Raw genomic sequence first — 127280 nt, 5'->3', positions numbered from 1 at the left:
AAAAAATCGGCATTAGCACAACATGCTACTACCCTCGGTCACACCATAAACTTCTCTGCTGCCCAGGTGTTAGCTAGAGAAACCGATTTTCACAAGCGAGGTTTCCTGGAGTCGTGGAACATACATTCTCACACCAACACGATGAACGTTAAAACGGACGTTCTAATGCCGATAACTTATCGGTCGCTTTTGCACCATTGAGCCAGGTGTTATCACACGACCATTGGTGCGCACTGCGTTATTTCTATCGCCTTTTTTGTGTGTGTTTCGCCGCCCTTTTCGCTTTATAATAACTTGTGTTTGCATTGTATGTCATTACCCTGATGAAGTTGTTTCGTATGGGACATCGAAACGTTGGCATATTACAATAAAAAACTGCCGGAAGAGCTAAAAATTCTGTTAATACTGCAACGAGGATTTAATAAATAAAAACATATAAAAGAAAAACATCACCACATTAAAACAAATGAAACATTATGTAAATTGTGAAGATAACCAGCAGTTGAATACCATATACTTTTAAGTTGTTTATTGGTTTAACTATAACAGTTTTTTCAGATTTGCCTGCTTCTTGTGGAAAGAAACCTTTCTCAGCAAAATGTTTCAGGTATGCTTCTTTTTCTTGAAATAAGCTGAACAGCCAATTTTCACGAACTTTAGGTTTTTCATATATGCTTCCAAAAGAAACCATTTTTTCAATTGGGAAAACTCTAAAAAGCAACAAATTTTGACATTACTTGTTTGCAAAAACCCTGTCTGCAAGCGTTGAATCTCAGTGTTTAATCAGTTATTTTTAGTTATTTACAATCTACAAGAAGGGTGGTTCGGCACATATTGCCAGTGCAAATACACTACAGTCTATTTTGAAACATATGTATGTATATTTCTTTACACCTAGTTAACAAATTTTGCCTATTTTAGGGGTTAAAAGTGGGGGCTACATTTTAGGGGTTAAAAGTGGGGGTAAAACACAAGAATCACACCTCTAAATGCCCATTCTGCAAACCGTCACTCTATATTTCATCCAATTCGGACATTGTATAAAAACTTCACCTGTTTAGGGAGCTAATGTGGTATCTGATGAGGCTACAGAGCAAAGCGTAACAATCAACACCTAAATGTAGCATATTCTACAAACTGTTAAAACTTCCTCTCAGCACATCATTGTTCACAAATTTCACCTTTTTAGGGGTAATAAGGGTAAATAGTAGGGCCACCGAATAAAACATACCCATTGACACTTCAAATAGTGTTTTTTATAAACCGTCCAAATTTTATGCAATTCTTACACTGTTTAAAAAGTTGACCCATATAGGGGAATACTGGGTTGATGGGGTTCTACACCCAAACCAATAAAATAAGAAACCACACTGACCAAATCACAGTCCTGACATATTTTGTCAGACAATGTTCAAAATTTTGACCACTAAAGGTGTTTTGAGCAGCAACCGTCAACGCTTCTGATGTCAGAAGGCTGTTAACAAATCGCCATCTGCAAAAATAGCCAACATTTGATGCAAGCATGGCCGGATCTAGACGGGGGTGTTTGGTGTTCCGATACCCCCCTCAGAAAATTGGTGAAACCCACCGAACCTCTTTTTAAAAAGTTGTGCATAGATCAGGGGCGTCCAACACATGGCATGCATGCCAAATGTGGCACGCAGAGCATTTTAAAATGGCACACAAGCTTTTGCAAACATTCCGATGGTAAACATTAGGGCTTAGGTCACGCACTTATTATTTTTTATTGATTGTTCATGGCCTATATTCCCAATTAAGCAAAGGTTATCGTGCAGTGATAAAGTTACACAACCCACTAATAAAATTAACATCAGCCCCGTTGCAAACTATTTGCATTTTTTATGGTGGTCCGCAACATTCTTTCTGGTGGGCCGCGAAGCTTTTCAAACTGCTACCATACCAGTATAGAAGTTAAAAAAAGTTACACAGTTTGTGTGAACATACTTCAAATTAAACATTTTTCTCAAAAACATAATATTACTCACTAGGAAATCTGCATAAGATTTCATGTTTAACAAAGCTTTATTACACAAACAAACTGCAATTGTCGTGTCACAACAGTACTTGTACTAGTTACAAAATCTTGATGCTAGAACTATCTGTGTTAGTTTTATTTGGTCTTTGCGTAGCTACAAAATGGATAGTTTTTTTTTTAAAAAAAAGCAAGGAAAGTGAAGAAAAACAAAAAATTTGCAGAAAGTAGTAGTGATGTCATCATATCAAATCAGCAAGCTCAGGCTTCACATTAACAGAAGTATTGCTTGTGCGGTTATTTTTTCCATTGTGGTTTTGTGGCAATATTATACGGTGGTCCGCCAACAAATTTTTTTTTTTGGTTTAGCACATTAGAGCTTGCATTTCTGGCCTAAAACTAAAACTGACTATTTCAGGGTTTAAGGGGTTAATCCAATAAAAAGTTGGAAAACTATTTATGATACCTTACATTGCACCAACCAACAAAGCATGAAACCCATAGATCATGTACTTAGTCAGTACAGCTGTTATAAAAATACCTGTTTTGAAGGCCTGTGGGTGAACCACTAGGTCGTTTAAAGTCAAACTTCAGAAGGATCAATAACTGACACCTGTGTAAATTTAAATAAATTTTGAGCACTATTTCTTGACCAAATGCGTGGAACAAATCAATCTTCATATTTACAAAGCTGCATTCCTGAATACGTTAAAAACTTAATTAAATATGACTTGCGTAACCCCCTCAAAATACATCCCATTGCGTGCCGCAGAAATACCAAATATAACTCATTTTTTCCCAAAACTATCCGCTTATGGAATGAACTTCCAAAAGAAATCCGATTGATAAAATCTGTTTCAGTTTTTAAAAATAAAGTTAAAAAACTTTTCTTTACGTATCCAGTCAGAACCTTACATCTGCATGGCTCTTGTCCTAAGACAACTGCCCTTCATTGCATGCTTCGACTTAACCATAGCCCACTCAATATCAATCCCAGGCACTTTCGCCCTTGTGCATGTCAGGCTGTAGAAACCACGCAACATTTGTTTCTCAATTGTCCACTATTGATTTGTCCTCGCACAATTTTGTTTTCTACTGTTTCGAATATTCTGACAGAAAACACTAAGTTTAACGCTTCATTTCTTTCCAATCTTTCTCCTGGTGCAATTATTCGTTTCATGCTATTTGGTCATCCTGATTTAACAGACGCCCACACACTGTCATTATTCCATGCCGTTCACAAATATCTGCATGCGTGTAATAGATTTTGATTTCTGCTGCCGATTTATTGACATTTTAACCTCTTTCGTTCGCTTTTCCTCTTTTGTTTACTATTATTATCGACTACCCTTTATCTGAAAATACGTTTATTTCTCGTATGGTGACACGACAAAGGACAGTTTTCAGTTTTCGGACTGTCGTAAAATAATAAAAAAAAAAAAAAAAAAATCAGGGTAGACATAAATGAATATTTTAGGGTTTAAGGGGTAAAAAATGGGTGAATCCTATTAAAAATTACAAAACTCCTAGATCATGTGCTTTACTCAGTACAGTTGACTTTTACGTTTGGGGGCCTGACTTCAGGAGGATCAAATTAACTAACATCTGTCCAAATTTGAAGCACTCTTACTTGACCAAACAAGTATAACAAACCAGCATTAGACAAAAAAAGAAACAAAAATACGGTAAAAACAATATGTGTCACCTTCAGGTAAGGGGACCCATTATAACATTAGTATCGCATCAGGGAATTTCCCAAATAACTGTTGGACACTCCCTCACATTTTTTTCTTGATCCACCCATGGATACAAGTACATGTCAACACAAGATCTTTTAAGTTAAACGAAATAGATGGCACATCTACATAGCCATATTACCCAGCTGTAAAAGTTTTAGTTTAGGTACATGGACAAACTTCCAAGGGCGAAAAACAAAAAAAATAGTGAAATCAAGATGTGTCTCCTTTAGGGAATAAGACCAAATGACACCACTGAATATGTACTTTGTTAGTAACATATAAGATACATAGATCAAACTAGAAGGGTGTCATTACACACATTATAACCTATTTAAAACGTCAATATATTTCCTATGCTTACTTTATATTGGGTCCCATATTAGCCGCCTTTTATAAACTTTTGTTGTTTCTGCAGACAGAAATTCATGACACATACAAAGTTAAAAATAATGCATTTCAAAAGATAACCATGAGAAAATCTTCAGGTGTTGTACGGTAAAAAAGAAAATTTACCTATTTTGGGTGGCTAGTGGGGTAAATGTTGAGGTTACAAGGTAAAACACATCAATTAAAACCTACAAATGGCATATTCTATATGCTACCCAAATCTAAGCCAATTAACTGTTTTATAAACTCACAGATTTTAGGGGGCTAGTGGGGTGAAATTGGGGGTTACAAAGTTAAACACAACAATCAGCTCCTATGGATGGCAAATGTTACAAGCTGTCCAAATTTCATTTAATTCCCACGCTGTTAAAAAACTCACCCATTTTAGGGGGCTAGTCGGGTAACTAATGGGGTTCGGCGCACAAACTAAAAAATATGAAACCACAATGACTCAATCAATAGTACTGCAAAATTTCAGCCCAATCAGCTAATGTTTACAATTTTGACCACTAGATGTGTTTTGAGCAACAACTGTTAATGCTTTTGACGCCATAGGGCTGATAACAACCCCCCAACTGCCAAGGAACACTAACATCCACCAAGCAACCCACAAACACAAGTAACATAGGACTGGGTGCCCTTGTAACACTATTGCGCCACAGAAATATTTTATTTGTGTTGCCCAGTAACACACAAATTCGTTTTACACTTTGGCGGCTAATGGGGTAAATGTTAGGGCTACAGCTTTGACCATAAGAATTGACACCATTAAATGGCATATTCTACAAGCTAACCAAATTTTAGCCATTTCCGACACTATTTAAAAACTTACCCATTTTAGGGGGCTAGCGGGGTAAGTGGGATGCACATCTACAAAACTATATCTACCATCTGTGTAACTTTTATCCAAATCCATCAAACATTTGATGGCAAAACGAGTCAACAAACTTTGGCAAGAAAATAATAAATCTAGTAAAATCCAAGTGGCCCCTTCAGGGAAGGGACCCATAATTATTGATTAAACTGAACTGACAAGACATATATTAATAGTGCATGGTATTTAGATCAACCTGTAATGAAGGGTAGCCTTCTGGGTGCCAAAACAACCACACAAATACTGAAATACATTCATTGACGTTTTATAACCGATCGTCACATCCACAATCCATTTAAGTGACTTTTTAGAAATCTGATTTTCTGTAATTAAACAAGTAACAAGCCTAAAACAATCTCTTTTCAAATACTCAAAAAAATAAACACACACCAGAGTTTGAATCATTTTGTGGACAATAAACATTTGGATCCAACAAAGTTTCAATAGCAGTTTGCAGTGCTCCTAACCTTGGGTAGGTTACATTTTGAAGAATTGGAAGTCCCATTTTTTTAGCAAACCTAAAAAAACATTGTTGAATTGGCATCACCTTATTCTGAAAAACTAAGTTTGTTTTATTTTTACATTCATATGATGTTATTTTGTTGATATTTGCAATATGACAAACAAAGCAATTACTAAAAGAAATGGCGATTTTCTCAAATAAAGGAGATGCGAGTGACTTAAAGAAACTTGAATAGATAGCCGAGCCAGCGCCCAGGACAGCTATGCAGCAAAGCGTTAAAGCGCTACAGAACCCCTAATATGGCTGTGTCCGACGCTGACAGGGTACATAAAAACTTCCATTACAAAATGAGCTAAAAACATCGCGTGCAAAGCGGCTATGCCTTTGGACCCAAATGTTATGATGTCATCCAATTGTCATACCGTTACGAAATGTAACAATGAAATCTCATGTTAATAGTCATTCCAGTTACCAAAACTTTTGAAGTTCACTTAAAAAACTAGGTTACACTGCAGTGTGAGATTAGAATAAAAAAGTAGAAAAATGACCTAGTTAATAAATCATTAAACACAAGCACTTTTTCAAAGAGAACCTTTGACTTCCATCTCTACGCTTCCACAAAAGTCCACCTTCTGGAAAGAGAATAACCCATCCATGGTTTCTGTACCCTACGTTCATTGTAAGGTTTTCCTTCAAGCGGTGAGCTTGGTGCACAGATGTCTCATTCACTCCTAATTTAAATATTGATGGCAATTTTCTTGCATCTGTTCCCTATAATCAAAATTTGTTCATTTTGCTCAACACATATGTTTGAAATTTACTTACCTGTAACAGAAAGAAATCACCATGACCTTTGGCCACCCAACCAAAGTTAAAAAACTGTAAAATCCAATCCATTACCCACATTGTGGTTGGAAAAAGACATTTTGCCTAAATCACAACAACAATTTGCTTATCTTACTTACAAGTTGTTTTCCAAATATGTTTGTATACAAAGACATTTTTTTACACACAACTGAAGCATTACATCCACAACAACAACATTATATATAACCTCATTAATTCCAGGCACTCTAGCAACAAAGTTACACAAGGCATCAACACAACTTTCTCACAAGTGATTGTTCATTTAGTACAATTCACATAAGGTTGTTTTTTGGACTTAAAAAACATACATGAAAAGCTCTCATAAGAAGTGGTATATCTGTTGGGGTCTGATGGTTGACAATCACCAAAGACACATCATTTTTTATTACACTAACATCAGCTCCACTTTCATACACTGAAATCAGATATAGAGGATGTTAAAATACTGCTGTATTTAAAGTAAGAGTATCTGTAATATAGAGATAACAAAATTTGAATAATGCATTACTTGCCAGAGGGGGGACGTACAAGCTAAGATTCCTGTATTTCATGTTTTTTCCTTTCGCTACTAAATAGCGAATAGCAAGAGAGGGGTCACTAAATTTTTTGAAAAGCAGACCAGATAGATTTTGAATAATTGGCATACAGGCACTAGTTGGGTTACCACTGCACAATATAATATTGTTTGTACATTTCAGCAGCAGAGTAAATGGTTCTTACCAACATGTCCTGACAAATCTGACCAAGAACCAACAATTCCGAGGAATGAATCATAGATTTGTCCTTCAATGAGCCAAAAATAGTCAGGATTCCACAGTTTGATGGGCTACAAAAATACATTTTAATGTCGTGTACTGAGCAATGAACTTGAGAACAAGTAAGTTTCGCCTACTTTGTGCAACAAGATTTTTGGGGGTTTGCTTAAATATATTTTATTGTTTATTTCAGGTGTGGCCAACACATCGATTTTGCTTGAACGGTCAATTGTCTGGTTTTGACTGGTCAATCACATTCACCACAGAATTCTTTATCGTTTATTTATTTACAAACAAATTTGAATTCAGTAATATCAAATAGCACACCTGACAAAATCTATGACACAAAAACTTATTACAATTTTGGCATCAAAGTTTGTCTTAACTATTACAATGTGGTTGTTTGTGTTAATTTAACAGTTAAAATCATTGGGGAAACCCGAACTTAAAAGCAATTTATGGCTCCCAAAAATAATTTGAGCATGCACTCCTTAGTTTTTAATTTCTCACTTACTTGCAAAAGCAGGTACCAAATTAAATACACAGGCGGACATAATAAAGATTGAATGATGTACAAAATCATGTAGGGAAGTTGCTTAAAAAACATAACCCATGTGAAACAGGATTGTTCCATATCTAAAATTAGTGTCCTGTCCGCAGTATCCTGCAGGTAAATTGGATTAATAAAATTGATTTGGATAAAAATTGAACACTAGTCGCTTTAAATTTGCCACCGAATCTGATAACAAATGGGGTGGAATTCTAAAACACGCCAATACTGATGCAAATAAAGGCTCAATAACAAACATTTTCTCAATAATCATATGTTTGACCAAAGAACACTATTCTTTGGTTTGACAGTTAAATGTTTAAACCACCTGACCTAACTTCTGCAGAAAACACTTTGAGTTTTGTGAATTCCGTAAGGTGGCGCTTCCAATACGATTCCTTTACGATACTTGATTTCATTGCTCTCTCTAAATCGGGGGTGTCAAACTCGTGGGGTTCGGGGGCCACATTGCAGTTTGAAATTATCCCGAGGGCCGCATGTGATTTTTAAACTAGATCCTTATTTCACCAACATCCGCCAATTACCTGCTGGTTTTTGTTTTGAAATTACAGATGTAAAGAAATAGGTTTATATCATCTATAACCTTCCATTGATGCCTCAAAAGCCCAGAATAATTTCCAACTTGATGCACAGATTGAGCGGCACAATGTGAAAATCGGTTTTAAATGTTTATTACATCATAATCTGTATTGTAACGCAGATAGAACTTGTTTTTTACGCATTGTTTGCACACAATAGGCCCACAAACGTCTGTCGCATATGGCTGCTTGGGTGATAACACTCTGTCAAGTAACACAAAAACAATTTATTATAATTAGATAAAAATCTGACAAAATACTACAATTGTTGTTGAGTGTTTGTGGGCCGCAAGTTTGACACCCCTGCTCTAAATCATTGGACACCAATTTTTTTTTCCGCGGGCCGGATAAATTTAAAGGTGGCTGTGCACAGGATCCGTTTCGGTCCGTTTTGGTCCGTCATGCGTATACGCGCGTAAATTTCGGTCCGTCGCCTTCCGACGTGTATACACAGAATGCGTACCTTGCGTTCTGTCCGAAAACGGACGAGACGGACGTTAAGCTTGATTGACACCTGCACTGATGATGACAACAGAGATGGGCAATGATATGAAATATGTTGCGTCACCTTCCGGTGGCAAATGCGCCATCTGGCGGTAGACTGTGTAGACCTCTCTGTTAGCACCTGTTGTGCCTACTAAACTCGCAATATCAACTAAATGCTGGTTAGCCTAAGGCCCTGTGAAGCCCTTACTGATGCTGTCAGTAACGAACGTTATAGTCACGATTCGATCGTATACATGTAACACTTGGTATGTTTTTTTAACGGAAACGAATGAAGAATGGAAGAAATAGAAAATATACACTTACGTAATACAAACCTGACAAAAAAATTGAATCCTAACACTGTCCGAAGGTAATAGAACAGATGAGAGGTAAACGTGAAAGTAACAGAAATTGGTGAAACAAAGGGAACGTGGAAAGTTGGAAAAACAGCGAAAAATTACGAAAAATACGTTTGAATATTCTTCAAACAAATTAAACAATCCTCCATACTAAAGATAATCAAAAAGATCATAAAACAATTAATAGGAAACGTGGTTAAGTAACAACTTAAAAAATGGATTAATAAAAACTATTTGAAAGAGTGCTAATTGGATTAACAGTACATCGAAGTTTCGGTTGGCCGAATACACCGCTTTGGCGATGATATATGTCGTTTGGTCATTTGCATTTGACGTCACAATATCGTAAGCGTGATCGAACACGGAGTAGTGCTGATAGTCTTTTACACTCCAGACACGAGAAAAAGTTAGTTTGCGAAAAGTAAAGTTACTTTCCATTCGCGCAGTATGCTATGGTTAAAACAACACCGCTGCAAAGTAGAAAACAGTCATTTGAAACTTACAAATTGTGCAAAAGCTTTCTTTGTTTAGGACATGTTTTAATCTTCTTCAATGGCGTCCGAGATTACTGAAGAGTCGCAAAATATCAGACACAAGGAGAAAAAAAGAACAGAATGCATTAACAAGGCTTTTGCTGAACTTCGAAAATGTATTCCAAACGTTCCTTCGGACACGAAATTGTCAAAGATTAAAACTCTGCGTTTGGCATCATCGTACATATCTTTTTTATCGGAGTTGTTGGAAGATGCTGAGGCAAGTTGTCCCAACACAGGTAAAGAATTCCATGCTGAACTACAAGTTTTGAGATGCAGAGACAGGCACATTAATCGTCGATTGGTGAGTGATAAACTTATCGCTTACGTTTGTTAAATTGCTTTTCATCAGAACAGAGTTGGAATGACTAAATATCAAATGTATATCACGAACATGTTTTAAGCGATTTTACAAAATTCATTGCCTTCACATTGTGATTTATAAACTAAACGTATGTTTTTTATTGGTATCCTTTGTAAAATTCTTGTTTGTCAAAATTCAACCAATTATTTTATTTCACAGGATGTTTCAACGAAACGCAAAATTATTACAAATACGAATGATACATGTAGAGGAGTGGGAATTCAATCAACAAAAGAAACAACTTCACCTGGCATCAGTGAAAAGAAAAAAGGCAGGACAGGTTGGCCAGAAGCTGTTTGGGCAGAGGCCCTCGAATCATTAGAAAGAACAAAAAAGTCTACTGACCGCAAAAGCAACCAAGACAACAAAGAAGATTATAATCCAGAAATATGGTGCAATGTAGAAACACCACAATCACAATTGGAATACTATAGGTATATATCGGATAGTGCCAATGGATTGCAACAAGAACTGTACACACAAAATATCGGTATGCATGAACCTGTCACAAATGCGAGAGAAAACACAATTGAGCCCACCTTGGTAGAAGAGAGCTCATCAAATTCTATTCTTTATCCATCTAACACACACATTATGGATAGAACAAGAATGCTGCGTGTTTTTGAATCAAGTGGGGCTACAGGTTTTTCTCGACAGTTTACTGAACATAATGACATAACGGAGGAAATTAACGCTGGTTTTACGAATATTGCTTCCGCTCTTCCGTCGATTTCGACCTTATCATGTGTTGATAAGTTTCAAGGTATTTACGTACTTTCATTTTTTTGAATGCAGCTAAAACAGTTTGTTTTTAATCCACAGATCAGGCCTCAAAAGATCTTGGTCCCAACCTAATAGAATTACAACCCGTTTCAACACTTAAAGATGCCACAATGCTGTTGCAATAGATCGACTCGGCTCTGCAACTAAAAATGTAAGACAAACAAATAATGTTTTTATACAGTAGCCTAGTTGGTCGAAAACTTAACTTGGATAAACAAGTTTTAGAGCACACTCAGTACAGTTGCAGGAGGAAATTTTCGAAATTTTTGGGTGGAAAACCTGCCAACAATAGCGAAGGATCGACTGCCATAACCGCACACACTTCGAGCCCACGTATTAGTAGGTTTTAATTTACACAAACAGAAGTACCCTTTTATATTTTTAAAGAAACAGCTAGTTATAATATACCGCGTGCAATATGCTGGTGTTTTGTAATCACACATTTTTTTCGCCCATACTTTTTGAAACTATGCGTCAACGACTCCAGTTAGCAACAAGTTGAAGAGACAGGCTGAGATAAACACTTTGATGCAAAGCAGACTCCCCCAAGTAGAGCACGCGGCCTATCAAAAGTGGTTCCAAAGGAAAAAAAACGAGAACGTAAACAGAACGTCAGCAAACGATTTTGATTCGAAGCAAAGTGGAATTGAGGGCGTTTAGTCTTTTTTTATTAATTTGCTTTGCCTCATTAGGATTTTTATTACAATGCATTTTTCTTGACATGTTCCAGCAGGATTTGCCATGGCTGTCTAAAATAAGAAATGATAATCCCTTAATTGAATTTTGTTGTTTGTTAATTACACTGTAGACCAGGGTTGTCAAACTCGTTGGGGATCGAGGGCCACATTACAGTTTGGAACTAATGTCAAGGGCTGCATGTGATTTTTCATCTAGTTTTGTGCACTTAAACCAGGGGTGCACAACCTTGTCGCTATGACGGCCGCGTCGCAGGTCCTTTTCCCCCAACAGCCGCCAATTACCTGCTGGTTTTTGTTTTAAAATTACAGATGTAAAGAAATTGGTTTATATCATATGCATATACCATGTATTAGCGCCCAAAAGCCCAGATTTCCCACTTGATGCACAGATTAAGCTGCACAATGTGAAGATCAGTCTTAAATGTTTATGACGTCATTATCTATATTGTGACGATTGTGGTTTACGCATATGGCTGTTAGGCTGGCAATACTCTTTTCAGTACCAAAAAATATGTTTAGAGCAGCTTAAAAATCAAAATATTTGGCAAATGAGTTTTAATTACGTCACGGCCGCCAGTACAAATATTTTTTTAAACATGTTCACGACCGTATAAACTCGTCTTTGTGGCCGCATGTGGCCGCACGGCCGCAGATTGTGCACCCCTGGCCCTGACTGAAACTTAACGCTTATTTTTAGTTTGACGAACGGTTTTTATTGTTTCTACTCATAACATATGAGTTTTTATTTATAAATAAAAACTGTGAATGTATGTTTAAATAATAGCTTTCACTTCGAAAAGTGAGAAAAAATATAATATTTAGGTAAAAATCTTACAAAATACTGAAAGAGTATTTGAGGGTCGCATTCGAGGGCTTCGACCCGCGGGCCGCGAGTTTGACACCTAGCCGTGTACTTTTGATGGCAGTCATTTTGTCCTTAAAACAACGCCATTTTACACAGAGACCCAGATGTATGAAAACCAAGTTTTATTTGATGGCAGTTTTGACGACCGGACGGTTTGGATATAACACGAGCACAAACAATAAAAGCACGCCAAAAAATCCAAAACCTTTTGATATAATGCATTTAAACCATTTATAACATGGTTATTATTTTACTTAATTGGTTTATCTTTGTAAGCAACTTCTTCAACGAATTGCATAACCTTAAATTAGCACCGCAATTAGTAATTACATTTTTGTTTGCTATAATGATCATAAAAAAATCAGTGGACGTATGAGCGATATTTTCGAAGTTGATAAAAGAGGTCATCTTAAAACAGCCTGGTTTCACATTGGAGTGTTGTTTATGTCATTACTTACTGTACAAATATACCTTAATATACATGCTTATTATGGCCTCAATTTGGGCATTTTTAATATTTCCAAAAAGTTTTACTCTTACATCGAGACGTTCCTGGCCCAAGTCAAGTCAACAAAAAAGATTGACAGAAACATATCTGACTCCTCTGCGATTTGTTGCACATTTTCGCACTCCATATAATTTAACCCAAAATGGCAATTTGAATACAGGTGGCTGTCAAACGCCAAACTAAATAACGGCACGAACGACTAGATAAGTAAAAAGCAGCAAAATAAAGGCAAACGTCTCTACAATATATGATTGGAGCATTTGGTAAATCCCACTTTTTGCATTGTCATGTCAAATTTTATTCGCATAGTCACTTCATCACCACAGCACCACAGTACATTGTTAAACGGTTACGTAAACAGACCGAAAAAAACATAGGTTGTCGAGTCAAGTGCATTATCCAGTAATATACATAACTATTGCCGTATAAGTCCTTGTCTTACTCTTATATACACAACGTTTTTGTGTAAAATCACAAAACGCATTTACTTTATTGGCGCGTGCATTCGCATTTATCGTGTTTTTCAGAATTACCGTATGTCATGGGGAGCGGCCAGCAGTTTATATCATGACTATTTTTCAAGGTGTAATTCTGCAGAAGTCGGATTACTTTTCATGCTACCTAAATTCTCGAAATCTTGCGTTGTACGTGTATGGCCTACATGCACCAATTCAGCGCACGCTACGCAAAAGGCATTGTCTTATCATTTCGAGTCCTGAGTCAGGCCAAGTGTCCCGTGGTTCAAGCCTTATATCACCTCGACACAGATAATTTTAAAACTTCCGTCTTATTATTTATTTATTTTTGGCTATAGTATGTTAATGTGAAATGATGTTTTGAGTTAACTGTGCGTTAACTGTAATATTCTTGGAAACCTAACTAGAGCGAGCTGCTAGAGCAAAGGTCCTAAATCAAGTATTTTAAGCAAGCCTGAAAAAAATGACTGAGTTTCTCCAACAATTGGAAATTTGTCCGCATATATAGGGGTAGGAAGCTCTTTGTCTATGCTGGTTACATTTATTATTGATGTTTGACTATGATTTGGCACATTTTCTTTTTCTTTCTGGCAAACAATTTGCTTTTTCTGAATGCTTTTTATTTTATGAAACAGTGTTATAAAAGTAAACTCAAAGAGAAAAACTTATAATCAAAAAGAAGGATTTCCAAATCCCACTACAGTTTGCAATTGATGAACCTCATTTAAAATTTCTTCATCGGTTATTCCCAATTTTATAGCATTCTTGTAAGATTGCTCCGCTTCCAATCTTCTGTTGGTCTGAAATAGTTTTTACATTAAATACCCAAAACCTCTATATTATTAAGAATTGGCATACCTTCAAACAAACAAGAGACAAATAAGCCCACACTTCAGCATTTTTATTGTTGAGTATGTTTGCTTCTGCTAATGCATCCTCAGCTTCTTCAATTTCACCAAGCTGTCAAAATACAAATCGCTTATCTTACACATGTTTCAACCGGTAAATGTTTTTCACTGCTGGAAAATTTGTACTGTGGGTTGAGTTTCTAACACTATTGCCTTAAATAACTATGTTTCCATTATTTGCAGTGTTCAGCATTCATCTCATCAGACAGATATGGAATTGTACAACAGTTTTTTTTTATTCGCTGATGGAAGAGTACGTTTGTTGGTCACCCCATACGATAATCAAATAAACGTTAAAAATGTTAAAAAAACGCTTGCTTTTGCATGCATGCAAAACATAATTTGATGCCTTGTTTAGCCATTTAATACTAATGAATTTTGAAATAAACTTACCCTGTAACAAGCAACTCCAACTCCAAACCAGGATAGACATGTTGGAGAGTGCTTACAAGCAAGCAAAAATATGCGTTTTGCATTTGAAAACTAAAATTACAAAACTAGATTAGATCAGTTGTAGAATAAAAACACAAACAAAAATACATTTAGTGCTTGAGCTGTTACATCTTTGGGAACAAGAATACTCACATACCTGCTCTTCTTGTAAGTAAATTGAGCCCAAACGCAGATAAATTGCATGTGTTTCTGATGCATCAGTGACAAAAGCAAGGGTACGTTCATAGCAGTCCCTTGCCTCCACAAAATTTCCAGCAACATAATTAAGGTGGCCTTTCATTGACCAAGCATCAGGATGCTTACGATATAAGTAAAACAAAAACAAATATTGTACCTGACACAAAAAAAAAAACGAAATTTGAAACTGACGAAAAACCAACCTCATTGTTAAGTGAAATTGAAGATTCCAAATTTTTGTTAGCATCCTGGTAGTCTTTTCTCATCATGTTCAGTCTAGCAAGGGCAATGTAGTACTCTGCATTGGGGTTTCCCAGAGATGATAATAACTCATGGGATAAAGCATTCTCAGCAAACTGAAAAAAGTGTTGTTGGTGACTAAGGTTGGGGATATGCAGATGTGCATGAAAACATATTTCTATGAGGAAAAATGTTTGGTGCAATGTGTCAAAAAATTATCCATTTCAGGGTGTTTAAAAAGAATGGTCATTTTTAAAAACAACTGTTGTAGAAATAAAACTCTAAAAATGTTATCAGAAAATATCCAATATTTCATTTTAAGAAAGCATGTGCAGAACAATGACAATACATGGCACAATATAGTGGCTTAATTTTTAATTGGGTGGATAAATAAACAAATTTTGCACTGTACCCTTAAAGCTTTTCTGTCCAACAGCCATTTGGCAGCTTGTAAAAATACACTTTCAGTGGGAGAATTTCCCATGATGGATTGTTTTTGATGAAGGTTTGGGTCTTCAGCCATTTCTGTTGGTTTTTCATCTAGGTCATTGGATACAACACTGTTATCCGTTGAGCTTTTGACCCTTCCTGTTTCTAAAAAAATATTGCAATATTTTAACAGTTATATAAACCTTTGCACTAGTATGTTCTTTTTTATTTATGGCATTAGTTTTTGCACACTAAACAAAATTTGGGTAATATTGTGGTACTGTAGTTAAAAAGGCTCCATCTAGTGGTTTAATGAAAAATAGACCCGATTTTTGTAACAAGAAAATCAAAAAGTTAGCACTCAAAAGAGTCCAGGATAGGCATGGGTCTGAATCCCACCACAGGCTAGATATTTCTAGCCTACACCTTGCCATTTTAGTAACATACTATTTATATTAATTGAACTACTATTTCTACTTTAATTGGTAAGGTTTTATTTTTATCATTTAAAATACCCTTTTTGCCGGTTGACTTTGTTCCTTTTACAGTTGATATTGACTTTGCTGATCCAGTAATTTGTGTTCTAACATTACTTCCAGTTCCTGTTGCTGCATTTAAATCACTGTCATGACCTACAAGGAAATGTTCTCACAAAGATGAATATGATTTACTCAAACTTTAAATTCAAGTGTAAAAAACTGTATTTTTGTAATATTACTTGAGTCTTGCTTCTCAGTTGGTGCTCCTGAATTTTTATCTGTTGTCTGTTGGCTGGTTTTGTTCAACTTTGATGCTTCTGAATATGAATGTTCAGCTCTAATTTCATTGCCTTGTATATCATAAAAAAGTGCCAGTATCATCCATGCCAAGCTTGGTGACTGCAAACTAAAGCAAAAACACATGCACTCGAATTGGCTAAAATTCAATGATGACCTAAGTTTTAATATTTTAGACAAATACAAAAAAATCCACATTTTTGACACATTTAGAAGAAACTATTAACAGTAGGCTCCTATAGTTTTTAAGCAAAAACTAGAATATTGGTTTTCCTATATATTGCCAGTTTATGTATACTACATCATATTTAACGATGTATCACATATAGTATATGTGCCATATGCCATTTACTATATTTATAATGGATATATATTTGGCACCTACATTTCATTGGGTCCCTATCTTTTACCTGGCACTTTATAACATAATTGTTTCTGCAAGTATAATCTAATGGGTCCCCACACATGTGCACATGCGAATTGGTATCAGTAAAAGTAGGGCACAATCATTGTTAAACTGGAATAGTGGTTTTCCTATATATTCCATTTTACAGAAACTGTGCCATATTTACGCACCATTCATTATAATTGTAAGGGATATATATTTGATGGATACATTCAGGATGGTAACAATATTTTTGTGGCCTGTTATAACCAGAGATGTACCGAATCGGCTAAATTTGGCTACGGCCGAAACCGAATATTCGGCAGTTTTGCCGAATAAATTCAACACAACAAATTATTCGGCCAAAACCGAATATCTTTAAAAATGGCTGATTCGGCCGAATAAATTCGGCAAACCTAATATTCGGTACATCACTAGTTATAACATAATTGTTTTTGCAAGCAAAAACCAATGGGTCCCCAACCACACATATATTTTGAATTCCTAACAGGAATGATGGCACAATAAACTACTCAAGTAAACTTGTGTAGGAGATTTTTACAAATTATTGACAACTAATTTCATCAAATGGGGCAACATTTTTTCCTGTGGCTGGGGTCAATGCAAAGCTCCAGACAACAGAGGTTACCGATGATTTTTAACGGTTTCATTTCCATCAGCGATCATTGTCTCGCGGGGTGCGAATGTTGTTAGATAAAGATATGGCGTCGATTGGGGCAGGAGGGGCCTGTCGTTAACCACCATAAGACGCAAAACTGCGTGATACAACAAATGCATAACTAACATTTTTAAATGATCTACAAACATATCTTAATTGCACAGTGCAAAAAGACTGCCTGATAGCACGCCCAGTTATGTGCGAGGCCGAGATATTCACTTTTTAGTGGGCAGGTTTGCGCTTTTTGACCCAATTGGGCTTTTTTTCGACATGGAGTTGCATGTTGTTTTCACGAGGTGGAAAATGGATGAGTCCAACTATTTAAACATTTAACAAAGTTTAACATTTTTTTCCTTAATAACCCTTTGTTTGTTGAATTATGATTTTTAATCCGCACATAGCGTTCCCTGGCGCCGTTAAGTTTCTACATACCAACAATACGATTGCCTAGTTGGGCTTTTATGTCCAAAACCTGTTCTGAAACAGTTTTATTACTGCTTTCAGTTTTACACAGGTGTAACAAATCGTGCTGCGTTGTCGCTCTGCGCTTCAAAACACGAATAAGTTGACCTACATTAACGTTTACAGCGCAATATAACTAACATCATAACATCTTAATTCCAACCTTTAAAATACGCTGCAATGTACCAATCAAAAAAGTATGACACTCCAGAATCATCTGCTTTAGCAAGTATAGCCCTTTTACAAATTTCACGTTTTGGGGGGCTGTGGGTGAACCGAGGGATCAAACGGAGTCAAAATTCACATGGACCATCTTTAGACCAGTATCTATAATGTGTGTAAATTTGAAAAAGTTTGAACCATTCTTTCTTGACCAAAACGTGGGAACAAATCCGCGTTAGACGGAAAAAAACAAAAAAACAACAATGTGTGTCCCCTTCAGGGAAGGGGACCCATAATAAACCAAAAATACTTTGCTTCTGCTAAAGAAGTGGCTCTTTCAAATACTGCCTCAGCCTCAATGTAGCTCTCTTCAATAGTACACATGATTCCATACATAAGCAAACTAAACCAAAAAAACAGTTAAAAAACATACAATCAAAATAACATCAGTAAAAGAAATGCTTACCCATCTATGTAGGACTGTTGAAGAGAAACTGCTTCTTTAAAACACTCCTTTGCCTTGGTGTTGTTTCCAATCAAAAGACTAAATGAGCCAAAGTCAAACCAATGATCTGGATTTTTTTCATCCAGGGCAAGTCTTTCCTGAAGTTCAGTTGCTTGTAAAAGGAAGTCTGGTGGTATTCAAATATTTGTACTCACCTGGTAATATTTAGAAGCAGCGGCCAGATCTCCATTTACTTCTGCTTCTTCTGCAAACATTTTTAGTTGTGATGAATTTAAAAATGGTTCTACTGATGATGTCTCTTCTGTTTCCACAGATAGAACCTTAGTTCAAATGGTAACAGGAGGATTAAGAAATTTATTGGTGGAACATACAACCTTTTAAATTTATTGAGTTTTGTTCGTTAAAACTAAAAAAGTGGTTACACCACTACTGTTTAGTATATTTAACAAAAAAATGGACCAATACATTTTATGCATATGTACAACTTAATGCAAAAAGTTGTACATTCACACACAATGTGTTTGTCAAAATTTTGCAACTAAAGATTTACCTTCTGTAAAGCCAAATGCATTTCATCAACCAGGTATACATAGAGTTCAGATAAAAACTGCTGCAGATCATCTTTGTTTTGAAATGTAGTAGTTTTCATGTATTTCTCTCTCACAATTTTGACAATTGAGTGCTATAAATGGATTTAGACTAAACTTATGGAATATTGTCAGATTCACTGCAAAATATCACCATACCTTTAGCTGTTCTTTGAATGCAAAGTACTTTCCTGATGAATTAAGCTGGTATAATAGTTGCCTTTTTCGGTCCTGATGCATTTCAGGATACTGTCCAGAATCTTGCTCAAAGACATCTGGTCCAAATGCATCCCTAAAAACATAAACATCATTAGAACAGTAAACATGACCACATAAATATGTGTTTAGAAATGAAACAACTCAAGGTACAGTTTGAATAAAATCATGAAAACCATACCGAAATTCGTCCAACACCATTACTGCCACAGACGAGAGCTGTGAATGATAATCTTCGATTGCCTTCTGTGCTCCTCCTACGGCTCTTTTGAACTGTGGTCGTGGTGGAATATATTCACGAACCAGCTCCGCTAGATCTTCTGGTTCCCGTCGTGGTACCATGGGAGTTGCCAGTAAAAACTCCAAATAAACGAAGCTGTTGGCATCTTTGTATGCAGTTCCCTCGGTGTTCTAAACAGTCAGGAGCTATTAGGAAAAACTAGAAGGGTGGCTCAGCACATATTGCCATTGCACATACACTGTAACCTATTTTGAAACGTTGATATATTCCCTACACATATTTTATATTGGGTCTCATATCACCCACTGTCTTTTGTAACGTTAGTTGTTTCTGCAGGCAGAAACTCATGGGTCCTCCACACATTCAAAGTTAAAAACAATGCATTTCAAGAGATAACCATCAGTCAGTTTGGAGTTTCAAAAAAAAACACTGTGGTCACTTCTTGTTCTAAATAATCATGCTACTAACTGTTTAAATTATGCAAATCTGATTCAACTCACACATTGTCCTATTTATTGTTCTATTTATAGGAAAGAAAGTGGCAAAATAAAGCAAAACACAACAATTAACACCTATAAATAACAAATTCTGCAAGCTGTCCAAATTTCATTCAATTTTCACATTGTTTAAAAACTCACACATTTTAGGGGGCTGGTTGGGTAAATGTTTAAGCTATAAGGTGAAACTTAACAATCGACACGTAAAAATGACATAATCTACTAACTATCCAAATTGCATCCAATTTCAACATTGTTTTTACCATTTTTAGGGGTTAATGGGGTATATGGTGGGGCTACAGGGTAAAACACAACAACATACATCTATAAATTGCACATTCTACAAGCTTTACAAAATTTAGCCAATTCCGACATTCTTTAAACAACTCACCCATTTTAGGGGGCTAGAGGGTGAATATTGGGTCTACACAACAATTGACACCTAAAAATGACAAATTCTACAAGCTGTCCAAATTTTAGTTAATTCTGTACTAAAAATTCACCCATTTTAGGGGGTTAGTGGGGCAACTGATGAGGTTCTACACCCCAAAAGTAAAAAATATGAAACCACAATGACCCAATCAACATTAATGTAAAATTTAATCCAAATCAGCCGAAGTTTAAAATTCTGATCACTAGAGGTGTTATTAGCAACATTTGTTAACGCTTCTGACGTCACAAGGCTGTTAACACCCCTCTAACTGGTATGTGCAACAACGTTCACCAAGCAATGCACTAAGCACAAGTAGCATATGTTCTGTTGCCTTTATTATACCATTACACCACAAAAATCTTTCGTTTGTGGTGCGCAGCAACATACAAAACTGTTTTACACTTTGGGGTCTAGCGGGGTAAATATTGGGGGGTAAGTCAAACAAAGCAGATGGCACATCTACATAACTATATCTACCATCTGTGAAAGTTTCATCCAAATCCACCAAAGATTTCATGCCAAAAGTGCATGGACAAATTTCACCTGAGAAAAAAAAAGAAAAAAAGGGGGGAAGGGGACCCATAATAATACAGACTAGTATTATATATTCATATACCACAGCAGCATGAACAGATTCCCCAATTTCAGCAGATGATTCTGATTGTTTTACACCAGAACCTTTCTTGGATGGTACTGCAACTGTTGGTTCTTTTCCCGCTTGAGCTTTGCCTCCTTTTTGTACAGGGGATGATCCTGTTACACGACTTGTGCTACTTTGAACTCTTGCAACGCTGTCAGCTATCGCACTTTTTCTTTTTACCTTATAAAGCAAACAAAGAATTTATCAGTTTGTAATCCACTCAAAGCAGCTAATGTGCAGACCAAAAGTTTGATTTAAATAGTAAGGTTTTTACAACAAACAGTTCAAGAACATTTTTTTTGCCTTTTCCAAAAGTTCACTTTCACTAAAGGCATGTAGTTTGAAAGCACCAGCAACTGATTTTACACCAGGGTAGAGCAAAGGAGCAAGATCAACATATGCTATTCCATGAAATGAAACTTGACCATCATCATCTGAAGATGATTTGTCTTTTTTCCCTCCTGTACCAGGACCTGCTACAAAAGGCAAGCCTTGTTTACCATCTGAATTACATTTTACATTATGTTGTTGACAGTATTTTGTTTTGGTAAATGACCAAGGGTTGTTGGCATATCTGAGATAAAGCACAACAAGCCTTATAAGCACTGTTTGCAAAAGTCATTTTACAACAAACAGTTTAACATATCTTTTGTCCAAACATCTTAAAACAAGATTCATTTAAAAGCTGCAATCAAATAGTAAACTAGGAAACATGCTGTGTATGTACAGATAATTCTGGTTAATAGCAACTCTTAAGTTCCGTAGATAATTTTTGGGCCAAATAACAGCTGAAAAGGATACAATTTGGGATCCAGTATGCAATAATATGGAATTGGTGATAAACCAGAATCATGTGGTGTTTTTAGCAACAAACGACTATATATTTTGTACCAATTCCCTTTACTTGTGCCGATGTGGTCCTCATTATTTCTACTGGCCACAACCGAGTATGTGCAATTCGCATTTGTAACCTAAAAAAAGGATTAAAAAAATTCATTCATATTTTGACAAAGTAAGTTGGTTCTGTTGAGATTGTCATATTGGTTAGTTAGTAAGTGAGTACATATTTTACATTTTTATCCTGCTAATAAAAAAAATACTCGCAATAGATTAATTCAATATTCTATACACAGCCAATATGTTTGATATGCTGACACTTTTAGGCAATAGTCTTCTTCATCAGATTCAGTAAACACACAGCTGTCTCAAATTAATATATATTTCACCCTTGTAGGTATCATCAGTCATTGCTATTGAAAAAGAGGCACATTAAATAAGATCAATTTGAATAAGCGTAACTGATAATGCCCACAGGGGTGAAAAATATTTTATTTTAAAACAGCTTGAAAAACACAGATATAATTTAGGTTAATAAAGTTTTAGTTTAAGAATATTTGAATGAAAATCAAATCACATGTATTATTTTTGATTAAATACAAAACAGATGCTTGGAGAAAAAAAGAACAGTATTTCAAATGGCAATTTGCTAAACTTGTTCTTCAAAAGCATTTATTTAGTGAAAACTTCTTTAGAAGTAGGTAGTCCAACCCTGAAAGCCATACTCAGATTTGGCTTCATTGCCCAAGTAGCATCGTCTTTCCACATCCCATGTAACTCGAGGTTTTTCTAACTCAGCTTCTGCTCGTTGCTCTTTATTAGTTTTGCCACAAAAGTCCCCCTTTTCTTCATCAACGGGAATGCGGCTGGTACAGCTACAAAATTAAACCTTTAAAGCAGCGGTTCCCAACCTGTGGGTCGCGACCCCAACTGGGGTCGCCTGACAATTTGCCTGGGGTCGCCTAAGGGAATGGCTCCCAACTCATTTTAGGCCATAATTTAACAAATAAAAACTAATTTAACAAACAAAAAACAATAGAACTGGGCACCACATTCCTTCCCTTCATTGTTTGTTAAAGTATGTAAACTAGTAACTACATCTGGGGTGGATCTTTAATTTTCGAAGACTTGATTGTTTTCACAAAATGCTAATTATTGCCTTGTATTATGTAATAATACTGCATTCACATAATCATAAAGTCAGAACCTGCCAACTTGTTTTGTATTCTCGCGATAATATCACTATCCTCCAATTATAACTTATAATAGTCAACAGAACTAAAATTTAATTTGTAAAATTTCAGGCTGTTAATGATGCATCGAAAGACAAGTATTAGGAAAGGAAAGTATAGTGAGAATTTACAGTAAAAATAGAAAGTATAGTAAAATTTTATCCCTGGGGTCATAGGCGCCGTATAGGCGGTGGCGGCGGGGTGGTGGCGAACACCGTGGATATTTGGGTTTGTTTGTATCGGTACCTTACGAAACACCGTAAAATCTGAACAAATTTGGGAACAGTTTTGCTTTTAAACAAGCGTGCTGACGAAAAAGCAACTAGTTTGGTTGGTGCCTTACTTGTATGACGCCAAACACACAATTGTTGGCAGTGAATGATTGGCCACTATGGTGTACAATGCGATTGTTCTGTAATAAATGGTCACTTTGGGTAATACAAAAGCAACGACTTGACGAAACTGTTTCTAAACATTGCTAAACCAAAAAAACGTTAAAGCGAATTGTTCCAAATCAATATTATTTTAAAAACAATTTTTTGTTAAAATTGACGAACTTTGCTTTTTATTAAGAGTATATTGGGCTTTGAGTTGGAGCTCGTTTGGCTGCACGCATTAGTGACGTCATAATTTAAATCCACCACCTTGCATTTTTGTAAAACTCGGCGCCTATGCGTGGGGTCACCACAACTTGGGAACTGTTTTAAGGGGTCGCGGCACCAGAAAGTTTGGGAACCGCTGCTTTAAAGCCTTTTCTGTCATTATAATATGAAACAATAAGCCATAACAAAACTGGAAAAAAGTACCAATACTTTAGTACAGTGGTCGGCAACCGCCGGTCCGCGAGGAGTTCGTTACCGGGCCGTATACTTTTTCAGGTTAAATGCAATAAAACATTTCGCCCATGTATCCCGGGGATGATAAACTAATTTAAGCGTGTTTATTGCTAAATATTTGTAGTCTTTTGAAGACCGGTCCGCGATGAAATTTCACTTTCAAAACCGGTCCGCAATGCCAAAAAGGTTGCCGACCCCTGCTTTAGTATATATATATATCTTTACAAAATCTTAAATGTGTGTTTTTGCGATAACTTTAAATTGGCAAAGCTTACAATGACCACTTTCATAGGTTTCAGGAGACCTCCTGCTATACATTAAACCACCACAATTGTAAACCAGTGAATCACCCCCTTTGTACTGCGGTGTTGGTGTCCAACAGTCCAGTGTACACATATCATTGGCTGTTATGGTGAACACATGGCCGACCAGACTAAACTTTTCAAAACAAACAAGGAACATCCTATAAACAATTGTTTAAAGTTTCAGCATAATAGGGCTTGCAATTTTAACTTAAACGACTGGCAAACCTAAAAATGAATATTGAAAGGTAATGGGGTGAAAATGGTCGAATCCCCACTTAAAGTTACCTAATTATATCAAATACTTCATAGTGCACCAACCAACAGTATGAAATTCCCAGAAAAATTTTACGTTTTGGGGGCGTGTGAGTGAACCACTGGGTCTATGTTTGGAGAAGTGAGCCCATAATTACCACTATGTCAATTTAAACTAAAAAAAGTTGAAATAAAATGCTATATATATTAATATACAGCTTATCTTCTCACAGCAGACATATGTCATTTAATGAAGTCTTATCTGACATGTGTACTACCTTGTTGTTATAAATTGTGAATGAGCAACGGAGTTGGGAACACTGTGCCACTTCATTTTCCTCTTTGAAAGTTCCCTTTCCGTGGCCAACTTGAATGCTCCATTGGCAAAAATAAGTGATGTGTCTTTCTACAAATTAACAAATACGGTAAAACACTTATTGCAACAGAAAATGTAAGCAAGACTTCGTTTTGTCACACCAAGCAATCATATAAGTTTTATTTACTTCCGAGCTGACAGGCACTGGTAAACCAATAGTATAATTGTATTGTGTGCCAACTGCAGTCCAAGATTCTGGAGGAGAGTATAGAGAACCTATGCGAACGGTCAAGATGTTGCTTTGTTGAAGCAGGTTGTGGTCTAAAAGGGCCTCGTTGACTGCTACCATAACATCCACTTCAGCCTAAAAATATGAAACCAATCAACAAAAGTACAAGATCAAACAAACTTCCTTAACAGAATAAAATATACAAGTTAAGCTGATAATAGTGCAAAAATACATTAACTGCCATTTTGACCAAAGTACTTAGATCGTCTTTTTTATTCTCAACACATAATATTCTGGGATAACTACATCAGATTCACTGCACCATGAACAGTTTACAGTGGAGTTAATTTAATACAATAAAGATTGTCAGACTTGTATTGTAAAAAAAAACAATAATGAATAAAACCCTATTTAGTTTAAAGTCATTGTAAAGAAATACCACAACCTTGCAGCAGCAAATTGCTTTACCTTTGGAAGATCAGGTTGAACTGTTTCAAGTGGAGAACCAGGGCAAGGCTGTAGCTCAAGCGATGTTGTAATGTTACTGGTTGAATTAGACAAAAGTGGAAGCATGTCAATAGTACATTGTCCTAATATTGAAGATTTTTCTTCTTTCTGCTTTTTTTCTTTGGGAAGAACTTCAGTGATGGTAACTGGTAAAAGAAAACAATAAATACTAGAATGGTGGCTTGAGCACATTTTGCTTTTGCACAATCACTATAACCCAGGGATGTCAAACTCAAACAACTTTGAGAGCCAAAAACAACACAGACCTTCTGAAAGTTACTTGGTGGGCCACACAAAAACTCTTAAGGGACCGGATAAGGCCGGTGGGCCGCATTTTTGACACCCCTGCTATTACCTACTTTAAAAAGTTAATGTATTTCCTATGCTCTTTTTATATTGGGTCCCATATTAGCCATCGTCTTTTATAACCTTAGTTGTTTCTGCAGGCAGAAACTCATGGGTCCCCACACATGCAAAATAATGCATTTCAAGAGTTAACTATGTGAAAGTTTGGTGTTGTGAGGTAAAACACTGTGATCGGCACTGGGGTTAAATAATAATACTATGTAGAGTGCAAATAATACAAATGGGATTTAACCCAGATATTGTTTGAAGTATGTCCTATTTAACGTTCTACTTTTAAAAAAAGAAGAGGGATGAACACAACAATCAACACCTATAAATGGCATATTCTACAAGCTATCCAAACCTTGGGGTTATTAAGACAAACAAAACAATTTTATAAATTTTAATCACAACAAATTTCATTTACCGAGAATGGGCTTTGAAGCAATGTCATCAAATATATGATTTCCATCAGCAAAACTGCAATCAAGGGTTGTTGTAAAACTGTATTCAGCATCAGCATCAGGGGAAGTTTCCACCTGCAAATGGGTATGCATGAAAGATATTCAGTCAAATAACATCACTAATGATGTTGTATACAGCAGGGGTCGGCAAACTTTTTTGCACTGCGGACAGTTTTTAAAATAGAAATTTCATTGCAGACCGGTCTTCAAAAAACTGCAAATATTTAGCAATAAAAACGCCTAAATTGTTTTATCACCCCGGGATGCATAGGGAAAATGTTTCAAAGTATTTAACCTGTAAACTATACTGACCGGCAGCAAACTTGTCGCGGACCAGCACCAGGCCGCGGACCGGCCCCAGACCAGCGGTTGCCAACCACTGCGCTACAGGATATCATTTTAATGCCTTGTCTACTGCGCCATATATTTTGCTTTCATTCACTTTTAATTTTTGATATTATTTGATCAAAAAGCTCAAATATTTTATGTAATAACATACAGGTATGTAATTACCTTGCACTGACAATAGAATTTTCAATAACTAGGCAAAATTTAACTAGAGTGTGTTTTGATGGTTCACACTTGCCAGATTGGAAAGTTTTATTTTTGCGCGGAGGATATTTTTTTCGTCAAAATAATTGCGCGGATTTTTGCGCGGAATTACAATTTTCTGCGCGGATTGATAGACTTTTGATTGACAGGTGGATTTAACGATTAACGCAATTTGTATGTAACGCCTGCAAGACTATCCAGCCGACAAAAAGAACAACTAAATAAAGTAATAAACACGACGAATCTGCAGTTTTGCTCTATTGCGCACGCAGCTGTTCTGGTAGATTCTAAAATTTTTCATTTTCATAACGATTCAAACATTTTGCTGATTTGTTTTGTGGGGATAGTTTGTGATTGCCAAACTACTTTTAACTGTTTTTAATGATTTGTCATACAAAACACATTATTTTATGTAACTTGTCTAGCCGTCAGTCACTTTAATAGTCAAACTACGTCCTAAAAATACAGATAAATGTACTTTTAACGACTACGTTAGCGAAATAGAAATGTTATTTCAAGCGTGACGATCGGTAAGTTTCGATGTGCTTGACTGATTTACGTGGATTGTTCGCGAAATAAGGCTTGTGACGACATAAAAGTTCATTGTGCAACGAAAATATTTTAAAGAAAGTTTTTTTGCGCAGATTACACGTAAAAAGCCTAAATTTGTGAGGATTACAAGGGGAAATCCAAAATATTGCGCAGAGGATTTATCAGGCCATTCTTTCCAATCTGGCACACTTGTAAGTATACATATTACTGAGTTTAAGATCTAATGCGTCAAGCAGTAACCTTTGCTGAATCTCCCAAATGCTTTCCATCAAATTCAACTTTGGCAAAGGAAGTAACAGCATCACCACGATGACCTTTCAAATGTCGAGCCCTTAGAATTGTTATATGTATAGTCTCATGTGTTCGTACTTCCACATCTTCTGTCATGATCAGATTTTAAGGTGGACACAAAATTTTACAAATGTGATCTGTAATAGAATTAATTTACCAATATTGCCATAAATTCAAATACTCAGCAAGCACCTTATTGCATGCACACATAACTGCTAGTAGTCTTTAGGTTGATGCAGTTATATTGGGAACTTTGTTGGATTTGTAAAGCTTGAAATGCAGTACCCAACGTCCAACCAACATTACAATTTACAACATGTACCGGTAGTTAACCAACAAACGTCTGACAATACAATGAATAAACGAAGGATAAGAGGTATAATATAGCAGAATGTCCGACTATAGCAATAGCATATGTTCACTCCACGATGGAAAACAGTTCTGCTGTGACATTGCGATTCGCATGAGCATTTGCAAAAATCGGATTCTTAATCTCTTAATTCTCCACATTTATACAACCATGCCTAAGAAGCAGAGACTGCAGTCGCCAACATAACCTACGAAATTTTGAAGCATACTCACTAACAAGCAGAGAGAGAGCGAGAGAGAGCAAACATGGATTCATTGAAAAAACTGTATCGTGTTGCTATAACAACGGAAGTCATGGTAAATCAAATTAAAAGAAATCTAATAATTACATACCTGCCATGTGTAATTTGCACAAATTTAAAATGAAATATGCAATAATGTCACAATGTTTTTTTTATAAAACTGTTACAATAAACATATACCCAATATTTGTTACAGTACATATGTAACCAATACGTTAAAAACTAAAAATTGCAAAATATTTTTTCAAATCTTAAGCAATTTATTTTACACAAGTTTAAAAAAAACATTATATAATCAAAAATAATAATTTTAGTATTTAAAACTGAAAAAAACAAACAATTTAAAACTTCAAATTAAATAATTTGGCATCTTTTTTGTTCCGACCGATATAAAATCTATCACCCTGCAGAAATAGGTCCGTTGTTTCGGTTGAATAACTTTGCAACGACGCAAGTGAATGACAATGGCTGAGAAAAACTGAGGTTGCTTAACTTGCTTTGTTCTAGGATCTGTGTAGCTGAGACAATTTATCACGGAATATAAGTTAATTGTAGATGTTTTCAATTGGTAAATTTTACCAGATAGTATTAGCCATTAGTATGTGTTTTTATAATGCGTCTTTTTTTCAAAGTGTAAGTTTTTAAGGTACTATTACTGGTGATGGGACGGGTACCTGGTACTCGGTATCGATGGTATCGAACGATTTCAGTGGTATCGATACTCGTACTCGGTATCGAAATATTTTGTCTCAGTTTTCGATACCAACCTGCGAGTACCGAAGGCCGATTTACACCATAAGAATACAGGCAACTTTATGCCAATATTTGCTTCGGACAGCACAAAATTGGAAAAAAGTTCCACCGGTTTACGTATATCTTTTTCGCTATCACGAGGAAATTACATTTTTCGGCATGTGTGTGTGCACACCTATACCCCGACCATGGCAGATAAATTAGCCAATGATATACAACTAAGTACAACACTACAGTTAAGTACTCTGTAATCGTACTCGGTATCGAAGGTATATACATGTGGTATTCGTACTCGGTATCGGTACTCGCTTCAAAACCTGGTATCGTCCCATCACTAACTATTACTGCCGACGATCAAAATTTTTAATCTATTTTTATTCCCACAAGATATTCAATTGAAATGTTAGCTTTTAAGAAAATGTGGAAGTGTGTATTATTATTTCAGCCCCCAGTCTCCTATGTTTGTTTTAAGTTTTTTTTAGCGTCTGTGTATAAAAAAGGGGGCATCCAAAATATACAGGATCGCATGGATCGCTTGGTGCATTATTAACACAGCTTGGCACACCTTTATATCACTTGGTGCACCTTTATATCCCTTGGTTCACATTTATATCGCTTGTTGCACCTTTATATCGCTTGGTTCACATTTATATCGCTTGGTTCAACCTTTTATCGCTTGGTGAACGTTTATATCGCTTGGTGCACATTTATATCACTTGGTTCACCCTTATATAGCTTGGTGCACCATTATGCCACTTGGCGTACCTTTATATCGCTAGGTAAAGGTGCGTGTAGCATTGTACAGGTGCACCAAGCAAAACAAAGTTGCACTGAGCGATATAAAGTTGCACGGGCTAAAATAAAGGTGTGGAACCATGTGGAATATACATGCACCAAGCGACATAAAGGTGCATCAAGCAATATAAGGGTGAACCAAGCGATACAAAGGTGCACCATGCTATATTAAGATGCACCAAGTAATATCAAGGTGCACCATGCTATATTAAGATGCACCAAGTAATATCAAGGTGCACCAAGTGATAAAAAGGTGCACCAAGCGATCCTGTATATTTTAGATGCACCACAAAAAAATGAAAACTATTATATTACAAGCTCTACTAGTTTTTACAATACAAGACATGATTACCTAAACCTTGTCTGGTATAGCACTAATCATGAATTCTTTATTGATTTGAAAGTACAACGTTTGTTAGTGATTTGAATTTCTTACAATTGTTTGATCTACTGGTCTGGAACACCAGCATGTGACCTTGTGACTAATTGGCCAAATACTACTATTATGATTAACAGGCAGGACGAACCTTTAAATAAAAAAGGTGACTCTATGTTGTTGTGTACAAAACAAGCTTATGTTGTTTAGAACTACCAATAACCTTCAAATGATTCTGCCCACTTTGATAGGTGGCAGTAGAATATCACAGGACATATTGATTCATGCCTTTAACTAGTTGAAGTTTTTTTGCCATGTTTACAATGATTTCTGAAGTTTTACTTTCAGCATTCTCTAAGGATTTCTCAAACAATTGTAATAAGTGTGTTTTATGATCATTATGGGGACACATATTGTTTTTGTCTATATTAAAAAAGATTTACCCATTTTCACCCCTTAACCTCCAAAATATTCGTTTCTGTCTAACGCTGGTTTGTTAAGTGCGTTTGGTCAAAAAAGAGTTCTTTAAATGTATTCAAATTTGCACAGATGTTAGTTATTGTTCCAAATTTGATCCTCCTGAAGTTTGACCCCAAACGACCCAGCGGTTCACCCACAGGCCTCCAAAACGAAAAAAATTAAAAACGGCTGTACTGACCCAAGTACATAATCTGAGGGTTTCATGCTTTGTTGGTTGGTGCAATGTAAGCTATTCTAAAGAATTTTGTAACTTTTTATTGGATTCACCCATGTCTACCCCTTAAACCCCAAAATAATAAGTAAGGCCAGAAATACCAGCCCCAATGTGCTGAAATGTTAAACAATTGTTTGCAGTGGGTTATTCGTTCAGTATTTAAAAATTTGCCTTAATCGGCCAAATAGTTACTTTTACAGTCCATAACATGTGTACACTGTCAGTCAGATAGAAGTCTCAAATCTCAAGGTAGTAATTCACTTGTTTGCGATTAAGGCGGGTGAATACAGCGGGAGTGCTCAGAATTCACTCGTTTACGATTAAGGCGGGTGAATGCAGCGGGAGTGCTCAGCTTGACGTCCGGACGGACGTTTTACGAGACAGTCGTGTTGGTGATTACAAATCAGCTGTTTTTGCGCAGCCATGCTTTGTCGTTGTATTAAGTTATCAAGCTCATTTTCAGTTTTGGAAAATTTTGTTTAAAAACTGACCTTGAACGACAATATCAAGGTCAAAGCATGAGATTAAATTGAAAGTATTTTTCCTGTTCTTATTTACTGTTTTTTTGTAATTATATGACAATAATGATGCAAAAAGAATACAGACAAAACTTTCAAAATTGGGTTAAGGCTAAGTTGGTTAAGTTTTTCCTTAAGAATCTAAAAATAACCAGGATGTTTGTTTACCATAAATCCGCACAAACGCGTGTGTGGGGACCCATTCGTTTTTGCTTGCAAAAACAATCATATGTGTAGATCAAATGATGTGCATAGTAAACTGGTAAATATCTAACAATGATTGTGCCCTATTTTTACTGTTACCAAATTGCATATGCATATGTGTGGGGACCCATTAGATTATGCTTGCAGAAACAATTATGTTATAAAGTGCCAGGAAAAAGATAAGGACCCAATGCCAAATATATATCCATTATAAAACGAAAAAAATTAAAAACGGCTGTACTGACCCAAGTACATAATCTGAGGGTTTCATGCTTTGTTGGTTGGTGCAATGTAAGCTATTCTAAAGAATTTTGTAACTTTTTATTGGATTCACCCATGTCTACCCCTTAAACCCCAAAATAATAAGTAAGGCCAGAAATACCAGCCCCAATGTGCTGAAATGTTAAACAATTGTTTGCAGTGGGTTATTCGTTCAGTATTTAAAAATTTGCCTTAATCGGCCAAATAGTTACTTTTACAGTCCATAACATGTGTACACTGTCAGTCAGATAGAAGTCTCAAATCTCAAGGTAGTAATTCACTTGTTTGCGATTAAGGCGGGTGAATACAGCGGGAGTGCTCAGAATTCACTCGTTTACGATTAAGGCGGGTGAATGCAGCGGGAGTGCTCAGCTTGACGTCCGGACGGACGTTTTACGAGACAGTCGTGTTGGTGATTACAAATCAGCTGTTTTTGCGCAGCCATGCTATGTCGTTGTATTAAGTTATCAAGCTCATTTTCAGTTTTGGAAAATTTTGTTTAAAAACTGACCTTGAACGACAATATCAAGGTCAAAGCATGAGATTAAATTGAAAGTATTTTTCCTGTTCTTATTTACTGTTTTTTTGTAATTATATGACAATAATGATGCAAAAAGAATACAGACAAAACTTTCAAAATTGGGTTAAGGCTAAGTTGGTTAAGTTTTTCCTTAAGAATCTAAAAATAACCAGGATGTTTGTTTACCATAAATCCGCACAAACGCGTGTGTGGGGACCCATTCGTTTTTGCTTGCAAAAACAATCATATGTGTAGATCAAATGATGTGCATAGTAAACTGGTAAATATCTAACAATGATTGTGCCCTATTTTTACTGTTACCAAATTGCATATGCATATGTGTGGGGACCCATTAGATTATGCTTGCAGAAACAATTATGTTATAAAGTGCCAGGAAAAAGATAAGGACCCAATGCCAAATATATATCCATTATAAAACGAAAAAAATTAAAAACGGCTGTACTGACCCAAGTACATAATCTGAGGGTTTCATGCTTTGTTGGTTGATGCAATGTAAGCTATTCTAAAGAATTTTGTAACTTTTTATTGGATTCACCCATGTCTACCCCTTAAACCCCAAAATAATAAGTTTTAGGCCAGAAATACCAGTCGCTAATGTGCTGAAATGTTAAACAATTGTTTGCAGTAGGTTATTCGTTTAGTATTTAAAAATTTGCCTTAATCGGCCAAATAGTTACTTTTACCGTCCATAATATGTGTACACTGTCAGTCAGATGGAAGTCTCAACTCTCAAAGTAGTAATTCACTTGTTTACGATTAAGGCGGGTGAATGCAGCGGGAGTGCTCAGCTTGATGTCAAGACGGACGTTTTACGAGACAGTTGTGTTGGTGATTAGAAATCAGCTGTTTTTGCGCAGCCATGCTATGTCGTTTTATTAAGTTATCAAGCTCATTTTCAGTTTTCGAAAATTGTGTTTAAAAACTGACCTTGAACGACAATATCAAAGTCAAAGCATGAGATTAAATTGAAAGTGTTTTTCCTGTTCTTATTTACTGTTTTTTGTAATTATATGACAATAATGATGCAAAAATAATATGGACAAAACTTTTAAAGTTGGGTTAAGGCTAAAGTTGGTTAAGTTTTTCCTTAAGAATCTAAAAATACCTAGGATGTTTGTTTACCATAAATCCGCATAAACGCGCGTGTGGGGACCCATTCGTTTTTGCTTGCAAAAACACTCATATGTGTAGATCAAATGATGTGTATAGTAAATTGGTAAATATCTAACAATGATTGTGCCCTATTTTTACTGTTACCAAATCGCATGTGCATATTAGATTATGCTTGCAGAAACAATTATGTTATAAAGTGCCAGGAAAAAGATAGGGACCCAATGAAATGTAGGTGCCAAATATATATCCATTATAAATGTAGTAAATGGTATATGTGATACATCATTAAATATGATGTAGTATATATAAACTGGCAATATATAGGAAAACCACTATTCTAGTTTTGTTTGTTAAAAAAGTATTGGTTAGTTGTGACCAATTATGCCCAAAGATAATGTCCATGATATAATTTCTTTAAGTCACACTTTCATCTGTTATGCCAATTCTATGATTGCACAGGTAGATTTTAAAGCTATAGTCACAAAATGTCCGCACAGAATTCAACATTTTGACAATATGCCAAACCTCTTACATTAAACTATTGATTTTAAAACTGTTTAGAATATACATATTTTTAATGGTATAACTATGTAAAGACAAATGTTATGGAACAGTTTTAAAGTGTATTAGAGTCTGTATAAAGCTTTGCAATTTGGGTTTGAAAAATAGACAGGCAAACACTTCATCATTATTGTGGTATGCTTTAGACCAGGGCTTCTCAAACTGTGGGCCCAATTGGGGTCGCGTAATATAATTTTGGGGTCGCGAAACATTATGGGTTATTATGTCAGTCACAATAAATGGTATACGTGCGTACATTTATTGTTTAAACATCATTCCCGTGTGTTCATTTTGTGGAACTTAAAAAGTATTACCAGCCTAGTAGCCATATGCGCCAGACCTTTTTTATGCCTATTGTGTGCAAACAATGCAAAAAAGCAGATGCCACAAGCGTCACAATATTGATTATGACGTCATAAAAACTAAGACTGTCAATCTGTGCATCAAGTTAGAAATTAATTTAGGCTTTTTAAACGCCATTAGATGGTATATATATAAAATATAAGTATTTTTTTACATCATACCCATCAAGGGGTCACGTAGAAATTTCTGTTTTAAATTGGGGTCGCAGAGCAAGAAAGTTTGAGTAGCCCTGCTTTAGACCAGCGGTACCCAAGTTAGGGGCCATGACTCCAAGTGGATTCTGATTGGTCAATGTGTGGGGTCACACACAAGAAATAGGGTCAGTGGGGTCGCTGAAGTATGGACAGGGAATGAGTGTACAGAATGATCCAAGTTTGGGGTACAGTCATTTGGCTACGCTGTTGCAATGTAGTGTTGCTGATTGTGATCATGTGAGTTCTAGGCTTTGATCAAACCCCAGGGTTTTGCCACACTCATTCAAAAGTTTGAAGGTACTTAGAGATAAAGTAGAGATATTCAGGTAATACTCTGCCATGATGGGGGGGGATTCATCGCAAAAATCAAAAACAATGTTTGAGTGCCAACTAGCAAAACAGCAAAAGGATGAGTTTCACATCTTTATGTAACTTATTGTTGAAAATCTGTAGTGTCATAAGGGAAAAGGTTAAGAACCACTGTTGTATAGTGTGTATGTACTGTATAGCTATTTTTACACAAGTTTAATTCAACATGTTGGCATTTTTACAGAGATTAATATCTTCAATATTACTTTAGATCTATCGTATTTTATTTTTTTTATTTAATGATACATTCCTTACAGACCTGTATGTAAGTTATATGTGCAACTTACATAGATGATTGTTTTTTTATAGCCAAGTTTAATGTTTTAGCACCCTGTTTGACCTGAGGTCGCGCTGAACAGTTAGGAGTTCTAAATGGGTGTGCTAAAGTGCTAGTGAACCCCGCTTTATACTATAATTGTGGTGTTATGTTGCTTTCCATACATAACCTGTGACCAATTTTACTTTTTTTGTTAATGTAGATAATGTTTCACCTTTTGTCTGGAGTTTCAGTACTTCAGTACACAAAAATGTTGTTGGTTAATGCAGACTATGAGGCAATTTTCATAAAACTTTTTGTTGTCTAAAGGGTGATAGGGTTTGTATTATGAGCAGTCGGTCTTTTTTTGGTGAATCATTTATTGAATCAAAAAAATCCAGCACTCAACAAATTCAGCAGCAAAAGTCTCGAAAACCAACAAACCTCATTACTCATTCTGCCACTTCACAACATGCACCGAAATCCACTTTGTCAAATATGAAAGTCAGCAGTAAGTCAAGAAATGTTATTTTTGGTTTCCTTCATGGCTTTAGATTAAATGTAAAAAATTTAGGAGATAAAGAGAATAAAATCACAATTGTGGTTGCAACTCCTGGGCATGGCTCCGATCGACCCCAGGAAATATCCTACACAGATACCAAAGTAATAGGTGAGTACTAATTCAGTGGTGCAAAAAACTTCTAATTATAGGTCCCCTTCCCTGAAGGGGACACATATTGTTTTTGTCCGTATTTTTTCTTTCTTTTTTTCTTTTTTCTGTCTAACGCTGGTTTGTAACGCTGGTTTGGTCAAGAAAGCGTGCTTTAAATTTATTCAAATTTGGACAGATGTTAGTTATTAATCCGAGTTTGGTCCCCGTGAAATTTGACCCCGAATGACCCAGCGGTTCACCCACAGACCCCCAAAACGTAAAATTTTTAAACGCTCGTTTGTAACGCTCATTTGGTCAAGAAAGAGTGCTTCAAATTTATTCAAATTTGGACATATGTTAGTTATTAATCTGAACTTGATCCTCCAGAAATTTGACCCCGAATGACCCAGCGGTACACCCACAGGCCCCCGAAACGTAAATGTGTCTAACATAGGCGCCGACTTTTAATTTTTCTCGGGTATGCCATATGCATGACGTCACAAAATGACGTCATGAAATACCAAATTCATTTCCTGTCGCTACATATGATGAGACTACGTTAAAGCTTGTAGTATATAAGTTTACACACCATAGCTCCACTGCCAGGCCCTTCTGCTAGTGTTGCAATTCAACGCATTTTTGTGCGCGGTAACGAAAAATGGGACCCACTTGCCTAATTACGGGGAGGCGGAATAATAAAGATAAAAAAGATTTAGGTCGGACGTCACCTTACGTCGCGAATTACTACATTTATTTTTTCTGTAATAACCATTACAAAAATGCTTTGTTTTCACTCAACAAAGCCCACACACTTCTGGCCTATTCATTACAAAAATCGTTTTTTACGTTATAAAGTCGTTTGTTTCGTTTACAACGTGAAGCCTATTTAACGCAGTAAATCATATGTGACGCTTTATTATTTTTGAAGTTTAGTGTACTTCATACGATGTCCTAAACTGCCAAAAACTTTTGACAAGCTAACACGGTAAATTTATAAGTACCAACCTTTGTGACGTAACAATAAGCGTTGTTGTTTTTTCGGTTGAAACTAGACAGTCGTTGTCCTTTCCGTTAAAGGCAGTTAGAACAAAGATTGGATTGTATTCTCAAAATTTACTTCACAAACGCTAAACTTTTTTATCACGTGGTTGTTAACGTATAACCCAGGGCAGCGGCGTTCCCCCTTCTTCCGTAAGCGAACGCCAACGCCTTCGTTTTATTTTTTACCACCCTTTAATGTTCAAATTCCAATGCTTCTTGAAGACGTTACAATTGTCATGATTGTAATGAATGCGAATAATTCATGGGTTGTGAAACAATAACCGCGATTGAAATCAATTGTGTAACGTACTTATTGTTCGTATCAAAAAGCATATAACGCATGACTAACGATGGTCCGATTTTCGGGTATGCGGCATACCCGAGGTTTTCGTCCGGGTATGCCTGGCATACCCGGCATACCCGTGTTCGGCGCCTATGGTGTCTAACGCTCGTTTGGTCAAGAAAGACACTGTAGGCAGAAGTCCCAAGAGAGTACGTTTACGAATAGTAGGGCAGAGCGGGAGGGCTCAGCTTGACGTTTTACTAGACGTCGTTTCGGTGATTAGAAATCGGCTGTTTTTGCACAGCAATGCTATTTCGTTTTATTAAGTTATCACTCACATTTTCAGTTTTGGCAAAGGTTTCACACATATGACGTGATTTAAACCTAATAAGCGTGCTTCGGTTTCGTATATGTCAAGCAAAACTTTGTTAATCAAACTAAATATGAAAAAATAAACTTGACTTTTTTGCAAGATAAATGTTTTTTTAAATGCTCGTTGTCAGGTTGGCCGCTGCATGACCACGGGTTACTTAAGGTCAATTAGCAGGTATTACTAACACAGATCAGAACTTTCTTTCATCATAACGTAGCGTTTTTTTTTTTTTAATCAAATACTCAAGGCATGTATAAATTAGGTCAAACGGTGTTGTTGAACACTAAGGACGGCGTGCTATTGAAAACGGTGTCAAAAGGTCAAACAGTCGTTTGGTGTGTGCACCCTAAAAGGTTACTACAGGTCAATGGTACTCGTTTTGCGAAACAAAGTTAAATGAAAAACAATTTGTTATGTATACACTTGCAGCAAATCGCTTTTTAATTTAAAGTGTCTGTAACACAACTGTTACAGCTTTCTAGAAAAAAATTGTGTTTAAAACCCGACCTTGGACGACAATATCTGGGTCAAAGCAAGAGATTAAATTGAAAGTATTTGTTTCGTTCTTTTTTAATGTTTTTGTAATTATACGACAATAATAGCGCAAAAAAAAATACAAACAAAATTTTTTATTGTTGGGTTAATGCTTTCTAAAAATTTGTTCTTATGAATTTAAAAATCACCGCAACATTTGTTTACCGTAAATCCGCACAAACACGCGTGTGGGGACCCATTAGTTTTTGTTTACAAAAACAATCATATGTGTAGATCAAATGATGTGTATAGTGAATTGGTAAATATTGTATAGAATATATAAAATGGAAATATATCAGAAAGCCACCATTCTAGTTATAAAGAAATTTCCTGCATTTTATAATGATTGATTTAAGGCAATGACTCTGAACTACTTATTTTTTTTTAAATTGCCCTTTGTCGTTCACGGGATTCGAACCCAGGATACTCCCGGGGACGATCAGGTTTTGTATATGGGTCAGGCGCGCCAGGCCATTGGGCCAAGTTTCCCGCCCTCTGAACTATTAATAACCCAGTAAGTGATTAAATGTAAATCATGTGGGAAATTGTTTATTTACTGATTGGTGTCACTAGTAAGAGCTCACTCATAGTCCCCTGATAACACTTGTGGTCCCCTTATTGCAGTGGTTCTCAACCTGTGGGTATGTGTACCGCTAGTATTGTGCCAGGTCTATCCAGGTGGCATGTGAGTAGCTTTCTGCTATACTTCATTCAAGCCACAACCAGATTTGCTGTTCAACTGACCCAAGTTATTATAGAAAAGTTGTCCGGTGGTGTGCGTTCAGTATAAGGTTGAGAACCACTGCCTTGAGGATATAGGCACCATAGGTGTCGATTGTTTTGTTTAACCCTGTAGCCCCACCACATACCCGTTAATCCTTAAATGGGTTAAATTCGTAAATCACGTCGAAATTGGTCAAAATTTGGACAGTTAGTAGCTAACGTCGTTTTTAGGTGTCTATTGTTAAGTTTCAACCTATAGATTTAACATTTACCCCACCAGCCCCCTTTAAATGGGTGAGTTTTTAAACAGTGTCAGAATTTAAATGGAATTTGGACAGCTTGTAGAATTTGTTATTTATTGGTGTCGATATTTCTGTTTTACTTCATTTGCCACGATTTACTCCTTCATTCCTATCAACAAAACATTAAATAGGACAAACTTCAAACAATGTCTGAATTGAATCAGATTTGCATAGTTTGTACTTGGGTAAAGAAAAAAGTGCATCTTGATTTCACTATGTTTTTGTTATTTTTTTCTCCAGTGAAGTTTGTCCATGCACTTTTGGCATGAAATCTTTGGTGAATTTGGGCTTTCACACTAGATATGGTCATGTCGATATGCCTTTTGCTTCGTTTGACTTGATGACCCCAGTATTTACCCTGGTAGCCCCAAAAATGTAAACAAGTTTGTATGTTGCTGCGCACCACAAACGAAAGATTTCTGTGATGTAATAATAGAATAAACATAACACCATAGGCGCCGAACTATGCCTGGCATACCCGGACGAAAACCTCGGGTATGCTGCATACCCGAGAATCGGACCAACGTTAGTCATGTGTTATATGCTTTGTGAAAATTATTCTGATACGAACCAATAAGTCCCATACACAATTGATTTCAATCGCGGTTATTGTTTCACAACCCATGAATTATTCGCATTAATTGCAATCATGACAAGTGTAACGTCTTCAAGCAGTATTGGAATTTGAACATTAAAGGGTGGTAAAAAATAAAACGAAGGTGTTGACGCTCGCTTGCGGGAGAAGGGGGACGCCACAGCCCCGGATTTTACGTTAACAACCACGTGCTAAAAAGTTTAGCGTTTGTGAACCAAATTTTGAGAATACAGTCCAATCTTTGTTCTAACTGCCATTAACGCAAGAACAACGACTGTCTAGTTTCAACCGAAAAAACAACAACGCTTATTGTTACGTCACAAAGGTTGGTACCTTCAAAAATTAACAGGTTAGCTTGTCAAAAGTTTCTGGCAGTTCAGGGCATCATTTGAAGTACACTAAACTTTAAAGTTAATAATGCGTCACATATTATTCACTGCGTCAAATAGGCACGTTGTAAGAGAAACAAACGACTTTATTACAGATGAAAAGATTTTTGTAATGGCTAGGCCAGAAGTGTGTGGGCTTTGTTGTGTGAAAACAAAGCATTTTTGTAATAGTAATTACAGAGAAAACAAATGTTAAACACTATAGTAATTTGCGACGTAAGGTGACGTCCAACCTTTTTTTGTCTTTATTGTTCCGCCTCCCCATAATTTCTGCAAGTGGGTCCCATTTTTTTGTAATGTTACCACGTTAAAGCGCACAAACATGCGTTGAATTGCAACACTAAATTCAAATAAATTCAAATTTACACATATGTTAGGTCAGTGGTTCTCAAATGGTGGTCCATGGACCAGTGGTGGTCCATGATGGCGTTTTTGGGTTGTCCACAGGATATTATTATGGGTCCCCTTGATTTTACTCAAATTGTTTTTTGTTTTTTTCTTTTTTTTTCTTCTTTTTTTTCTCCCCAAAGTTTGTCCGACTCGTTTTTCCATGAAATGTTTGATGGATTGCGATGAAATTTACACAGATGGTAGATATAGGTATGTAGATGTTCATCCCACTTTGTTTGTCTTGATAACCCCAGTATTTACCCCGCTAGCCCCCTTTTACCCCAAAGTTTGTCCGACTTGTTTTGCCATCAAATGTTTAATGAATTTAGATGAAACTTACACAGATGGTAGGTATAGTTATGTAGATGTGCATCCCACTTTGTTTGTGTTGATAACCCCACTATTTACCCCGCTAGCCCCCTAAACTGTTTTTTTTTCACCCAAAGTTTGTCCGACTCGTTTTTCCATCAAATGTTTAATGGATTTGGGTGAAATTCGCACAGATAGTAGATATAGTTATGTAGATGTGCATCCCACTTTGTTTGTGTTGATAACCCCAGTACTTACCCCGCTAGCCCCTTAAAATGTTTTTACCCCCAAACGTTTGTCCGACTCGTTTTGCCATCAAATGTTTAATGGATTCGGGTGAAACTTACACATATGGTAGATATAGTTATGTAGATGTGCATCCGACTTTGTTTGTGTTGATAACCCCAGTATTTACCCCGCTAGCCCCCTAAAATGTTTTTTTACCCCCCAAAGTTTGTCCGACTCGTTTTGCCATCAAATGTTTAATGGATTTGGATGAAACTTACACATATGGTAAGTTATGTAGATGTGCTTCCCACTTTGTTTGTGTTGATAACCCCAGTATTTACCCTGTTAACCCCTTAAAATGGGTGAGTTTTTAAACATGTCGGAATGGGCTGAAATTTGGATAGCTTGAAGAATAGGCCATTTAGCGGTGTTTTTGTTGTGTTCAACCATGTAGCCCCAACATTCACCCCACTAGCCCCCAAAGTGTAAAACATATTTGTATGTTATTGGGCACCACAAACGAAAGATTTCTGTGGCCCAATACTGTTACAAGAGCAACCAGTCGTATGTTACTTGTGTTTGTGGGTTGCTTGGTGGATGTTTTTGCGCCATGGCAGTTAGGGGGTTGTTAACAGCCCTATGTAGTCAGAAGCATTAACGGTTGTTGCTCAAAACACCTCTAGTGGTCAAACCTTTAAACATTGGCGGATTGGGCTCAAATTTTGTAGTACTATTGATTGAATTATTGTGGTTTCATAGTATTATTATTTAAGCCCAGTGCTGATCACTGTGTTTTACCTTACAACACCCGACTTTCTCATGGTTATCTCTTGAAATGCATTATTTTCAACTTTACATGTGTGGGGACCCATGAGTTTCTGCCTGCAGAAACAACTAAGGTTATAAAAGACGGTGGATAATGTGGGACCCAATATAAAATAAGCATAGGAAATATATGAATGTTTTAAAATAGGTTATAGTGTAAATGCAACAACAAAATGTGCTAAGCCACCCTTCTAGTTGGAATTTAAAATCACCCAATGTTTTGACTTTGCTAGGGTGCCTGTTTTTGCAGTTGTTTTAGGTTAACAAACGTTATATATTAGTACACTAGGGAGTCTATGTCAGTCCTCTACCATCAACAAATTAAATTACCACAGCATGCTTACAACATAGTTACTTCTACTAAAGGCAATAATAATCACTAAATAAAATTGTAAAAGTTATTTTTTAACCTTATGCTAATTTTTCTGGCTTAGTGGCTTTTGGGTCATTTAGTTTCAATGCAGTTGTGCAAAGTTTTTTCTTTTAGTGTTTTTTTTTTTTTTTTTTTTTTACATTATAAATGAAAAATATGTTTTATAATGTATTAAACTGGTCTAATTTAGTTGTTTCAAGATTAATGATTGCTCAGTGAAAAATAATATAAGAATTGGATTCGATATTCTAGATTCGCATCAATTATTCTACAATACCCAATTATTCTACTTTGAACATCCCTATTTACCGTAAATCCGCACAAACGCGCATGTGGGGACCATTTTTTTTTTTTGCAAAAACAGTCATGTATGTAGATTAAATGATGTGTATAGTAAATTGGTAAATATCATGTAGAATATATAAAATGGAAGTATATCAAAAAGCCACCTTTCTAGTTGATGTTAACTTTTGAATCAACAATTCACGAAAACAAAAGCTTTTCAAATACAATTCAAATTGTTGTAGGTCCTTGTCAACCTAAGTATTTGCCAATTCGAATACACAATATTTTTTTACGAATACAATTCAAATTGTTGTCAGCCTTTGGCAACATAAGATTCGTAAAATCCAATACATAACTACATTTTTACAAATACAATTTGAATTGTCGATTACCTCCAGACTGGTAGTAGTCAAGAATATGTTGGCACATATTTTTGCCGAATAGACTTGAATACAATTCGATTTGGCAGTGAATGTGAACTGATTTGGCAAGTTTTCGTTTATGTTACAAAACAATGACACACAAAACTTTGATTTTGACGTTACATAAATCCTATTGTGTTACAAAGCTTGCAACATTAGGTTGTTCTCAGCACATCACAGGTGAAGCGTGTTTTGGAAGCAAACATATGTAAATTTGGGGAAATTTATATGACGGAGGTTTAAATCAGTCAAGCTAATGTGGCAAAACAAAGCTCGTTGGTTTACATTTTTACAAATTAATTTGCAATTCACAAACCCAAACGTTACTTTTTGTTCGAATACTCTTTTAGTTTTGGGCGTTCTTTTTCCTTTATTTTCCGCAACTACAAATACCTGAATCGGAGCATTAGAATCTATTGCTTCTTACAACAATTAAACAATTCGTGAATACAAATAACTGAAACTATTCGAATAGCAACATCTCAGAAACTATGTAAGTACTCGTGAATACGAATACATGCTTCGGTTTATTCGAATAGTATTCAAATTACATGTTGTTGTATTTTGGTCAACTATACATGAATACAAATACTTGACTCGTGTTATTCGAATACTATTTGAATTGCTGTCACTCAAGAATTACCAAAGTATTCATGAATTCGAATACAGTCATGGAGGTATTCGTAAAGTATTCCAATACAGGATGCGTGTATTCGACCCCATGTCTGGTCGGAGGTTTTGCTTGCAAAAACAATCATGTGTGTATCTCAAATTGTGTGTATAGTAAATCGGTAAATAGAATATGGAATGCACAAAATGGAAATATATGGGAAAGCCACCTTACTAGTTAGCTCAGTGAGAATGTGAAATGAGCATATTGAGGTTCAAAAATCGGTGGTGTTTAATAGTTCTAATGTATGTGGTGTTCAATAGTTCTAATGTAATGGCTAAACCTTGTTTGATTTTAGGCAATGGATCATTTGGTGTTGTTTATCAAGCAAAGCTATGTGACACAAATGAGGTTGTTGCCATCAAAAAAGTGTTGCAAGATAAGCGATTTAAGGTTAGTGGAGTGTGACTGTAGGCTCTTGTCGGTCCCCTTCCCTGAAGGGGATACATATTGTTTTTGTCCATATTTTTTTCCTTTTTTCTGTCTAATGCTGGTTTGTAGCGCTTGTTTGGTTAAGATAAAGTGCTTCAAATTTATTGAAATTTACACAGGTGTTAGTTATGGGTCCCCTTCCCTGAAGGGGACACATATTGTTTTTGTCTATATTTTTTTCCCCGTCTAACACGGATTCATTCCCACGTTTTGGTCAAGAAAGAATGGTTCAAACTTTTTCAAATTTACACACATTATAGATATTGGTCCAAAAATCCATGTGAATTTGACCCTGTTTGATCCCTCGGTTCACCCACAGCCCCCCAAAACGTGAAATTTTTAAAACGGCTACACTTGCTAAACCAGATGATTCTGGAGTTTCATACATTTTTGATTGGTACATTGCAGCGTTTTTTTTTTTAAGTATTTTGTAACTTGAAGTTGTATATATCCATTTTCACCCCTTTACCCCCAAATATTTGTTTGTTTGTTCACATGTTAATGAGGTCAGAAATACAAGACTTAACCTGCTGAAATTTTAAACAGCTGTGGATAGGGTGCTCATTGTTGGCTCAGTAATTACTTAAAAATTAAAAATTTCAGTGCAATCGGCTCAGTAATTACTCTTACAGCCCCAAATATGTTTTTATGGGTCCCCTTCTATGAAGGGGACACATATTGTTTTTGTCCGTATTTTTTTTTCTTTTTTCTGTCTAACGCTGGTTTGTTAAACGCGTTTGGTCAAGAAAGAGTGCTTCAAATTTAATAAAATTTACACAAATGTTAGTTATTAATCCAAATTTGATCCTCCTGAAGTTTGACCCCAAATGACCCAGCGGTTCACCCGCAGGCCCCCAAAACGTATTTTTTAAAAAACGGCTGTACTGACTAAAGTACAGCATCTCTGAGTGATATGCTGTGTTGTTTGGTGCAATATAAGATATTTCAAAGAATTTAGTATCTTTTTTTTCGATTCACCCATTTTCACCCCTTAAACCCCTAAATATTCATTTCTGTCTAATGCTGGTTTGTTAAATGTGTTTGGTCAAGAAAGAGTGCTTTAAATTTATTCAAATTTGCACAGATGTTAGTTATTGTTCCAAATTTGATCCTCCTGAAGTTTGACCCCAAACGACCCAGTGGTTCACCCACAGCCTCCTCCCCCCTCCCCCCAAAAAAAATTAAAAACAGCTGTACTGACTAAAGTACATAATCTGAGAGTTTCATGGTTTGTTGGTTGGTGCAATGTAAGGTATTCTAAAGAATTTTGTAACTTTTTATTGGATTCACCCATTTTACCCCTTAAACCCCCCAAATAATAAGTTTTAGGCCAAAAATACAAGCTCTAATGTGCTGTAATGTTAAACAATCGTTTGCAGTAAGTTATTCGTTCAGTACTTAAAATTTTGCCTTAATCGGCCAAATAGTTACTTTTACAGCCCATAATATGTGTACACTGTCAGTCAGATAGAAGTCTCAAATCTCAAGGGAGTAATTCACTTGTATACGATTAAGGCGGGTGAATACAGCGGGATTGCTCAGCTTGACGTCCGGACAGACGTTTTACGAGACAGTCGTTTCGGTGATTAGAAATCAGCTGTTTTTGCGCAGCTATGCTATGTCGTTTTATTAAGTATCAAGCACATTTTCAGTTGTGGAAAATTGTGTTAAAAACTGACCTTGAACGACAATATCAAGGTCAAAGCATGAGATTAAATTAAAAGTATTTTTCTCGTTCTTATGTACTGTTTTTTTGTAATTATATGACAATAATGATGCAAAAATAATACAGACAAAACTTTTAAAGCTGGGTTATTGCTAAAGTTGGTTAAGTGTTTTCTTAAGCATCTAAAAGTAACCAGGACGTTAAATCCGCACAAACGCGCGTGTGGGGACCCATTCGTTTTTGCTTGCAAAAACAATCATATATGTAGATCAAATGATGTGTATAGTAAATTGGTAAATATCGTATAGAATATATAAAATGGAAGTATATGAGAAAGCCACCTTTCTAGTTACATGCTGTCTTTTGTCAAATTTTTGCTTGCTCAGTGCACAGCTGACGCAATGGGAGTGATTAACGATAGTGGCGCATGGAAAAAATGCCTCTGCTTCACGTATGAACGCAGTCGTTACTTGACCATTTTCTCACTGGTTGGAATTAAGATGTTACGATGTTAGTTATATTGCGCTGTAAACGTTAATGTAGGTCAACTTATTCGTGTTTTGAGACGCAGACCGTCAACGCAGCACGATTTGTTACACCTGTGTAACATGACTTCTCAAACTGAAAGCGTTAATAAAACTGTTTCAGAACAGGTTTTGGACATAAAAAGCCCAGCTAAGCAATCATATTGTTGGTATGTAGAAACTTAATGGTGCCAGGGAAAGCTATGTGCGGATTAAAAATCCTAATTTAACAAACAAAGGGCTATTAAGGAGAAAAAATGTTGAAAGTTTGTTAAAAGTTTAAATAGTTGCACTCATCCATTTCCCACCTTGTGAAAATAACACGCAACTCCATGTCGAAAAAAGCCCAATTGGGCATGAAAAGCGCAAACCTGCCCACTGAAAAGCGAATATCTTGGCCTCACGCATAACTGGACGTACTATCAGGCAGTCTTTTTGCACTGTACAATTAAGATATGTTTGTAGATCATTTAAAGACGTTAGTTATGCAATTGTTGTATCCCACAGTTTTGCGTCTTATGGCGGTTTACGACACGCCCCTCCTTTAACGATTAGTGCCATATCTTTATCTAACAACATTCACACGCCGTGAGACAATGATCGCTGACAGAAATGAAACCGTGAAAAATCGACGCTAACCTCTGTTGTCTGGAGCTCTGCATTGACCCCGAATTCTTACCTACCATATGCATGCGCCACTCATCCTGTTGCGAATTCAAAATATATGTGGGTGTGGGGACCCATTGGTTTTTGCTTGCAAAAACAATTATGTCAGTGGTGGGGAACCTGCGGGCCGCTTGCCTTTTTCATGTGGCCCCCGTCACAATTTTATTAAAGTACATCATACAACATACCACAAAAAACAATAAAATGTTTATGTACAAATATTTCCTTTAAATGACTTTGACAATTCTGGTAATCTCCCTATTCCACATTATGACGCCAAACTGCTATATTTGTGATGTAACAGTCACTCAATTGCCTCTCTTTGCAGTTACAAATCATTTCCCATGTGATGTTAGTTTTAGATTGATTTTAGAGCTATTGGCGTGGATCCTTATATTGTTATTTAAAATATATTCTTGGAAAAAAGACAGATCGGTAAAATGGAGCGAGAGTGTTCCAGAAAGTATGGTTAAACTCGAAATTGATAAACCTGTATAGGGATGTTCAAAGTAGAATATCGAAACGAATCTAACTGGATTCAAATCCATTTTGCTGTTTATATCGGGTAATTGGAACCGATATAAAAGTGTGCTCGCGCCGTTGGTAAAAATGTAAACACATGAGTTACGTAATTGTACCGATTGTAAAAGACGGCAAGTGACTCGTCGCCATCTAACCAACGCTCTACAACGCCATAAGGCCAAGTCACCAGTCGCTATAACGACGGTGGTGCATAACAACGCCATAACGCCAAGTCGCTATAACAACGCTATAACGACGGTGGTGCACTGGAGGCATATCTAACGATTGGTCCACTTGTAACAACACTTGTTACACATCTGATCACGTGATTACGTTTATGTCATGCGATTTGCAACGTCTTACCGGCGTCTAATTGTTTTCCCACTTTGATAACAAAAAACATTTAACGGTCATGGCATTAGGCAGCGATTTAAAGCATGATGGGATTGTCTGGTAATATCGGAAAAACAGTGAAGAAAACGGAAGACATATGACGTTTGGGTCATTTCTTAACCTTATAGAAAGATAAAAAAGGAGTGAGTTAACGCTGCAAAGTTCATGTTTTGTATTGCAAAATTGCAGGTAGTTTATTCGGAATTGAAATAATTAATCACTCAGTGTCCCAAATTTATTTGCTAGGGTGCCTGTTTTTGCAGTTGTTTCAAGTTAACAAACCTTATATATTTGTACATTGGGAGTCTATGTCAGTCCTCTACCACCAAACCCAGTTACCTCAGCATGCTTACAACATAGTTACGCTTACAAATCACTAAATAAAATACAAATCACTAAATAAAATCGTTGTAATTATGGGTCCCCTTCCCTGAAGGGGACACATATTGTTTTTGTCCGTCGTTCTTTTTTCTGTCTAGCGCTGGTTTGTTAAACGCATTTGGTCAAGAAAGAGTGCTTCAAATTTGTTTAAGTTTTGTCAGATGTTAGTTATTAACCAAAATTTGATCCTCCTGAAGTTTGACCCTGAATGACCCAGGGGTTCACCCACAGGCCCCCGAAACATAAAATTTTTAACGCTGGTTTGTAACGCTCGTTTGGTAAAGAAAGAGTGCTTCAAATTTATTCAAATTTGGACATATGTTAGTTATTAATCCAAACTTGATCCTCCAGAAGTTTGACCCTGAATTACCCAGCGGTTCACCCACAAGCCCCAAAACGTAAATGTGTCTAACGCTCGTTTGGTCAAGAAAGACACTGTAGGCAGAAGTCCCAAGAAAGTAACTAACTGGTTTACGATAGCAGGAGGGCTCAGCTTGACGTCGGACAGACGTTTTACGAGACAGCGTTTTGGTGATCAGAAATCAGCTGTTTTGCACAGCAATGCTATTTCGTTTTATTAAGTTATCACTCATATTTTCAGTTTTGGCAAAGGTTTCACACCTATGACGTGATTTAAACCTAATAAACGTGCTTCGGTTTTGTATCTGTCAAGCAAAACTTGTTAATCAAAAAAAAGTTGAAAAAATAAACTTGACATTTTTGCAAGATAAATGTTTTTTTTTTAAATGCTCGTTGTCAGGTCGGCCGCCGCATGACCACGGGTTACTTAAAGTCAACTAGTAGGTATTACTAACACAGTTCAGAACTTTCTTTCGTCATAACGTAGCGTTTTTTTGCAATAAATTTAGGAATCAACACTCAAGGCATGTATAAATTAGGTTAAACGGTGTTGTTGAACAGTAAGAACGGCGTGCTATTGAAAACGGTGTCAATAGGTCAAACAGTCGTTTGGCGTGTGCACCCTGAGAGGTTACTACAGGTCAATGGTTTTGCGAAACAAAGTTAAATGAAAAACAAGTTATGTGTACACTTGTAGCAAATTGCTTTTTAATTTAAAGTGTCTGTATCACAACTGTTATAGCTTTCTAGAAAAAAATGTGTTTGAAACCCGACCTTGGACGACAATATCTGGGTCAAAGCAAGAGATTAAATTAAAGTATTTGTTTCGTTCTTTTTTAATGTTTTTGTAATTATATGACAATAATAGTGCAAAAAGAATACGAACAAAAAATTTTTATTGTTGGGTTAATGCTTTCTAAAAATTTGTCCTCAAAAATCTAAAAGTCACCGCAACATTTGTTTACCGTAAATCCGCACAAACACAGGTGTGGGGACCCATTAGTTTTTGTTTACAAAAACAATCATATGTGTAGATCAAATGATGTGTATAGTAAATTGGTAAATATCGTATAGAATGTATAAAATGGAAGTATATCAGAAAGCCACCCTTCTAGTTAATTTTTAACCTAATGCTAATTCTTCTGGCTTTGTGGATTTTGAGGCATTAAGTTTCAATGCATGTGTGCAAAGTTTTTTCCCAGTGTTTTCCTTGTTTTGGTTGGTTCTTTTTTTACATTTCAAATAAAATATGTTTTCATGGATTAAACTGGTCTACTTTTGTCGCTGTCAAGATTAATGATTGCACAATCAAAAATAATAAGACAATTATTCTACTTTGAACATCCTTAAACCTGTATGCCCTGTTTGTTGCAAACATGCAAGCGATGAAACATAAATCTAGAGCGATGAAACATAAAATTGTGTGCTTAGGGTATTATTACACGGAATTTGAAAATAAAAAAATATTTGGCCCGCCCGAAAACGTTGTGAAATTCATGCGGCCCGCAGTACTAAAGGGTTCCCCACCCCTGAATAATGTTATAACAGGCCACAAAAATATTGGTACCATGCTGAATGTATCCATCAAATATATATCCCTTACAATTATGGATGGTGCATAAATATGGCACAGTTTCTGTAAAATGGAATATATAGGAAAACCACTATTTCAGTTTAACAATGATTGTGCCCTATTTTTACTGTTACCAAATCGCATTTGTACATGTGTGGGGACCCATTAGATTATGCTTGCAGAAACAATTATGTTATAAAGTGCCAGGAAAAAGATAGGGACCCAATGAAATGTAGGTGCCAAATATATATCCATTATAAATATAGTAAATGGTATATGTGATACATCGTTAAATATGATGTAGTATATATAAACTGCCAATATATAGGAAAACCACTATTCTAGTTATTTATCCGTACTTGATCCTCCTGAAGTTTGACCCCGAATGACCCAAAGGTTCACCCACAGACCCCCAAACCGTAAAATTTTCGAAATAGCTATACTGACTAAAGTAAATGATCTAGGAGTTTCATGCTTTGTTGGTTGGTGCATATTCTAAAAAAAATTCTGGATTCAACCATTAAGCACCCCTTTTAACCCCGAAATAATCGTTTTTGATTTTTCCCGTTTCTTAGGTCAGAAATGCAAGCCCGTTATATGTGGTTTTGTCACCTTCGTGCTGTATTCAAATGATTTTGGCTTTCGTTCGATAGTGCATGAATACAATTCGAATAGTTGATGTTATCTTTTGAACCAACAATTCATGAATACAAAAGCTTAAGTAAATTTATTCGAATACAATTCGAATTGTTCTAGGTTTTTGCCAACCTAAGAATTTGCAAATTCGAATACACGATATTTTTTACGAATACAATTCAAATTGTTGTCGGCCTTTGGCAATGTAACAATTCGTAAAATCGAATACATGACTACATTTGTACGAATACAATTCGAATTGTTGTCAGCCTGTTTCTACCTAACAATTCGCAAAATCGAATACATGACTACATTTTTACGAATACAATTCGAATTGTCGATTACCTCCAGACTAGGAGTAGTCGAGAATATTTTGCTATATATTGTTGCCAAATAGATTCGAATACAATTCAAATTAGCAGTAAATGTGACCTGATTTGACAAGTTTTTGATTATGTTACGAAACAATGACACATAGAAGTTTAATTGTGACGTTACATAAATGGAATTGTGTTACAAAGCTTGCAACATTGGGTTGTTCTCAGCGCATGACAGGTGTAGCATGTTCATGAAGCAAACATCTCATGTAAATTTGGTGAAATTTATATAACAGAGACTTAAATCAGTCAAGCTGAGGTGGCAAACAAAGCTCGTTGGTTTACATTTTTACCAATAAATTTGCAATTCATAAACCCATGTTACTTTTTGATCGAATACCTTTTAAGTTTTGGGGCGCTTTTATTTCTTTTATTTTCCGCAACTGCAAATATCCGAATCGGTGCATTCGAATGCTATTCGAATTGTTTGCTTCTTCTTACTACAACTGAACAATTCGTGAATACAAATAACTAGAACTATTAATTCGAATTGCTACTTCTCAAAAAGTACGAAGTATTCATGAATACGAATACACGCTTGGGGTTATTCGAATTACACGTTGTTGTTTTTTGGTCAACTATTCATGAATACAAATACTTGACTCGTTTTATTCGAATACCATTCGAATTGCTGTCACTCAAAAATTACCAAAGTATTCATGAATTCGAATACAGTCATGGAGGTATTCGTAAAGTATTCGAATACAGGACGCGTGTATTCGACCCCATCTCTGTTTACAAGGCAGTCTTTTTTATGATTAGACATCAGCGCAGTAATGCTATGTGGTTTTATGAAGTTAGCATGTGTATTTTCAGTTTTAACGGTGGTTTTGTATCTTAGAAGTGATTAAAACGATATATTGGTATTGTACATTTCAAACAAATGTTGTTAATTAACATGAAGGTAAAATACTACATGTTTTGCAAAGAATTAGTACGTAAAATATTGCAGATTGGGAGAAAACGTAATTGTTAATTACGAAGGACTGCATGCTGTTAAAAACCATGTCAAAAGATCTTTAAACGGTCGTTCGGCGACTACACTGCAATAGACTACTGAAGAACAATTAATTCATGTGACAATAATGATAATTTGTTCTCAGGAATCTATAAATAACCGCAACATTTGCTTTCCGTAAATCCGCACAAACACACATGTGGGGACCCATTCATTTTTGTTTGCAAAAACAATTATGTATGTAGATCAAATGATGTGTATAGTAAATTGGTAAATATCGTATGAAATATATATATAAAATGTAAGTATATCAGAGAGCAACCCTTCTAGTTACTTTTGTAAATATTTATGACAGTATAATGACTTATAAAAAATTTAACAAAACCTTTGAAGTTTAGTTACTTCTTTCTACTAATGCAGTGGTTTTCAAACTTTTTCATACCGCAATCCATTTTAGCAACCAATTGTAACTTGCGACCCCCTTTTAAAATTTTCTATATTTTGTTCATAACCACTGCAATAAACTTTCACTTTGGGCAAAAAGGGAAGTGTCTAAGCTTGCTGGCCTGTTCGATTTTCATACACAAAGAATCCTGCTGCAACACAACTGACTCACTTCACCTTCTATAAGCAATCCTGTTTTGTCCAATTGTAGTGTATGTTTTAGTTTGCCCCCGCAGTGCTGTGACTCTTGCATTGAATTATCTTCTACATAGTGGCGTTATAAAGAATTTGTTTTTATTGTAATGGAACACAAAATAAGTTTAAATCATCTGTTTTCATTACGTTATTGCTGACAAACATTTACTTCTTTTATGTTTATCAAAGGCATTCATGACCCCCAGTAAAATGAAAAACGACCCCCCACTGGCGCCCACTTATGGGGAGGCGGGGAGGCGCCGCCTCCCCGGGTATCTGCGTCGCTGACTACGTCATAAATAAGTTTTGCGTTAATTTATGCACACACAGTTTTGTCGTAACTCTGTACTACTTCACAGTCAACAACTGCCTAGTTTGAACAGACAAACCTTTCTGAAAAATCAAACAACGCATATTGTTACGTCACAAACGTATACTTGAAGTGTTATATGCAGGGTTGCCATACCGTCCTTATTTCTAAGATTTGTCCTTATTTTGAAGGGCAATGTCTTAGCAAAGTTTTTGTCCTTATTTCTAAGAACTGTCCTTGTTTTTGACTTGAGTCCTTATTTTTAACAATTACAAGTCAAATCCCAGCTAAAAGTAAACCTAAACCTGGGCTCTCGTGAGATGCACTACGTGTTTTCTACGAACAAGGAGTTTGTTCCTGGCAAAAGGAAATATGACATGTGATTTGTCGAAGCTCGTATAAATGCAAAGATTTGTTCAAAAACGGTTGTTTCGTTTGACATGAAAGTCCAATTGTTCGTGTGTCCTTATTTTGAGTTCCATGTCGATGGCAACCCTGGTTATATGCAATGAGCCATTGGATAAAAACATGCAAGAAGTGTTTACTAAAACTCGGTCAGCAACATCGACACAAATTGACATCGTTTACAAAGGGTTAGCCAATTTTTTTAGGGTGAGCCGCATAACATGAAAATGACATTAGACGGCCACATAGCTTACAAGCACAAACGCAGCGCCGTCCCGCAATTGTGGTTTACTAAGCGCTTTTGTGGGACCAGCAGGAGCTACAATATTATTAAGAGATAGCGCTACTGCCGAACAATAAAGTTATGTGGCATAAATTGCTAACTTCTCATTTATGTCACCATCATGCTTTAGGCAATTTTAAACCACAGAACTGAAATGAGGACGAAACACAACTATTTTGCACTGGCTGCCTGGTAGATGAACATTCTTTCCCCGCAACAATTATTACAAAGCATGTTTTATTTTTCCGCAACAAGGCGCACATGCGTCTAAAAAGCCATTATAATAATCTTTTCTTACGTTTCTAGGTCGTTAGTTGGTTTCAACTAGTGATGTACCGAATTGGCTAAATTTCGATTCGGCCGAAACCGAATATTCGGCGGTTTTGCCGAATAAATTCGGCCGAATCAACCGAATCATTTATGACGTCACGCGAAGTCGTACGCTACGCGTTTGCCGTGAAAAAATGTGTTACTGTATTGTATAGTTGGGTCGGCATCAGCTGCTAATTTATACCAGTACAGAAACACTGCAAAGGGTGTAACTTGCGACGTTAGGTGACGTCCGGGCTGAAAATACTTGTCTTTACCGGGTTATAAAATTCTGCCTCCACGCCGATTTTAGCAAGTGGGCGCCTATGCGACCACCACAGGGGCCACGACCCACAGGTCAAAAACCACTGTACTGATATGTCATATCCAAAACATTTTTGTAGCTTAATCTATTCCCATAAATACGTATGAGAGGACTGATTAGTTTTAGATTGCGAAAACAATCATGTGTGTAGATCAAATGGTGTGAAAAGTAAATCGGTAAATAGGACATAGAATATATAAAATGGAATTCATATATAGGAAAGTCACCTTTCTAGTTATAACCCTGTCATCAGTATCCAACAAATTTGAAAACTTGAAATCGATTATAGATAATTATCTAACACAGAATATTTTTTAGAACCGTGAATTGCAAATCATGAGGAAACTAGATCACTGCAATATTGTCAAACTTCGATATTTTTTCTATTCTAGTGGAGATAAGGTGAGTCCTAAAAGCAAATATATTTATGGGTCCCCTTCCATGAAGGGGACACATATTGTTTTTGTCTGTATTTATGCGTCGAAGGGGATGCATATTGTTTTTGTCTACATTTTTTTTCCTTTTTTCCATCTAACACGGATTTGTTCCCAAGTTTTGGTCAAGAAAGAATGGTTCAAACTTTTTCAAATTTACACACATTATAAATATTGGTCTAAAGATGGTCCATGTGAATTTTGATCCCGTTTGATCCCTCGGTTCACCCACAGCCCCACAAAACGTGAAATTTTTAAAACGGCTATACTTGCTAAAGCAGATGATTCTGGAGTTTCATACTTTTTTTATTGGTACATTGCAGCATATTTTAAAGTATTTTGTAACTTGAAGTTGTATATATCCATTTTCATCCCTTTACCCCCAAATATTTGTTTGTTTGTTCACATGTTAATGAGGTCAGAAATACAAGACTTAACCTGCTGAAATTTCAAACAGCTGTGGATAGGGTGCTCCTTGTTGACTGTTAAAAATTTCAGTGCAATCGGCTCAGTAATTATGGGTCCCCTTCCCTGAAGGGGACGCATATTGATTTCACTCAGTTTTTTTTTTTTTTTCTTTTTTTTTTCTTTTTTCTCCGGTGAAGTTTGTCCATGCACTTTTGGCATGAAATCTTTGATGAATTTGGATGAAACTTTCACAGATGGTAGATATATTTATGCAGATGTGCCATTTGCTTTGTTTGACTTGATAACCCCAGTATTTACCCCGCTAGACCCCAAAGTGTAAAACGTTTTTGTATGTTGGTGCGCACCACAAACGAAAAATTTCTGTAGTGTAATAGTATAATAATGGCACCAGTACATATGGTACATGTGTTTATGCATTACTTGGTGGACGTTTTTGCACATACCAGTCAGAGGGGTATTAACAGCCTTATGATGTCAGAAGCGTTAACGAATGTTGTCAATAACACCTCTAGTGGTTAGAATCTTAAACATTGTTCGATTTGGATAAAATTTTACATGACTGTTAATTGGGTCATCGTGGTTTCATATTTTACACTTTTGGGTGTTAAACCCCATCAGTTACCCCACTGACCCCCTAAAATGGGTGAGTTTTTTAAACGGTGTCAGAATTTAGTGAAATTTGAAATACTTGCAGAATTTGTCATTTATAGGTGTCAATTGTTTTATTTAACCCTGTAACCCCAATATTTACCCCTCTAGCCCCCTAAAAAGGGTAAATTTTTTAAAGATTGTCAGAATGTGATAAAATTTGGACAGCTTATAGAGTGTGCTATTTATAGTTGTTGTTTGCTATGTTCAACCCTGTTGCCCCAAAATTTACCCCACTAGCCCCCCAAAATGGGTCCATTTTGTAAACAATGTCAGAATTGAATGAAATTTACATAGCTTGTAGAGTGTGCCATTTATAGGTGTAGAATGTTGTGTTCAACCCTGTTGCCCCAATATTTACCCCACTAGCCCCCCAAAATGGTTCAATTTTTTAAACAATGTCAGAATTGAATGAAATTTACATAGCTTGTAGAGTGTGCCATTTATAGGTGTAGAATGTTGTGTTCAACCCTGTTGCCCCAATATTTACCCCACTAGCCCCCCAAAATGGTTCAATTTTATAAACAATGTCTGAATTGAATGAAATTTGGACAGTTTGTAGAGTGTACCATTTGTAGGTGTTGGTGTTCTGTTAAACTCTGTAGTACCTATCATTTACTCCACTAGACTCCTAGAGTCATGTACAATTCACCATTAATAGGACCTGATTGTTGTGTTTTAGCCTATTTTCTCACTATTTAACACTTTTTTCTCAGATAGTCATAAAATAGAAAAACCTTCAAAAAAGTATGAATGGAATGAATTTAAATAGTCTTTACTTCATAAATCATATTTATTTAGGCACAGTACTGATCACTGTGTCTGATGATACAATGCCAAACTTTCTCATTGTAATCTCTTGAAATGCATTATTTACAACTTTGCATGTGTGGGGACCCATGAGTTTCTGCTTGCGGAAACAACTAAGGTTACAAAAGACAGTGGATGATATGGGAAAATAAGTGTCGGATGTAAATATATGTTAAGAAATAGGTCACAGTGTCTGTGCAGTGGCAATGTGTGCTAAGCCACCCTTTTAGTTACTCTTACAGCCCCAAATATGTTTTTACATGCTGTCTTTTGTCAAATTTGTGCTCGCTCAGTGCACAGCTGACGCAATGGGAGTGATTGACGATAGTGGCACATGGAAAAAAATGCCTCTGCTTCACGCATGAACGCAGCTGCCACTTGACCATTTTCTCACTGGTTGGGATTAAGATGTTACGATGTTAGTTATATTGCGCTGTAAAAGTTAATGTAGGTCAACTTATTCATGTTTCGAAACACAGAGCGACAACGCAGCATGATTTGTTACACCTGTGTAACATGACTTCTCAAACTGAAAGCGTTAATACAACTGTTTCAGAACAGGTTTTGGACTTGAAAAGCCCAGCTAAGCAATCATATTGTTAGAATGTAGAAACTTAACGGTGCCAGGGAATGCTATGTGCAGATTGAAAAATGTTAAAAGTTTAAATAGTTGGACTCATCCATTTTCCACCTCGTGAAAATAACACGCAACTCCATGTCGAAAAAAGCCCAATTGGGCATGAAAAGCGCAAACCTGCCCACTGAAAAGCCAATATCTCGGCTTGCACATAACTGGACGTGCTATCAGGCAGTCTTTTTGCACTGTGCAATTAAGGTATGTTTGTAGATCATTTAAAAACGTTGGTCATGCAATTGTTGTATCCCACAGTTTTGCGTGTTATGGTGGTTAACGACACGCCCCTCCTGCTGCGATCGGCGCCATAAAATGGAATATATAGGAAAACCACTATTCCAGTTTCCAGTTTTAATGATTGTGCCCTATTTTTACTGTTACCAAATCACATGTGCACATGTGTGGGGACCCATTAGATTATGCGTGCAAAAACAATTATGTTATGAAGTGCCAGGAAAAAGATAGGGGCCGAATGAAATGTAGGTGCCAAATATATATCCATTATAAATATAGTAAATGGTATATGTCAGGGGTGGCCAACTTGCCAGTCGTTAAGATCGACGAAAATTTTCTTAATTGTACGCGATCGACTGATCAGTCGTAATTTAGGCTGACACTAACACAAAGCAATAACGCAAATTTTTTCATGCGATTTGCTTGACAATTGCCACATATTTATGGTCATGAGTTTTGTTGGCAAGCATCACCTAGTTATTACAACAATAAAACGTCGCATATGCACACAATTTTTATCAAAGTAGTCAGTGGGAACTTTTAAATCTCCCCAATCAATAGCAACAGCTTCGTTAAAGCAAACACTCAAGTTGTGACGACAAACATTGTAGTTGTTACGACATAATTTGGTGCCAAAATAACAATTGTTACGCAACAAAGAAAGTGACAATTACTTAGGTATTGTCTTATTACACATGTGTGCGTTGTTTCAAAATGACAGAAGTGCTGTTTTATAATATTTAATTTGTTTTTCAATTAATAAGCGTTTGATTAGTTGTGGAGAATTTAGTGGCGATCGACCAGTCAAAAGCAGGCGATCGACCAGTCGATCGCGATCGACGTGTTGGCCACACCTGGTATATGTGATACATCGTTAAATATGATGTAGTATATATAAACTGGCAATATATAGGAAAACCACTATTCTAGTTTTTTTTCTGTCTAATGCTGGTTTGTAACGCTCATTTGGTAAAGAAAGAGTGCTTCAAATTGATTCAAATTTAAATAGATGTTAGTTATTAACATGTTGACTGCCAACTACGAGTTATCTCGTAGTTGCTGATCTAGCCAGGCTTGCCAGATACGAGTATGCTCGTAGTAGACTTATTTGATTGCAACGCGCTTAAAACGAGCTGGTGCCTCGAACTAACGCCGTGGATGCGTTGTGGCGACACCGAGACACCCTACACCAGCATGTTACCTACGAGTTAAATCGTAGCATGGCACACAAAATATTTCGACCTGATTTCAGAACGCCACTAAAACATGTTTGGCAAATTAGGAATATCCCTTGTCAGTCAACATGTTAATCCGGAATTGATCCTCCAGAAGTTTGACCCCGAATGACCCAGTGGTTCACCCATCGGCCCCCGAAACGTAAAATATTTAACGCAAAATATTTAACGCTGGTTTGTAACGCTCGTTTGGTAAAGAAGGAGTGCTTCAAAGTGATTCAAATTTCGACAAATGTTAGTTGTTAATCCAAACTTGATCCTTCAGATGTTTGACCCAGAATGACCCAGCGGTTCACCCACAGGCCCCCGAAACATTAAATTTTTAACGCTCGTTTGGCCAAATAGTTACCTTTACAGGCCATAACATGTGTACACTGTCAGTCAGATAGAAGTCTCAACTCTCAAGGGAGTAATTCACTGATTTACGATTAAGGCGGGTGAATGCAGAGCGGGAGTGCTCAGCTTGACATCCAGGCAGACGTTTCATGAAACAGTCGTTTTGGTGATTAGAAATCAGCTGTTTTTGTGCAGCAATGCTATGCCATTATATTTTATCGTGTACATTTTCAGTTTTGGAAAATTGTGTTCAAAATCTGACCTTGAACGACAATATCAAGGTCAAAGCACGAGATTAAATTGAAAGTATTTTTCCCATTCTTTTTTAATGTTTTTTGTAATAATATGGCAATAATGATTCAAAAAGAATGCGGACAAAACTTTTAAAGTTGGATTAATGCTTACTAAAAGTTTTCCCGTAAGAATCTAAAAATAACCAGAGCATTTGTTTACGGTAAATCCGCAGAAACACTCGTGTGGGGACCCATTCGTTTTTGCTTGCAAAAACAATCATATGTGTAGATCAAATGATGTATATAGTTAATTGGCAAATAGGATATAGAATATATAAAATGGAAGTATATTTGAAAGCCACCTTTCTAGTTTGTTATTTGGTTTAAATAATTTTATCAGCACATTTAAATTGACACAAAATTTTTGAATTAATATGTAAAATTACAGCAAAAAGTTTCAGCATTTTTAAAAACCTTGCAAACTGTGATTGCTGTTTTATGGAAATATTCATTCACACATTGTTTTTTGTTGCCCAAAATTTAATGCAGAACTATACAACTTCATAGCAACTTGTGCTTTCGTTGCAGAAAGATGAAATTTATTTAAATCTTGTGTTGGATTATGTGCCAGAGACTGTATACAGGGTGGCAAGACACTACACAAAATCCAAGCAGACTATTCCCATTTTATATGTAAAGGTAACATAAATGAATCAAAAATGTTACATAAATTGTGTGGAATAAATTTACAGCTATTGGTATGTAGACTTTACATGTAACGCTTAAGATCAACAGCCTTATATGAACATTGTCTTTGGCTATATCTTTTTTTTAATGAATTACTGAAAAAGAGACTATAAACAACACAACATGGCTTACTTGGAATAAATTATTTTGTGAACCATTGCAGTCTATGTTTTCTTGCAGTTGTACATGTACCAACTTTTCCGAAGCTTGGCTTACATTCATGCTCAAGGTACCTGTCATCGGGACATCAAGCCACAAAACTTACTTCTTGACCCAGAGACTGCTGTGTTAAAGCTCTGTGATTTCGGAAGGTAGGATATGTTAAAAATGCAGAAGATGACATTAAAAGTATGTTGGTAAAGTTTTTTTGTAAACTTTGTATGTAGTGCCAAGCAACTTGTCCGTGGTGAACCAAATGTGTCCTATATATGTTCTCGTTATTATCGGGCACCTGAGTTGATATTTGGAGCTACAGATTATACCTCAAGCATAGGTATGTTGTTCTATTTTATGGTGAACATATTTGTTATGGGTCTTCCCCAAAGGTATTTTTTCTGTCTAATACTGGTTTGTTCCATGCATTTGGTCCAGAAAGAGTGCTCAGATGTTAGTTATTATGGGTCCCCTTCACTGAAAGGGACACATATTGTTTTTGACCGTATTTTTTTTCTTTTTTCTGTCTAATGCTAGTTTGTTAAACGTGTTTGGTCAAGAAAGAGTGTTTCAAATTTATTCAAAATCACACAGATGTTAGTTATTGATCCAAATTTGATCCTCCTGAAGTTTGACCCCGAATGATCCAGCGGTTCCCCACAGGCCCTCCAAACGTATTTTTTAAACGGCTGTACTGACCAAAGTACATGAGCTAGTAGTTTTATGCTTTGTTGTTTGGTGCAATGTAAGGTATTTTAAAGAATTTTGTACCTTAAAAAAAGATTTACCCTTTTTCACCCCTTAAACCCCAAAATATTCGTTTCTGTCTTACGCTGGTTTGTTAAAAGCGTTTGCTCAAGAAACAGCGCTTCAAATTTATTATTTACACAGATGTTAGCTATTGATCAAAATTTGATCGTCCTTAAGATTGACCCTGAACGACCCAGCGGCTCACCCACAAGCCCCCAAAACAAAAATTTTATAAAACAACTGTACCGACTAAAGTACATAATCTTGAGAGTTTCGTGCTTTGTTGGTTGGTGCAATGTAAGGTATTCTAAATACTTTTGTAACTTTTAATTGGATTGACCCATTTTCACCCCTTTAACCTCAAAATAATCGGTTTTAGTTTTTCTGGTCCTTTAGGTCAGAAATGCAGAAGTCAGATAGTAGTCTCAACGCTCAAGGGAGTAATTCACTGGTTTACAAGGAAACCAGAGTGGGAGTCAGCTTGACGCCCGAAAAGACGTTTTAGGAGACAGTCGTTTCGGTTATTAGAAATCAGCTGTTTGGCGCAGTAATGCTATGTCGTTTTATTAAGTTATCAGGCACATTGGCCAAATAGTTACCTTTACAGGCCATAATATGTGTACACTGTCAGTCAGATAGAAGTCTTAACTCTCAAGGGAGTAATTCACTGATTTACGAGACAGTCATTTCGGTGATTAGAAAGCAGCTGTTTTTGTGCAGCAATGCTATGTCGTTATATTTTATTGCATACATTTTCAGTTTTGGAAAATTGTGTTTAAAAACTGACCTTGAACGACAATATCAAGGTCAAAGCACGAAATTAATTGAAGGTTTTTTTCCTGTTCTTTTTTCCTGTTTTTTGTAACTGTATGACAATAATGGTGCAAAAATAATTCAAACTAAACTTTTAAAGTTGGGTTAATGCTTTCTAAAAGTTTTTCCTTAAGAATCTAAAAATAACCAGAACATTTGTTAACAGTAAATCCGCACAAACGCATGTGTGGGGACCCATTCGTTTTTGCTTGCAAAAACAATCATGTGTGTAGATCAAATGATGTGTATAGTAAATCGGTAAATAAGATATAGAAGTATATCAGAAAGCCACCTTTCTAGTTTATCCAAATTTGATCCTCCTGAAATTTAACCCTGAATGACCCAGCAGTTTACCCACAGGCCCCTAAAACACAAAATTTTTAAAACAGCTGTATAGCATGATTATTGAAGCAGAATATTCCAAGGCATGATTTAACTTATAGCTCCAAACTTGATGATGGCTATCTCAGAATTTGCATTATTTACAACTTTGCATGTGTTGGCCCAACAACAGTAGCTATTATGGGACCAATTATGAAACAACTGTAGAAAATATGTATGTGTTTTGAAATTAGCGATAGTGTATGTTCACTGGCAATATTTGCTAAGCCACCCTTATAGTTATTGCTACCTTTTACAGAAGGGGACACATTTTGTTTTTGTATGTTTTTAGTTCTACTAGAAGTGGGTTTGCTTTGTACACAATCAGGTTTTTTTAAGGTTTGGTTTGGGTGACCGCTAAGTAGTTTTAAGAGACCGCAAGTGTTTCATTTAAATACCAAAAAATAGCCATATTTGCTGAAACAAATTATTTATTAGGCTACTGGCAAATTTTGGGAAACCGCTGGAGAAATTTGGGGGACCGAAACGGTCCCCCAAAACACCTCAAAAAAAACACTGTACACAATAACCCAGCTAGCAATCAAGTGTGTCAGTTTTTCCAGTTCAAACATGTTCAAGATGTAAAGAAAACATTGACCAAATGTTTTGTTGGAATTTTTAAATGCATTCCATAGTTTTTACCAGTTTGTTAAGAAGTTATCCCATCATATTAACACTGCTTTCTTTTGCAGACAAATCCAGTAAATTATGGTACCCCTTTCCTGAAAACTTGTAGTTATAGCAAAGTACCGTTAAGAGCGATTCATCATACCTTTGTCACAACATAGCTTCTTTATTTTTGACAAATAAACAATGCTTGGGTTATGTATAAGTTAGGTAAAATGTTGTTTTTGAACAAAGAGGACTGCATGCTACTGAAAACAGTGTAAAAGCAGTTGCTTGACTACTGAACAGCAAAAGGCTACTGTAGGTAAACACTCAACAGCAAACGTTTTGCATAATTTAAGTGACAAACAATTTGTTATATCTGTACTGCAACATGGCTTCTTAATTTGTCAATTTCTGTTATACTATCTTGGTTTTCTATGAAAAGTTTTTACTGTGTTTAAACTGGCCATTGACAGCTATACCAAGTTCAAATCTAGAGATTTAATTCTCAGAGGATAGGCACCTTTCCAGTTTTTTTGTAATGATGTAAAAAAATATGACAAAGCCACTTTTCTAGTTTAACTTACATTTTATGCCTATGCCATTAACCTGTAGTAACACATTACCAGGTATAAAATAAATGTTTAAACCAATAGTGTTGTATTGGCATGTTAATGCCACTCCAATACATAGTGCAGGCCAATGTTGCATGTAACATAAATGCTTTCACAAAAGATATTTTTGTTTAGATATCTGGTCTGCTGGTTGTGTTCTTGCGGAGTTACTTCTGGGCCAACCTATTTTTCCTGGTGATTCTGGTGTGGACCAACTGGTGGAAATAATTAAGGTAGGGTTAGTTGACCTGTCAAAAACTATTTTATGGTTCCTGTTTTCCTGAAAGGGACACATATTGTTTTTGTCCGAATTTTTTTCTGTCTGTCGCTGGTTTGTTCCACACGATTGGTCAAGAAATAGTACTTCAAACTTATTCAAATTTACACACATGTTAGCAGGGTTCCCGCGGGGATGGAAAAGCTGGAAAAGTTATGGAATTAAAATTTGTATTTTTATGGCCTGGAAAAGTTTTGAAAAAGGCCAACTTTTCCAAAAGTCCTTGAAAAAGTATGGAATTTGGCACCTGTTTTACCCTGAAAATGCCAGATAGAGATAGGAATTTCAAATTACGTAACGTTTGTATATTCGTTGCAAGTATGGTAAAATGGCTGCATATACCAAAGCCTCTTTACTAGTTTTACGATGGCAATTGCACGATTTTTTTTCGAATAAGGTTATGGAAATTTGGGGTTTTTTTCTTGAAAAGTTTTGGAGAAGTCATGGAATTTGTAAACGAAAATTGTGCGGGAACCCTGTGTTAGTTAGTTAGTTATCCAAAGTTGATACTCTTAAAGTTTGACCCGAATGACTCAGCAGTTCACCCACAGGCCCCCGAAACATATTTTTTTTCAAATAATAGCTATGCTTACTTAATTACATGATCCAGGAGTTTCATACTTTGTTGGTTGGTGCATTGTGAAGTATTCTAAAGTATTTGGTGACTTTTGCGTAAATTTACTCATTTTCACCCCTAAACCCTGAAATATTTAGGGGCGGGAACTTGGCCGAATGGCCTGGCGCGCCTGACCCATATACAAAACCTGATCGGGATTCGTCCCCGGAAGTATCCTGGGTTCGAATCCCGCGAACGACAAAGGGCAATTTTCAGTTCTCGGACTGCCGCCTGATTGTCGAAAAATACAATAAAAAACAAACAACTGAAATATTCGTTTTCAGCATTACAGGTCAGGAATACAACCTCTACTGGTTAAATGTTTACCAATTGTTTGTAGTGGATTCCATGTTTAGCATTTAAAATTTTGGAGTGATCAGCCCAACGGTTACCTTCACAGCCTCTAATATGTATAAACTGAACAGTCATGCAGTCTGATAAGTTACATGCATTTTATATGAAAACAATACATCATAAAATTACCCAATACAAGTATTGTGCTTAATGTAACTCAAATCAGGACTTGTTGCAATGTTATTGTTTGGTATAGCAAGGTTTGTGGTGGCTTTTGTTAAGCTCTGCCCAAATTAAAGTTTTACACCACCTACCTACCTATTATAAAAGATGTTTTAACTCTGTTTTACTATGTAATGTTCGCAGGTTTTGGGAACACCAACCAGGGATCAAATTAGAGAGATGAATCCAAATTACACAGAATTTAAGTTTCCACAAATTAAGGCTCATCCATGGGCAAAGGTATGATTTGTGTCAGCACCTGTCATTTTTATTACAAAAAGCTAATCTGTGTGTTGTCAACTTCAGGTATTCAGACCTCGAACTCCCCCGGAGGCCATCTCCCTTTGCAGTCGACTTCTTGAATATTCCCCAGAAAGTCGAATATCTCCCTTGGATTCCTGTGCACATAGTTTTTTTGATGAGTTGCGATCTACCAACACCCGACTTCCTGGTGGCCGACAGTTACCCCCTCTTTTTAACTTTACTGATAAAGGTTAGTTAGAATGCTTTGGTCTGTTTGATCCTTTACAACAGGCCTTATACTTTTTGTGTTGTGGTGTTTAGAATTGTCAAGCAAAAGTCCTCTTTACAATATACTTATTCCTTCACATGTTCGAACTATGTCATCATCTGGATCGACAGGTAAAGGACACATTTTGTTTTTACTCTATTTGTTTTCAGATGGCTGTTAGGGGGTTTGTTAACAGCCTTATGACATCACATGCATTACCGTCTGTGATTCAAAACGCCTCTTATGGTCAAATATTTAAACATTGGCTGATTCGGACAAAATTTTACAGGACTGTTGATTGGGTCTTTGTGATTTTATATTTTACTGGTTTGGGTGTAAAACCCCATCAGTATAAAATGGGTGAATTTTATAAGCAACGTTTAAATAAAATGAAACTTGTATAGTTTGTAGAATTTGCCTCATATAGGTGTAAATTGTTGTGTTTTACCCTGTAGTCCTACTATTTACCTTTCCTTCGTTATGGTACCCCTTTCTTTTTTTTTCTTTTTTTCCGTCTAACTCGGATTTGATCCCATGTTTTGGTCAAGAAAGAATGGTTCAAACTTTTTCAAATTTACACACATTATAGATATTGGTCTAAAGATGGTCCATGTGAATTTTGAAAATCCCGTTTCATCCCTCGGTTCTCACACAGCCCCCCAAAACGTGAAATTTTCAAAATGGCTATGCTTGGTACATTGCAGCGTATTTTAAAGTATTTATGGGTCCCCTTCCTTGAAGGGGACACATCTTGATCTCACTCTGTTTTTTTCTTTTTTATTTCTTTTTTCCGCCGAAGTTTGTCCATGCACTTTTGGCATGAAATGTTTGGTGAATTTGGATGAAACTTTCACAGATGGTAGATATAGTAATGCAGATGTGCCATTTGCTTTGTTTGACTTGATAACCCAAGTATTTACCCTGCTAGACCTCAAAGTGTAAAACGTTTTTGTATGTTGCTGCGCACCACAAACGAAAGATTTCTGTGGTGTAATGGTATATTAAAGGCACCAGTACATATGGTACTTGTGTTTGTGCAACATTTGGTGGGTGGTTTTGCACCTGCCAACAGAGGGATAACAGCCTTATGACGTCAGAAGCCTTAACAAATGTTGCTAATAGCACCTCTAGTGGTCAGAATTTTAAACATTGTTGGATTTGGATGAAATTTTACATGACTGTTAATTGGGTCATCGTGGTTTCATATTTTATACTTTTAGATGTTAAACCCCATCAGTTACCCCACTGACCCACTAAAATGGGTGAGTTTTTTAAACAGTGTCAGAATTTAGTGAAATTTGAAAAGCTTGCAGAATTTGTCATTTATAGGTGTCAATTGTTGTGTTTAACCCTGTAACCCCAATATTTACTCCTCTAGCCCCATAAAAAGGGTGAATTTTTAAAACATTGTCCGAATTTGATGAAATTTGGACAGCTTATAGAGTGTGCTATTTATAGTTGTTGTTTGTTATGTTCAACCCTGTTGCCCCAACATTTACGCCACTAGCCCCCTAAAATGGGTCCATTTTGTAAACAATGTCAGGATTCAATGAAATTTACATAGCTTGTAGATTGTGCCATTCATAGGTGTATAATGTTGTGTTTAACCCTGTTGCCCCAACATTTACCCCACTAGCCCCCCAAAATGGTTCAATTTTTTTTCAATTTTTTTTTATTGAAATGAAATTTGGACAGTTTGTAGAGTGTACCATTTATAGGTGTAGAATGTTGTGTTTTACCCTGTAGCTCTATCATTTACTCCACTAGCCCCCTACCATCATGTGAAATTTGCAATTAATAGGAGCCGATTGTTGTGTTTTAGCCTATTTTCTTACTATTTAACACTTTTTTCTCAGATAGTCATAAAATAGAAAAACCTTAATAAATGTATGAATGGAATGAATTTGAATAGTCTGTACTCCATACAGCGTATTTATTTGAGCACAGTACCGATCACTGGTATTGCCCTACAACACCCGACTTTCTCATGGTTATCTCTTGAAATGCATTATTTTCAACTTTGCATGTGTGGGGACCCATGAGGATCTGCCTGCAGAAACAACCAATGTTATAAAAGATGGTGGATGATTTTTTGTTAAGTTGTATATATCCATTTTCACCCCTTTACCCCCAAATATTTGTTTGTTTGTTCACATGTTAATGAGGTCAGAAATACAAGACTTAACCTGCTGAAATTTTAAACAGCTGTGCATAGGGTGCTCCTTGTTGACTGTTAAAAATTTTAGTGCAATCGGCTCAGTAATTACTCTTACAGCCCCAAATATGTTTTTTAATGCTGTCTTTTGTCAAATTTGTGTTCACTCAGTGCACAGCTGACGCAATGGGAGTGATTGACGATAGTGGCGCATGGAAAAAAATGCCTCTTTTTCATGCATGAGCGCAGTCGTCACTTGACCATTTTCTCACTGGTTGGAGTTAAGATATTGCGCTGTAAGCGTTAATGTAGGTCAACTTATTTGTGTTTCAAAACGCAGAGCGACAACACAACACGATTTGTTACACCTGTGTAACGTGACTTCTCAAACTAAAAGCGTTAATAAAAAGCCCAGCTAAGCAATCGTATTGTTGGTATGTAGAAACTTAACGGCGCCAGGGAACGCTTTGTGCGGATTAAAAATCCTAATTCAACATACAAAGGGCTATTAAGGAAAAAAAGTGTTGAAACATTGTTAAAAGTTTCTGGCTGATTTTGTGACTGTTACAAAACAAAAGTTATAAATATTTATTTAATGCGACAAATGTCATCTGTGCAATTCAAATACTTACCTAGCATATGCAGGCTCCATTCATCCTGTTACGAATTCAAAATATATATGTGTGTCTGGACCCATTGGTTTTTGCTTGCAAAAACAATTATGTTATAACGGGCCACAAAAATATTGGTACCATACTAAATGTATCCATCAAACATATATCGATTACAATTATAATGAATCTAATGAATGTGGCGTAAATATGGCACAGTTTCTGTAAAATGGAATATATAGGAAAACCACTATTCCAGTTTAACAATGATTGTGCCCTATTTTTACTGTTACCAAATCGCATATGTACATGTGTGGGGACCCATTAAAATATGCTTGCAGAAACAATTATGTTATAAAGTGCCAGGAAAAAGATAGGGACCCAATGAAATGTAGGTGCCAAATATATATCCATTATAAATATAGTAAGTGGTATATGTGATACATCGTTAAATGTGATGTAGTATATATAAACTGGCAATATATAGGAAAACCACTGTTCTAGTTTTAAAATAGAACCGCGTGGTCCAACTGCAGGCCTGCGGGCCAATTGTGGCCCGCAAGATAATTATGGGTCCCCTTCCCTGAAGGGGAAACATATTGCTTTTTTGCTCAAATTTGTTTTTGTTCTTTTTTTTAAGTTTGTCCAACTCGTTTTTTCATCAAATGTTTGATGGATTTGAATGAAACTTACACAGATGGTAGATTATGTAGATGTGCATCCCACTGTGTTTATGTTGATAACCCCAGTATTTACCCCACTAGCCCCCTAAAATGGTTCCCCCAAAAAAAGTTTGTCTGACTCGTTTTGCCATCAAATGTTTAATGGATTTGGCTGAAACTTACACAGATGGTAGACATAGTTATGTAGATGTGCATCCCACTTTGTTTGTGTTGATAACCCCAGTATTTACGCCGCTAGCCCCTAATTATGGGTCCCCTTCCCTGAAGGGGACACATATTGTTTTTGTCTATATTTTTTTTTCTTTCTAACGCGCATTTGTTCCCACGTTTTGGTCAAGAAAGAATGGTTCAAACTTTTTCAAATTTACACACATTACAGATATTGGTCTAAAGATGGTCCATGTGAATTTTGACCCCGTTTGATCCCTCGGTTCACCCACAGCCCCCCAAAACGTAAAATTTTTAACGCAGATTTGTTCCCATGTTTTGATCAAGAATGAATGGTTCAAACTTTTTCATATTTACACACATTATAGATATTGGTCTAAAGATGGTCCATGTGAATTTTGACCCCATTTGATCCCTCAGTTCACCCACAGCCCCCCAAAGCGTGAATTTTTTAACGCAGATTTGTTCCCATGTTTTGGTCAAACTTTTTCAAATTTACACTTATTATAGATATTGGTCAAAAAATGGTCCATGTGAATTTTGACCCCGTTTGACCCCTCGGTTCACCCACAGCCCCCAAAACGTTAAATTTTTAAAACAGCTATACTTGCTAAAGCAGATGTTTCTGGAGTTTCATACTTTTTGATTGGTACATTGCAGCGTATTTTAAGCTAAAACTATTTTGTAACTTGAAGTTGTATATATCCATTTTCACCCCTTTACCCCCAAATATTTGTTTGTTTGTTCACATGTTATTGAGGCCAGAAATACAAGACTTAACCTGCTGAAATTTTTAACAGCTGTGGATAGGGTGCTCCTTGTTGGCTGGTAAAAATGCAATGCAATCGGCTCAGTAATAGTAAAAATATGTTTTTACATGCTGTCTTCTGTCATATTTGTGCTCGCTCAGTGCACAGCTGACGCAATGGGAGTCATTGACGATAGTGGCACATGGAAAAAATGCCTCTGCTTCACGCATGAACGCAGTCGTCACTTGACCATTTTCTCACTGGTTGGAATTAAGATGATATGGTGTTAGTGATATTGCGCTGTAAACGTTAACGCTGCGGGGTCACAGCAGGGACAGGCTATGCGTATGACGTCATGACCGTATTTGCCTGTCGTTCAGTGCACAGCTGACGCAATGGGAGTGATTGACCATAGTGGCGCATAGAAAAAAATGCCTCTGCTTCACGCATGAACGCAGTCGTTACGTGACCATTTTCTCAGTCAGATAGAAGTCTCAACTCTCAAGGGAGTAATTCACTTGTTTACGATTAAGGCGGGTGAATGCAGCGGGAGTGCTCAGCTTGACGTCCGGACCGACGTTTTATGAGGCAGTCGTGTCGGTGATTAGAAATCAGCTGTTTTTGCACAGCTATGCTATGTCGTTTTATTAAGTTATCAAGCACATTTTAAGTTTTGGAAAATTGTGTTTAAAAACTGACCTTGAACGACAATATCAAGGTCAAAGCATGAGTGGGGACCCATTCGTTTTTGCTTGCAAAAACAATCATATGTGTAGATCAAATGATGTGTATAGTAAATTGGTAAATATCTAATGTGTTTGTGATTTGTGCCCTATTTTTACTGTTACCAAATCGCATATGCATATGTGTGGGGACCCATTAGATTATGCTTGCAGAAACAATTAGGTTATAAAGTGCCAGGAAAAAGATAGGGACCCAATGAAATGTAGGTGCCAAATATATATCCATTATAAATATAGTAAATGGATATGTGATACATCGTTAAATATGATGTAGTATATATAAACTGGCAATATATCCGAAAACCACTATTCTAGTTTTTTTACATAAAGTTGTGCGACTCATTTTGCCATCAAATGTTTAATGGATTTGGATGAAACTTACACAGATGGTAGATATAGTTATGTAGATGTACATCCCACTTTGTTTGTCTTAATAACCCCTGTATTTACCCCGCTAGCCCCCTAAAATGTTTTTTTCCCAAAGTTTGTCCGATTGTTTGCTATCAAATGTTTAATGGTGGCTAATATGGGACCCAATATAAAAACACCATAGGAAACATATTAATGTTTTAAAAAAGGTTGTAGTGTATGTCCAATGACCAAATTTGCTAAGCCACCCTTCTAGTTGTTTTTTTTTAAATTAAACAACATAAAATGCTGTGAAATCTCCCATGGTGTAGTAAAGGGTTCTGCATCAACGAACCGTTCAGGCATTTTTTTGCCAGAGTAGAAACTGAATGTTTTTTTGAAGGCTACTACTTTGTACATAAAACTATAAAAGATAACAATAAAATGATCTATAGATTGAAAACATATAGTCACAAAATTTCAGACTTTTAATGGTCTGCAATAAAATAAAGTTGGACCACACTGAAATAGAACATGAAAAACAAATTAAACAATGTCTGAACTGAATCTGATTGGTATAGTTTGTACTTTACATAGCATGATTATTGAAGCCCAGTCCCGATCACTGTGTTTTACCTTACTACACCAAACTTTTCCATGGTTTTCTCTTGAAATGAATTGTTTGCAACTTTGCATGTGGGGAGCACCCGCAAGTTTCTGCCTGCAACAACACAAGTTTATAAAATACAGTGGCTAATATGGAACCCAACATAAAATAAAGTGTCGGATATATACTAACGTTTCATATTAGATTATAGCAGTGGTACCAAACTTTTTTCTTTTTAGGCGCATTTTAGAAAAAACAAAAATTATTTGGCTTGTGAGACGCGTTTGGTCAAGAAAGAGTGCTTCAAATTTATTCAAATTTGGACAGATGTTAGTTATTAATCCAAATTTGATCCTCCTGAAGTTTGACCCCGAATAACCCAGCGGTTCACCCACAGGCCCCCAAAACGTATTTTGTTTAAAACGGCTGTACTTACTAAAGTACAGCATCTCTGAGTGATATGCTTTGTTGTTTGGTGCAATATAAGGTATTTCAAAGAATTTTGTATCTTTTTTTCGATTCACCCCTTAAACCCCCAAATATTCATTTCTGTCTAACGCTGGTTTGTTAAATGCGTTTGGTCAAGAATAAGTGCTTCAAATTTATTCAAATTTGGACAGATGTTAGTTATTAATCCAAATTTGATCCTCCTGAAGTTTGACCCCAAACGACCCAGCGGTTCACCCACAGGCCCCCAAAACGAAAAAAAATTAAAATGGCTGTACTGACTAAAGTACATAATCTGAAAGTTTCATGCTTTGTTGGTTGGTGCAACCTAAGGTATTCTGAAGAATTTTGTAACTTTTTATTGGATTCACCCATTTTACCCCTTAAACCCCGAAATAATAAGTTTTAGGCCAAAAATACAAGCCCTAATGTGCTGAAATGTTAAACAGTTGTTTGCAGTAGGTTATTCGTTCAGTTTTAAAAATTTGCTTTAATCGGCCAAATAGTTACTTTTACAGCCCATAATCTGTGTACACTGTCAGTCAGATAGAAGTCTCAACTCTCAAGGGAGTAATTCACTTGTTTGCGATTAAGGCGGGTGAATGCAGCGGGAGTGCTCAGCTTGACGTCCGGACGGACGTTTTACGAGACAGTCGTGTTGGTGATTAGAAATCAGCTGTTTTTGCACAGCTATGCTATGTCATTTTATTAAGTTATCAAGCACATTTTCAGTTGTGGAAAATTGTGTTAAAATCTGACCTTGAACGACAATGTCAAGGATAAAGCATGAGATTAAATTAAAAGTATTTTTACCGTTCTTATTTACTGTTTTTTGTAATTATATGACAATAATGATGCAAAATAAATGCGGACAAAACTTTTAAAGTTGGTTAAGTTTTTTCTTAAGAATTTAAAAATAACCAGGACGTTAAATCCGCACAAACGAGCGTGTGGGGACCCATTCGTTTTTTCTTGCAAAAACAATCATATGTGTAGATCAAATGATGTGTATAGTAAATTGGTAAATATCGTATAGAACAGTGTTTTTCAACCTTTTTTGAGCCACGGAACACTTTATACATTAAAATATGTTTGCGGAACACCAAACGAAATTTTGATGCAATGAAACAACTATAGGCTCAGGGTGACACTAACACGCTAAAACGCACATCACGTAATCACTAAAACGGATGAACACGCTCATATAGCGCTATTAAAGTTTGGGGAAGTTTTACGAAATCGTTTCATTGAAACTAGTATTGTACCTAAATACAATATTCGCCTAGCACTGACTGTTCCGTGATTCATCGTTTTCCGCGCAAGCAATTATGCTGAACGTCAGAAAATTGGTTGAATCTCGTGTCGACTGAAACAGCGTTTAAATGTTATATTTATAAGATCACCAAAAGCTGAATTGCACCAACCGTCAGCAATTTACCCATGATTCAGCTATTTCATTATTAGACAACGAGTCTTAATATTACACAACAATAAATCAAGCCAATCACTAGACAGAACATTCCTATCGGGGATGGCGGATAACTATTTTCATAAAAGAAAACCTATTTCCGCCTATTGTATTAAACCAGTGATTTTCGACCGGTGTTTGACATAAAACACTATTCAAACCATAGAAGTCTAAAACATTAGAATCATATATTCAAACAGCAAATTTCTCATGGAACACCTGACGATCTTTCACGGAACACCGGTTGAAAATCACTGGTATAGAATATATAAAATGGAAGTATATCAGAAAGCCACCTTTCTAGTTTTATTATGGGTCCCCTTCCCTGAAGGGAACACATATTGATTTTACTCAAAATGTTTTGGGTTTTTTTCTTTTGTTTTCTTCTTTTTTCTTCTACCCAAAGTTTGTCCGACTCGTTTTTCCATCAAATCCTTGATGGATTTGGATGAAATTTACACAGATGGTAGATGTAGTTATGTAGATGTGCATCCCACTTTGTTTTTGTTGATAACCCCAGTATTTACCCCGCTAGCCCCCTAAAATGGGTATTTTTTCCCCGAAGTTTGTCCGACTCGTTTTTCCATCAAATGTTTGATGAATTTGGCTGAAATTTGCACAGATGGTAGATGTAGTTATGCAGATGTGCATCCCACTTTGTTTTTGTTGATAACCCCAGTATTTACCCCGCTAGCCCCCTAAAATAGGTATTTTCCCCCGAAGTTTGTCCGACTCGTTTTTTATCAAATGTTTGATGGATGTGGCTGAAATTTACACAGATGGTAGATGTAGTTATGTAGATGTGCATCCCACTTTGTTTTTGTTGATAACCCCAGTATTTACCCCGCTAGCCCCCTAAAATGTTTTTTCCCCCGAAGTTTGTCTGACTCGTTTTTCCATCAAATGCTTGATGGATATGGCTGAAACTTATACAGATGGTAGGTGTAGTTATGTAGATGTGCATTCCACTTTGTTTTTGTTGATAACCCCAGTATTTACCCCGCTAGCCCCCTAAAATAGGTATTTTCTCCCGAAGTTTGTCCGACTCGTTTTTCTATCAAATGCTTGATGGATGTGGCTGAAAATTATACAGATGATAGATATAGTTATGTAGATGTGCATCCCACTTTGTTTTCCGGATAACCCTAGTATTTACCCCACTAGCCCCCTAAAAGGGGTGAGTTTGTAAACAATGTCAGAATTGGCTAAAATTTGGATAGCTTGTAAAGTATGCCAATTATCGTTATTGCGCCATCGCACTTCGGGGGTTGTTAACAGCCCTTTGACGTCAGAAACGTTAACGGTTGTTGCTCAAAACACCTCTAGTGGTTGAAATTTTAAACGTTGGCAGATTGGACTGAAATTTTGCAGTACTATTGATTGAGTCATTGTGGTTTCCTACTTTTAAGTTTGTGTGTGTTGAACCTCAATTAGTTACCCTACTAGCCCCCTAAAATGAGTTTTTTAATTTAAATAGTTTTTACTCCATATAGCATATTTAGATATGCACAGTACCGGTGAATCACGGTGTTTGCCTTCACAATACCAAGCTTACTCATTGTTATCTATTGAATTGCATTAATTTCAACTTTGCATGTGTGGGGACCCATGAGTTTTTGCCTGCAGAAACAACCAAGGTTATAAAAGACGATGACTAATATGGGACCCAATACAAAATAAGCATAGGAAATATATTTATGTTTTAAAATAGATCATAGTGTATGTGCAAGGGCAATATGTGCTAAGCCACCCTTCTGGTTTCAGTTTAAAATGGCACAGCAAATTAGCTGACAAATGCACTAACTATAAGGTCATAAAGCCACTATACAGGTCACTCTCATAGTTCTCAAATAGCCTAGTTGAACATCTCAGAAACATGGAGCATGTTGGCCTAGTGGTCTAAGCACCTGGTACTACTACTCTACTTGATCGATTTTAACACCAGTGTGCCGCGGCGCATAGTTTGGGGACCACTGGATTATAGTGTATGTGCAATAGCAAAATATGCTAAGCCACCCTTCTGTTTGTTTGTTGTTGTTTTTTGTCTTTTTTACTGTCTAACACTGGTTTGTTCTATGTGTCTGGTCAAAGTGTGCTGCAAACATATTCAAATTTACACACATGCTAGGTATTTATCCAAATTTAATCCTCCTGAAGTTTGACCCTGTGATTGACCAAAGTGTTCACCCACTGGGCCCCAAACATAAAAATTGTAAAACTGCTATATGTACTATAGTATATATGTAACATGACCTAGTTTGTTGGTTGGTGCATTGTAAAGTACTCTAAAGTATTTTGTAACTTTAGGTTTACCAGTTAAGTTTGTAGAACATGACATTGTGCATACAATTGCTACTTTTATTCCTACAGCCGAACAGTAATTCTTCTAACCACCCAAAATGTATCTCAAATCATAGTGTCTACGTTCAGCACTTGTGTAGCTTGTCCTAATTACGGGTCCCCTTCCCTGAAGGGGACCTATATTGATTTTACTCAAATTGTGTGTGTTTTTTTCTTTTTTTTTCTTTCTTCCCAAAGTTTGTCCGACTCGTTTTTCCATCAAATGTTTGATGGATTTGGGTGAAATTTACACAGATGGTAGATATAGTTATGTAGATGTGCATCCCACTTTGTTTGTCCAGATAACCCTAGTATTTACCCCGCTAGCCCCCTAAAATGGGTGAGTTTGTAAACAGTGTCAGAATTGGCTGAAATTTGGATAGCTTGTATATGCTATATATGGGGGTCGATTGTTGTGTTCAACCCTGTAGCCCTAACATGCCCCCAAAGTGTAAAACGTATTTGTATGTTACTGGGCACCACAAACGAAAGATTTCTGTGGCGCAATAGTGTGACAAGGGCAACCAGTCAGGTGTTACTCATGTTTGTAGGTTGCTTGGTGGACGTTTTTGCGCCATGGCAGTTAGGGGCTTGTTAACAGCCCTATGACGTCAGAAACTTTAATGGTTGTTGCTCAAAACACCTCTAGTAGTCGAAATTTTAAACATTGGCAGATTGGGCTGAAATTTTGCAGTAGTATTGATTGAGTCATTAAGGTTTCATATTTTTTTTAGTTTGTGTGTCATACCCCATTAGTTACCCCACTAGCCCCCTAAAATGGGTGAGTTTATTAAACAGTGTCGGGATTGGATAAAATTTAGGTAGCATGTGGACTATGCTATTTGTAGGTTTCGATTGATGTATTTTACCTTGTAGCCCCAACATTTACTCAACTAGCCCCCTAAAATAAATGAATTTTTAAAAAATGTACTAATTATATGAAATTTGCTAAGTTTCTTGAACATACTAAGTCCTCAAATGTTATGTTTTGCCCTGTAGCACCACAACTTAACCAACTAATCCCTAAAATGGGTGACCCTTTTGACAATGTTCGAATTAAATGAAAATTGGACAGCTTGAATTTGCTATTCATAGGTGTCCATTTTTTGTTTTACCCCATTATGTCACTATTTAATCCTTCTTTTCTTTGAAAAAGAATGTTAAATAGGACATACTTCACACAATATCTGGGGTGAATCTAAATTTATATAGTTTGTACTCTACATAGTATTATTATTTAACACCAGTGCCGATCACTGTGTTTTACCTTACAACAACCGACTTCCTCTTGGTTATCTCTTGAAATTCATTATTTTCAACTTTGCATGTATAGGGACCCATGAGTTTCTACCTGCAGAAACGACTAAAACTAAGGTTATAAAAGACGATGGCTAATATAGGACCCAGTACAAAATAAGCGTAGGAAATATATTAATGTTTTAAAATATGTTATAGTGTAAATGCAACAACAAAATGTGCTAAGCCACCCTTCTAGTTTCAAAAAAGTTTTGTTGGCCGCTTGGATAAGAAGTAGTACACAAGGCAGTGCGCTAGAGACATATAATACATCAATATGTATGCATAATATCTTGATCTGGTCCAAAAATCAACTTTCATTAAGCTTAAGCTTACTGCTATGCCTCACATTTGTGTTATGCTTGCACCTGAGAGTAACTCATTCTTTTTAAAATGTCTTGTAAGTAGCCTGATTATTTTGTGCCAACCAGTATTTGTATATGGTAGGTGATTTTAACATGACCAACTCAGTGGAAAATAGTGGCAGTTCCTCATCTGGTGGTGCAACTACAAACCAACCCTGATCACCTAAACTAATGCTATTTTTTATCTTAGGAAATTCGTGCCAGAATTTCCAAACAATAAATAAATGTGCTAGTTGAAAAATGTTGCTGTGTCATTGTGATACGCTTGACTTGAGAAACTTTATTTGATTGTTTGTGTCAGTATTTGTCCCTTCTTTGAAGCTAACACAATGTCGGTTTTATGTTTTTACCACGTTTTTATGTGAGAACATTCAGATGAACACTATCACACAAAATCTAACCTAGTGGTAAAGATACCATAAGGTAGCAATAAGCTTGTTTAGATTAATGCAAAACAATAGTTGTTCCCTATTGTTGTCACCAATTGATGACAATGTAAATTGTTTTGCTTTGTCTCTAAACCGTTTTTAATGGCTGTTTTATGGCTGTTTTCGGACACTTTTTAAATTTACTATTTTCGTATATTGTATTGCATGCTTGGAGTACCTTGTATTACATTTTGAGGTGTTTCGCATTGCATATACAACAAAATACAAGTGCTGCATGAAATAGTTTTGGTCAAGCAACTGCAAAATGTGCATTTTAAGGATTGCAGAAAGCAGTGTTTGGAAAGCGGCTAAACTCGAACTTATTGTTTGTATGAAATCAATTCAACTCACTATCGAACATACAAAATTATTAATTTACCTAATGTTGTTGTTGTGGAACTTCAATTGCAACTTGAATTCGGCCCGACCAACTTAAGGCAGTTTCAATGCATCACTATTGATAGTTAAAAACTACCAACTTACAGTTTTGCTTGATGTAAAAATTCGGTTCGAATATCATGCCCTAATTGAACCAAGCTTTGAGCGGAAAACCACAATTTTCTTCGATTTTCTCTTTACATGTTTGTAAGATTTCTCGCCTACAGTGGCGCCAAGCTGTGGTGTACAGCTGTCGAAAATATCGTCCTGGGATAATCGGAAGTTAACTGCTAATTATGGGTCCCCTTCCTTGACGGGGACACATATTGTTTTTGTCCGTTTTTTTTTCTTCTTTTTTCTGTCCAACGCTGGTCAAGAAAGAGTGCTACAAATTTATTCAAATTTGGACAGATGTTAGTTGTTAATCGGAATTTGATCCTCCTGAAGTTTGACCCAGCGGTTCACCCACAGGTCCCCAAAACATATTTTTTTTAAACGCTGGTTTGGTCATGAAAGAGTGCTATAAATTTATTCAAATTTACATAGATATTAGCTATTGATCCAAAGTTGACCCAGCGGTTCACTCACAGGCCCCCCAAATGTATTTTTTCAAAAAACGACTGTACTGACCAAAGTACATGATCTACGAGTTTCATGCTTTGTTGGTGGTGCAATGTAAGATATTAATTTTTAAATTATTTAACTTTTTATTGGATTCACCCATTTTGCACCCCTTTAAACCCCGAAATAATCGTTTTTTAGTTTTTCCAGTTTCTTAGGTCAGAAATGCAAGTCCCTTTTTAGGCCTATTATGTGCTAAAATGTAAAATTTTTAAGAAAAAAATGTTTGCGGCGGGTTACTCATTTAGTGTTCAAAATTTGGCTCAATGGCCAAATGGTTACCATTACAGCCAATAACATGTGTACACTGGAAAGCCCTAGGTAGTAATTCACTGGTTTACAACTGCGGCGATTTAATGCATAGCGGGAAATCGCTGCTTGACGCGTGGACAGGCGTTTTACGAGGCAGTCTTTTTGATGATTAGCGGTCATATCATAGAGCACTAATACTAGAGGCGACACTCCTAAATATCGGCAGATCGGTCACGCTTGGATGCTCCGGGTAAGATCGCCGATTTCCAGCAATGTACGCTACAGTTTTAAGGCCAAAAGCTGTAAGTAGTGAGCTTAAAACGACACTCGCGTGTGCCTGATTGTCATTAAACTAACTTGTCAGGGTTATTTATGTCTGTTATATGTATTATAATACCACAATCTGGAAAAAAATATCATGAAGGCAAAGTTGAAGATAGTGCACACTGTTTTTACGTGTAAGGTCTCATCAGTACAGCTGGTTACAAGACACTGGCCATACCGGGTAGCCACTAAAAATGTGACATACGGAAACGTGAGTTCCGCTTACTTCAATATGGATGTACATAAAAATCACTTGGCAGTAACCAAATAATTGTACTTTCCAAGACAAAGTTTTAAATTTGGTAAATTCTGGTCCCAAATTTGTCTCAATTATTTCAAGGCTGATGTTTTCAAAGAACCTTTTCTACTTTTGTAACCCTGTAAGAGGTATGTTGTGGTTATTTATTTTGTTTAGTGCTGTTCTACCATTGTTTTTTTAATTCACTGAATTTTAGTACCTTTCCTTATGACATTTTTTTATCTGAGTTTTTTTGTGATTTAAACCAGTGGTCGGCAACCGCCGGTCCGCGGCCCGGTACCGGTCCGCGAGGAGTTCGTTACCGGGCCGTATACTTTTTTAGGTTAATGCTATACAACATTTTGCCCATGTATCCCGGGGGACAAACTTACTTTGCCGTTTTCATTGCTAAATATTTGTAATTTGTTTTTTGAAGACCGGTCCGCGATAAAATTTCAGTTTCATAAACGGTCCGCAGTGCAAAAAAGGTTGCCGACCCCTGATTTAAACTATGATTGCATAGCTGGAGACAGGCGGCGGTGTAAAGTCCACACGGCATTTACTCCCAAGACTCCAAAAAGAGACACATTTTACTCTAGGACATGCAAAAACTGTATGGTTTTTCAGAATCCTATTAAACCCAAGCAAATTACAAACCCCAACCTATAGCATATAATTACTGTACTACTTTCTTCAAACAACTGACATTTGTTGCCAATGTTATGACATTTACAGTGAAGTTTTTTTTGCAGTGTGCACCAGAACAAATCTATTATATTTCAAGTTGATTGAAGACATTTACTCTTGGCAAACAAGCATGTAAATAAATTCAAGAATGGAAATTTAACTGAAGACTTGAACAAAATGTGTATAGTAAAGGTTTTCAAAGGAGGGATTTCACATTGAACAAGAAGATAGAAAACAAATCATTTCGCTTTTGAAGTGCAGTATTTTTTATTTTACTTGTATACATTGCCACCAAAAATATACACTATTTGGGCACATGTTTTTTTGTTGTTTTAAGACAGTTACATTAAGGTGGCCAATAAGTTTCAAATAAAATAGAGCTTGATGTTGACTTTTTAGACCACTTTTTGTTGAATTAAAAAAATAAAACTCCATTGTGCAAGTAGAAATGTATCCTGAATACCATTTTGGCAAAGAGGTATGATAAAATTTCCTGGGGGACAACTTGGCACAAACCATTTTTTAGGTTGTTATTTGACACAAAACAAATGGGTCCCCATGCACATATGTGTTGCAAATTGTCTGCAGTATAAATGTTGGACAAATTAGTAGAAACAACTTGTTGCATTCCAAGAACTTCACATGCATTTTTTGCGAATTTGCGCATATTTTTTGTACAAAAGTTCTGGTTTGTTGTTTATTAAAGATTGCTGTATAGTTGATTGCATGAATGACCTGCCGGCTGCAGACATCAGTACAAACGTCTGGTACATCTACTGTTACACTTTTAGCTATTTTTGCAGCAGTAGAATAGATATCTTCCACTTCTCGAGGTGATACGGTCTTGGTAGCAGTGAGACAACCTGTACGCTGTTCCTGGACATTCAACACTGGTTGCCTTAAGCATGTTGCTTCTTCTAAATTCATCTTATAGTACTTTTTGCAACGCAAAAAATTAAGTACCGGCTGCTTGGCTTTTCATTTATTAGTACAAACTTGAAAAAAAAGCTAAAACGTCCTATGCTATTAGAAGCAAAAACTAATGAAAATGGTCACGTGGCAACGGAGCATCCAACCGTGACCAATCTGCAGAGGTTGATCAGAAAAAAAGTGCCGCAATTCCTTGTTTGTCTATTTTTTTTGCAAAACTAAAACTGTGTTCCACAGAATGTAGTTGTTAAATATCTTATTGCTTGAAAAAAATAGATATATTTGCTAAACAAGACAAGATATGATTGATTTCACGCTTGAGTGAACAATCAGTTACCTCTCTAGTATTAGTGCTCTATGGTCATATGCAATAATATAGAAGGTAGAGCTACTAACACCATACGTTTCTCCTGATCCAAAAGTGCTTAATTTTCGACAGGTGGCGCAAAGAGCACTTTTTTCATTTAAAACGGTATATCTCAAAAAATGCTAACGGTTAGGGCTATTAGGGTTGGGGTAAGGTGTTAGCACTTAAAATTCAATAAAACTAACCCAAAAAATTAGTTACTAATGTAAAAATTTTATGTAAATATTTCCCAGCCCAACCCATTTATAGCCGCTAAATAAATAATTCAGCTCTTTACGCCACCTATCGAAAATTAAGCACTTTTGGATCAGGAGAAACGTATGGTGTTAGTAGCTCTACCAATATAGAACGCAGGGCAAACAAATGTATATGCCAGGGGTGGCCAGACGTGCATCTTGCTCGAGCCGCATATCACAAAACTTAGTTTTAGCGCATAGACTTCGCATAGCTTTATTTTTTGAACTTTTATTAATAAAATACTCTATTTTAATGTAATTTTTTCCGCTATTTGTTTTATTTTGGCTTTTTTGGTATTGTTTTGCAATTTAATATGAGACCTGAAATTTTGTGGTTAAGTTTTTGTATTTGGGGGAAATTATTTTGCCAGAATAATACTGGTATTAAATTGGTAGGCAGCGCAAAGAGTATAGATTGGTAGGCAGCGCAAGAGTATAGGTTTATAATCTCTTTGGGCAGCGCATGAGTGACGTCAACTTTTTTGGTGCTGTTAAAAACAGGGCTAATGACGTCATAGACACGTAAAATTTGGCCTGACGTCATAGACACTTAAAATTTGGCCTGACGTCATCATATGACCTCAACTGTGTTGTGACGTAATTTGATGATTTTGTGAAGTCATTAACTTATATGCGTATGATCATAGATAACTCGAATTAAGTTATCTATGGTATGATTATGCACTAAATGCAATGATGCATGTCATGTGCCATGTTTTGGCAAGAATAATATTTAAGTAGTATTTTTTGTTGTGAATGTGATACGACTATCACCTTTGGGTGCTATACTTGCGTTTCGAAAATTCCAGAATTGTAAACTTTGCTTGTTGAGAAGAATGCCTGTTTTGTAGTCAGAATTATGACAATGAATGATGAATCAAATATACCGGAAACTATTATAGTAGATGATGATGACAACAGTTTGGATGAAAATAATGCACTTCCTGAAAGGATTTTAAATGTGCCATCTACTTCCAAAATAGTGAAAAAAGTTGCTGGTAATAGACAACAAACCACAAACAAAAAGCAAAAAAAGTGGTTACCCAGGAATGGATGTGAAATACATGATGATATGTTGAACAACCTATCGGATTCAGAAGATGTTGAAATTGTCCATGTTTGGAAGGCTGATGCTCAACAAAAGTGTCCAAATAAGAATAAAAATCAAGTCATTGTGGATCTTACAGAGGGAGAGTCTAGTGATCTAGAGGAAAAAGTGAACAGTAATGTTGTTCTACATTCAAAAGAAACAGAAAAAAATACTGTCCTGAAACATAAATATTTGAAAAATAATACATGCAATGGCCCACAACATCTGATTAATGTTGAAAGAGAAAACAATCAGTGGGAAGTTTGTACTTCATCAGGAAGTTACAGAAGCTCATGCACGAGAGAAACTTTAAGTCAAAAACTTCCGACAAGTTCAAACTCAAATTCTTTAGTACATGCTAGAACTACTGTCAATTCTCGCTTTGTGGAACCTAAAGGAGGCTGCGCATGCCACCAATCCTCACCAATTTCAGTTGATGGTGGGAGCTGTTCTACTCATAGACAGTTTTGCAATTCTGGTTCTGCATATTCATTTAATATGAATCAAGAAGATGAAAGGTTGTCACGTGACTTTCACCAGTGTGTTCAACAAGACAAACAATCTACACCATTAGAAGAGCATCCCCAGACTTTTGCTTCTTTTTACAACCAAATGCCACTCATTAACGCACCATGTAGACATCAGCTGCACAATGAGGAAACATCAGCACCTTGTCGACAAATGTCATTTAGTTCACGCTATCAATCTGATGGATACAGTGGTTTGCATCATCGAAGTGATCAAATTGTAAGTGAATATGACTGTACATAAACAACAAATATTATTGCTGTTTACAAGCTTTGTATAGTAACTGCATAGATGACTAGTCATACGTAAGTACATTTATATTGGCCTGTAAGCACTTATTAATACAAAAGTATGTCCTCAACTTTGCACGAACTGTATTTTGGGGGTCACAAGTGTAGGCTCACTGGAAACATCCACCAAAACTCAGTAAGCTATTTTCTTTTATAATGCACAGAATTTAGTGTGTTGCAAATATCTTTTTCAAGATTTTAGATTTACCTATTTTCACCCCTTAAACCCCAAAATATTCGTTTCTGTGTAACGCTGGTTTGTTAAACGCATTTGGTCAAGAAAGAGTGCTTTAAATTTATTCAAATTTGCACAGATGTTAGTTATTAATCCAGATTTGATCCTTCTGAAGTTTGACCCAAAATGACTCAGCGGTTCACCCACAGGCCCCCAAAACGAATTTTTTTTAAACCGGCTGTACTGACTAAAGTACATAATCTGAGAGTTTCATGCTTTGTTGGTTGGTGCAATGTAAAGTATTTTAAAGAATTTTGTAACTTTTTATTGGATTCACCAATTTTCACCCCTTAAACCCCAAAATAATAAGTTTTAGTTTTAGGCCAGAAATACAAGCCCTAATGTGCTAAAATGTTAAACAATTGTTTGCAGTAGGTTATTAGTTTAGTATTCAAAATTTTGCCTTAATCGGCCAAATAGTTACTTTTACAGTCCATAATATGTGCACACTGTCAGTCAGATAGAAGTCTCAATCTTGAATGCAGGGTAGTTACCTAATCACATATGCACATGTGTGGGGACCCATTAGATCAGTGGTTCTCAAAGTATGGGTCGCGCAGCGTCAAAATATGGGGTTGCGCTATAGTGATTCAATTCTGCCCAAACAAACGAACCATTGCGGCATTAATTAAACACCAACGAATTTACTTTATGCAGTAATAAAGTCACCTTACTCGACCGCGCTGTTAAGTAAAATGAACCAATCATTGCAACATTCAGACAATAGCCTTTCAATTTTACTGTAACGAACATGGCGATTGTTACGTCATAGGAGGGGAAATAATAGGACAAGTTAATCATGCGAAACTGAACGCAGAGATGTAATAGTTAGCGTTTAAGAATGAGTAAGTATTCGTACAAGGAAACATTTTTTAAAATTAGGATTCACTTCTATCATTGATCATGGTGCTGCAAAGCTACAATGTGTTAAGCCTGCAGCCATTTTGACATGGCCAGATTCCAAAGCGGCGACGACGTGGCCTCGAAATTGCAGTCAGTCTCGTCATCGAACAGTCGAATCACAGACCTTTCACTAAATATAAAATATCAAGTGGTCTCCCGATTGAAAAATAGAGCTGTGCATTGAAGATATTATGAAGGAAAATTTTCAGTTTTATCAAAATAAATCATTTGTTTGTAATAAATTGTTTCATAGTACTGTGTACTACAAATGGTTGTCTGTGTCTTTTTCTATTTCATGCATATCAGAAAAATACATTTTTTGATGCTTGAGACTTGGGTCGTCAGATGTTCATAAAACTCAGATTTGGGTCACGGTCAAAAAAGTTTGAGAACCACTGCATTAGATTGTGCTTGCAGAAACAATTCACAGGACAACAAAAAAATATTTTTTTAACAGTGTCTGTAATGTTTTAACTGATTTTGACTAATTCTAGTGCCCTAATTTCAAAAATGCAATCGGTTTATCTGTATCATGTGTAGTTTTGCTGATATGGTACATACACGTTTGAAAAACAATCCATATGTAGTGAAACTGATTTTGAGTATTTTATTTGGAATTAACGTTTTTGCAAGACAAAATTTCGAATTTAATTTTAAATGTAACAGATGGACACCCCTAACGAACAAAATTCAACACATAAAACAAAAAATGGTTTCAAATTTGTAAGTTTTTAGGTATATCGGGTATAGGCCTACATATGTACTTCTGCAACTTTCGGAAATGAATGGCAGCAACATCGTCTCGTGTAATTGACCAACAGTAATTAGTCAGGAATACATTATTCCTCCTTCCCTGATACGTTCCATTTTATTGATATCCTGTTGAAACCTTTTTGCTTAATTCTCATCATTTATATCCCCTACGTTTTAAGGGAAGTGTAGGTTTATACTCATTTTCGTACACAATTTTTCAGACTGCTTAATAACTTAGTAGTAATTTAAGTAATTTAAGTCCCTTTCTATTGTTTTTGTCTATTACTGCAATATTCCAATCAACATTAAGTAAGTGGAGCCCATTGCTTGTCCTGAACCCCCAAAGCCACATCAAAGTGTGCAAGATACGCACATTTGATACAGATCTTTTTTTCTTTTTAGTTGTGTTGTAAGGGTATTCAGCGGTAATGCAGCATAAAACATCTTGGTTATTCATGCAACATCTCATAGATGACCTAGCTACTATTAATGTTAGTTTTACCACCTTGCTTAACTAGTCTGAAAATCACTCCATAAAACATGTATATATAGTTTAAAGTTGCCACTAGCACGCACCAACCATTTTTAGACAGAGCATAAGCACAGAACACATATTCATGCTATAAAACTGACTACACTGTAAGAAATTGATGTGTATAATGTAACAAAACTTTAACAAACACATAAAAGTGTGATTTTAAAGTCATTGAATCAATATAGTCGTAAACCTTGATTTTGTAAATAACTTAAAAAGTTGACCTGATTGAAGAAAACCGCAATGATTTTTGTAATCAGCACCCCAAAATTAGTCAATATCAGTTTTAACATTAAAGACACCAAAAATTTTGTTGACCAGTGAGTGCCAAGAAAAAGATAGGGACCCAATGAAATGTAAGTGCCAAATATTTATCCATTATAAATGTAGTATATGGTATATGTGATACACTGGCAATATATAGGAAAACCACTATTCTAGTTCGTTTTTCCATGCAAAATTTTTAGGTCAAATTGTGTATATATATTAGAGATGTACCGAATATTCGGTTTGCCAAATTTATTTTGCAAATTTTGACATTTTTGCAAAGATTCGGTTTCGGCCGAATAATTTGTTGCGTTTCACACCACTAGTGTAACAAAACAGAATGTGATGTTTCAAATCATTAATTGCAGATTTCATATCAGCAGCGACCTGACTGCATGTATGGATTCCATCATCGGAATCACATGGCTCCACAGCATCACCAACTATTAGTGCAGCAAAACAACATGATGGAAAATAACCGAAGACAATTGCACCAGGTAACTTTTTGTTGCATACTTTTTTTAAAAAACTATGCTGCTTTTTATGGGTCCCCTTCGGTGAAGGGGACACATATTGATTTTACTCAAAATGTTTGTTTTTTTTTCTTTATTTTTCTTCTCCCCAAAGTTTGTCCGACTCGTTTTTCCATCAAATCCTTGATAGATTTGGATGAAATTTACACAGATGGTAGATGTAGATGTGCATCCCACTTTGTTTTTGTTGATAACCCCAGTATTTACCCCGCTAGCCCCCTAAAATGGGTATTTTTCCCCCAAGTTTGTCCAACTCGTTTTTCCATCAAATGTTTGATGGATTTGGCTGAAATTTACACAGGTGGTAGATGTAGTTATGTAGATGTGCATCCCATTTTGTTTTTATTGATAACCCCAGTATTTACCCCGCTAGCCCCCTAAAATGGGTATTTTCCCCCGAAGTTTGTCCGACTCGTTTTTCTATCAAATGTTTGATCGATTCGGCTGAAATTTACACAGATGGTAGATGTAGTTATGTAGATGTGCATCCCACTTTGTTTTTGTTGATAACCCCAGTATTTACCCCGCTAGCCCCCTAAAATGTTTTTTTTTTCCCCGAAGTTTGTCTGACTCATTTTCCCATCAAATGCTTGATGGATGTGGCTGAAACTTATACAGATGGTAGATGTAGTTGTGTAGATGTGCATCCCACTTTGTTTTTGTTGATAACCCCAGTATTTACCCCGCTAGCCCCCTAAAATGGGTATTTTCCCCCGAAGTTTGTCCGACTCATTTTTCTATCAAATGTTTGATGGATTCGGCTGAAATTTACACAGATGGTAGATGTAGTTATGTAGATGTGCATCCCACTTTGTTTTTGTTGATAACCCCAGTATTTACCCCGCTAGCCCCCTAAAATGTTTTTTTCCCCGAAGTTTGTCTGACTCGTTTTTCCATCAAATGCTTGATGGATGTGGCTGAAAATTATACAGATGGTAGATATAGGTATGTAGATGTGCATCCCACTTTGTTTGTCCGGATAACCCTAGTATTTACCCCGCTAGCCCCCTAAAAGGGGTGAGTTTGTAAACAATGTCAGAATTGGCTAAAATTTGGATAACTTGTAAAGTATGCCAATTATCGTTATTGCGCCATTGCAGTTTGGGGGTTGTTAACAGCCCTTTGACGTCAGAAACATTAACGGTTGTTGCTCAAAACACCTCTAGTGGTTGAAATTTTAAACGTTGGCAGATTGGACTGAAATTTTGCAGTACTATTGATTGAGTCATTGTGGTTTCCTACTTTTAAGTTTGTGTGTGTTGAACCTCCATTAGTTATCCTACTAGCCCCCTAAAATGAGTTTTTTAATTTTAATAGTTTTTACTCCATATAGCATATTTAAATATGCACAGTACCAATCACTGTGTTTGTCTTTACAATACCAAACTTACTCATTGTTATCTCTTCAAATGCATTATCTACAACTTTGCATGTGTGGGGACCCATGAGTTTTTGCTTGCAGAAACAACCAAGGTTATAAAAAACGATGGCTAATATGGGACCCAATACAAAATAAGCATAGAAAATATATTTATGTTTTAAAATAGATCATAGTGTATGTGCAAGGGCAATATGTGCTAAGCCACCCTTCTAGTTTAAAACTAATTTGTGAAAAAAATTCATTTTAACAAACTAAAGATGTTGTGTATTTTGCTTGTTATGGATCTCATGAAGGCATCGACTTTTAATCATTTTTTATTGTTTCACAACCCGTGAATTGTTGGCATTCATTACTATTGTGACAATTGTAACGTCTTCAAGAAGCACAGTACGCCAGGCCCATTGAATGTGCTATACCGAATCAGCCGGTCACCAAGCATTCACCACCATATGACAAGGCATAGGCTAGAAAAATCTAGTCTTCAAGAAGCATTAGAATTTAAACAATAAAGGGTGGTAATAAGCACAACAAAGGTATTGACGCTGATGCTGCCCCGACTATTACGTCAACAACCACGTCATAAAAAGTTGAGCGTTTGTAAACTAAATTATGAGAATACAGTTCATAACTTGTAAATGCCTCGAACGCAAGGACAACTACTGTCTAGTTTCAACCGATCAAACAACAACACTTATTGTTACGTCACAAACGTAAGGTTGATACTTTTACAAAAATTAACGTGATATCTTGTCGAAAGTTTCAGGCAGTTTAGGACATCATTTGAAGTACACTAAACTTTAAAATTAATAATGTGTCACAAACAATCCACTGCGTTAAATAGGCTAAACGTTGTAAACACAACAAGCGACATTTAATGGCTAGGCCAGAAGTGTTTGCGCTTTGTTGCGTAAAACAAAGCATTTGTATAATAATTATATATTATAGAGAAAAGAAATGTTTACACATTATAGTATTTTGCGACGTAAGGTGGCGTCCGAGCTACATCTTTATGGGTCCCCTTCCCTGAAGGGGACACATATTGTTTTTGTCCGTATTTTTTTTTCTTTTTTCTGTCTAACGCTGGCTTGCGAGACGCGTTTGGTCAAGAAAGAGTGCTCCAAATTTATTCAAATTTACAGAGATGTTAGTTAATAATCCAAATTTGATGCTCCTGAAGTTTGACCCCGATTGACCCAGCGGTTCACCCATAGGCCCCCAAAACGTAATTTTTTTGAAACGGCTGTACTGACTGAAGTACAGCATCTAGGAGTTTCATGCTTTGTTGTTTGGTGCAATGTAAAGTTTTTTAAAGAATTTTGTATCTTTTTTTCGGATTCACCCATTTTTTACCCTTTAAACCCCGAAATAAACGGTTTTAGTTTTAAGGCAGAAATACATGCCCTATGGTGCAGAAATATTTGTAAAAGTTAACAATTGTTTAAGCAGGATATTCGTTTAGTATTTAAAATTTTGCCAGTTACCTTTACAACCCATAATATGTGTACGCTATCAGTCAGATATAAGTCCCAAGGGAGGAATTCACTGGTTTACAATTAAGGCGGGAGTGCTCAGCTTGACATCTGGACAGACGTTTTACGAGACAGTCGTTTCGGTGATTAGTAATCAGTTTTTTTTTGTGCAGCAAAAATTTTTTTTTGTGCAGCAATATTAAGTTATCACGCACATTTTCAGTTTTGGCGCAGGTTTTACACCTAAGACGTAATTCGAACTCGATAAACGTACTTCGGTTTCGTTTATGTCAGGCAAAACATCGTTGATCAACATAAATATGAAATTTAATAATCTTAACTTTTTCGAACGCCGCGATAAATGATCTTTAAATTCTCATTGTCAGCTTTGCCGTCTCATAACCATGGGTCACTAAAGGTCAACTTGTAGGCATTACAACACCGTTACGAATTTTTCATGATAAATGTTTTTTTAAATGCTCGTTGTCAGGTCGGCCGCCGCATGACCACGGATTACTTAAGGTCAACTAGCAGGTATTACTAACACGAACTTTCTTTCGTCATAACGTAGCGTTTTTTTGCAACAAATTTAGGAATCAACGCTCAAGGCATGTATAAATTAGGTTAAACAGTGTTGTTGAACAGTGCTATTGAAAACGGTGTCAATAGGTCAAACAGTCGTTTCGCGTATGCACCCTGAGAGGTTACTACAGGTCAATGGTTTTGCGAAACAAAGTTAAATAAAAAACAATTTGTTATGTGTACACATGTAGTAAATTGCTTTTTAATTTAAAGTGTCTGTAACACAACTGTTACAGCTTTCTAGAAAAAATTGTGTTTAAAACCCGACCTTGGACAACAATATCGGGGTCAAAGCAAGAGAATCAATTGAAATTATTTGTTTTGTTCTTTTTTTAGTATTTGTATTTATATGACAATAATAGTGCAAAAAGAATACAAACAACAAATTTTTATTGTTGGGTTAATGCTTTCTAAAAATTTGTTCCTAAAAATCTAAAAGTCACCGCAACATTTGTTTACCGTAAATCCGCACAAACACGCATGTGGGGACCCATTAATTTTTGTTTACAAAAACAATCATATGTGTAGATCAAATGATGTGTATAGTAAATTGGTAAATATCGTATAGAATATATAAAATGGAAGTATATCAGAAAGCCACCCTTCTAGTTTATATTTACTTTTCCGCCTTGCCGTAATTTCGGCAAGTGTGTCCCATATTACAATGCGGTGTTACCGCACAAGCATTTGCAACAGTAGCAGAAGGGCCTGGGGTTGGAATTCTGGCGTATAAACTCACATACTGCACGCTTTAACATAGTCTCGCCTTACCCGAGGCAATGAATTTGGTATTTCATGGCGTCATTTTGTGATGTCATATAATATGGCATACCCAGGCAAAATTTAAAGTCGGCACCTATGGCTCCTACTATCTAGCTTACTCAGCAAAACTGCAGCTGCAAGATAAGCCTGACTGTCACATAATCGAAAATCAATGGATGTGCGAAAATAAAACTGGCTACAACTTTTAAAGAACTAAGTGCCTATCTGAAATGGTGATCCACCCTGCACTGTCAAGAATGCACTAAAGTTGGTTACTAGAAGACATAAATTGTGCCAAGCATTGGCAAGTTACCAATTATACGTACCTTAGCGACATAGTTCGATTAACACAATTGAATATTTGTGACAAACAATTATATTTTTGGCAGATCATAAACAATATAGCAATCAACGGTTTTATTCATTTTTGCCACACATTTTTTTTTTGCAAATACAGTTTGGCACCTTAAAGTGCAGTTACCACTGGACAGAAAATTTCATTCATTTGCATTGCATTTAAACCCTTGTTATGTCACAATGGGCGAATAGATAAACCAATACAAAAGGATGAAGATGCACCACTGTTAGATAAGGACACCCTGTTATCACGCAGTGGTAAATGGACCATTTTGGGTGTATTAAATCGCTGTAAAACATTTTAATTATGGGTCCCCTTCCCTGAAGGGGACACATATTGATTTTACTCGAATTGTTTGTTTGTTTTTTCTTTTTTTTCTTCCTTTTTTTTTTCTTCCCAAAGTTTGTCCGACTCGTTTTTCCATCAAATGTTTGATGGATTTGGCTGAAATTTACACAGATGGTAGATGTAGTTATGTAGATGTGCATCCCACTTTCTTTTGTTGATAACCCCAGTATTTACCCCGCTAGCCCCCTAAAATGGGTATTTTTCCCTGGAAGTTTGTCCGACTCATTTTTCCATCAAATGTTTGATGGATTTGGCTGAAATTTACACAGATGGTAGATATAGTTATGTAGATGTGCATACCACTTTGTTTTTGTTGATAACCCCAGTATTTACCCAGCTCACCCCGTAAAATGGGTGTTTTTACCCAAAGTTTGTCCGACTCGTTTTTCCATCAAATGTTTGATGGATTTGGCTGAAATTTACACAGATGGTAGATATATTCATGAAGATGTGCATCCCACTTTGTTTTTGTTGATAACCCCAGTATTTACCCCGCTAGCCCCCTAAAAGGGGTGAGTTTTTAAACAGTGTCAGAATTGGCTGAAATTTGGATTTCTTGTATAGTATGCCATTTATAGGTGTCGATTGTTGTGTTCAACCCTGTAGTCCTAACATTTACCCCACAAGCCCCTATAGTGTAAAACGTATTTGTATGTTACTGGGCACCACAAACGAAAGATTTCTTTGGAGCAATAGTGTTACAAGGCAACCAGTTGTATGTCGCTCGTTGGGTTGCTTGGTGGTCGTTTTTGCGCCATGGCAGTTAGGGGCTTGTTAACAGCCCTATGACGTCAGAAACAGTAACGGTTGTTGCTCAAAACACCTCTAGTGGTCGAAATTTTAAACATTGGCGGATTGGGCTGAAATTTTACAGTAGTATTGATTAAGTCATTGTGGTTTTTATATATCTTTTAGTTTGTGTGTCGAACCCAATTAGTTGCCCTACTAGCCCCCTAAAATGGGTCAGTTTTTTAAAACGTTAAATACGACATACTTCAAACAATATCTGGGGTGAATCTAATTTTATAGTTTGTATTCTACATAGTATTGTTATTTAAGCCCAGTTCCGATCACTGTGTTTTACCTTACAACACCCGACTTTCTCATGGTTATCTCTTGAATTGCATTATTTTCAACTTTGCATGTGTGGGGACCCATGAGTTTTTGCCTGCAGAAACGACTAAAGTTATAAAAGACGATGGCTAATATGGGACCCAATACAAAATAAGCATAGGAAATATATTTATGTTTTAAAATAGGTTATAGTGTATATGCAAGGGCAATATGTGCTAAGCCACCCTTCTAGTTTCATTTTAAAGGGGTGGGGTGTCCGGAACCCCCAAACCTACCTGATTATGCTGGTTGCAGCGATCTATATATTTCATAGTGATGTGTTAAATATTGTACATGTAGTGGTGTAATGATACCCAATAAACATCCAATATACAAAAGGCATTTGAATACAATATGGGTGCAGTCATTTGTCAAACATTGCAATAAAGTGTCAAATTTGTAAATAATTACAATTTGAGAAGTTTCAGTACCAATACAAAACTGCAGAAACAATTGTTTTGTTAAATGCCATAAAAATGTAGGGACCGAATTAAAGTTAGGTAAATAATGCAAATTTAATCTTTTTTATTGCTGTATGTGAATAACCATTAAATAGATTAAATTCCAATTTAACTTAAAGGTTACATTTTAGAGAATGTCTCAATCCTCACTGTTTCTAAGACAACGCCATCATCCATTTCACCGGCACTACAATCACCCTTCAGCCTATACCAACCGTAAGTAATTAACATGTTAATACCTAAAACATAGAAAATGTTTGCACAACACAAAAAATGTTTATTTTGTTTTGGAAGCAAAAAACATGACAATGCTTTACACAAGTACCTCCCAACTCCTGGGTTGTGACCCAAAAGTGGGTTGTCATACAGTTGGGTTTAAGTATTGCTGAGAGTTTGCTTATAATTATGGGTCCCCTTCCCTGAAGGGGACACATATTGTTTTTGTCTGTATTTTTTTTCCGTCTAACGCGGATTTGTTCCCACGTTTTGATCAAGAAAGAATTGTTCAAACTTTTTCAAATTTACACACATTATAGATAATGGTCTAAAGATGGTCCATGTGAATTTTGACCCCGTTTGATCCCTCGGTTCACCCACAGCCCCCCAAAACGTGAAATTTTTAAAACGGCTATACTTGCTGAAGTACTTCATTTAGGAGTTATATGCTTTGTTGTTTGGTGCAATATAACATATTTCAAAGAATTTTATACTTTAAAAAAAGATTTACCCATTTTTACCCCTTAAAAACCAAAATATTCGTTTGTGTCTAACGCTGGTTTGTTAAATGCGATTGGTCAAGAAAGAGTGGTTCAAATTTCTTCAAATTTGCACAGATGTTAGTTATTGGTCCGAATTTGATCCTCCTGAAGTTTGACCCCAAACGACCCAGCGGTTCACTCACAGGCCCCCAAAACGAAAAAAATTAAAAACGGCTGTACTGACCCAAGTACATAATCTGAGGGTTTCATGCTTTGTTGGTTGGTGCAATGTAAGCTATTCTAAAGAATTTTTTTAACTTTTTATTGGATTCACCCATTTTTACCCCTTAAACCCCAAAATAATAAGTTTTAGGCCAGAAATACAAGCCCTAATGTGCTGAAATGTTAAACAATTGTTTGCAGTAGGTTATTCGTTTAATATTTAAAAAAATTGCCTTAATCGGCCAAATATATGTGTACACTGCAGCCCATAATATGTGTACACTGTCAGTCAGATAGAAGTATCAACTCTCAAGGTTCACTTGCTTACGATTAAGGCGGGCGAATACAGCGGGAGTGCTCAGAATTCAAAGCAAGAGATTAAATTGAAAGTATTTTCCTGTTCTTATTTACTGTTTTTTGTAATTATATGACAATAATGATGCAAAAAGAATACGGACAAAACTTGTAAAGTTGGGTTTAAGGGTAAAGTTGGTTAAGTTTTTCCTTTAGAATCTAAAAATAACCAGGATGTTGTTTACCATAAATCCGCACAAACACGCGTGTGGGGACCCATTCGTTTTTGCTTGCAAAAACAATCATATGTGTAGATCAAATGATTTGTATAGTAAATTGGTAAATATCTAACAATGATTGTGCCCTATTTTTACTGTTACCAAATCGCATATGCATATGTGTGGGGACCCATTAGATTATGCTTGCAGAAACAATTATGTTATAAAGTGCCACGACAAAGATAGGGACCCAATGAAATGTAGGTGCCAAATATATATCCATTATAAATATAGTATATGGTATATGTGATACATCGTTAAATATGATGTAGTATATATAAACTGGCAATATATAGGAAAACCACTATTCTAGTTTGCTTATAATTTGTCAAAAAATAAGTCGGTTGAATGCAATTTGGATACAGAAAATTGGTTAATTGGGATAGATTTCGAATTGTCGCTTACCTGTGGTGGAGGAAATAATTCTAGTTAAACAGACTGTTGAATTGAAACGATTATTATGGGTCCCCTTCCCTGAAGGGGACACATGTTGATTTTACTCAAAATGTTTCTTTGTTTTTCTTTTGTTTTCTTCTACCCAAAGTTTGTCCGACTCGTTTGTCCATCAAATCCTTGATGGATTTGGATGAAATTTACGCAGATGGTAGATGTAGTTATGTAGATGTGCATCCCACTTTGTTTTTGTTGATAACCCCAGTATTTACCCCGCTAGCCCCCTAAAATGGGTATTTTTTCCCCGAAGTTTGTCCGACTCGTTTTTCCATCAAATGTTTGATGGATTTGGCTGAAATTTACACAGATGGTAGATATACTCATGTAGATGTGCATCCCACTTTGTTTTTGTTGATAACCCCAGTATTTACCCCGCTAGCCCCCTAAAATGGGTGAGTTTTTAAACAGTGTCAGAATCAGGGAGTCGAACCGCTTGTCATATGGGTTCAGGTTCACTTGGTTTTGTTTTTAAGGGTCCGGGTTCGGTTCAGGTTTTTAAAAATGTATATTTTCGGGTTCGGGTTTTGTTCCGGTTTGGGCAAATTATCCGGTCCGAACCGGTTTGCGGTTTTTAAACCGGTTCACATTTTCATTCGTTTTAATTTATATCTACCCATCATCTACTTGGCCTTATTAAACTCCAAATAAATTTTGACCGTGCACTGTTATTTTTGACACGCCCTATAGGTGTTATCTCGCGTATTCCTCAGTGCGCTGTTTTGAAAAAAATCACAAAATATAAAACAGACTGCATTTTTTACTGGTTCAGTTCCGGTTCGGGTCCAACGCCAAACAAAATATGGGGTTCAACTCCGGTTCGGGTTTTTAGAAAATCGTAATTAGCGGTTCGGGTTCGGTTCGGGTTTAGTGAAATTAACCGCTCAAACCGGTTCGCGGGTTCAGTTCCGGTTCGACTCCCTGGTCAGAATTGGCTGAAATTTGGATTTCTTGTATAGTATGCCATTTATAGGTGTTGATTGTTGTGTTCAACCCTGTAGTCCTAACATTTACCCCACAAGCCCCTAAAGTGTAAAATGTATTTGTATGTTACTGGGCACCACAAACGAAAGATTTCTTTGGCGCAATAGTGTTACGAGGGCAAGCAGTTGTATGTTGCTGCTTGGTGGTCGTTTTTGCGCCATGACAGTTAGGGGCTTGTTAACAGCCCAATGACGTCAGAAACATTAACAGTTGTTGCTCAAAACACCTCTAGTGGTCAAAATTTTAAACATTGGCGGATTGGGCTGAAATTTTGCAGTACTATTGATTGAGTCATTGTGGTTTTTATATATTTTTTAGTTTGTGTGTCGAACCCAATTAGTTACCCTACTAGCCCCCTAAAATGGGTCAGTTTTTTAAAACGTTAAATAGGACATATATACTTCAAACAATATCTGGGGTGAATCTAATTTTATAGTTTGTATTCTACATAGCATTATTATTTAGGCCCAGTTCCGATCACTGTGTTTTACCTTACAACACCCGACTTTCTCATGATTATGTCTTGAATTGCATTATTTTCAACTTTGCATGTGTGGGGACCCATGAGTTTTTGCGTGCAGAAACGACTAAAGTTATAAAAGACGGTGACTAACATGGGACCCAATACAAAATAAGCATAGGAAATATATTTATGTTTTAAAATAGGTTATAGTGTATGTGCAAGGGCAATATATGCTAAGCCACCCTTCTAGTTTAAATAGTTTTTACTCCATATAGCGTATTTACATGTGCACAATACCAATCACTGTGTTTGTCTTCACAATACCAAACTTACTCATTGTTATCTATTGAATTGCATTATTTTCAACTTTGCATGTGTGGGGACCCATGAGTTTTTGCCTGCAGAAACAACCAAGGTCATAAAAAACGATGGCTAATATGGGACCCAATACAAAATAAGCATAGGAAATATATTTATGTTTTAAAATAGATCATAGTGTATGTGCAAGGGCAATATGTGCTAAGCCACCCTTCTAGTTTTGATTGGATTATTCATCCTATTTGAAAGGTTTCTGTGGTGTAATAATAACAACCAGACACATGTTACTTGTGCATGTGCATTGCTTGGTGGACATTTTTGCACATGTCAGAGAGTTGTCAACTGCCCTTACGACATCAGAAGCATTACCGATCATAAAAGCATCAAGCAATAAATGATAAGCTGCAACTGATCATTACTGATTGTTGCTCAAAACACCTCTAGTGGTCAAACTTTAAAGCATTGACCTATTGGGACAGGACTGCTGATTGGGTCATTGTGGTTTGGTATTTTAAAAAGTTCGTATTAGAGCCCCACTAGCTCTCTTAAATGGGTGAGTTTTTTAACAGTGTTGGAATTGAATGAAAGTTGGCCAGCTTGTACAATTTGCCATTTATGGGAGCTGATTTTTGTGTTTACCAGAACATTAAATAGGACAAACTTCAAACAATGTCCAAAGCGATTCGAGATTTGGATATTTTGTACATTTAATACCATGATTATTATACTGTGTTTTACCTTACAACACCACACTTTCTCGTGGTGATCTCTTTGAATGCATTGTTTTTGACTTTGCAGTTTTTGCCTGCAGAAACAACTAAGGTTGTAAAGACAGTGGTTAATATAGGACCCAATAGAAAATAAGTGTAGGGTATATATTAAGGTTTCAAAAAAGGTTGTAGTGTGTATGCAATGATAAAATGTGGTAAGGCACCCTTATAATTATGGGTCCCCTTCCCTGAAGGGGACACATATTGATTTTACTCAAATTGTTTTTTGTTTTTTTTTCTTTGTTTTTCTTCTTTTTTTTTCTTCCCAAAGTTTGTCCGACTCGTTTTTCCATCGCTAGCCCCCTAAAATGGGTGAGTTTTTAAACAGTGTCAGAATTGGCTGAAATTTGGATTTCTTGTATAGTATGCCATTTATAGGTGTCAATTGTTGTGTTCAACCCTGTAGTCCTAACATTTATCCCACAAGGGGACACATATTGATTTTACTCAAATTGTTCGTTGTTTTTTTCTTTTTTTTTTCTTCTCCCCAAAGTTTGTCCGACTCGTTTTTCCATCAAATGTTTGATGGATTTGGCTGAAATTTACACAGATGGTAGATATAGTTATGTAGATGTGCATCCCGCTTTGTTTTTGTTGATAACCCCAGTATTTACCCCACTAGCCCCCTAAAATGGGTTATTTTCTTCCAAAAGTTTGTCCGACTCGTTTGGCCATCAAATGTTTGATGGATTTGGCTGAATTTTACACAGATGGTAGATATGGTTATGTAGATGTGCATCCCACTTTGTTTTTGTTGATAACCCCAGTATTTACCCTGTCAGCCCCCTAAAGTTTTTAAACAGTGTCAGAATTGGCTGAAATTTGGATAGCTTGTAGAGTATGCCATTTATAGGTGTCGATTGTTGTGTTCAACCCTGTAGTCCTAACATTTACCCCCCAAGCCCCCCAAGTGTAAAACGCATTTGTATGTTACTGGGCACCACAAACGAAAGATTTCTGTGGCGCAATAGTATTACAAGGGCAACCAATTGTATGTTACTCATTGGGGCATTGTGGGTTGCTTGATGGACGTTTTTGTGCCATTGCAGTTAGGGGGTTATTAACAGCCCTATGACGTCAGAAACATTAATGGTTGTTGTTCAAAACTCCTCTAGTGGTCGAAATTTTAAACATTGGCGGATTGGGCTGAAATTTTGCAGTAGTATTGATTAAGTCATTGTGGTTTAATATTTTTTAGTTTGTGTGTCAAACCCAATTAGTTACCCTACTAGCCCCCTAAAATGGGTCAGTTTTTTAAAACGTTAAATTGGATATACTTCAAACAATATCTGGGGTGAATCTAATTTTATAGTTTGTACTCTACATAGTATTATTATGGGTCCCCTTCCCTGAAGGGGACACATATTGTTTTTGTCTATATTTTTTTTTTCTTTTTTTCTTTCTAACGCGGATTTGTTCCCACGTTTTGGTCAAGAAAGAATAGTTCAAACTTTTTCAAATTTGCACACATTGCAGATATTGGTCTAAAGATGGTCCATGTGAATTTTGACCCCGTTTGATCCCTCGGTTCACCCACAGCCCCCCAAAACGTGAAATTTTTAACGCGGATTTGTTCCCACGTTTTGATCAAGAAAGAATGGTTCAAACTTTCTCAAATTTACTCTTATTATAGATATTGGTCAAACGATGGTCCATGTGAATTTTGACCCCGTTTGACCCCTCGGTTCACCCACAGCCCCCCAAAACGTGAAATTTTTGAAACGGCTATACTTGCTAAAGCAGATGTTTCTGGAGTTTCATACTTTTTGATTGGTACATTGCAGCGTATTTTAAACTATTTTGAAACTTGAAGTTGTATATATCCATTTTCACCCCTTTACCCCCAAATATTTGTTTGTTTGTTCACATGTTATTGAGGCCAGAAATACAAGGCTTAACCTGCTGAAATTTTTAACAGCTGTGGATAGGGTGCTCCTTGTTGGCTGGTAAAATTTTCAGTGCAATCGGCTCAGTAATAGTAAAAATATGTTTTTACATGCTGTCTTCTGTCATATTTGTGCTCGCTCAGTGCACAGCTGACGCAATGGGAGCATAGGCGTCGATTTAGGGGTGACCGGGGTGACATGTCTCCCCTCCTGAAAAAACAGGGGTGACAACATATGTATTGTCTCCCCTGTTTTTTGTTTGAAATAAAGTATTGCCAGAAAAAACACATACACGCCTATGCCGTAAACCGGCTGTTTGTACGATCGAAGGTCACAATCAATGGCAAACGCAAGTGTCTCGCGGTTTGTTGTGCAACGTAACAATGGTTGCAGTAACAATCGGCATTGTTATGTGATAGTTAATTGTTTTATTCTCAGCACAGGCTGGCCGGCCAATTGGCTGCTTGCTTGTGTTTGAAAATTACTGATGTAAAGAAATATTATATATTATATGTCAACCATCTAATGGCGCCTAAAATGCCTAGATTAATTTCTAACTTGAAGCGCAGATTGAGCTGAACGGTCTGACGATCAGTCTTAGCTGTTTATAACGTCATTATCTATATTGTGACGCTTAGGGTATCTGGTTTTTCGCATTGTTTGCACACAATAGGCATAAAAACGTCTGGCGCATATGGCCCTTAGGCTGGTAATACTTTTTCAGTTACATAAAATGTGTTTAGAGCAGCTTGAAAATTGTAATATTTCACGAAAGAGTTTTTATTTAGGCCACGGCCGCCAGTACATATATTTTAATAAACATGTTCATGCCCGCAGGTTGTGCACCGCTGGACTAGTCAAACTAATGTATAGGCATTTTTGCAGCTAAAACGCAAGCAACCCTCGAAAAATACGTTTTCTGTTTAATGTTGAGTCATTTAAAAATCGTCACACGCAATGTAAATGAACATCTTGAACAACGTATACTTGAATCCTGTCGCAACTTTATTATCTGACTGCGTGGAAGTTATATCTGCAAACTTTATTTCGTTACGTGCAACCGAATATGGGTCATAACTTCGTGCGGTCGCCAGGACAACGGAGCAGTTAACGCAACTGCTTTGTGTTCCTACGATTGTGGGTTTTACCCGCTGATGTATGTTTTTAAAACATGGAAAGGTCTCCCCTAAAATTTTGCAAATAATTAAAAAATCGACGCCTATGAATGGGAGTGATTGACCATAGTGGCGCATAGAAAAAATTCCTCTGCTTCACGCATGAACGCAGTCGTTACGTGACCATTTTCTCAGTCAGATAGAAGTATCAACTCTCAAGGAAGTAATTCACTTGTTTACGATTAAGGCGGGTGAATGCAGCGGGAGTGCTCAGCTTGACGTCCGGACCGACGTTTTATGAGGCAGTCGTGTCGGTGATTAGAAATCAGCTGTTTTTGCGCAGCTATGCTATGTCGTTTTATTAAGTTATCAAGCACATTTTAAGTTTTGGAAAATTGTGTTTAAAAACTGACCTTGAACGACAATATCAAGGTCAAAGCATGAGAATAAATTGAAAGTATTTCCTGTTATTTTTTCCTATTTACTGTTTTTTTGTAATTATATGACAATAATGATGCAAAAACAATACGGACAAAACTTTTTGGGTTAAGGCTAAAGTTGGTTAAGCTTGTCCTTAAGAATCTAAAAATAACCAGGATGTTTGTTTACCATAAATCCGCACAAACGCGCATATGGGGACCCATTCGTTTTTGCTTGCAAAAACAATCATATATGTAGATCAAATGATGTGTATAGTAAATTGGTAAATATCTAACAGTGATTGTGCCCTATTTTTACTGTTACCAAATCGCATATGCATATGTGTGGGGACCCATTAGATTATGCTTGCAGAAACAATTAGGTTATAAAGTGCCAGGAAAAAGATAGGGACCCAATGAAATGTAGGTGCCAAATATATATCCATTATAAATATAGTAAATGGAATATGTGATACATCATTAAATATGATGTAGTATATATAACCCGGCAATATATAGGAAAACCGCTATTCTAGTTATTTAAGCCCAGTGCCGATCACTGTGTTTTACCTTACAACACCCGACTTTCTCATGGTTATCTCTTGAAATGCATTATTTTCAACTTTGCATGTGTGGGGACCCATGAGTTTCTGCCTGCAGAAACGACTAAGGTTATAAAAGACGATGGCTAATATGGGACCCAATACAAAATATGCATAGGAAATATATTAATGTTTTAAAATAGGTTATAGTGTAAATGCAACAACAAAATGTGCTAAGCCACCCTTCTAGTTATATTACTATAAAGATGCAAAAAGAATAAGGACAAAACTTTTAAAGGTGGGTTAATGCTTTCTGAAAGTTTTTCTTTAAGAATCTAAACATAACCAGAACATTTGTTTACCGTAAATCTGCACAAATGCGCATGTGGGGACCCATTCGTTTTTGCTTGCATAAACAGTCATATGTGTAGATCAGTGGTTCCCAACCTTTCGTGGACCATGGCCCCCTTAACGTAACTTTTTGGCCTCGTGGCCCCCTTCAAGTTACCATGTAGGACCTGTGGCCCCCTTAAAATGTAGATAGCAATCTCGCGTTGGAATGAGGTATTGATTTTGGCCATAAACAGGTCTAATAGAGTAAATGAGCGTGATAAACCGCACTGTAAACAAATAGTATGTGAAATAGTCCATTAAACTCGGGTATAAAGTTAAAAGTGAAAATGACTTTTTAGTGGGTGTTTCTTGTAAATCTACGCCCGTGCCCCCCCGGAACACAGCTCATGGGCCCTGGTTGGGAACCACTGGTGTAGATCAAATGATGTATATAGAAAATTGGCAAATAGCACATAGAATATATAAAATGGAAGTATATTGGAAAGCCACCTTTCTAGTTTATGCATAAAAATCAATCAGCACAAGCTAATTGTCAGCTTGCTTCTGTCTACATGAGTCCTTTGTGTCCTATTTTTCAACAGGTAAAATGCTTGGATGTCTAAAAACACTACCCTAGAATTTCACAAACAGTCACAAATTAATATTGGTTCAAAATACCTGACATAAATGGCAAATGATTTTATATTGTACTTTGAAAGCTTGGCAAACTGGCATCCTGATAAAAACAGTTTCGTCTCTATCCAGAAAAGTCACCTTTTCAGTGGGGAATGAAATCCATAATTGTGTACCAACAGATACAGAGCAGGGGTGTTCAAAATTTTTGGGTGGTGCTCCCATGACACTGTTTACAAAACATTGATCTTCTTTTCAGCAAGTGAATTCCGCTCATCAATGGAAAAGGTTTATTTTTTAACCATTTCCTTAATTTGGTTTGGTCTAGTTTGTATGAAACAAAAAACGAAAAAAAAGATGTATATATATATCCTCTGTGAGTCCAGAAGATTCGGTGAAACTGTGTTCATGTGTCATGGACTAATTGCCTTAATGCTGCTGTATACAAATTGTAGTCAAGCAGAGCTCATTAATTGTCCTCGAGATGGATTTTTAAGAGTTTTACACTTTAGATTAATGAACTTCATATATTTTATTGTCAGGGGTTGCACCTTATGTAGATGCAAGTGACTTTTATCAAGCCAGGCATCCGTCAGACATGGCTTTGGACTATAGAGCAAATACAGCATTTCCATTTTCACGAAAGTAAGTTTATACCAGCGGTTCTTAACCTTTTTTGGTCTACGCCCCCCCAAGGTGTTTGTCGGGCACTTCACGCCCCCCTAAAACAGGCAAAAAACGAGTTTTTTCCAACACATGCAGCAATGGAACTACCAGAAGTTGCCGTTGCCAATGTTGTAAACCATGAATCACCTAATTACGACCCGGGGGCGTTAATGATTGTGCAAAACATTCATATAATACATTTCAGTAATAATTTTACCTGGTCTAACAGGATAACAAGGCATGAGTGTCATGCAAAAGCAAAGAATAGTAATTGTGTGCGAACAATTGCTTTTTAAGTTCCTTGTGGTAGAATAAACATGCATTAGTTGGTATTTGACCCTTCTATAATTTTTATTTTTACAATAAAAAATTTTACAATAAAACTGCGGCACAATCTGAATACAAATGAGATCGTGGGAAGACATGAACCATTTGCGGTCTCGTCAAACTCGCCTCGCGTGTGGGAAAAGGCTGCGTCAGGGCTTTTGTAACCCATGCGACTCTCGAGCGTGATTATTAAAATGATCCGGCCCGCAGTTAAAAAAATTGGTGACCCCTGTTCTAAACTGACAAACTAAAAACTTTGGCACGTATGTCATTATTCAAAATTTGTGTTACGCCAGGTATTGCAATATTCATTTCTTTATCAAAAATGTTTGTGCTCGCAAACAATGCACTCCACTTGCAAAATTAATTTTATGGGGAGGTGAGTCCAAAGTTCAATAACTTTTGGCTCACGCCCCCCTTGGAAATGTCTGGCGCCCCCCCTGGTTAAGAACCACTGGTTTATACAGTACTGCACCAAATGAATCATTTTATGGTACGACAAAGATTTTCTAAATCAGTTCGAAAAGATTTGGATATCAAAAATTTTGATCATTTTAAATCTATGCTGTCACTTAAAATGAAATTAACATAGACATTGGTATTAAAGTTTTTCTCTAGCAATATACAAGAGCCCACTAAAAGCAAAATTGTTTTGTAGAACAGGACAAAAAAAATTGATATTGTATTTTTGGAAATAACACACTCAATGATATAATGATAGCTGATTCTTTTGTACTTCTATGACCAAATCTGTAAAACAACTCCTACATGTGGTGTTAGCATTTCATTTTTATTTATAGTGGTTGGAACACCTCCAACTTTCATGAACACAATCAGATGGCGTTCTTCAGTTCCCAACTTTCTAAAACAATGGTAAAACGGCAGTTAATTTATCACTTGTTAACATAAATCTGGGATTAAAAATAAATAAGTGCTGCAAAGCAAATGTAATAAAGTTGGAAAAAGTATTCACGTTTTTTTTAGGTGTCATTAAGAACCTAAAAATAATCGTACTTGTTTATGCCCTATTTAATTCTCATTAACACATGTGTGGGGACCTATTCGTTTTTGTTTGTTGTAAACAAATTGGAAATATATAGGAAAGTCACCTTTTTAGTTTCAAGTGAAAGTGGACATACAGAAACAGAACCTGTTTAACAGTGGGTATGGTTATACAATTCATAGTTATGAATTTCCCTGAAGGGGACCCATATTGATTTTACTCAAATTGTTTTTTTTTATTTCTTTTTTTTTCTCCCCAAAGTTTGTCCGACTCGTTTTTCCATCAAAAGATGGTAGATGTAGATGTGTGTCACGTTCCCGTTTGCACGGTTACGCAAAAGATGGGACTGACTATCGGAAGTTCTTTAACAGCTAACACTCGTGTACTCTGATCGGCAGCAAACCCTTTCCTTTTACATTTATTCACGTTCAACCATACGTACTCAAAACGACAAACAAACAATCCAGCACCACTTCGCAGTTATCACTCAATTCTATCTTATATTCTATATATATGTTAAGTTATATGATTATGGTTAGATAGGGGCGCTTATATATCACGCGTTTACAATTATTGAACGAAAAAAAGGCGTTAATTCGCTGTGAAGATTTCCTTTAGATAAACAATGGTGATTGGCACCTCGTAACAGCGCGAACCGATAAATTGGCACATTAAACACAAACAAAAGAAGTGATGGTGTGAAACGGCCATTCGCAACAAAAGACTTGACCCACACAGTAAACCTCCAGCCGTTTCGGGATAACGTCGCTTGAGAACTGGGTGGCAGGATATTGTCATGGGGCGGTCCAGAATATTTGTGACACAACCCCGTTTTTAAAAGGAGATTTTCCTCGAACATGAAAATCTCGCGCAATCTTTCACAAATGTTCCTGCAACCCGGTGCCAACCGAAGATCTTTGCTTGCCGAAGGTGTTGCTTTTTCCATCCACCGATTTCTTTCGTTGCCTTTTCCCTGCTTACGTCTGCACCGGAACCACGTGTGGAAATCCCCCCGGAAGTGACATGGCTTCGAATCTCGGAAGGATGATTCCGCAAATTCGTCAACTGACTGCATGGGCTGTTTCATCTGACGGCGGGTTGTCACGGACGACAGAACACGGATACATGCGCTTTGTATATTGTACTCACTGGTGGGCGATACAACGAGACTGTCATCAGTTGGTTTCTCGAGAACCTGTTGCAATGAATTAATTGACATCCTCTCATCCAGTGTTTGCACCTCAACACCAGGGAGATTTTGAACCAATTCTTGATCTTGTTCATTGATGGCAGCGTGTGCTATGCCGCTCTGCTTCGTCGCCGTCCTCTGGTTCGAAGAACCCGTCTCGTCTCCCTCCACCGAATGCAACTGCGATTTGACCAGCTCCTGCGATAACTCAGCTTCTTGCTTACTGATTACCGTTTCAACCGTGGTGTTTTGTTCCGTCGCTTGTGTCGCCGAACCTGCTTCTTCTTCGTCACTCATCTCCACTTTCGTTTCAGCGTGACCTTGCGACAAGTCCGTTTGCTCGTCTAGCGATTTGACTTTTTGGTCCACTGATTCGCAGATTTCCGTCCTCCCAACAGAAGTTGTCAACGGCCGTTTATTCATTGGCCCTGGAATGCGCCCTTGCTCATCTTCCACCAGATGGGCACGATCCAGGTCGACATTCTTGTTTGTTTTTTCTCTACGGCGGTTCATAGCTTTCAGCTCAAGCTCTAGCTTCTTCATAGCCAGCTCGTGCTCCATGGCTTGGCTTCGTTGCCGTTCTTCCCTTTCAGTCTCAAGGTTTCTTTGCTCGATCTCACGTTTTTTCTGTTCAGCCTCACGATTAGCCCTTCGCTCTTCACGTTCATTCTCACGGTCCTGTTTCCTCTGCTCATCTACATACTTGCGTAGCTCTTCGTCAACGAGCCCCAATTGCTTCCCTAATTCCACGTACTGCAAACCTGACGCCATTGCCGATCTTACAGGGGTTAGTGTTCAACTTCGCGTTTTTAAGTCAGATCCCGGACGAGCCCCCAGATGTCACGTTCCCGTTTGCACGGTTACGCAAAAGATGGGACTGACTATCGGAAGTTCTTTAACAGCTAACACTCGTGTACTCTGATCGGCAGCAAACCCTTTCCTTTTACATTTATTCACGTTCAACCATACGTACTCAAAACGACAAACAAACAATCCAGCACCACTTCGCAGTTATCACTCAATTCTATCTTATATTCTATATATATGTTAAGTTATATGATTATGGTTAGATAGGGGCGCTTATATATCACGCGTTTACAATTATTGAACGAAAAAAAGGCGTTAATTCGCTGTGAAGATTTCCTTTAGATAAACAATGGTGATTGGCACCTCGTAACAGCGCGAACCGATAAATTGGCACATTAAACACAAACAAAAGAAGTGATGGTGTGAAACGGCCATTCGCAACAAAAGACTTGACCCACACAGTAAACCTCCAGCCGTTTCGGGATAACGTCGCTTGAGAACTGGGTGGCAGGATATTGTCGTGGGGCGGTCCAGAATATTTGTGACAATGTGCATTCCACTTTGTTTTTGTTGATAACCCCAGTATTTACCCCGCTAGCCCCCTAAAATGGGTATTTTTCCCCTGAAGTTTGTCCGACTCGTTTTTCCATCAAATGTTTAATGGATTTGGCTGAAATTTACACAGATGGTAGATGTAGTTATGTAGATGTGCATCCCACTTTGTTTTTGTTGATAACCCCAGTATTTACCCCGCTCGCCCCCTAAAATGGGTGTTTTTACCCCGATGGCAGTTAGGGGCTTGTTAACAGCCCTATGACGTCAGAAACATTAACGGTTGTTGCTCAAAACACCTCTAGTGGTCGAAATTTTAAACATTGGCGGATTGGGCTGAAATTTTGCAGTACTATTGATTAAGTCATTGTGGTTTTTATATATTTTTTAGTTTGTGTGTCGAACCCAATTAGTTGCCCTACTAGCCCCCTAAAATGGGTCAGTTTTTTAAAACGTTAAATACGACATACTTCAAACAATATCTGGGGTGAATCTAATTTTATAGCTTGTATTCTACATAGTATTATTATTTAAGCCCAGTGCCGATCACTGTGTTTTACCTTACAACACCCGACTTTCTCATGGTTATCTCTTGAATTGCATTATTTTCAACTTTGCATGTGTGGGGACCCATGAGTTTCTGCCTGCAGAAACGACTAAAGTTATAAAAGACGATGGCTAATATGGGACCCAATACAAAATAAGCATAGGAAAGAGATTTATGTTTTAAAATAAGTTCTAGTGTATATGCAAGGACAATATGTGCTAAGCCACCCTTCTAGTTTTAAATAAAATTAGCAAAATAAATACAAGCAAAAACAGCAGAGGCAATTGTAAAAAAAAAATTTTTGCATGTAATTTCTGATGGCACAGGTTAATTTAATAAGTCGGTCTATTGTTTGGGTCAATATTGCTAAATATTTATGTTTTATCGCCAAACATGTAAATGCAGCCTGCGTTGGGAGCATCACAAAGTACGATAGAACACAACACATTAGCCTACAAATATCATAAAGAAGGGGAATCACCTCTGTCTGATGAGGATTCAAAAGAAGAGACTGATGAAAGTTTGTATTTTTTATTGTATATTTGTTTTTTGCACATACAAATCTGATGGGTTGAACTAAATTTAAGTTACGATTTCCCTCAAAATGATTTTACAAATTTGCAAGGAAACAGACAGCTTGCAACGGACTCATTGTGGGCATAATGCACTCCAGCTTTGCCCGCTAACAGAAAATAAAAACAAACAAACCACAAAGAATTGCACATAAGTCCATGTCTGATAAAAATCATTGGAAACACAAATCTGGATTCAGCCACTTTGTATTGGTTAACTCAAAATCAACCATAGCAAAAAAACATTTAATTTTGGGACTGTGTTTTAAGGAAATAAAAACACTAAATAAAACATGATTAAATTAGATTAAAATTTATATCTATTGTAAGAATGCTTAATGGTTTATGCCCCATTAAACAGAACTTAAGGGTAAATATAAATTTGCAACATCCTACAAAGCTAATGTCTCGTTATACAGTGAATCCTTGTTATCACTGGTGTATTTTTGTTTCAGGTGCTCATGAAAAGTGCACAATTTGTTTGAGCGAATTTCATGAGTCTGAAGATGTAAGAAGATTGCCATGTTTTCATCTGTTTCATGAGATTTGCATAGACCAATGGCTTCATACAAACATGCAATGTCCAATATGTAGAGTGTCCATTACTTCCCATAAATAAATCTCATATGTACTGTCGAGGTATTGACAAATCTCCGTGGTTTGGCCTACTTTTTTAAAAAAAATGGAGACCCAAATACATTAATTTGAACATTTTAAAACTGGATGTATGCTTTATAACCTGGTTACTGTTATCTGTTATTACATCAATGTATTTCTGCGAGCTGCAAAAATGTATGGGTGGCCATGTAACTGATTACTGGTCCTCTCCCCTGAAGGGGTCAAATCTTGATTTCACTCTTTTTTGGCAAGAAATCTTTGATGGATTTGGATGAAACTTTCGCAGATGGTAAATATAGTCATGTAGATGTGTGATATCTTTCATTTGATTTCATAGCACCAGTATTTCCAGCACTTTTGTACGCTTGTATGCTGCTGGGCACCACAAATGAAAAGTTTCTGTGGTGTAATAGTGCAACAAAGGCTACCTAATACATGGTACTTGTTTTCCTATTCAATCTGCATGAATTGGTGGCTATTTTTTGCAGATGGCAGTTGGGGGTTTGTCAACATCAGGTTGTTCTTCACACAGCATGATTATTTATGCACAGTACCATTTACATTACAACACCATCTTTCTTATGGTTATCTGATTATCTTTGGAAATGGATTATTCACAACTTTGCATGTGTGCGGACCCATGAGTTTAAGCCTGAGGTTGTTGAGGTTGTGAAAATCATTGGCTTATGTGGGACCCAATAAGCATAGAAAATATATTATTGTTTCAAAATAGGTCATAGTGTATGTGCAACGACAAAATGTACCAAGCCACCCTTCTAGTTTTTTAGTGGTATTTTAGCACTGAGCAGTCATATCCACAGTAAGTCCAGTTTTTTTGTGGGAGTTTGTGAAAAACAGAATTCTATCTAAACAATCACTAAGGAGGAAACGGCTACATAACATTGAAACGTCATAGAGCACAAAAAGTGAAATGCACCCAGGGATTGGCAATTTGGGTCATGTAATTTGATTCCATCCTCTAACTACGAAATAAATTTTAATTAGTCAATACGGTGTAGCTGGCTAGCCGCATCACGTTTAGTTTTGTGCTTCATAACGTTTCAAGATTGCCCAGTTGTTTTTTGGTGATTGTTCAGTGTAATTATGCTGTTTGTTCTTTCACCAAGCAAAATAAACTCAACTAAATAGGATTCGTTTTTTATCGTGATTACCAAATGCGAAACTTAATTTGTTGATGCGATTTTGTAAAAAGTTTGTTGCATTGACCATTGTCTAATTTATACAGGCGTAAGCATTCCATTTAATCAGTTGTTAAGATAAAAATCATTTACAGTTTCGTTTGCGAAGTTAAGTTGAGGTTATTTCGCCAGGCGAAACAAATCATAACAGCACAATTGCGCTAATATATTCACCGAGCCGGAAATAGCTGCGCAACGTTGGGACGGTATAAAGCGTGACAAAGGTAGGCAATGGGCACAATTGGTGGATCGATGGCAAAAACGCGCTGCAGCTATAGCTACACCGCTACTATAAGCGTTTACCACCGGTGTTATGGAAATAGGGTGGGGCTCAACAGAAAAAGAAACCCTGTTTGGATAGTGTTAGGCGAAGGATGCAGCACAAACACAAGTCAAAAGCGTGATGCACTGCAATGCACTTGTTTTGCTACTGTTAATTTCAAGTAATAGCCTATTGTTTTCAAGTTCGTTGTTCCGCTTTGCAAAAAGTTTAAAAAAAACCAGTAGGGTTGGTAATTTGGATTTGATTTACCTATTTGTGAAAAATACCGTTCTTAATTGTCAATTCTTATGATCGGTGATATCCGCTGAGTTGAATCCACATCACCAACAAGAGATAAAAATCGAATGAAACCGATAATTCTCGCATAGAGTGACAGCTATTCAAATTTATAAGAAAAACGATGTTAAAGGAACTGTATCAAACATAAATACGATTGATCGCTTGTATAAAAAGGCAAAGGTATATATTCTGTGGAGATCTTCGCTAAGGTCTCAACCCGGAATGTTTCCATGAACTTTATTTCAGCGCAAAAGACTATTCATGCGTCCGCAGCTCAATTCACATAATCACGGCGTTGTCGGTAACAAACGTTCAATCGGAGCAGTCTGCGTCAATGAGGCACATAGACAACTTAAGTTGCCTTGAACCAGTGGTTCTTAACCGGGGTTCGACGAAGGTCTTTTTGAAGTACAATAAAAATACTGGTTTTTGTCAAACTTTAGGGTTTATAGTCGCTAAAAACGGCAATTTGTATTTGCTCAATATCAAAACACTGGAGGATTAAACTTAGGCAGGGATGTTTCAAACTGCTCTAAACTAGGGTTGCCATATTTTACGATACACAATCCCTGACAAAATTTTCCTCAGTTGCGTTAACCCAGTGGTTCTCAAAGTTTTTCATTATGTTTTCTAAACTGTGCCTTTGCCATTATTTCGAGGGCCCGCGGTCTTAAAGCCTGAATGTGTATTTCAGAAAAACGAAAGTTGATTCCAGGATTTTAGCTAGTTATGCAAAATTGCGCATAACAATGATCTAAATCTGACATCGCAGACAAGACAAAAACATTGCAATTGTGCGCGATTTTGTATTTTTGTCAGTTGTCGTGCAATAAAGCTTATTGTTTAGCAATGGAGACGGTCGATCCTCACTTTTACTTTGATTTTAACTTATTCAGTTGCACAAACTGACGCCAAATAAGAATATAGATTTACTTCCACCTTTTTGCGGTCCCCGCAAAATTGCCTCACTGACCCCAGTTTGAGAACCGCTGCGTTATCCTTTTTTGCGATTCATACACTTCTATTACGGAATAAATTTAGAAAATTTAAATGTCACAAGGACGGCGACACGAGAAAACGTTAGATACGATACTCTGATCCATGTCAATTCACTTTTTGCGCGGGCTTCTGTTTAGTTGGCTATATTGGGCTAAGCTCACTACTCTTAGTCTTTGAAACAATAAGCACATATATATCAGCCAACCTTTACCACTCTAAAAGCCATTCGGACCAATTTCACACAAAAAACAACAACACTGGGAGTCACAAAGACCTTTTCAAATTTGAAATAAAATGCCACTGTAAAAACGTTTTTATGTCTCACGACATTCGACTTTTCGTTGTTAGTTAGTTCCTTTCATATTAGGTACACTTGGCAAACCATTTTCGTCCTCAGTGAAAGCAAATAAAACTTTCCAAGTAACTTTGAATGCTGTGTTTTCTTGAAACGCGGATTTTTATTTGTGTATTTAACGCTTGTTGTTAGACAACTAGTAACAAACAGGTATTGTTACTCGCGCACACACACCGAAAAACGAAACAGCAACCTTAATTGTGCGCGCCACCAGTTTACCTCTTTACGTTTCATTGTATAAACGCGGTTGTAGTTAACTACTGGAAACTTTCTCCGTTGGTACATTGGTTTCATAGTATATATATACATATATATATATATATTTTAAGTACATTTTGACATTTCTCCCTGACGCAAATTTAAACACCAAATTCCCTGACATGTCAGGGAAAATCCTGACGTATGGCAACCCTACTCTAAACACTGTTTGTGGTACTAAAAAGAGTATTACCAGCCTAATAGCCATATGTGTCAAACTTTTTGTTCGCCTATTGCAGGGGTGGGCAAACTACGGCCCAAATGTTGGGAAATTTTAAAGAGAAAGTTACAGAGCAACGCTGAATAGTATTATAACCACAGGCGTAGTTTTGAAAAATACCGGGGGTGTTTACGTGAATTGGTCTGCTGTTTCTGCCACGTTATCATGCAAATATTCACTTGAAACAATTTCTTCGTTCGATAAAAGTAAAAGCCATTCACATTTTCAAATACAGCCCACTTTGTACTGTTGACGCCAAAACTTTGGTCACTTTGGATCAAGTTTAGGTCTTTGCAGTACATTGCAAACGGACATTAAACACGGGTTTAGAATCATTAACACAGACCACGACACTTAAGATGGATACTAAAAGCGGCTCGCTTTGTTTAATGTTGGCGCAAGGAATTTATTAACAAAAAAACGTGGTGCAGCCTATGTTGCAACAAATGTGTGTTTATTTTTTTATTTAATTGTAGCGTTTCAACCAATGTTTGTGCAAACAAAGTGACAACAAACGTTATAGCACATAGCTAAAAAAACATAAATAAAAACATAAAATATAACATAAATATACTATGTTAATATTTTGAGCTAAATCAGGGGTGCACAACCTACGGCCGGACGGTCACATGCGGCCGTGACCATGTATGTTAAAATACATGTACTGGCTGCCGTGACGTAACTAAAACTATTTTGCCAAATATTTTGATTTTCAAACTGCTAAAAACAGATTTCGTGGGACTGAAAAAAAGATTACCATCCTAAGAACCACATGCGCCAGGCTTTTTATCCGCTTATTGTCTGCAAACAATGCGAATAAACAGGCACCGAAATCGTCACAATACCAATTATGACGTCATAAACAGTTAGCTCTGTTCAATTAAACTTATGCACCAAGTCAGAAATTATTAATATGAGCATTTTAAGCAACTTTAAATGGTATATACATGATATAAACCTAATTCTTTACACCAGTTATTAAAAAAAACAAGCAAGCAATTGGGGGGCCGTTGGTGAAATACAATGCGGCCCCATAAGATTAAGAACTTTTGAATGCGGCCCTTGCGCTGAAAAGTTTGCCCACCCCTGGCCTATTGTGTGCCAACAATACGAACAAAACAGGTACCACAAGCATCACAATATAGATTATGACATCATAAACACCTGAGACTGATCTCCTTGCTGTGCAACTCAATCTGTGCACCGAGCTAGAAATTAATCTGCGCTTTTTGGGCGCTATTAGATGGTACATACATGATATAAACCAAGTATTTCAAAATAAAAATAAGCAGGTAAATGGCGGCCGTTGGTGAAATAAGAATCTGCGATGCGGCCGTCCTAGCCAAATGGTTGTGCACCCCTGCACTAAGGTTTTATATTCTTTTTTCGACGTAACAAAGAGGATTGTTCGCGTTGTTCGTAAGCAGAAACACAACGAAATTTTGTTGGCAGCAAAAACTTATTACTTCATCTTTTTCATGTTTGTGTACAGCTGCTAAAAATACAACGCTTCATTTTGGTAAACACTAAAAATTGCCGGAATTAAAGGAATCATGAAACAAGTTGCTTGTACTATTATGTCAGCATTTAACAAAATGACAAACAGGAACAGTTGCCACTACGTTTAAACAAATACTAAATATGACCCACCAAACAAAGTGGGTTAAAAACAATGATGTAACTTCGGGGTTCGACCGAAGGCTGAAGAATATCGTAGGGGTTCGGCCGTTATGAAAAGGTTAAGAACCACTGCCTTAAACGTTGATATTCGATCGCCTTTTCAGAAATACGCGAGTGCGAGTGGCTCTTGCAATAAATAACAAGGCACAGACCTTGTGTTGTGACAACATTTTTAAGAGGGTACTTTTTGAAAGTCTTTGCTCTTAGCGCCGGAAAAGCCAAAGTTTGCATTTCATGCAGCTATTCGTGTGTCATTTTTTCTTAATTTCTTAATTGTTTGTCAAGTATTAAATTGGAAAATACTCGTCGGCAAGGATGGCAGTAGGGGAGATTAGAGACCATTGGGTCAAAATTCAGTTTTTCATGACTATTTCTTTGAGTTCGAAAGAAAAATTGCCATTGAACACCTGTACTAATACTACACGTTTTAACACACTTACACAAGGGCATAACTTTCTTATTTGGAAATGCGTTGGCAAGATATTCCGTTTTAAAAATTACAAAAAATATGGCTCAAAGGTCCTTACCCTTGGGGACCATTGAGCCTCGCATAAAGGACCTTTGGGCCAGTATTTTCATGTGGTATTCTGGACCATTAAACCAAGTGTTGTGTTTGAAAGTAGAACAATTTTATTGAAAAAGAAATCTAATATTAATCAAAAGAAAGAAATACAACCAGCATCAATAGCTTTATAGGCCCACAAATACAGTACAAGAAATCACAGTTCACAAGTCATAACTGCTTAAGCCAGTGTCAAATTTTAGAATACTTGAAAGTCGCTTGGTGTTAGCAACGGGCCTCGGGTCTGGAAGAATGCATAAAATGTCTTCATTGCTGACAGAAGCCACTTCTTCATTATCAGGGAAAATGTATCCTTGTTATATGATTTACTAGACTAATATCAGGCTCTATTAATATAACAATTCATTTGTGTAAAGGTTTTTGGCAGTTTAAATATGCAACATAAATACATAGGCCTAACACAAAAGTTCATACTTAAAACCCACAAGCACAACGCATGTATTAACGCTATTAAGGTGTAATGTCAAAGGACCTTTGGGCCATGCCCAATGTCCTTCCTGTGAACAACTGGCTCAATGGTCCTGTATTGCCGCCATTACGAACTTATCTGACCGAACTACGTTACACAGATCAACTTAAGAAATACTAATGTTCATTTAACGCTAGTATTGGACTGTTTCATAAAAACAGATAAAAGCATAAATCGTTTCTTTTAATAACAGAAATATATATTTCGCCTTAATAAATAGGCATCGTCAGTTTCTGCAAAAAAGCAAACATGTAAGGGGCTGTCGGTAAAAGTAGTAAAAAATAAATAAAATAGTTAAAACACTTATAAAATTTTTAAAAATTTAAAACTGTACAAATTAAACAACTGCGAAGCACAGAGGCAAACCACGACTAGCGAGTGGCCACAAGCGACACGAGAAAAGGCAAGAAAAAAGAGACGTGATAAACTGATAAGCCATTACAGAACACGGTGGGAAGTAAATAAACCTCTAGGCGTGAAGAAACAAAACATTAAGGGGTGGAAACACAAAGATGGGATTACCTCACGCGCGGCAGAATCATTTTTTGTATGTTAATTTCGGCCTTGATTTTGTTCAGCCATTTATCTTCAAAAATATCTAAAAGATTGGGTGAAGGCATTTGCACAAACACAACAAAAAAACACAGGTGGATGTGCGGTTTACGCTTTAATATCGCACTATGGTTCTCCGCGTAGTGGCGCAGTAGCGCAGCTCGGTCATTGTTTGCCGAGCAATCGAACGTTTTCCAAGTGGCGCGATGGGTATTCCACCGTGTGGAGAACTTGTTCTTGGTTTGACCAACATATTGCTTGCCACACTTGCGGCAAGTGGCCACATAAATGCCGTAGTTGCGACATGTTAGATTTTGGCAAAGTTGGATACTGCCTGTGGGCGTTTTTAAAACGGTGGTATGGTACACCATAGTTTGGTGACTACCAAAATTACCACATAGTGCGCATTTTCCGCATGGACTTGAAGAGCCTGTGCCGTTGTCTTTGCCTGCCTTACCGATGGACAAAACTTTGAAGTTGGATAGAAAGTGTGCCAGTGTGGGTGGCCTTTTGTATGTAATGGAAGCCAAAGGTTCCATAGCTTTCTCTTTTTGAGTTAATAAAACACAAGCAGGGAATGCCGTAGCCCAAACAATTCGATTTTGAGGTCTATTTTTGTCTTCCGGCCCAAACCTTTCTTTCCAACCCTCTGCGATGTGTAGCATGTCTTCCGTCATTCCTTGATGAAAACCAGAGAGCAAGCACTTCTCCCTGAGTCTGTTAAGACTGTTACGGTAATCTTGGTCTAGTTCGTTTAATCGACGCATGCGAATCGCTTCGCCAAAAACTATCGATTTAAAAACCGACGGCGGGTGGTGGGAATGACCGTTTAGAAAACTACGTCCTTTTGCAGTTGGTTTGATGTAGTCCCTTGTTATGAAACCTTTAGGTGAACTTTTTGTTGTGATGTGGTTTACGTCAAGAAACTCCAAAGCCTTGCCTTCCTCCTCAGTTGACACTGCCCTGAACGTAAGTGTCAGCCCGTAGTTTTCAAAACCCTTTTTAAGTGAAGTTTGTACTTGTTTCGTATTTTCGCTCCCGGATGATATCCATAATATGTCATCTATGTACCTTTTGAAAAGATGAACACCACATATCACATCCCTGAGTGACTGAACGATGTAGTGGACGGCAATGTTTGCAACCGAAACTGAATGGTTGTCGCCTGTGACAATGCCGCTAGTTTGCCTATAGTAAGCATCCTTGAACTCAGTCACTACATTACTCAAGCAGAACATAACAAGTTGAGTGAGTAGATTTCTTCCTTTGACGCTAAAATTGGTATGTGTGCTCAAAGCTGAAGATAACGCTTGCTTTACCAATTCGCGGCGAAGGTTTGGATATAGGGCTGTTACATCTGCGGCAACAAGGTGTAATGGTTGCGTTTCTTTCAAACTTGATTCCCATATTGCAAGGCTTTGTAAGTAGTGTTTAGTGTCTTGGCAGTATTCATGCACTCCAGATTTGCAGTAGTTCACACTTACAGGTTTAAGGAGATATTCTAGAAATGCTGTTACTCTGGAGGTAGTTATTTGCCCTGCCGCTTGTAGGAGCCGAATAGGAATATCTATTGCTCTGATTGTGTGCAGATGTTCTTGCAGTAGCTTATGCGTCTTAAAAAGTGGGTACGCATAAGCTGTGTTGTAAATGGAGAAATATTTGGCGGACGGTCCAGATATATGTCTATAAATTCCATTTTCAAATTTAATTCCAACAGTATGGGCAAGAAAATCTTCATTAATAACCCCAGCAGCGTGTAACTTTTTTAAAAAACACTCACACTTTAACCTTATATCATTAAGATGTTGTTCAATTGTACCTTGACTGATGTCCATTCTTTCAAATTTTCCCAATTCAAGGTTCATGATAAGGTCATAATCCGCGTGGTTAATGACTACAATTTTCCCATCTTTGTCAGCATTGCAAATAACTATTTGTTTGCGTTTCACCAAATTTCTTAACTTGACAAAGCTTTTTCTCATAGCTGGAACCAGGTTGTTCCTGTCACGGTATTGACGCTTTACACATACGCCGAGGTTTCTCATTTTAGCCATCACTCCTTCGGTATAAGCTATTGTTGTATCGTTTAGCTGGTCTCTTGGGGGTCTAGAGAACTTTTGCAACTTTAACTTTGGTGGAAATTTGTTACTTCGATCTTCTTCATTGTTGCAATCTGCGAAAAAATTAGACCACTCAATCCTTCGGATATGGCTCATTGCGTTCAGCCATTCTTGTGATTCAATGTCTTCTGTCCACCTAGGTGTTGGTGCAAAATTTAGTCCTTTCAACAAAAGAATTTTATCGTCCAAGTTCAGATCAAAGCTGGATTTGTTTAGGATCATACAATGCGCTCGATTGGTAATGTCGAGTTGAGTTTTGTGTCTTTTTCGTTTGCGGTACCTAGTTCTATCACGTATGTTTCTTACTCGTTGTCGTTCTGCCGAACTTAATTGTCTTCGCTTCGCCGTCTGTTTTTCCCTTAGCCACATAAACTTTTTCCAGTATTTTTTGTTTTGTAAGTGTCTTTCTTTAGCTAGTTTGTTGGTAAAAGCCGACTGATATTTCTGTCTGATTTTCTTGACATTGCATATCATGGCTTGCAGCTGAACTTTTATTCGACGTTCCTGCTGAATTAGAAGAAGGTCAAAATCCATACCTTTTCTGTGATTTGATGGCAAAAAGTACCTTACCGTAACAGTCTTAACAGACTCAGGGAGAAGTGCTTGCTCTCTGGTTTTCATCAAGGAATGACGGAAGACATGCTACACATCGCAGAGGGTTGGAAAGAAAGGTTTGGGCCGGAAGACAAAAATAGACCTCAAAATCGAATTGTTTGGGCTACGGCATTCCCTGCTTGTGTTTTATTAACTCAAAAAGAGAAAGCTATGGAACCTTTGGCTTCCATTACATACAAAAGGCCACCCACACTGGCACACTTTCTATCCAACTTCAAAGTTTTGTCCATCGGTAAGGCAGGCAAAGACAACGGCACAGGCTCTTCAAGTCCATGCGGAAAATGCGCACTATGTGGTAATTTTGGTAGTCACCAAACTATGGTGTACCATACCACCGTTTTAAAAACGCCCACAGGCAGTATCCAACTTTGCCAAAATCTAACATGTCGCAACTACGGCATTTATGTGGCCACTTGCCGCAAGTGTGGCAAGCAATATGTTGGTCAAACCAAGAACAAGTTCTCCACACGGTGGAATACCCATCGCGCCACTTGGAAAACGTTCGATTGCTCGGCAAACAATGACCGAGCTGCGCTACTGCGCCACTACGCGGAGAACCATAGTGCGATATTAAAGCGTAAACCGCACATCCACCTGTGTTTTTTTGTTGTGTTTGTGCAAATGCCTTCACCCAATCTTTTAGATATTTTTGAAGATAAATGGCTGAACAAAATCAAGGCCGAAATTAACATACAAAAAATGATTCTGCCGCGCGTGAGGTAATCCCATCTTTGTGTTTCCACCCCTTAATGTTTTGTTTCTTCACGCCTAGAGGTTTATTTACTTCCCACCGTGTTCTGTAATGGCTTATCAGTTTATCACGTCTCTTTTTTCTTGCCTTTTCTCGTGTCGCTTGTGGCCACTCGCTAGTCGTGGTTTGCCTCTGTGCTTCGCAGTTGTTTAATTTGTACAGTTTTAAATTTTTAAAAATTTTATAAGTGTTTTAACTATTTTATTTATTTTTTACTACTTTTACCGACAGCCCCTTACATGTTTGCTTTTTTGCAGAAACTGACGATGCCTATTTATTAAGGCGAAATATATATTTCTGTTATTAAAAGAAACGATTTATGCTTTTATCTGTTTTTATGAAACAGTCCAATACTATACTGATCAGAAGCAAGAATCTTTCTTTTATACATTTTATTGTCTGCGGGAGATTCGCTTAATAACAAAACTGTTTCAGCATCTAACGCTACAATTAACTAACTAATATCCTGCAAACTTCGTGTTTTAACTAGCTTTCTCTCATAAAGAAATTACAAAAATGTACAGGAGCAAAATAGTTACTTTCAAGCTGCGAAAACTTAGTTATGCTCACAGTTTCTTCTGTAAGTGACTGACCTTCTTGTTGTTACAGCTTTAAAACTATTGCAACTAGGGATGTTCAAAGTAGAATAATTGGGTATTCTAGAATAATTGATGCGAATCTAGAATATCGAATCCAATTCTTATATTAATTTTGACTGAGCAATCATTAATCTTGACAACAACTAAAGTAGGGCAGTTTAATACATTATAAAACATATTCATTTATAATGTAAAAAAAGAACCAACCAAAACAAAGAAAAACACTGGGAAAAAACTTTGCACAACTGCATTGAAACTAAATGATCCAAAATCCACTTAAGCCAGAAAAATTAGCATAAGGTTAAAACATAACTTTTACAATTTTATTTAGTGATTATTATTATTGCCTTCAGTAGAAGTAATTATGTTGTAAGCATGCTGTGGTAATTTGATTTGTTGATGGTAGAGGACTGACATAGACTCCCTAGTGTACTAATATATAACGTTTGTTAACCGAAAACGACTGCAAAAACAGGCACCCTAGCGAAGTTAAAACATTGGGTGATGTGAAGCTGGGACATTGGGTGATTTTAAATTCAAATTAAACTACCAGCGATTTTGCAACACAAAATGTGAACTTTGCAGCGTGTACTAACTGCATTCTTATGTTTGTATGAGGTTAAAAACTGATGCAAACGTCATATGTTATGGGATTCCATCACTGTTTTTGCGATATTAACAGACAATCCTATGCTTCCAATCGCTGCCTAACGCCATGACCGTTCAATTTTTGTTGTGTCGGAAACAATTAGATGCTGGTAAGACGTTGCAAAAAGTCGCCGGTATGTCATTTAATGGCATAAGCATAATCACGTGATCAGATGCGTAACAAGTGCGCTAATCGTTAATTATGCCTCCAACGCACAACCGTCGTTATGGCGTTGTTATAGCGACTCGTGACTTGGCGTTATAACGTTGTATAGCGCTCACTGATTTGACGGCGACGATACACTTGCGGTCTTTGCAACTGGTACAATGACCGGGCGTCGACGTAAAAGCGCAACACATGTGTTTACATATTTGCCAACGACGAGAGCACACATTTATATCGGTTCCAATTACCCGATATAAACGGCAAAAATGGATTCGAATGTAACTGGATTCGAATCCAAAGGGTTCGTTATTCTACTTTGAACATCCCTAATTGCAACACAAGTACTTTAACGCTTGACTGAGAACTCGTTACAGCGACCAGTTTGAGAGAAACGCATGATGGCCCAAAGGTCCTTCATGCCCAATGGTCCCGCATCTCCCCTACGGTAGATTTTGTCAAAAAGTACGGTACGATACGCAAAGAAAACTGAGGTACGGTACGTGGTACGGTCCTTCACTAGAGCGTACCACCGTACCAAAAGCGTACCGTACCACCGTACGGGTACGCATAATAAATGTTGATTAAACGGTCATTTTTAAATCGTTACCATTTGCAGATAATATAAAAATTGTCTGAAACTTGAATTCAAATTGGTTGTGACATGATTTCATCACAATATCCTTGTACCAAAATAGTGCTCAAAAAAGTTTATGGCGCCACTACTTAATATTTTGAGCTTACGGACTGACCGCTATGCGAAAGGAGGGTTATACACGTACTGTAGGTGTATTATTAAAACGCGCATATAACAAGAACAGAGATTAACTCGGCATTTGTAATTGATTCTCAAGTTAGTTAACAAAGCTAGCTAGTGTTGTTGTCTCTTTCGATGATTTTAAGAAACATGCTGTTGAAAATTACACACTGTCGCTACACGAGCCCATCGTAGAAAACACATCAACCTTTCATTTCGAATAAGCTAGTTGTAGTGGGGCAGCTTGTTTAGAGTTTATACACCTCTCCTTTAAGTGCATGCCATAAAATGTATCCAACCTAATCCCGATTGGTTTATTTGAAGATACGGAACGATTTTGCGTACCGTACCTCAAGTACGGTGGTACGGTACGTTTTGATATTTGACATTTGGTACGGTACGCGCTACGTAACGAGGTGCGTGGTACGGTCAATGTAATACGTACCGTACCACGTACTGCCATCCTTGCTCGTCGGCAGTGTTATATTGAAGCCGCGTAGGCCTATAAATATACTATACACACAAAATCCGTAGAAGTATTACATCATTCGAATTAAATAAAACTTTGATTGGAAATTGTTCAGTTCAGTGTTTACAAAAGTCGCATGGTAAGAATCCTTAATGGAGTAATCATAATCGATGTTACCAATTTAGCTATGATGGGCTTTGGTAATAGATTTTTAAGAGGCAAAATCGCACATATTTTTGAAAAAAAATGCATCAACTTTTAACAGTTAACCTAAAGCTTTATTTTTTCTAAGATTCATATTTTGCTAGGATAGGAACTGCCTTCAGGGGCCGGATAGTAGCCAACGCCGTAGCGGCCGGATCCTCCATCTATTCCATTCTTCAAAATATGAAGATCCTATTTTTGTAAGCACGTTTTGTGTGAATAGATGAAACAACACATTAACAAAATGCTTTACATTTTGCGATGTAATAATTAGGGCGATTATTTTTTGACTTGTCAAAATAAGTCAAAATTTTGTCAAAATTTTTGGAATATGGTCAAAAATTGTTCACAAAGCCAAAATTGTTTACAAAGTTAAAATTGTTTACAAACTGCATTGTCGTGGTGTTGTAGAGGTTGCACTGTCAGTGAACTGTTCATTTTACACATTGTAGCCTACTTTATACTGTTATAATTGGTCCATTGCCTACTTATTGTGAATCATAAACCATCAAGTGAGTGAAATAATTAGGTTGATATGGGGTGATGCTCAACACATCTCAAAACGTGCAAAATCTTAGTGAGTCCCAAGTCATTTTACGGCAGCTGCAGGTTAGGTGCAGCTCTTGCTTCGGTTTTGCTTTAGGTACTTCATGTATCTTTCGTTTAGACAAATGTATTGAATAATTTTCGTTGTGTCTTAGCTGCAGTTTTTTGGCAGTGATTTTTAATTAGCTCATTTCCCTTTTCAAAACAGGCTAGGTCTGTGTTCAGATTTTTGCCCTTCTGTTAGAATTTTGCACATTATTTTGCTCTACAGAGTAGCCTACAGCCATATTTTAACTTTTTGTACAATAATGTGTAATTTAACTACTTGAATTTTTCATAGGTCAAGATTTTGTCAAAAAAGGGTTTTTTAAAGTCAAAATTTGTAGGTCAAAATTTTTCGTTTTTTAGGTCAAAAAATAATCGCCCTAGTAATAATATAAGATAACATTTCAGAGATATTAAAAGTATTTCGATCAGGGGTGACTAACCTATTTCGCATGCGCCAAACGTGTTCTGCACATTAATCTGCTTTCGGTTAACAATACACTTAATTACTCAAAGATGAAATTTCGTACTGCAATCGTGGTTAAATGTTTAATACATGTGTCATATGTTATCGTAAGGTGCCAGGCGTCTCGCCCAGCCAGCAGTATATCACCATAGTTTCTGCCAGTTATTCCACAGTTTTTGCCAGAACTGTATAAAACACAAGTTATCCAAACCATTGTTACGCGATAAATTAAATGAAAATTTTTGTTTCTACCACTATTTGGCCAATCAAATTTGCGTTAAAGCTCTCCAGACTGTAAAAATCAAACATTTTTTTGTTTTTTTTTCCTATACCCGCTGTATAAGTCCGGATGCTACAGTCGAAAATTAAGCTTTTATGTATTTCCCATAGTAAAAAACACATGATCCTATCATTAACTAAACTGCAGAATAAAATGAGCAAAAGAAAGGTAGACTGTGATAGTAAGTGTAAATTAAATGAACAGTGAATTTTTTTTATAGCGGTGGGTTGTGTGAGTTGTTATTTATAGCGGTGTGCGTTGTGTGAAAATAATACGAATAGAAGACATGATCTTAACATACACTATAAAACACAGCATGAGACGAAAACTGAAACTTGTGCTCGGGTCTGATCGATTTACGATGAACTTGCTTTAGCGCTAGCCAAAAAAGGAAAGCTTTTTATGACGGAGAAGAAATTGTTAAGCCTTTTCTTCAGATATTTGCAACTTGCAAGTAGTCCTAGCAAAAGTATGGAAAGGAAAGCAGTTTAAATTTCCCTATCAAATCACACTGTTACGAGACGTATACTGAGGTACTCTCGCATGATGTGAAAAACCTGTGTGAAAAAACTATAAATTTTCAGCATGTTAGCAGCAGTTATGTTACCAGTTGTGAAATGTGCGATTAAAATTAGAGCAAGAGCATCAAAACAGACAAGAAATTCAAAGACTATCGATTTGAAATATGGAGACCTTAATTATGTCCTTCGTTGGGAGGTGCGATGGCTTTCTAAAGGACAGATACTAAACAGGTTTTGGAAACCGAACAACACCGTTTACGAATTTCTGGAAGAAAAAAATTAGCTACATAAAGAAAGAGCTGTTTATGTGACAAAAACCGGCTGATTTGGCATTTTTGTTGATTCAAACAGCCATCTCAATGATCTTAATTTAAACCTGCAAGTCAAGAAACATGACATCAATGCATTCAAGATGAAGTTAAAATTGTTCGTCTTCCAGTTGAATAGAAGGATTTGAATCACTTCTCACACTTTCGACTGACTGATTCAAATACGAAGAATACACTGCTGCTATCAGTCTCACTATATCAACCAGCTTTATCTGATATTTGTTTATAAATATCTTTATCATGTAAAAGTCATTGGGGGATATATAACGGCGCATCAAAAGACGTATGTTAAAATATTGGTACACAGTATTAAAAAGGTTGGCCACCCCTGATCTACATTGTCATGTCAGCAATTGAAACTTTCTCGTGATATTATTTAAGGCAGTGGTGGGCAACCGCCGATCCGCGGCCCTGTGCCGGTCCGCGAAGAGTTCGTTACCAGGCCGTATACTTTTTCAGGTTAAATGCTTCAAAGTTAAATGCTGCATTTCACCCACGTATCCAGGGAATGACAACTAATTTTAGCGCTTTTATTGCTGAATATTTGTAGTTTTTAAAGGCCGGTCCGCGATAAAATTTCAGTTTAAAAACGGTCCGCAGTACACAAAAGGTTGCCGACCCCTGATTTAAGGGTCAACAAGTATATGATTGTTGCTGTAAAATTTCTTTGACAGTTTAAAACTCCTATATCACCACACATCCTGTTGTTTGGTGAAAGTATTCTGCAACACAGCGCATATGCCTACCTGTTATTTAAGACGCATCAAGTACAGCAAGCTTTGCTGCCATCCATCGACGTCACTGACCCAATCTGACTGCTATAGTGCTTCAATCCGGAAACAGGCATTTCTGAAATTTCTATTTCTGCCCATCAGTGTGGAATAATGTCGGTCTTCTGTCGATGAATATTGCCGTGACAGACGAGATTACCCCTTGTAAGTTACAAGTTGTAACTGGACCAGTGGAAAGGGGCGCGAGGCTTCAACTACGTTTGAATCCTCCTTTCTGGTTACAGCAGACGTCACTAAAATGTATGCAAATTTAAGCCGCGATATTTTTAAAGAAAAACTTTGCTGAACGCCGCCACTATAAAATCAAAACTTTTAAGGAACAGCAATATATACTCGTTTATCTATTATGCCTGGCAGCAATAGCTTATTCACTAAGTATCAAGAAGGTGTACTGTTTGAAAATTGTTCTAACTCGGTACCAACGATGTTTTTTTAGCAGCCAGGAGACAACCACTCGGTGTCGGTGGCAAACACAACAGCCCATTACACTATGTAACAAGAAGCGCATGCTATTGGTCAGACGGAACGTTTTCGCGGATACGTTGATGACATTAGTTTGGTTGTCGTATGGGAAGACCCGTACATTGGACGTGGAACGCGCCATATAAAACAGATTCATTCGAAATGACCTGCAGATAACGTCTCGTTTCTTCTGCACAAACGAAGATGGCGCATGTCTTGAATTTCTTTGTATTCTGCACATCATCGACAAAGCTTCGCGGTCCGGATTTTACACACAACTCCAACTATGTAAAACCAACTGCAAAAGGGCGACCATTTCTCAACCGCACGTCTCACCATCCACCTTGAATTTTTGGAGACATCCTAAAAAATGACCTGTAGGTTATAAAGATCGAGCTTATGTGACCTGGACAAAAATGTCGGCGCTCCTGTTTTCCATCCACAGCCATACTTGCTGCTGCAGCCCAAACGAGAGTACGTTTAGCACCAAAACATCGAAATTCAAACACCGAAACAAAAAAAATAAATTGCACAGCCTATTTCCTTTTCGAACATATTGCGGCTGACTGATTGGGGAAAACAACTGAATCCACTAGCGTCTATTGTGTAAAAACGACCCTTCACCAACGGCCCTGCTTTGATATGAGACACAAAAACTTTACGCACGATACAGAAAAATTCATAACCTATGCGGTCACCTCGACAAGGCCTAACATATGGTCTTCCCCGATCACAGCAAAGGTTTACATCAGGGGTCGGCAACCTTTTTTGAGCTGCCGCCTTTTTAGAAATTAAAATTTTATCGCGGACCGGCCTTCATGAAACTACAGATATTTAGCGATGAACGCCTAAACTAGTTTATCATCCCCGGGTTACAAAAATGTTTTAAAGCATTTAACCTGAAAAAGTATACGGCCCGGTAACGAACTCCTTGCGGACCGGCGGTTGCCGACAACTGATTTACATAACCACAAGTTGTTTTCACTATTATCTTTGTAAACATTCCATGCAGTGGTGGGATTCAGCCGGTCCGCACTGGTTTTGAACCGTCTAGCGAAATTGTAACATAACCGGCTAAAAAATATAACTTTTGTGATAGAACCGGCTGACAAAAAAATTTGAATCCCACCACTGATTGCACATTAATTGGTCATTCGTATTTAGCTTCGTAGAAACTGTCAGTGGAAGATCAATTAGTACACAACGTTTAGCCTACTTTTTTTTTAAAAAACACGTCAATACGAAACCATATAGTTGCATTTTTTCCTGAAGACTGCAATAACTAAGTTATATCCAAAACTGCAAAAACAATTAAGTCGTCTGTAACAGCCTAATCAAAAAACATAATTAGCGATGCAGCGCGTTTAATGATCGACAAATTGTGCCGTTCAA

At 36.8% G+C, this 127280-nt stretch overlaps 7 protein-coding genes and 1 long non-coding RNA gene across 15 annotated transcripts; 4 read left to right on the top strand and 4 right to left on the bottom strand.

The window, feature by feature from the left end:
• Positions 1-31: 31 nt before the first annotated feature.
• On the bottom strand, positions 32-8076 carry LOC145238702 (acyl-CoA:lysophosphatidylglycerol acyltransferase 1-like). Of its 2 annotated transcripts, XM_080101946.1 has the most exons (9): positions 7962-8072; positions 7593-7742; positions 7044-7149; positions 6632-6738; positions 6282-6386; positions 6049-6227; positions 5384-5511; positions 5190-5316; positions 32-710 (listed from the first exon to the last, which is right to left on the bottom strand). In XM_080101946.1, the coding sequence occupies exons 2-9, from the start codon at positions 7710-7712 to the stop codon at positions 458-460; spliced, it is 1125 nt and encodes a 374-aa protein (XP_079958072.1). In that variant the 5' UTR covers positions 7713-7742; positions 7962-8072; the 3' UTR covers positions 32-457. The 2 variants fall into 2 exon arrangements, with proteins under 2 accessions (XP_079958072.1, XP_079958073.1); XM_080101947.1 differs by lacking the exon at positions 6282-6386 and having other exon boundaries at positions 7962-8076.
• A 1484-nt stretch (positions 8077-9560) lies between these two features.
• On the top strand, positions 9561-14599 carry LOC145238061 (uncharacterized). The gene is made up of 4 exons (XM_080101106.1): positions 9561-9909; positions 10129-10732; positions 10792-10903; positions 14391-14599. The coding sequence occupies exons 1-3, from the start codon at positions 9625-9627 to the stop codon at positions 10875-10877; spliced, it is 975 nt and encodes a 324-aa protein (XP_079957232.1). The 5' UTR covers positions 9561-9624; the 3' UTR covers positions 10878-10903; positions 14391-14599.
• LOC145238060 (cilia- and flagella-associated protein 70-like) lies at positions 13898-28098 on the bottom strand. Of its 4 annotated transcripts, none has more exons than XM_080101103.1 (24): positions 27961-28095; positions 27718-27905; positions 26337-26448; positions 25526-25710; positions 25016-25192; positions 24791-24918; positions 22613-22762; positions 21942-22021; positions 21354-21523; positions 21027-21230; positions 19421-19650; positions 19183-19315; positions 18987-19118; positions 18631-18756; positions 18437-18573; positions 18281-18373; positions 16225-16391; positions 16022-16153; positions 15490-15671; positions 15041-15193; positions 14797-14958; positions 14601-14690; positions 14158-14259; positions 13898-14099 (listed from the first exon to the last, which is right to left on the bottom strand). In XM_080101103.1, exons 2-24 carry the CDS (start codon positions 27862-27864, stop codon positions 13971-13973), a joined length of 3321 nt encoding a protein of 1106 aa, XP_079957229.1. In that variant the 5' UTR covers positions 27865-27905; positions 27961-28095; the 3' UTR covers positions 13898-13970. The 4 variants fall into 4 exon arrangements, with proteins under 4 accessions (XP_079957229.1, XP_079957227.1, XP_079957230.1 ...); XM_080101101.1 differs by having other exon boundaries at positions 21354-21526; positions 27961-28093; XM_080101104.1 differs by having other exon boundaries at positions 16022-16138; positions 21354-21526; positions 27961-28089.
• A 7589-nt stretch (positions 28099-35687) lies between these two features.
• LOC145239119 (glycogen synthase kinase-3 beta-like) lies at positions 35688-78159 on the top strand. Its single transcript, XM_080102403.1, has 12 exons — positions 35688-35888; positions 35952-36047; positions 44070-44164; positions 54849-54932; positions 60112-60222; positions 60451-60581; positions 60657-60763; positions 63726-63823; positions 65144-65239; positions 65306-65492; positions 65564-65641; positions 77573-78159. The coding sequence occupies exons 1-12, from the start codon at positions 35726-35728 to the stop codon at positions 77647-77649; spliced, it is 1323 nt and encodes a 440-aa protein (XP_079958529.1). The 5' UTR covers positions 35688-35725; the 3' UTR covers positions 77650-78159.
• A 663-nt stretch (positions 78160-78822) lies between these two features.
• LOC145239126 (uncharacterized) lies at positions 78823-81250 on the top strand. Its single transcript, XR_013862230.1, has 2 exons — positions 78823-79880; positions 80484-81250. It is a non-coding gene; the product is annotated as an uncharacterized LOC145239126 (long non-coding RNA).
• An 829-nt stretch (positions 81251-82079) lies between these two features.
• Positions 82080-110471, top strand: LOC145239115 (uncharacterized). 4 transcript variants are annotated; one of them, XR_013862226.1, is made up of 8 exons: positions 82082-83788; positions 86921-87049; positions 93691-93775; positions 103507-103609; positions 104758-104830; positions 108461-108575; positions 109083-109534; positions 109734-110471. XR_013862226.1 is itself a non-coding variant. In XM_080102397.1 (7 exons), exons 1-7 carry the CDS (start codon positions 82811-82813, stop codon positions 109244-109246), a joined length of 1635 nt encoding a protein of 544 aa, XP_079958523.1. In that variant the 5' UTR covers positions 82081-82810; the 3' UTR covers positions 109247-110471. The 4 variants fall into 4 exon arrangements, 3 of the variants coding, with proteins under 3 accessions (XP_079958524.1, XP_079958523.1, XP_079958522.1); XM_080102397.1 differs by having other exon boundaries at positions 82081-83788; positions 86933-87049; positions 109083-110471; XM_080102396.1 differs by having other exon boundaries at positions 109083-110471.
• LOC145239116 (uncharacterized) lies at positions 105363-107489 on the bottom strand. The gene has a single exon (XM_080102399.1). The coding sequence runs from the start codon at positions 106918-106920 to the stop codon at positions 105517-105519; it is 1404 nt and encodes a 467-aa protein (XP_079958525.1). The 5' UTR covers positions 106921-107489; the 3' UTR covers positions 105363-105516.
• A 5261-nt stretch (positions 110472-115732) lies between the features above and the next one.
• Positions 115733-118863, bottom strand: LOC145239033 (uncharacterized). Its single transcript, XM_080102322.1, has one exon. It carries the CDS (start codon positions 118861-118863, stop codon positions 116089-116091), a length of 2775 nt encoding a protein of 924 aa, XP_079958448.1. The 3' UTR covers positions 115733-116088.
• Positions 118864-127280: the final 8417 nt, after the last annotated feature.

This window comes from Phallusia mammillata, chromosome 7 (assembly GCF_965637545.1).
Source record: "Phallusia mammillata chromosome 7, kaPhaMamm4.hap1.1, whole genome shotgun sequence".
Taxonomy (NCBI): Eukaryota; Metazoa; Chordata; class Ascidiacea; order Phlebobranchia; family Ascidiidae; genus Phallusia; species Phallusia mammillata.
Note: the sequence above shows the minus strand (reverse complement) of the source record. Positions and strands in the feature narration are given on the sequence as shown.

What these genes read in the sequence shown, in the direction of transcription:
- LOC145238702 (XM_080101946.1), bottom strand. Translation starts at nt 7,712, where the DNA reads ATGGAACAATCCTGTTTCACATGGGTTATGTTTTTTAAGCAACTTCCC. An exon ending in TTTGGTACCTGCTTTTGCAA is followed by an intron (nt 7,150 to 7,592) that starts GTAAGTGAGAAA and finishes GTATTTTTGTAG; the next exon opens with CCCATCAAACTGTGGAATCC. An exon ending in AAGGCTACCCTTCATTACAG is followed by an intron (nt 711 to 5,189) that starts GTTGATCTAAAT and finishes GTTGCTTTTTAG; the next exon opens with AGTTTTCCCAATTGAAAAAA.
- LOC145238060 (XM_080101101.1), bottom strand. Translation starts at nt 27,864, where the DNA reads ATGACAGAAGATGTGGAAGTACGAACACATGAGACTATACATATAACA. An exon ending in TTCAACCTGATCTTCCAAAG is followed by an intron (nt 25,193 to 25,525) that starts GTAAAGCAATTT and finishes TCATATTTTTAG; the next exon opens with GCTGAAGTGGATGTTATGGT. An exon ending in TGTCTCTTGTTTGTTTGAAG is followed by an intron (nt 14,100 to 14,157) that starts GTATGCCAATTC and finishes AAACTATTTCAG; the next exon opens with ACCAACAGAAGATTGGAAGC.
- LOC145239119 (XM_080102403.1), top strand. Translation starts at nt 35,726, where the DNA reads ATGAGCAGTCGGTCTTTTTTTGGTGAATCATTTATTGAATCAAAAAAA. An exon ending in GTCAAATATGAAAGTCAGCA is followed by an intron (nt 35,889 to 35,951) that starts GTAAGTCAAGAA and finishes TAAAAAATTTAG; the next exon opens with GAGATAAAGAGAATAAAATC. An exon ending in TGCAAGATAAGCGATTTAAG is followed by an intron (nt 44,165 to 54,848) that starts GTTAGTGGAGTG and finishes AATATTTTTTAG; the next exon opens with AACCGTGAATTGCAAATCAT.
- LOC145239033 (XM_080102322.1), bottom strand. Translation starts at nt 118,863, where the DNA reads ATGAAAACCAGAGAGCAAGCACTTCTCCCTGAGTCTGTTAAGACTGTT.
- LOC145239115 (XM_080102396.1), top strand. Translation starts at nt 82,811, where the DNA reads ATGACAATGAATGATGAATCAAATATACCGGAAACTATTATAGTAGAT. An exon ending in ATCATCGAAGTGATCAAATT is followed by an intron (nt 83,789 to 86,920) that starts GTAAGTGAATAT and finishes CATTAATTGCAG; the next exon opens with ATTTCATATCAGCAGCGACC. An exon ending in CCCTTCAGCCTATACCAACC is followed by an intron (nt 93,776 to 103,506) that starts GTAAGTAATTAA and finishes TTTTATTGTCAG; the next exon opens with GGGTTGCACCTTATGTAGAT.
- LOC145239116 (XM_080102399.1), bottom strand. Translation starts at nt 106,920, where the DNA reads ATGGCGTCAGGTTTGCAGTACGTGGAATTAGGGAAGCAATTGGGGCTC.
- LOC145238061 (XM_080101106.1), top strand. Translation starts at nt 9,625, where the DNA reads ATGGCGTCCGAGATTACTGAAGAGTCGCAAAATATCAGACACAAGGAG. An exon ending in GGCACATTAATCGTCGATTG is followed by an intron (nt 9,910 to 10,128) that starts GTGAGTGATAAA and finishes TTTATTTCACAG; the next exon opens with GATGTTTCAACGAAACGCAA. An exon ending in ATGTGTTGATAAGTTTCAAG is followed by an intron (nt 10,733 to 10,791) that starts GTATTTACGTAC and finishes TTTAATCCACAG; the next exon opens with ATCAGGCCTCAAAAGATCTT.